Raw genomic sequence first — 125,595 nt, forward strand, 5'->3', positions numbered from 1 at the left:
AATTAAAATATGACTATATAAATAATAGACCATTTATAAATTTAGTAATTAACTTTAAAAATATAGGTTATAACTTAAAATTCTTAACAGATACAAGAAGCCAAGTAACCTTATTTAGAGCATAGGCACTAAAACTAAAAATAAGATAACTATCGAAGGCATTAGTGGACAGACTATAGAGGCGTATGACATCCCAATGAAAATAAAAAGTTATGATAGGAAAGATATTTTAGATAAAGAAATTCTAGCACAATCCCCACGTAAGATTTTGGGAATGAATTGGATCCCAATGATATATAAAGAACACCTTTACCTTAAAAATCAGTAAAATAATCATTGCCAGCAGCTATTAATATTCAACCAATTGAATTACCTATACCAAAACTAACTTTTACTAAACAATACCCCCTAAAAGGAGGACATAAAGACATAATAACAAAATAGGGAGCTTTCAAAGGAGGGAATAATTGAACAAATTCAAACCTTTAATTTCTATCTTTTTTTTTTTTAACAGGCTGAGTGGATAGTGAGAGAGAGAAACAGAGAGACAGGTCTTCCTTTTGCCGTTGGTTCACCCTCCAATGGCCGCCATGGCTGGCATGCTGCGGCGGGCACACCATGCTGATCCGAAGGCAGGAGCCAGGTGCTTCTCCTGGTCTCCCATGGGGTGCAGGGCCCAAGCACTTGGGCCATCCTCCACTGCCTTCCCGGGCCACAGCAGAGAGCTGGCCTGGAAGAGGGGCAACCAGGACAGAATCCAGCGCCCCGACCGGGACTAGAACCCACTGTGCCAGCACCGCAAGGCGGAGGATTAGCCTATTGAGCCACGGCGCCGGCCCCTTTAATTTCAATAGTCAGGTATGGCCTATAATAAAACCCCAATGGTGATTCACAGTAGATGTTAGAAACTTAAATAATGTACCTGCCATGCCAGGAAACTTACCAGAGGTAGAAAAAATTATCAAAAAGATTACTATGGACAATCTTAAATATTTTGTCACAATAGACCTAATTGATGTGTTCTTTAGCATTCCATTATCTAAAAATTCAACAGAACAAACTACATATACTTGGAATAATATTAAATTTCAATTCACTAGGCTATTTCAGGAATATAAAAATAGCCCAAATATTGCATATACAACAATAAATGGATATCTAAAACAAATTAAAAATAAAAATCCTGATATGCAAGTTTTAAGTTACATTGATGATTTAATAATTTGTGGAGATAAGAAAGAGTGGCTAACACATTTTAGATAAGCTTATCAAACATTTAGGAAGTAATGGATGGACAATCACCCAGTCTAAAATACAAAATTCAAGCCACCAAGTAAAATTCTTAGGCATAGAATGGAACAGTGAGGATAAAACAATCCCTAATATTATAATAGATAAATAGGAAGTTTATCTGATACAACAGAAAAAAATGGAGTAGAAAGATTAATTGGATTATTTGGATAGTGGAGGAGTCACATTCCATATTTACAAATTATATTTAAAGCAATATATCAAATTACTAGAAAAGTATCCAAATTTACATGGGACAACAAGCCCTTCACACTTTATATGAAGAATATGTTAAAACAAACCAAGAATTATATAATATAAAGGGAGACAATAGTACTATAGACGTTATATTTTTGGAATGGTATGGTAATTGGGCACTTTATAAAATTATTGAAAAACACAGTATACCAATTGAAATCTACTGCAAGTGTTTCCATACCCAGCTTTTAAGTATTCATTGTTCAAAAAAAAAATATGGACTTTATATAAAGTGCTGATAAATGTTAACCCCTATGCCAGGATCAACCCATAGAAATCCGAACCACAATACCTGTACTACCATGGGTCAATTTGACTGGGTAGGCAATCTGCGGAGTACATCTGTAACCAAAGGTTTTAACTTGGAAATGGCATATCCAAGAACTCCTGAAGACCCATAAGGCAAAGACAGGTGGCAACATATCAAAAGTCACTAAACAGGTGGCTGAGATGACAACTCTACCACCACAAACACAAAACCCACCACCTAAACCCATTGGCACATGGGGACCAATGTGGTCAGAGTAACTCAGGAATGCCTGGTTTACAGATGGTTCAGCCTTGGTAGATCCTGGAAAGGTACAGCCTATAGACCCTCAGATGGAATGATCCTGACAAAAGAGGGAATAAACAAATCAGCACAACATGCAGAAACTCTTGAAATTTGGTTAGCAATAGAGAAAACAACCCAAGAAGAACACAAACTTATTTAGATTTGTAATAATTCATAGTGCTCATGCAATGGAGTCCCAATTTTGTCTAATAAATGGAAGAAAAATAATTGGCAAATCTATGGTAAAGATATATGGTCCAAGGAGGCATGTACTAAGATATCTGAGTCCAAACTGAAAATAATGATTACTCATGTAGATGCCCATACTAATAAACCCAATCAGGAAGCACATTACAATGAGGTGGTAGATAGATTTAGTAAAATAGATCACGTAGCAACTATTAAGCTAAAAAAACAAACACCTAATAATTGGGAAATTAACATACCTAAATTAAAAATCACTAAACAAAATTGAGACTATAAAGTAAAAATACACTAAAATTAAAGAAAAATCCAAATGGAAAATAGTTAATACAGATCCACTAGAGATAACAAAAGAACAAATTCTTCAATTACATCAATGGTCAGGACACTTAGGAACACATGCAACATATAAATGGGTTACCTATAGAAACCTACCCATCATGTGGCAACAGTGTAAGAATGCTATTAAAATGTGTACAGCTTGTCCAAATGTAACACCAAGATTTAGACATAGAGAACCACCATTAAATTATAAAATTAAAACATCTAGCTGTTTACTGCAAATAGACTTTATAGGTCCATTACTCAAGTTCTAAAAGAAATATGCATGTACAATAATAGACACTGAAACAGGACTGGAAATTGCTAGAGAATGCAAACACCCAAACCAGGACATCATTATTAGTACTTTATGGACATGGATTTCACTCTTTGGAATCCTAATAGTGATTGAAAGTGATCAAGGATCCCACTTTATGGGATCTAAATTTAAAAGATGGGCAGAAATTTTTAACATTATATGGAACTGTCATAGGGCATATAATCCACAAATTGGTGGCAACATAGACAGGTTTAACAGACTAATTAAAACTAAAATACTTCAAGACAATAATAATAAAAAAGTTGTGAAATGTCCTAGACATTGTAGTTTATGAATTAAATCAGACCAAGAATAAACACAGGGCTGGCGCCATGGCTCAATAGGCTAATCCTCCACCTAGCGGCGCCGGCACACTGGGTTCTAGTCCCAGTCGGGGTGCCAGATTCTTTCCTGGTTGCCCCTCTTCCAGGCCAGCTCTCTGCTGTGGCCCGGGAAGGCAGTGGAGGATGGCCCAAGTGCTTGGGCCCTGCACCCCATGGGAGACCAGGAGAAGCACCTGGCTCCTGCCTTCAGATCAGTGCAGTGTGCCAGCTGCAGCGCGCCGGCCGCGGTGGCCATTGGAGGGTGAACCAACGGCAAAAGGAAGACCTTTCTCTCTCTCTCTCTCTCTCTCTCACTGTCCACTCTGCCTGTCAAAAAAAAAAAAAAAAAAAAAAAAAAAAAAAAAAAAAAAAAACCTAACCTCTAAAAATGGAGAGTTACCATATTGATTTCCAGTCTTTTATGTAACACATTTGTTATAGGCTATACATGTCCTTCTAGAAATAACTTTAGCAGCCGGCGCCGCAGGTCAATAGGCTAATCTTCCGCCTGCGGAAGGGTGAACCAACGGCAAAAGGAAGACCTTTCTCTCTGTCTCTCTCTCTCACTATCCACTCTGCCTGTCAAAAAAAAAAAAAAAAAAAGAATAAACAAACACAGAACACCCACATAAAGTATAATACAAAATACCAATGATTTATTAGAAGTAACACCACAACAAAATTCAAAACACAAAGTTAAACCTTATAAATTAATTTAAAAAAACACTTAAGGATCAAACATTATCCTCACAAGAAATTTTAGCCAATTGACCAGGAAATGCATACTGGACCACAGGCCAAAAAGGACAATTAAAACTCCCAAGGAGAGATCAACTAATATTTTTGTAAACTCAGATCAAAACTCTTGTGTTTATCTGGAGCCAGATCATGCCTGCGAATTGCCAACCCAACTTGGATCCATCAACAATGCAAGCCATCACTACCTTCACCAAAACCATTACTGTCCTTTGATGGATTTATGACAACCAACTACTAGACATCCTTGTGAGTATCCTGGACAAGAGTCCAATCTCAGAGTTTGAGTCCAACATCTTCAACACTTACACTGACACAGACATTAACATTAGCATTCAATAACACTGATCTACCCTGATGATGGGATGCCAATCTGCCTGTGCAACCCCATGAAATCAACTTCAAGATTCTTCAAAACCATACTCCTTACAATATATACAACCTGTTTAACTTTTACTGCAGTTGTCCTGTCTTGATATTAACATTTTATGAACAGTGAGTGAACAGCAGTGACTGGTAGAGAAAGCTCACCTCCAACTATACCTTCTGTTTGATTGAAACCTTAAAAGAATAAAAATAAATGGATATTAATAACTGGACTATAATCACTACAAATTCATATACATATAAGGTAGACCTGCAGAGCCCAGATGGAATTATACCAAGATTCCATTCATCACCTTTTACACCAGATCAATTCCCAATTGGATACACAATCCAGGAATGTGAAAAAAAGAGCCCAATAGCATATGGAAACAGAAGAAACCAATGAAGACATAATCTTGATTGATGATGAGACAGATAGCATTGATACAAATCAAAAACAGTTCATCAAAAATATAATAACCTATATTGATGACCTACTTCCACAATTAAATATTCATCTCACCATTTTATACCAATTATTGGCATGCTAAATGAGAAGACATCTTGACAAACTTCACTACTGCTTACAATCTGAGACAGAAACAGAATAGTATGAGATGCCTCATCATCTCTTGTATTATCCTTCAATTTCTTCAAATTACAATCCCAAAGCCCCCCCCAAGTATTTCACCACCAACTCTACTACTCTAGCCTATAATCATACTGACAATCTGAAAAAATCTTGATGAAAATATTATCAAAATTGCCAGATATTTTGATCATAAACAACTTGCCAAAATCATCTCTTATAACATTAATAACTTCAATGCCAAATATGCCTTATGCTTCCATTTAAGTTAATATGTTTATGTAGAACAGTGCAAAGAATACTAGAAAGCAAATAGAAGATATAGAATCTGGCACTACACACACTTTGATACACCAGCAATAACTTCAACTGACCCACATACATATGAAAAATTGTAAATATGGAGACAAGTTATGGCATCCAAATCAATATAACCATACTACTGGCAGATAGTAGGAAATGACACAAGTATTACAAGTAAATGAAACCCATGAATTTCTACAAAAATAACTGAACTCTATAAAGGTATCAAACAGACAAATCAAGAGGACACAGTGACACAACATGTCTCAGTTTAATTGCCAAAATGCTATGAACTTTAAACTTCTCAGCCTGGAACCAATTCTTTTTTTTTTTTTTTAAGTTTTTATTTATTTGAAAGAGAGACAGAAAGAGAGGCAGAGAGAAAGAGAGAAAGAGAGAGGTCTTCCAGCCACTGGTTAAGTCCCCAATTGGCCACTGATCTGAAGCCAGGAGCCAGGAGCTTCTTCTGGGTCTCCCATGTGGGTGCAGGGGCCCAAGGACTTAGACAATCATCTAGTGCTTTTCCAGGCCATAGCAGAGACTGGATCAAAAGTGGAGCAGCTGGGACTCAAACCTATGCCTATATGGGATGCTGGCACTGCAGGTAGCAGTTTTACCCACTATGCCACAGTGCCAGGACCTGGAACCAATTCTGGTATCAACTGGACATGGGGAATGATGAGGGCTATGAACAATACTGCCAGTGAGACGCCCTAGATTTTCATCCTCAACTTAATCAAAACCATTCCCATATGGACTTCCGTGGCCAGAAGATACTATAAGACAATACAACAACACAAACACCGCAATCTTATGCATGGTCGATTTTACAAACCTGCCATATTATGGAGAACTTAATATAAAAAGTCATAATAACAACTGGGACCCAGCAGTAATAAATATCTCACAAGCATAGAAGACTCATGGAAAATTACTGCACTAAGAACTAATTTTTCGACATACCCAGTAGTACTAACAGAAACCATCCAACAAGTCTTCAAATATATATTATGGACTAGACAATAAACAAATATCCCCATGTACACAGATCACTAATGCCTGCATTTTCTCAAGCATTTTTAGCCATGTCTACATATAGAATGCATAACAAAGATGAGAATTCTCATTTCATGCAGATTTGATTTTAGAATACTAGTGTATAAAGTGTTACATGAATTCAAATAATTAAATGTACATGTTTTTAAATTATCTGAAATATAAATTTTTAATTATTTATGGAGATATTATTTTCACTTAATTATCATGTAATTTTCCCATTCAGAGTGTACAATTGAGTGGTTTCTTTTTTTTTTAACTTTTCTTTAATGAATATAAATTTCCAAAGTACGACTCATGTGTTACAATGGCTTCCCCCCCATACCGTCCCTCCCACCCACAACCCTCCCCTTCCCCACTCCCTCTTCCCTTCCATTCACATCAAGATTCATTTTCGATTATCTTAATATACAGAAGATCAGCTTAGTATACATTAAGTAAGGATTTCAATGGTTTACTCCCACACAGAAACATAAAGTGAAAAATAATAGAAGATTTTTTTTAAATGATGATGAAATCAGATCAGACCTATTGTCATGTTTAATCCCAGTGAGAGTCAAGTTGGGAATTGCTAATTTCTTTCTTTTTTTTTTTTTTTTTACAGAAGATCAGTTTAGTATGCATTAAGTAAAGATTTCAACAGTTTGCACCCCCATAGAAACACAAAGTGAAATATACTGTTTGAGTACTCGTTATAGCATTAAATCTCAATGTACAGCACATTAAGGACAGAGATCCTACATGAGGAGTAAGTGCACAGTGACTCCTGTTGTTGACTTTACAAATTGACACTCCTGTCTATGGCATCAGTAATCTCCCTATGCTCCAGTCAAGAGTTTCCAAGGCTATGGAAGCCCCTTGAGTTCTCCGACTCTTATCTTGTTTAGACAAGGTCATAGTCAAAGTGGAGGTTCTCTCCTCCCTTCAGAGAAAGGTACCTCCTTCTTTGAAGACCTGTTCTTTCCACTGGGATCTCACTCACAGAGATCTTTTGCCAGAGTATCTTGGCTTTCCATGCCTGAAATACTCTCATGGGCTTTTCAGCCAGATCCGAATGCCTTTAGGGCTGATTCTGAGGCCAGAGTGCTATTTAGGACATCTGCCATTCTATGAGTCTGCTGAGTATCTCACTTCCCATGTTGGATCACTCTCCCCTTTATTTATTCTATCGGTAAGTGTTAGCAGGTACTAGACTTGTTTATGTGCTCCCCTTGACTCTTAGTCCTTTCATTATGATCAACTGTGAACAGAAATTGATCACTGGGACTAGTGAGATGGCATTGGTACATGCCACCTTGATGGGATTGAATTGGAATCCCCTGGTATGTTTCTAACTCTACCATTTGGGGCAAGTCAGCCCGAGCATGTCCCAAATTATACATCTCTTCCCTCTCTTATTCCCACTCTTGTGTTTAACAGGGATCACATTTCAGTTAATTTTCAACACTTAAGAATAACTGTGTGATAATTACAGAATTAAACCAGTCATATTAAGTAGAACAGACAAAAAAACTACTAAGAGGGATAATGTATTAAGTTGTTCATTAACAGTCAGGGCTATGCTGATCAAGTCACTGTTTCTCATAGTGTCCATTTCACTTCAACAGGTTTCCTGTTTGGTGTTCAGTCAGTTGTCACCGATCAGGGAGAACATATGGTATTTGTCCCCTTGGGACTGGCTTACTTCACTCAGCATGATGTGTTCCAGATTCCTCCATTTTGTTGCAAATGACTGGATTTCATTGTTTCTTACTGCGGTATAGTATTCTAAAGAGTACATATCCCATAATTTCTTTATCCAGTCTACCGTTGATGGGCATTTAGGTTGGTTCCAGGTCTTGGCTATTGTGAATTGTGCTGCGATAAACATTAGGGTGCAGACCGCTTTTTTGTTTGCCAATTTAAATTCCTTTGGGTAAATTCCAAGGAGTGGGATGGCTGGGTCGAACGGTAGGGTTATCTTCAGGTTTCTGAGGAATCTCCAGACTGACTTCCATAGTGGCTTGACCAGTTTGCATTCCCACCAACAGTGGGTTAGTGTCCCTTTTCCCCACATCCTCGCCAGCATCTGTTGTTGGTAGATTTCTGCATGTGAGCCATTCTAACCGGGGTAAGGTGAAACCTCATTGTGGTTTTGATTTGCATTTCCCTGATTGCTAGTGACCTTGAACATTTTTTCATGTGCCTGTTGGCCTTTTGGATTTCCTCTTTTGAAAAATGTCTATTGAGGTCCTTGGCCCATCTCTTAATTGGGTTGTTGGTTTTGTTTTTGTGGAGTTTCTTGATCTCTTTGTAGATTCTGGTTATTAACCCTTTATCTGTTGCATAGTTTGCAAATATTTTTTCCCATTCATTCGGTTGCCTCTTCACTCTCCTGACTGTTTCTTTTGCAGTACAGAAACTTCTCAATTTGATGCAATCCCAATAGTTAATTTTGGATTTGACTGCCTGTGCCTCCTGGGTCTTTTCCAGAAATTCTTTGCCTGTGCCAATATCTTAAAGGGTTTCTCCAATGTTCTCTAATAACTTGATGGTGTCAGGACATAGATTTAGGTCTTTAATCCACGTTGAGTGGATTATTGTGTAAGGTGTAAGGTAGGGGTCTTGCTTCATGATTCTGCACGTGGAAATCCAGTTTTCCCAGCACCATTTATTGAATAGACTGTCCTTGATCCAGGAATTGGTTTTAGATCCTTGGTCAAATATAAGTTGGCTGTAGATGTTTGGGTTGATTTCTGGTGTTTCAATTCTGTTCCATTGGTCTATCCATCTGTTTCTGTACCAGTACCATGCTGTTTTGATTACAACTGCCCTGTAGTATGTCCTGAAATCTGGTATTGTGATGCCTCCGGCTTTGTTTTTGTTGTACAAGATTGCTTTAGCTATTCAAGGTCTCTTGTGCCTCCATATGAATTTCAGCATCATTTTTTCTAGATCTGAGAAGAAGGTCTTTGGTATCTTGATTGGGAGTGCATTGAATCTATAAATTGCTTTTGGGAGAATGGACATTTTGATGATGTTGATTCTTCCAATCCATGACCATGGAAGATTTTTCCATTTCTTGGTATCCTCTTCTATTTCTTTCTTTAAGATTTTGTAATTCTCATCGTAGAGATCTTTAATGTCCTTGGTTAAGTTTATTCCAAGGTATTTGATTGTTTTTGTAGCTATTGTGAATGGGATTGATCTTAGCAGTTCTTTCTCAGTCATGGCATTGCTTGTGTATACAAAGTCTGTTGATTTTTGTGCATTGGTTTTATATCCTGCCACTTTGCCAAACTCCTATGAGTTCCAATAGGCTCTTAGTAGAGTTCTTTGGATCCTCTAAGTACAGAATCATATCGTCTGCAAAGAGGGATAGTTTGACTTCTTCCTTCTCAATTTGTATTCCTTTGATTTCTTTTTCTTGTCTGATGGCTCTGGCTAAAACTTCCAGAACTAGGTTAAATAGCAGTGGTGAGAGTGGACATCCCTGCCTGGTGCCAGATTTCAGTGGAAATGCTTCCAACTTTTCCCCATTCAATAGGATGTTGGCTGTGGGTTTTTCATAGATTGCTTTGATTGTATTGAGGAATGTTCCTTCTATACCCAATTTGCTTAGAGTTTTCATCATGAAAGGGTGTTGAATTTTATCAAATGCTTTCTCTGCATCAATTGAGATAATCATATGGTTTTTCTTTTGCAGTCTGTTAATGTGGTGAATCACATTGATTGATTTGTGAATGTTGAACCATCCCTGCATACCAGGGGTGAATCCCACTTGGTCTGGGTGGATGATTTTCCTGATGTGTTGTTGTACTCTATTGGCCAGAATTTTATTGAGGATTTTTGCGTCTATGTTCATCAGGGATATTGGTCTGTAATTTTCTTTCAGTGTTGCATCTTTCTCTGGCTTAGGGATTAAGGTGATGCTGGCTTCATAGAAAGAATTTGGGAGGATTCCCTCTTTTTTGATTGTTCTGAATAGTTTGAGAAGAATTGGAGTCAGTTCTTCTTTAAATGTCTGGTAAAATTCAGCAGTGAATCCATCTGGTCCTGGGCTTTTCTTTGTTGGGAGGGCCTTTATTACTGTTTCAATTTCTGTCTCAGTTATGGGTCTGTTTAGGTTTTCTATGTCTTCATGGTTCAATTTTCATAGATTGCATGTGTCCAGGAATCTATCCATTTCTGATAGATTTTCCTGTTTGCTGGCATACAGGTCCTTGTAGTAATTTCTGATGATTCTTTTTATTTCTGTGGTGTCTGTTGTTACACTTCCTTTTTCATCTCTGATTTTATTGATTTGGGTCTTTTCTTTTTTTAGTTAGTTGGGCCAATGGGGTGTCAATTTTGTTTATTTTTTCAAAAAACCAGCTTCTCGCTTGGCTGATTTTTTGTAGTGTTTTTTTTTGGATTCAATCCTGTTCATTTCTTCTCTGGTTTTAATTATTTCTCTTCTCCTACTAGATTTGGGTTTGGTTTGCTGCAGTTTTTCTAGGTCCTTGAGATGCGCTGAAAGCTCATTTATTTGGTACCTTTTAATTATTTATGGAGATATTATTTTCCCTTAATTATCATGTAATTTTCCCATTCAGAGTGTACAATTGAGTGGTTTCAACGGATATATGAAATCATGGTGGCTGTCAATTTAGAACACATTTACCACTTCATCTAGAAACTCAGTACCCTATATCTGTTCCTTGATGATGGCTTCATCTCCCCAACCCTAACTAAACACAAATATGCATAGTTTTTTTGTACTGTGAACATCCCATGTGATGGATGCAGGTTTCCAAGAGTTCTTATTCCCAATGTGGAGCCCATCCACAAGTTGGGCCTGGGGCCCACCTCAAAATTGCACTCACCTAGTGCACAGGAACAGCAACAGGTCCATGGAAAGGAGGAGAAATAGTGATGATTTCTCACATCCAAGGTATCCAGTCAACTGGCAGAAAGGAAAACTTCACATTCTTGGCTTTACACAATTGGACTGCAGTTTACTGACAAAGATTCAGGAAAGGAGAGAGAAAGAGAAGGTCTAAATTCAAATATCATTGAATTTCCATGCTGTTACTTAATCTTAGCAGAATTTTTAAAAAATGATTTATTTATTTATTTGAAAGGCAAAGTTATAGAGAGTCAGAGGCAGAGAGAGAGAGAAGTCTTCCATCCACTCGTTCACTCTCTAGATGGCTGCAACTACCAGACCTGCACTGATCCAAAGCCAGAAGGCAGGAGCTTCTTTTAAGTCTACCAAGCAGGTTCAGGGGCCCAAAGACTTGGGTCATCCTCTACTGCTCTCCCAGACCATAACAGAAAGCTGGATCAGAAGTGGAGCTTTACCCACTATGTCCCAACACCAGTCCCAATCTTAGATTTTAGCATTATTTTTTCATTCACTGCTGTGTCTTTGAGACCATTTAAAGAGCATTTTGATGGTTGGATTTCTGCTTTATATTTAAGGAATTTTCACCATTTTTAGAGGAATGTAGGTCTATATAACTATTTGCTGTCCTATAAGAAATCTTTATAAAGATCTTTCAAGTTTAATTCATGAATTGCTTATAATTATCATACAGTAATGACACATTAACTCTGACAATTATCATCAATCAATTGTCAATATCCTGAGAGTCACATTGTTATTGACATTCTTTGGAGGCTTTGAGGAAGCCAAAGTGTCATATGTGTTATTATAATTTAGCAATTAAAAAATTCTAGTGGCCGGAGCAGTGGTGTAGCAGGTAAAGCTGCTGCCTGTGGTGCTGGCATCCCATGTGGGTGCCAGTTAGAGTCCCGGCTGCTCCACTTCCAATCCAGCTCTCTGCTATGGCCTGGGAAAGCAGTGGAAGGTGTCCCAGGTCCTTGGACCCCTGCACCCATGTGGGAGACCTGGAGGAAGCTCCTGGCTCATGCTTTGGATTGGCACAGCTCTGGCCATTGCAGCCAGTTGGGGAGTGAACCAGCAGATGGAAGACCTCTCTATCTCTCTGCCTCCCCTTCTCTTTCTGTGTAACTCTTTCAAATAAATAAATACATCTTTAGAAAAAAATTCTGTAGTAGTCACTTCTAGTTCATTGAATTAGTAAAATTCATTCAAGTATTTAAAGCACCTTTGACAATAATTTTGAAAACCTTAGATGATACATAAAATTTCAAGGAATTGAAAATTCATTGATAATCAAATATGCACTTAATTTAGTAGGTAATAAAAAGATAAATGAAAGAATATGCCAAAATTTTAGTTGCATCAATAGATTATGCCTTCTTAGATTGTTTCTTACCTATGTGTTCTATAATCCTAATGGCTAATTTAGAGCAACTAGTTAAAATTTGCAAGGTCTTTAAGAAAACATCTCTCATGTAGTAGACTAGTCTGTATTGATGTAAGGCATGGTTTCCAGGTTATTTCTTATATCCAATGTTTACTTTTTAGGAACAACGAATGGTGGATATCATATATATATGTGTAACTGCATATTTTATTACCATTTTCTACTTCTCATCACATTGTTCCCTAATTTTCATCATATCAGATACTATAGTGATTTTACCTATACAAAATATTTAGACATCCCATGCTAGTTTGTGTATGTGTATACAAGTGTCTGTGTGTGTATGTGTGTTCATGCAGGTGCCCATATAAGACAGAGATTGTATTGAAAATGCTGTGAGGAGCCCTACTCCTAACTTCAAATACTTAGTCCTCTTTAGAACTGCCCGCCTCAGAGGCAGAGCACTGGGTCCCTGTTCATTGTTCTGGGCTGAATTGTTTGTTCTCAAAATTCATATCTTGAAACACTAATCCCAAATTAAACTATTTACTAATAAAATTATTAAGTAGGTAATTAAATTATAATGATATCATGAGGTAAATCCTTAATCCAAATGAGTGGGGTTTTTATAAGACACTAGGGATGCACAAAGACAGAGGAAGTACCATGCAAGCACATAGCAAAATGGTGGCTGATTGGAAATCAAGTAAAGAGGCCCCAGAAGAAATCACATCTATACTTTGAACTTGGAATTCCAATGTAAAGAACTATGAGAGATTATCCCAACCAGGGCAATATATTATGGAGACTAAGGCAAAGTGGTACATTCTCACTTCTGCCTATGTTAGCTGCAAAAGCCTAGAAGATCCACGCAGCATGATATTAGAAAAAAAAAAAAAAAAACCTGTGGCTTTAGGTGCCTAAATCAAAAACCAGGAAAAAAAGGAAAGAAAAGAAAAAAATCGAAAGATTAAAAAAAAATCACAGCTGGTGTTTTGGCACACTAGGTTAAGGCAACACTTCTGATGTTGGCATCTCATATCAGAATACCAGTTAAGTCCCAACTGTAATGTTTGCAATTCAGTCCCTGCTAATGTGACTAAAAAGCAGTAAGAGTGGCCCAACTTCTTGGGCTTATGCCAACCATGTAGTATACTTCGATGTGGTTCCAGACTCCTGGACTTGGCATGGTTCAGCTTTGGCCATGTGGCCATTTTAGGAGTGAATCTGATATAAAAGATTTCTATATATCTCTATATCTTCCATTTAGTCACTGTGACTTCCAAATTTATGAAGAAAATACAAAAAAAAAGAGTAACTTAGCCATGTATATGTATATTTTTTGAAAGCCCCATATTCTGAAACAATTAGAAATCTAAAATTTATTTTAGATAAAAATATAAAAATGACACTAATTCTGTGTTCCTACAACATAAGATCTAAATTATCATTCACAGCTTCTAAAAAGCCACATATCTACAGATTTATGGGTGTAAAGAATGGTGTGGGTGAAATCAGAATCTTAACTAGGCATTACAATATATTTAGAGTGTCACTTCTACTCTTAAGAAAATTAATAAATATAAAACAAGGACATTACTTGGTCACGTCACTTTTTTTTTTCATCCAACAAGAAGCCATAACTTTATTAATGATAGAAACAGTGCAAATTTCAAACCAAGCTGCAGTTACTCTTTGAAACACCAAAAAAGATCCTTGTTTTTCAGATGGTTACATTGTTAATTCCATAATAGCACTTACAATATCATTACTGTTGTTCTTCAGGGCTCGGACTGCCTTTGCTCTTGACACATTTGCTTGTGACATGACCAACTCGATATCCTTAACTTCCACACCCGTTTCATCGACCTCTTCCTCTTCACTCTCCTCCTGTACGGTTGGAGTCTGTGTGTTTTCCTGAATGTTTGAGACAGCTTCACCTTGAACTTTGAATTTCTCAGCTGCTGCCAGCTGTGCTTGCTGAGATAAGTCCTCAATCTTGGCTTCCCCAAAAACTATGTAGGTATCTGAGGCTGGGCTCTCGTAGACATCTGGTTTTGTGATGACAAAGAGGATATTCTTAGATTTCCAGATAGTGACTCTAGTAACCCCTGTAACCTGTCGAAGACCCAGTTTGGACATGGCCTTCCGTGCCTTCTTTTCACTCCGACTCTGTTTTGCTTTACTGACTGGTTCTTCATCGATTTCAGCTGCGGCAGCCAGCTGAGCCTGCTGCGTGGTTGCCTGTGTGGAATCTTGTTCCTCAAGCTCTGGCACTGATTCATCACTGTCAGATTCTGTTCCAGACCCTGTCTCGGCCTGGGGCTGGGGCAACTCCTGCTCTGTGTGGCAGGGACAGTTTCTGTGGCTTTGCCAGGCATTTTGTGTGGGGAACGCGGAACCAAGATGGCGGCAGAAAGAGACGGTCATGTCACTTTAACACTGCTTCAATTTTCCACAATTCAATGTGACCAAATATCCCATTGGTGGCTGAGACTCCAATTGCATGAGTAATAAATCTAAAGCAATTTTTGGAGGTGACAAATTGGCTAGATAAAATGGGACCCTATAAAGCCCAAATTAAGTCAAATAAAATTGGCCAATATAAAAAAAATCAAATCATTCAAGAAGTGAAATGTATTACATGGGGACAGTGTTATGGCGTAGCAGATTAAACCACCATCAGCAGCGCCACCATCCATATGTGTGCCAGTTCAAGATGTGGCTCCCCTCCTCTTCCAATCCAGTTCCTTGCTAATGTGTCTGAGAAAGCAGTGAAAGATGGCCCAAGTCCTTGAGCCCCTGTACCCATGTGAGAGACCCCTGTGAGGCTCCTTTTTCCTAGTTTTGGCCCAGACCAGCCATGGCCACTACAGCCATTTGGGGAGTAAATCAGAGGATAAAAGGTCTCTGTTCTATGTAATAAAGAAATCTTTTTAAAAAACAAATGCATTAGGGGCTGGCACTGTGGCATAGCATGTAAAGCTGCCACCTGTGATGCCAGCATCCCATATTGTGCCAGTTTGAGTCCCAGCTGCTCCACTTCCCACCCCAATCTCTGCTATGGCCTGGGAGGGCAACAGAAGATAACCCAAGTCATTGGGCTCCTGCACCCATGTGGAAGACCTGAAGGAACCTCCTGGCTCCTGGCTTTGGATGGGCACAGCTCCAGCTGTTGTAGCTGTCTAAGGAGTGAACCAGTGAACAGAAAACCTCTCTCTCTCTCTCTCTTCTCTCTCTGCCTATCTGTAATTCTGCCTTTCAAATTAATAAATAAATCTTTTTAAAAAAAGAAAAAAATGAATGTATTAGAGAAGGCCTAATTAGCATAAGGGTGATTATTGCCTCTTCTTCCACATTTCATAGTTCAATGTTGCCTGTTGCAAAACCTAGAAAGAATAAATGACACTTCATGGTGGATTATAATCTTAACGCTATTTGTCATCTACTATGCTCCATATCTTATAACACATATTTTTATTCTGTTCAATAATTAAATCAGTTGTCATCCATTGAGAATGTGGCCAATTTACTCTTCAGTGCTTTATCAGTAGACTCAGTCTGTTTGCTTTTACCTTGAATGGCCATAGTATATCTCATCAAGATACATATGGGACATCTCAACAGCCTGGACATAATGCACAACATTTTCAAAGATATTAACTGCATCCACCTTACATGAGGGACACAGGTACAACATCATACTAATGACATCCTCACCCAAGGAAATCCATTTCACACAACCTTATACCTTTTGCTAACAAGGTACTTTGTTACAAGGCACCTTGGTAATAAGGCAATGTATGCCTTATTCATAAACTGATTAATCTTCATGATGATATTTTACAAATCATTACATGCTAACCAGGGCCCCTAGGAAAAACACTAGGATCAATCTAAATGAAACTCAGTCAGTGTCTTTATTGCTCTCAGACTTGTTCACTTTGGGGGCCTCAGCAACATTCTCTTATGTTTTCTGAGTTCTCTAAATGTTCTATGACAACCATTAGTTCTCAAATGCTATGAAAGTTAGAAACTCTCTCCCTTGGAACCATGATACTCACAGTGAAATAAAATTTACTGCCTACCTCCTGTGCTCTCCTGGAAATAGCATCTCCTGTAAGCACTGAGCCTGTGACTTTCCACACCCAGTTGTCTACTGTGACTTTGGGCTTTGAAGTAACACATTAATATCTCAGCATGCATACTGAGGCTTTCTCAATATATGGTGGAACCAAACCCAGACTCTGGAATAGTCCACTTTCCAATGTCTATTCTCTGACCCACTAACAATGTAGTAGGCATCAATAACCAACATCAATCAATAAAAGCTATTTAAATTAGATTCTCACTGTTATGTGGAATGTTGATCCTATTATGGTTTTCTGGGTATATGCATGAGTTTGCAGTCCAGAGGCCGAAAGCTTATAGGTAAGCAATCAAAGGTGACAAAGAGTGTGACATAAATCCCATTCGTTTTGGCTAACTCAAGCCTTGCTAGGAAAAGATTTTTCACCTAGAATGATAATTAAGGCAAAACAGACCTAGTTATAGGGTCAATATACAAACTAATGATGAAGCTACAATATTGGACACAGGTATTTTCAATGACAACATGATACCCTAGTAGCATTTGATCATATTAAATGACATGCTTTAAAACTGCCCTAGCTTTCCATCATAACCTTCATGAATCTCCTATTATAATTATCTCAAATATGGATTTCCCAGATGTGATAAACATAATGTTTAAGTCTTCCACAAACATGAGACTACTTAAATACATTTGTGGAAGAAGTAAATTAAAATGTTTGTTATGCTCCAAGTGTTTTAAGCCTATGTGTATAATTTTTAAAAGTTCATGAAAAATATGAAAAATTTTAGTTTCAAAACTATCCATATGAAAATAAACTTATCTTTTAATTTTCATTTTCCCATCAGTTTTTGTAGTGATCTCATATATAAGCTGTCCCTTCACCGTGTTGACATTAGTAGATAAGGTCATTGGAATGTAATCAGTGTTACAAGTTAGCAACAGAGGTGTAGCCTTCTTGTTAGGAGTAGTGGACCTATAAAAAGTGGAAAAGAGAGCATTATTCCTCTGCATGCACATGCTGAGGAAAAGCCATATAAAGACTCAGCAATAAAACTTGAATCTGCAGACACCCATCACCAGAAAAAAAGGAAGCAAGCACCTTGACACTGGAACTCACAGCTTTCAGAACTGTGAAGAATAATTTTATTCTGTGTAACTGAGATCATATGTGGTATCTTCCTATGATATCCCCAGCAATTAGAGACATGGTAGCACAAAATTTGGGGTAATTTTTTAACAACTACTTAAACATGTGGAAGTGGATACAGAACTGGATAATGGATTGTAGAATGGCATGGTTTAATGAGCATACAAGAAATACAAATACAATAACTACAAAAAGAATTAAATACCTTGGAAAGCAATTAATCAAGAAAATCAAAGATCTTTACAATGAATATTACAAAACATTAAAGAAAAAATGGAAGACACTAAAAATGAAAAAAATTATCGATGACCATGGATTGTAACAATCAACATCATGAAGATATCCATACTACTGGAAGCAATTTACAGATTAAATGTAATCCTAAACAAAGCATCAATGGCATTATTTGCAGACCTAGAAAAAATGATGCTAAAATTCATATGGAAGCATGAGACATCTCAAATACCTAAAACAATCTTATCCAACAACAACAAAAAAGTCAAAGGTGTCACAATACCAAATTTCAAGACATTACAGGGCAAGGGCCAGCACTGTGGCATAGTGGGTAAAGCCACCATTTGCAGTGCTGGCATTCCATATGGGGCTGGTTTGAGTCCCAGCTGCTCCACATCTGATCCAGCTCTCTGCTATGTCCTGGGAAAGCCATAGAAGATGGCCCAAGTCCTTGGACCCTTGCACCCATGTGGGAGACCTGGAGGAAGCTCCTGGCTCCTGGCTTCAGATTGGTGCAACTCCAGCCATTAAAGCCAATTGGGGAGTGAACCAGCAGATGGAAGACCCCTCTCTCTCTCTCACTCCCTCCCTCCCTCCAACTCCAACTTTCAAATTAAAAAAACATATTATAGGGCAATTATAATCAAAACAGCCTGGTACTGGTAGAGAAGCAAATGTGTAGACCAGTGAAGTGGAATAGAAAATGCAGAAATCAATCCACACATCTACAACCAACTTACTTTTGACAAAGGAGCTAAAATAAATTCCTGGAGCAAGGACAAACTCTTCAACAAATGGTGATTCTGAGAAAACTGGATCTAGGCATGCAGAAATATAAAATGGGACTCCTACCTTATACCTTACACAAAAATGCACTCAAAATGAATCAAAGACCTAAATCTACAACCCCATACCATCAAATTACTAGAGAACACTGGGAAACACTGTAAGATGTTGGCATAAGCAAAGACTCTTGGAGAAGACTCCAGAAGCACTATCAAAGCCAAATTTGATAAATGGGATTACATCAAACTGAGAAGCTTTTGCACTGCAAAAGAAACACTCAGCAAGGGGGCCAGAGTTGTGGCCCAGCAAGTTAAAGCCCTAGACTAAAGAACTGGCATCCCATATGGGCACCGATTCTAGTCCTGGCTGTTCCTCTTCTGATCCAGCTCTCTGCTGTGGCCTGGGATAGCAGTAGAGGATGGCCCAAGTGCTTGGGCCCCTGCACCCACATGAGAGACCCAGAGGAAGCTCCTGGCTCCTGGATTCAGATCAGCACAGCTATGGCTGTTGCAGCCATCTGGGGAGTGAACCAGCAGATGGAAGACCTCTCTCTCTATCTCTACCTAGCTCTGTAACTCTTTCAAATGAATAAAAATAAAACTTAAAAAAAAAAAACACACACACACATCAAAGTGAAGATACAACCAACAGAATGAGAAAATGTTCTCTTTTTTGAAAGATTTATTTATTCAAAAGTCAGAGTTACACAGAGAGAGGAGAGGCAGAGAGAGAGAGAGAGAGAGAGAGAGAGAGAGAGAGGTCTTCCATCCACTGGTTCACTCCCCAGATGGTTGCAACAGCTGGAGCAGCGCTGATCCAAAGCCAGGAGCCAGGAGATTCTACTGGGTCTCCCATGCAAGCACAGGTGCCCAAGGATTTGGGCCATTCTCTACTGCTTCCCCAGGCCACAGCAGAGAGCCAGACTGGAAGTGGAGCAGCCAGGCTTCGAACTGATGCCCATATGGGATGCCAGCACTTCAGACCAGGGCATTAACCCACTGTGAGAAAATGTTCTCAAACAATGCAACTGAATATCCAGAATCTTAACAACAACAAAATAAAAAATCCAGTTAAGAAATGGGCAAAGGACTTGGACAGGCATTTCATAAGATAGTAAATCCAAATCACCAACAGACACTTGAAAAAAATGCTCAGGATCACTAGCCATTAGGGAAATGCAAATCTAAGCCACAATGAGCTTTCACTTCACTCCAGTTAGAAAGGCTCTCATACAGAAATTTACAAACAACAAATGCTAGTGAGAATGTGGGGAAAACAATACCTTAATTTACTGTTGGTGGGAATATAAATTGTTGCAGCCATTGTGGAATACAGTTTGGAGATACCTCAGAAACCTGAATATAGACCTAACATATGATCCAGCCATCCCTCTCCTGGGAATTTACCCAAACCAAAAGAAATTAGCGTATGAAAGAGTTATCATTACACTCATGTTTTTTGCAGCACAATTCACAATAGCTAAGGTATGGAATCAACCTAATCATCATAGCTATGTCCATCAACTACAGACAGGATAGAAAAAAAATATGGTATATATACACACTATGGATTATGACCCAGCTGTAAAAAAAAATGAAATCCCGTTTTTTGCAACAAAATGGATGCAATTGGAAACCATTATACTTAATGAAATAAACCAGTCCAAAAAAAAAAAAAAAACCAGAAATAATGTTTTCCCTGAACTACAGTTACAAATACAGAGGCCCAAATGTAACATATTGGACAGAACGGACATTTTGAGATGCAGTGATTGTATACAACCCTTGTTTATTCTGTTGAGAAATGATTTTTTTCTTTTTCTTCATACTATTTGTTGAGCTGTTTTACTTAGTGTAGGGTTAAGTTTATAATCAGTAAGTAAAGTGAAAGTAGATTTTTGTAAAAATTTAGAGTGGGAATGGGAGGAGGAGGAAGAAAGGTTGAAATGTGGTAGGGAGGGAGGACAAGATGGACAGTGTGATGTTGTTCCTAAATCAGCATATGTGAAATATATGAAACTTTTATAACAAATAAAATTTCAAAAATGAGAAAATAAAAAAAAAAAAACAAGAGCAAAAAGTTATTGTGTTATGGTGTCAGGTGGAAATGAGAAATACAAGAAACTGGAGAAAAGGCAATTATAAAAATAAAGAAACTTTGTTCTAGTCATTTGTGGAAGATCAAGCTTTTTTTTTTTTTTAAAGATTTATTTATTTGCAAGTCAGAGTTACACAGAGAGAAGAGAGGTAGAGAGAGAGAGAGAGAGAAAGAGGTCTTCCATCCATTGGCTCATTCCCCAAATGGCTGCAATGACCAGAGCTGGGCCTATCCAGGAGCTTCTTCCAGGTCTCTTACATGGGTGCAGGGGCCCAACAACTTGGGCCATCTTCTACTGCTTCCCCAGACCATAGCAGAAAACTGAGTAAGTGGAGCAGCTGGGATTCAAACTGGTGCCCATATGGGATGCCAGCACTGCAGCTGGCAGCTTTACTTGCTACACAATAGTGCCAGCCCCAGTAAACATTTTTCAATGCTGTATTTATTTAATATTTAGCTTCTGGATTTATGGTTGTACATTGCCATTCTGGAAAAGCCATGGTTGACCCCACCCAGGGTGTCTTCTCTCTTGGACACTTTATGGCTGAGCCACAATATACCTGCCCTTATCATCACAGGACAGATACATAAGAAACCATGAACAGATCCTTTATCCCAAGAATAGAATAAGCTAAACTATAGAATCTTTAGTTGTTTTTTAATTTTGACAACAGACACTCAGAGGCAGGAAATGATCTTCTACCTACTTGTCTACAGCTGGATCAGGACAGATTAAAACCAGGAGGTGAAAATTCAGTCTAGGCTTTCCATTTGAATGGAAAGATGCAAATATTTGAACCATTACCTTCAGCCTCCCAATATGTGCATTAGCAGAATGCTAGAATCAGAAGTGAAACTGGACACAAATCTACATATTCATACTAGAGTGTGGACATCCCAAGTGCTTTATTAAGCACTGCAACAAAGACCTTTCCCCAAATCAATTAACTTTAAACATAAATGCATAATACAAAGCTTGTTCACAATTTTCCATTTATTCAATCTTGTGACCAACTGGGTTTCTACTGAGTGGACCTGTATAATCTGTTCTTGATCAACTGGCACATTTTAGTATAACAAATGTACAAAACTCTTTTCTTAATAATTTGTATTGAATATTCCAGCCTCTCTTACTGCTTACTCAAGTTAATAAGGTTATGAAAAGATCAGAGAAAATATCCAGTGATACACAATGACCTCAGGTTCCAAATCTCAGGAGATCAGTTGACAGTAGTATCTTGGCACCACAGAGTTCAATATATAGACCAGCTGGCTCACATTAGCCACCTACTCAGCAGCATTTTCTAGCATTTCACCTAGACTTAAGAAATGGCTTCTAAAGATGCACCACATCATGTATTTTCCAACATTCATGCTGCTAAGGAAAGAACTGCCATATATTAATACTTAGATATGTACCAGGAAGCTATCTGATCAATCTGTTGTTGATCCCACTAGCACTCTGTCCAGCTTCCCAGAGCAGATCATTATTTTGACTTCTACCACCAGAGATTGTGCTCATCTATTTCATAGCACTTCAGTTACCTTCAGAATTCAAGTAGCATTCATGAAATTTCTCTCCTCAGTGAATTCTGATAGTTTATCAGCTGTAGCTTATGGCCAAAGGCTTTTCAGTCATTACATTCATAAAACTTCTCTCTTGTGTGAATTCTTTTGTATTATAAGTTATGATTTATAGCAAAAGGATTTTCCAGTCATTGCATTCATAAGGTTTCTCCTTGTGTGAATTCTGTGATGGATTATGAGATGTGACTTATGGCCAAAGACTTTTCCTCACTATTACATTCAGAAAGTTTCTCCCCAATGTGAATTCTCTGGTGTTTCATGAGCTGTGATTTATAGCAAAAGTATTTTCCAGTCATTACATGCATGATTTTCTCCTGTGTGAATTCTCTGATGCATTATGTGGTTTGACTTCTGGCCAAAGGCTTTTCTACAGTCATTACATTCATAGTTTCTCCCTTGTGTGAATTTTCTGATACCTTATAAGCTGTGGCTTAAGACCAAAGGTTTTCCACAGTCATTGCATTCATAAGGTTTTTCCCCTGTGGATTTGCTGATGTCTGAGGAAGTTTGACTTATAACCAAAGGCTTTTCCACAGTCATCACATTCATAAACTTTCTCCCCTGTGTGAATTCTCTGGTGTGCAATTAAATGTGATTTAAAGCAAAAGGATTTTCCACAGTGATTGCATTTGTAAGATTTCTTATATGTGGAAGTTCCCTGATGTCTGCTGAGAGCTGACTTAGAGCCAAACGCTTTTCCACAGCGATCACATCCATAAGGTTTTTGCCCTGTGTGAATTCTCTGATGTTTGCTGAGGACTGACTTAAAGCCAAAGGCTTTTCCACAGTAATTACATTGATAAGGTTTCTCCCCTGTGTGAATTCTCCGGTGTGAAATGAGATGTGATGTAGAGCAAAATGCTTTTCCACAGTCATTACATTCATAAGGTTTCTCCCCTGTGTGAATTCTCTGATGCATCATGAGGTCTGACTTCCAGCCAAAAGCTTTTCCACAGTCTTTACATTCATGAGGTTTCTCCCCTGTGTGAATTTTCTGATGCCTTAAAAGGTGTGACTTCTGGCCAAAGGCTTTTCCACAGTCATTACATTCATGAGGTTTCTCCCCTGTGTGAGTTATCTGATGCTTTCTGAGTTCTGACTGACTGCGAAAGGTATTTCCACAGTCATTACATTCATAAGGTTTCTCCCCTGTGTGAGTTATCTGATGCTTTCTGAGTTCTGACTTCTTGCGAAAAGCATTTCCACAGTCATTACATTCATAAGGTTTCTCCCCTGTGTGAATTCTCTGATGTGTTGAACTTAAATTAAGTTTTTTTCTTAATTCAACTCTCTTGAGAGTTGATGTTTTGTTATTTTTCATAACATGCTGACTCAGATTTTTGTCCTGATTTTGCTGGTTGGTCCAAATCAGGTCATCCCTTTTCATGGCAACTGAAATGAGAAAAAAATAACCATGTCATTGAATCACATATAATTGTTTCTCCTGGCATACTCATTTAAAGAAATGAAGTTACTTGTTAAACAAGTGGTGTAAGATTTTAACAAAATAAGTACAAGTTACTTAGTTATGACCATTATTTGTTTTTTCTCTCCTTAACATGTTAATATATTCAATTGTACCAATAGATTTACCAATGTTCACTCATGATCCTGTTTACAACCTGAATTTTTAACAAGTATGGCAGAATGGCTTTTGTATTCAGATATGTTAATACACTGCTTGGGACGCCTGCGTAACAAAACTGACAGTTTGAGCTGTGGCTACTTTGCTTCCAATACAGCTCTCTACTTATGTAAACTGGGAGGTAGCAAATGATGGATCACATGCTTAGGACCCTGTAATACAACAGAGAAAACTAAATGGAATTCCAGACTTTTGGTTTCAGACTAGTAAGACCTAAGTTTTGCTGGCATTTGGAGAGTGAGCTAATAGATCTTCCCCTCTCACTGTCATTGGCTTTATTAAAGATGAAACAACTATAGAAGATTTTTAAAGAATGAACAAATACTTACTAGAAATATTCACAAGCTGGCTAGCAGCCAATTATTCTCTGTTCCTTTTTTCCATAAAATTTTTATAAAAATTGTGTGTTTTGGGCTTCTGATATTTCAACCATAAATATGGGAAGGTTTTATTTGTTCATTTACTTGCAGGTGGAGAAGAATGAAATGTGGGGCCAATGCTGTGGTGCAGAAAGTAAAAGCCCTGGCCTGCAGCACCGGCATCCCAAATGGGTGCCAGTTGGAGTCCTGGCTGCTCCACTTCTGTCCCAGCTCTCTGCTGTGGCCTGAGAAAGCAGTAGAATATGGTCCAGATCCTTGGCCCCTGCACCCATGTGGGAGAACCAGGAGAGATTCCTGGTTCCTGGCTTCAGATTGGCTCACCTCTGGCCATTGCACCCAACTGGGGAGTGAACCAGTGGATGGAAGACCTCTCTCTCCCTCTGGCTCTATCTCTCTCTGCAACTCTGTCTTTCAAATAAATGAAATAAATCTTTAAAATAAATTAAGTGTGTCTGTACTCTAGGCAGGACCACATTTGAGGAACAATATTTGAAACTATGATTTTTTTTCATATTCACTCTTCCCAGGGAAACATCATTTAGGAGATATTTTAAATGAAAAATTGACTTTTATTTGCATTCAGTGACAGCTTCCCCATATTCCTAAGGAAACCTGACATCTTCAGCTACTCAGAACTACAACAGGTACAGAAAAGTCCCAATATACTGCCTTGGGTATACACTCCATAACAGTTTAATTTTTAATTTTTATTTTTTAAAGATTTATTTTATTTATTTGAAAGACATTGTTACCAGAGAGAGGTAGAGACAGAGAGAGAGGTCTTTCATCCACTGGTTCACTCCCCAGCTGGCTACAACAGCTGGATCAGTGCCGATCCAAAGCCAGGAGCCAGGAGCTTCTTCTGGGTCTCCCATGTGGGTGCAGGGACCCAAGGATGTGGGCCATCTTCTACTGCTACTTCTACTGCTATCCTGGGCCAGAACTGGATCAGAAGAGGAGCAGCCAGGACTTGAACTGGCACCCATATGGGAAGCTGGTGCTTCAGGCCAGAGCTTTAACCTGCAGTGCCATGGCTCCAGCCCCTCTACCAGTTTAAAGAGTTTGTTTCTGCAATCCAGGATATGTTCACCTTCTTTGAAAAGTGTTTTATATATCATTCTGAAATCACCAGCCCTGGTTCTTTCTTCTCAATTCTTTCTATAAACACTAATCTGTTATAAATTGTGTTTCTGGAGGTTTTTGATTAGTTGTCTCCTATTTTCACAGAAAACTCCATTTCCTGTGCCTTTCTTATCTTTTTGTTTGTTTTTAAGTGATACCAAAGAATAAGAGAGAATTCATACTTTAAACTCCAGTCTTTAATAAATCTGAGCCACTCAACATAAACCCATGAGGTTACTTGACCTTGGGTCTCAGAATCTCATCACTTTCATAGTGCGTCTAGGATCACTTATTCTCATGTTCCTATACAAGTTCCTGCTTAACGTCATGATTTCTGATGTCACAGCAGGGAGGTGTATTTCTGACCATCTCTTACTGTTTACTTATTTACTTACCTGAGAGTTGGAGAGAGAGAGAATGAGACACAAAGAGAGAATGAGACACAAAGAGAATGAAACAGAGGGTTGTCAGCCACAGGATCACTCTTCAAATGTTTCCAGCAATCTATAATTTTCCTATTTATTTGAGAGACACAAAGAATGTGAAAAAAAAAAAAAAGAGAGAAAGAGACAAAGAAATAGAAAGTCCACATTTATTGGTTTAGTCCTAAGATGCTTAAAATAGCAAGTTCTGTTCCTGGCCAAAACCATGAGTGGGAACTCAGTCTGAGCAATGAGTAAGAAACAAGTTTTTATAAGTTGTCAAATTAACAAGGAAGGAAAGATATAAAAGTGTAGAGAATGACAAGTTAGAATTTGGGGACTGTATCTAACCTATATATTCATGTTCACCAAGAATAAAAGAATTAGAGATAGAAATAGAATAGATACTCTAGATATTCTAGAATGCATGTGTCTGATGCACAAAACCAGCTGTCCTCTGGAGTAAGACTTGGGAAAAATTCATGGAAACAGCACCAGTCAACATCTGCTGCACTCTTTCTGCCTTGGCCTCCCTGCCCACTATGTGCAGACTGACCTGGAAGGCTTTGATTCAGGCATTCTTCCACCATCCATGGCTCTGCTCCTCGCTCCAACTTGAAGATCAAGTCAGGTTTGGTGGTGCAGTGCCCTATTAATGGAAACAATGTAAGACTGTGAAATCACTATCTTGGGTTATTTAAAGAACTATAGCTTGGTTCATGAGCTATGCAACAAATGTTCCCACCATTTGAAACCTTTCTTAGATGGTACACATTCATATTACTCATGGACTCAAATTCTATACCTGCCCATCACTGAACTTTATAAAGTGTTCATTTGTTTGTCAAATAGCAAGAAACTATTACCATTGAGTGATGGCTGTCACTCACCCAAGGAGAGGAGGCTGCTGTAGGTCTCCAGCATCACATCCCTGTACAGGATTTTCTGAGCATTGTTCATGTTCTGCCATTCCTCCCAGCTAAAGTACACAGCCAGGTCTTCAAATGCTATCATCACCTGTAATTGAAGACTTCTGGTCAACATCTCAACTCTATCACAAAACAGACTTTCAGTTGTGTATCTTGTATATGGGCATGAAGGAAGAAGGAATAATATGATTTCATTTTAGACTTGAAGCATTTGGACAGCAACAGAGAGGCATTGACAGGGAGTCAAACCTATGGTTGAAAGGCAGTGAAAAATGCCCAAGCTGGAGGGAAATAGGAGTTTCAGATCACAAAGGGCTATGTCTGTCAAAGGGAATTGCACAGCAGGCTGAAAGGGGGACAATATTGACTCTTGAATGAGCTATGTTAAAGAGAAGAATATAGAAGTGTTCAAGGAAAAAGTCTAGAAATCATCTATGATGGGAATGAACAGAGAAGAATTTCCAGGAAAATACCATGCACAGTCACTGAAATATGGCAGAGAAAAAATAATTTAAGAGAGGGCAGGCATTTAGCTTAGTGTTTATGATGCCAACCAAGATACTCTACCTCAGAATGCCCAGGTTGGATTTCCAGGGCCAGCTCAAGTTTCTAGCTCCCAGATAATGCAGACCTGGTGAAGCAATGGTGATGCCACCAATGAGGGAGGCCTAGACTCCATTCCTGACTCCTGGCTTCAGTCTTGCCCTACTTCTGGTTGGTATGGTTACTTAAGGAGTAAATAAGTGCATGAGAGCTATTTATCTCTCTCAGTCTCCATCAACTTCTTTCTCTATCAAGCTCATAAATATTTTTAAATAACAGAAGATTCAAGTAAGACATAGAATAGAAAATAGCTTTTGGCTTTGTCTCTGATTATTCTACTGAGAAACATTTGAAGAAATGAAAATACATTATAGCACTGATGGAGACTGTGGACTCAAAAGGCTCCATAGCCTTGGCAGTTCAAGTCAAAATTCTCAGGTGATCACTGACATCATAAATAAGAGTGTTCATTTTTAAATTAACTGCAGGAGTCACTGTGTACTTACTTTCCATGCAGGACCTCTGTCAATGAATTGTACTATGAGAATTAACTGTAAAACTTGTTCTCAAATAGTTTTTTATATTTTGTGTATGTGTGTGTGCACACAAATCGTTGAAATATTTACTTAGTATAGAATTGGTCTTCTGTGTATAAAGTTAATTAAAAATGAATCTTAATGGATCATGGGACTGGGAATAGGAGAGGGATGAGGAAGTGGAGTGGGAGTGAGGGTGGGAGGGCAGGTATTGTAGGAGTAATCACTACATTCCTAAAGTTTTACTTATGAAATTTGTACTCATTAAATAAAAGGTTTCTATAAAAATAAAGATATTACATGGTTTCCAATTCTGTGGCTTCAAATAAAATTGAAGCTTAAATATTAAAAAAAAGAAAAAATATATTATATCAAATTAAAGTGAAAACAATGTAACTATTTGCCCAAAATCAGAGCTTGGGAAAGTCTGCAGCACAATCTGCATTTGTGACTTACTGAAAGAAATTCATAGAGATTTGTTTAAGAACCTATAGTAAGCAGCAACATTGTGGTGTGGCAGGTTAAGTCTCCACATGCAATGCTGACAACCCAGGTGAACAGATAATTTGAGTCCTGGCTTATCCAGTTCCAATCCAGCTCTCTGCTAATGTGCCTGAAAGAACAATGAAAGATGGCCTGAATATTTGGGTCCCTTCCATCAATGTGGGAGACTCAGCTGAAGTTCCAGGATCTTGGATTTGGCCTGGCCCAGTTTTGACCATTGTGACCACTTGGGGATGAACCCATAGATGGAACGTATCTCTTTCTCCTTGTCTCTCCCAATCTCTGTAACTCCGTCTTTCAAATAAATAAATAAATCATAAAAAACAACCTGCAGTAGATTATTTTCTGCACACATTCCTTATCCTATCCCTGAATCTAGTTCAGCTCCTCAAAATTATTAAGGACTGCATTATCCTAACAATTCAAAAACAAGCTTAACTAATTTGTGTTTTAGCACTAAGTAACTCTTACCCTTGCAGAATGTTCAGTGTTTATTTCCAGGGTGGCACTAAAACACTGCCCACTACAACATCTATGTGACAATAAAGACTGTTTTGGACATCATGACCCCAAAAAATTAGCATAATGTACTCTAAGTTTGAACTCAAAACATGTAACAATTGTATGTTTTCCTATGGCAACAGAAAGAGACCAAATTGCCTTACTTAGAGGACTATGTTTCATAATCATTCCAAATTCATCAGTAATCTTATTTGTGTATATTCCCTGAGAATAAACTTTATACTTATTTTTGCATTTTAATTAATAAACATTACACATCTCCTAAAATGAAAAATGAAAACAAGCTGAGGAATAATTAAGAAAACAACTTACAAGGGCCAGCACTGTGGCACCTACAGTGCTGGCATCCCAAATGGGCACGAGTTCAAGTCCCAGCTGCTACACTTCTGATCCAATTACCTAAAATTGTGTCTGGGAAAGCAGTGGAAGATGGGCCAAGTCCTTGGGCCCCTACACCCACATGGGAAACCTGGAACCTGGCTCCTGGCTTCAGATCAGCTCAGCTCGGGTCATTGTAGACACTTGGGAAGTAAACCAGCAAATGGAAGACCTCTCTTTTTTCTCTCTCTTTCTACCTATCTTTGTAAATCTTGCTTTCAAATAAATAAAATAAATCTTTTACAAAAAGAAAACCACTTACAGGTGATGTATTAATTTTCTTTGCTCTTGGAAATATCTGGAGGTGCCCAGAATGACACCAGGAAGAAAAGGTGAATGGAAGGAGTTAAAATTGGCACACCATTGACCCAACTAACCAAAAAGAGGAGAGAGAAGACCCAAATCAATAAAATTAGAGATGAAAAAGGAAATGTAACAACAGACACCACAGAAATAAAAAGTCATCAGAAATTACTACAAAGAGTTATATGCCAGCAAACTGGGAAATCTAGCAGAAATTGATATATTCCTGGACACATACAACCTACCTAAATTGAGCTATGAAGACACAGAAAACTAAACAGGCCCATAACCAAGACAGAAATTCAAAGAGTAATGAAGACCCTCTCAAGAAAGAAAAGCCAGGCTGGTGCCGCGGCTCACTAGGCTAATCCTCCACCTAGCGGCACTGGCACACTGGGTTCTAGTCCTGGTCGGGGCACTGGATTCTGTCCCGGTTGCCCCTCTTCCAGGCCAGCTCTCTGCTGTGGCCAGGGAGTGCAGTGGAGGATGGCCCAAGTGCTTGGGCCCTGCACCCCATGGGAGACCAGGAGAAGTACCTGGCTCCTGCCATCGGATCAGCACGGTGCGCCGGCCACAGCGCACTGGCCGTGGTGGCCATTGGAGGGTGAACCAATGGCAAAGGAAGACCTTTCTCTCTCTTTCTCTCTCTCTCACTGTCCACTCTGCCTGTCAAAAAAAAAAAAAAAAAAAAAAAAAAAAAGAAAAGAAAGAAAGAAAGAAAGAAAGAAAGAAAGAAAGAAAGAAAGAAAAGCCAAGGACCAGATGGATTAACTGCTGAATTCTACCAGACATTTAAAGAAGAACTAACTCCAATTCTTCTCAAGCTATTCAAAACAATTTAAAGAGAGGGAATCTTTCCAAATTCTTTCTATGAAATAAGCATCATCTTAATTCCTAAATCTGAAAAAGATGCAACAAAGAGAATTACAGACCAATTTCCCTGATGAACATAGATCCAAAAATCCTCAACAAAATTTTAGTGAATAGAATCCAACAACACCTCAAAAAATCATCCACCCGGAACAAATGGGATTTATCCCTGGTATGCAGGGATGGTGCAACATTCATAAATGAATGTGGTACACTACATTAACAAACTGCTGAATAAAAATCATATGATTATCTCAATAAATGCAGAGAAAGCATTGGATAAAATACAACACCCTTTCATGATGAAAATTCTAAGCAATTTAGGTTGTGAAGGAGACATTCCTCAACACAATCAAAGAAATTTATGACAAACCCGCACCCAGCATCATATTTACTGAGGAAAAGGTGGAAGTATTCCCACTCAGATCTGGTACCAGAGAGGGATGCCCACTCTCACTACTGCTATTCAATATAGTACTAGAAGTTTTAGCCAGAGCCATTAGGCAAGAAAAAAAATCAAAGGGGTATAAATTGGGAAGGGAGAAGTTAAACTATCCCTAATTGCAGATGCCAGGATTCTTTCTTTAAGGGTATCCAAAGAACTCCACTAATAGACTATGGGAACTCAGAGAAGATTTTGGTAAAGTAGCAGAAGATAAAATCAATACACAAAAATCAACAGCCTTGTTTACATAGACAATGCCAGAGCCGAGAAAGAACTTCTAAGATCAATCCCATTCACAATAGCTACAAAAAAAAAAAAAATCAAATACCTTAGAATAAACTTAACCAAGGATGTCAAAGATCTCTATGATGAGAATTACAAAACTTTAAAGAAAAAAATAAAAGAAGATACAAAAAATAGAAAAATCTTTCATCTTTATGGATTGGAAGAATCAATATCATCAAAATGTCCATTCTTCTAAAAGCAATTTATAGATTCAATGAGATACCAATCAAAATACCAAAGATATTCTTCTCAGACCTGGAAAGCATGATGCTGAAATTCATATGGAGGTACATCAGACCTCAAATAGCTAAAGCAATCTTATACAATGAAACAAAGCCGGAGGCATCACAATACTGGATTTCAACACATATTACAGGGCAGTTATAATCAAAATGGCCTGATATTGGTGCAAAAACAGATGGATAGATGAATGGAACAGAATAGAAACAATAGAATTTAATCCAAACTTCTACAACTAACTTATATTTGATCAAGCAGCTAATACCAATTTCTGGAGCAAGGACAGCATATTCAACAAATTGTGCTAGGAAAACTGGATTTCCACATTCAGAAGTATAAAGCAAGACCCCTATTTTTCACCTTACACAAAAATCCACTCAACTTTGATTAAAGATCTAAACCTTTGACCCGACACCATCACATTATTAGAGAACATTGGAGAAACCCTGCAAGATATAGGTACCAGCAAAGACTTCTTGGAAAAGACCCCAGAGGCACAGGCATCCAAAGCCAAAATTAACAACTGGGATTACATCAAATTGAGAAGTTTATGTACAGCAAAAGAAAGAGTCAGGAAAGTGAAAAGGCAACTGACAGAGTGGGAGAAATTATTTGCAAATACTACCACTGATAAAGGTTTAATTACCAGAATCTACAAAGAGACCAAGAAACTCCACAACAACAAAACAAACAACCCATTTAGAGATAGACCAAAGACTTAGATATTTTTTCAAAAGAGGAAATCCAAACAGCCAGCAGACACATGAAAAAATGTTCAGGATCACCAGCTGTCAGTAATGCAAATCAAAACCACAGTAGGGTTTCACCTCACCCCAGTTAGAAGGGCTTTCATACAAAAATCAACAAACAGATGCTGGCAAGGATGTGGGGAAAAAGGAACATTAATTTACTGTTGGTGGGATCGCAAACTGGTAAAGCCACTATGGAAGACAGTTTGGAGATACCTCAGAAAGCTGAATATAGCCCTACCACATGACCCAGCCATCCCATTCCTCAGAATTTACCCAAGTGAAATTAAATTATCAAATAAAAGAGCTATCTGCACCTCAATATTTATTGCAGCTCAATTCACAATAGCTAAGACATGGAATCAACCTAAATCAACCTAAATCTTCAATGGAAGATTGGATAAAGAAATTGCGGGATATGTATTGTATGGAATACTACACAGCAATAAAAAAAAATCCAGTCGTTGGCAACAAAATGAAGGAATCTGGAAAACATCACATATAGTGAACTAAGCCATTCCCAAAGGGACAAATACCATATGTTCTCCACGATTTGTGACAATTATCTGAGCACCTAAAAGGAAACCTGGAGAAGTGAAACTGACACTATGAGAAGCAATGACTTGATCACCCCTTGTCCTGACTATCGAGGAACAGCTTACTATTTTATTTTTAGTATTTTTTCTTAAATTTAGTTTATTTACTTGAAAGACATAGTCACAGAGAGAGGTAGAGGCCGAGAGAGGTCTTCCATCCACTGGTTCACTCCCCAGATGGCCACAACAGCTGGAGCTGCACCAATCTGAAGCCAGGAGCCAGGAGCTTCCTCCAGGTCTCCCACATGGGTGCAGAGACCCAAGGACTTGGGCTATCTTCCACTGCCTTCCCAGGCCATAGGAGAGAGCTGGATTAGAAGTGGAGCAGCTGGGACTATAACTGGCACCTATATGGGATGCCAGTGCTTCAGGCCAGGACATTAACCCCCACTGCATCACAGCGCCAGCCCCTTTTTTTGGTATTTTCTTTTTCTACTTAATATCATTGGTTGAACTCTTTACTTAACACATAATTATTCTTAGGTGTTTAAATCCAATTGAAAATTGATCCCTGTTAAAAATAAGAGTGGAAATAAGAGATGGAGGAGATATATAGCTTGGCATATGTTCCCCTGAACTAAAGCTGAAAACTTGCCATGGGACTCCAAATCCCATTAAGTTAGCAGGTACCAATGTCATCTTACTAGTTAAAGTGATCAGTTTAAGTTCATAACTGATCCTAAAGATAGGATTAAGTGTCAAAAGGGTCACATAAATAAGACCAAGTGTCTGGTAATAATAGAATTAAAAAGGAGAGAATGATCCAACATGGAAAGCAAGCCACACAGCAGACTCATACAATGACTGATGTCCTAAACAGCACTCTGGCCTCAGAATCAGCCCTTAAGACATTTGGATCTGGCTCTTGCTCCCATGTAGGACCTTGGTCCTTAATGTGTTGTACTATGCAAATTAATGGTAAAACTGCTATTCAAACAATATTTTATACTTTGTGTGTCTGTGTGGGTGCAAACTGTTGAAATCTTTACTTAGTATATACTAAGTTGATCTTTATATAAAGATAATTAAAAATAAATCTTAATGAAGAAGGATGGGAGAGGGAGTCAGAAGTGGGATGGTTTAGGAGTGGGAGGGCTGGTATGGGGGTAAGAACTACTATAATCCAAAAGTTTTACTTATGAAATTTATATTTTTTTAAAGAGAGTAAAAAAAAATTTTCCACTACTCATCACTAATGGAAATACACACTAATGTACCAACCAGCATTTTCTAATCATGTTTTACTTTCTAATAAATTTATTCATTAATATATTCTGTAAAACAGAGGTAACACTGAATGTCACCTTTCCCCACATGCACTGAAGGCCTGCTCCCTGAATTAATCATATTAGGTAGGCGGACATGCTACATAGATTTCCTCAAGAATTAATAGCCATATTCACAAATTAGTGTAGAATACATCATGCAGAGGAGAAGTCACAATTTTAAAGATTTTATTTATTTACTTATTTTGACAGGCAGAGTGGACAGTGAGAGAGAGACAGAGAGAAAGGTCTTCCTTTACCATTGGTTCACACCCCAGTGGCCACTGCAGCCGGCATGCTGTGGCCAGCACACCGTGCTAATCCAAAGCCAGGAGCCAGGTGCTTCTCCTAATCTCCCATGCAGGTGCAGGGCCCAAGGACTTGGGCCATTCTCCACTGCACTCCCAGGCCACAGCAGAGAGCTGGCCTGGAAGAGGGGCATCCAGGACAGAATCCGGCGCCCCAACTGGGACTAGAACCCAGTGTGCCAGTGCCACAGGTGGAGGATTAGCCTAGTGAGCTGCGGTGCCAGCCAAGATTTTATTTATTTATTTGAGAGGTAGAGTTACAGACAGTGAAAGGGAGAAACAGAGAGAAAGGTCTTCCATCCATTGATTCACTCCCCAAATGGCAACAACTGCTGGAGCTGTGCCAGTCCGAAGCCAGGAGCCAGTTGCTTCCTCCTGGCCTCCCACATGCACGCAGAGGCCCAAGCTCTTGACCCATCCTCCACTGCTCTCCCAGGCCATGGCAGAGAGCTGGATGGGAAGAGGAGCAGCTGAGTGCAGAACCAGTGCCCACATGGGATGCCAGCACCTCAGGCAGAGGATAAACCCACTGCACCATGGCACTGACCCCAAGAAGTCATATTTTATGTGGAATTCAATTTAGAATATTTCTGATCCATTATGTAGACTGATCTGTATTATTGTAAGGTATCAATGTCTTTGTTATCTTCCTCATAGCTGTTTATTTAAAAAAAATAGTGGATATATTATATATACACTCAATGGAGCTCGGATTTTATTATTTTTCTAGTTCTCTTCAGTTTTAGTGTTTCAAATATTATATCTTTTGAATCTTTATATTGATTTTACATGTACACTACTATCAGTTATCTATATTAGTTTGTGTAGGTATATACAGATAATTTTTTCTGTACATGCATGCACCCAAATAGGACATGGTATTAAAAATAATAACAAAATAAACTTTAACACTCACTTAACACAGTAAGTCCTATTTAGAGTTTGCTGCCCTTGAGGGTGCTTTCCATTTTGATGGAGGGAACTGTGTTTCCCAAAATTTTCTATCTTGAATCTCTAACCTTCAGTGTGACTCTATCTGGAGATGGTTACTCTAATGACACAATTAAAGTAAAAAAAAAAATCAAATGTATGAGATCCATACTGGTGACCATACATGAAGAGACATGAGATGGACATGAACAAAGGAAATATGAGATGACACAGCAAGACGATGTCTGACTGGAAGCCAGGGAAAAGGTTTCAAGAAAAAACAAACCTACTAACACTTTGACTTTGGACTTCCAAATTCCAGAATTATGATTAAAATAAATCTCTAAGATTAACCAACCCAACCTGTGGTAATTTGTTATGCTGACCCTGGCAAATTAAAGAATATCCACCTCTGCCTGCATTTTCTGCCATCACCTACATGATCCATACAATAAGTTATCAGATAAATATAAAAGTTACAAATTGATGGGGACAGAATTGTGGTACAGCAGGTTAATCCACTGTCTGTGGGGCTGGCATCTCATATGAGTACCAGTTTGAATCCTGGCTGCTTCATTTCTGAACCAGCTCTCTGCTGGTGTACCTGGGAAAGCACCTGGGATGCCAGCATGGCAGGTGGAGGCTTCACCTGCTATGCCACACCTCCAGCCCCAATAAATATTTTTAAAAATCTAAAGAAGGAAAATAAAATGTATAAATTTTAGTTGTGTGTATATATATACATATATATATATTTCTGAAAAGTACATAATTGATCCAATTGCATAACCAAAATTTATTTTTAAATAATATAATTTAAGAAAATAAAAAAGACATTGATTCTAATGTCATATATAGTATCAGATATACATAAACTTTCCCAGGTTCTATACGCAGCTATTCACAGTTTAATAGATGTTCCCTGTTGTGTGGCTCAAACAACATTCTTACTTTGGGATCCCACTAAACTTAAGCTGAGTACTCAATACAAATTTTGAAAAGCTACAAAATATTTATCAGAAGAAAAATAACTAATTTACTTGGCACATCTCACTTTAACTACCATACTTCCTAAATTTCCCAATAGTCAGGTATACTCAAAAAATTTCACTGAAGGGCCGGCACCACAGCTCACTAGGCTAATCCTCTGCCTAGCGGCGCCGGCACACCGGGTTCTAGTCCCGGTCGGGTAGCCGGATTCTGTCCCGGTTGCCCCTCTTCCAGGCCAGCTCTCTGCTGTGGCCAGGGAGTGCAGTGGAGGATGGCCCAGGTGCTTGGGCCCTGCACCCCATGGGAGACCAGGAAAAGCACCTGGCTCCTGGCTCCTGCCATCGGATCAGCGCGGTGCGCCGGCCGCAGCGCACTGGCCGCGGCGGCCATTGGAGGGTGAACCAACGGCAAAGGAAGACCTTTCTCTCTGTCTCTCTCTCACTATCCACTCTGCCTGTCAAAAAAAAAAAAAAAGTTAAAAAAAAAATTTCACTGAAATCAGAGATGATCTAATATAGTGAGTAACAAAATAAATTTTTCAGTTACAAATTGGCTAGAGAAAATAGAATTCAAGGGCACAAATTAAAATAAAATGCCACCCCCCCAAAAAACCCAAAACTCAATGTCTTCATGCATTAAAATTTAAGACAGTAGACTTAATTAACAAAAATGTGATTGTTCCAACTATCCCCATCTGTCAGCTATAAATCATTGCAGCTTATATGGATCCTCCTCCAAAATAAGGTACTGAAATCAGTCAAAATAAATTCTATAGGCACTGTCTTTAGTATTCTCAATGACTTCTTAACTCTAAGGGCTCACATGCCTCCTAAATTCTCAGAATCACCTGTGCTGTTCATTAGTTCTCAAGGGCTGTGATACAAAAAAATTACCTCTTTTGAAACCTTGCTATGTGCCAGTAAAATTAAATTAGATGGCTATTAATTGCACTATAGTGGAAATATAGTCTCCTATACACTTTGAGCCTGTGATTCTCCAAACCATGTTGTCTACTAGGACTTTCATCATGGATATAGAACAGTAAAATCAGAGCATGGCTACTGAGTCCCTAATATAGAATACACCATTAAGTTGGCAGGTACTAATGCCATCTTACTAGTTAAAATGATCATTTTAAGTGCATAACGGATCATAAAGAAAGGAATAAATTTCTAAGGGATCACATACATAAGACAAAATGTTTGCTAATGATAATAGATAGAATTAAAATGACTCAGAGAATGACAAACACCCTAAACAGCACTCTGGCCTTAGAATCAGCCCTTAAGACATTCAGATATGACAAAAAGCCCATGAGAGCATTTCAGGCATGGAAAGCCAAGACACTATGGCAAAAATGGCCTACATGAAAGATCTCTGTGAGCAAGATCCCAGTGCAAAGAAGGGGCCATCAAAGAAGGAGGTACCTTCCTCTGAAGGGAAGAGAGAACACCCACTTTGCTTACAGCTCTGCATAAATAATGAAGGAGTTTGTGGATTCAAAAGGCTTCCATATCATTGGAAGCTCATGACAAGAGCCTTAGGTGAACACTGACATCATAAATAAGAGTGTCAATTTTTTTCCAAAGATTTATTTATTTATTTGAAAGTCAGAGTTACACACAGAGAGAAGGAGAGGCAGAGAGAGAAAGAGGTCTTCCATCTAATGGTTCACTCCCCAATTCACTGCAGCTGCGCTTCCAGGTCTCCCATGTGGGTGCAGGGTTTCAAGAACTTGGGCCATCTTGTACTGCTTTCCCAGGCCATAGCAGAGAACTAGATTGGAAGGGAAGCAGCTGGGACTAGAACCGGCACCCATATGGGATTCCGGCACTTCAGGCCAGGGCATTAACCCACTATGCCACAGCTCCAGCCTCAAGTGTCAATTGTTAAACCAACAACAGGAGTCATTGTGCACTTGCTCCTCATGTAGGACCTCTGTCCTTAATTTGTTATACTATGAGAATTAATGGTAAAACTTGTCTTCAAACAGTACTTTATACTTTGAATGTTTGTGTGGATGCATGTTGTTGAAATCTACTCAGTATAGAGTTGATCTTCTGTATATAAAGATAATTAAAAATGAATCTTAATGAAGAACGAGATGGGAGAGGGAGTAGGAAGTGGGATGGGAGTGGGAGTGGAGTGATGGGTATGGGAAGAAGAACTGATATATTCCAAAAGTTGTACCTATGAAATCATGAAATTTATATTTATGAAATAAAAGCTTCCATATATATATATGATAGACCAAAACTTGGCATACTACATGTGGCAGAGGGGATGGCCTCCAATGTCTGCTGTCTATGTCCAGATGTCATGGTATTACAGGTCACCCTTTTAATAAACAGTAAAAGCCATTTAAGTTCAGCTGGACATCATTGTGCTGTTGGTCTGCATGCTTTCATTGGTTGCATTCCAGAGACCCAAAGTTGGCATTGGAATTATCATTGGCAACATAAAACTCTGCTAACAAAATCTTAAACCAAGAGTTATGGCTTAAAACCTATTTTAACACAATATCTCAGAACTCACCTCCCTCACCCTTGAACAGTTGGAAGCTGTCATATTTAGCCCACACATAAATGAGACTTTGTGCCAGATGGGTTCTACATCCTTGAACTGCAAGAAGAGTATCATAGACAGTAATACTCCAAAGTGATCCAGCTTCCTGCTACTACATCTGGGAAAGCAGCACAGGATAAGCCAAATGCTATGGCCCCTGCACCCATGTAAGAGACATGAAAGAAGCTCCTGGCTTGTGACATCAGCCGGGCTTAGCCACAGTCATTGCAGCTATGTGGGAAGTGAGCAAACCTAAAGGAAGATCAATTTCTCTTCCACACACAATATTACACTGCCTTTCAAATATATAAATAAATCTTTTAAAAAGTAGATCACATAAAAAGATTCCCCAATGCTCAGTCATGAAGACTTTTACTACCTTATGGTCTTTTTAATTTGGTTTTTAAAAATTTTATTTATTTGAAAGGCAGAGAGGGGGGCTGGTGTTGTGGTGCAGTAGACAAAGCTGCCACCTGTTACACTGCCAACTTCTATGGGTGCCAGTTCAAATCCCAGCTATTTGACTTCTGACCAGCTCCCTGTTAATGGTCTGAGAAAAGCAGTAGAAAATAGTCCAAGTACTTGGACTCCTGACACCCACATGGGAGACCCAGAAGAAGCTCCTTACTTCAACTTGGCAACACCCTGGCCATTAAAGTAATCTTGGAGTGAATTCACTGATGGAAGATCTCTCTCTGTCTCTCCCTCTCTCTCTGTAACTCTGACTTTCAAATAAATAAGTAAATAAGAAAGAGGCACATATGGATAGAGAAAGAAAGAGAGACAGAGACAGAGACAGAGAGACAGAGAGAAGAGGAGAGGAGAGGAGAGGAGAGGAGAGGAGAGGAGAGGAGAGGAGAGAAGAGAAGAGAAGAGAAGAGAAGAGAAGAGAAGAGAAGAGAAGAGAAGAGAAGAGAAGAGGAGAGGAGAGGAGAGGAGGGGAGGGATGGGGAGGGGGAGAGGGGAGGGGAGGGGAGAGATCTTCCATCTGATGGTTCACTCTGTAAATGTCTGCAACAGCTGTGGCTGGATTAGGCTCTAAAGTCTTTCACTTAGGTGACAGATCTCCCACCTTAGGTGACAGAAACTAAAGAATTTGAACCATTATTCACTGCTTCCCCAGGATATTAGCAGGAAACTGGTTTGGAAGTAGAGTACCCAAAACTCTGATTGCCACTGCAATATAGAATGTGAACATCTGATATGATGGCTAACAAAATGGAAAACCTAAAAGAAATCAAGATTACTGGACACATACAATATATCAAACTGAGCCATGAAGACACATAAAAACCTAAACAAACAAAAAATTAAGACAGAGAATGAATTAGTAATAAAAACCTGCCCAAGAAGGAAAAACCCAGGACCAGATAACTTCACTCCTAAATTTTACCAGACATCTAAAGAACTAATTCCAATTCTTCTCAAGCTATTAAAAGAATTGAAAGAGAGAGAATACTCCAAATTCTTTCTGTAAAGCCAGTGTCACATTAATTACTAAACCAAAAAAAAAAAAAGATACAACAAAGAGAACTATAGACCAATTACCCTGATTAGAAATTACTAGACAATAAAATCCAACAACATATCAGAAAGATCATTCATCTGGCCAGGTGGGATTTATCCCTGGTATGTAGGGATGGTTCCACATTTACAAATCAAAAAAAACAAACAAACAAACAAAAAAAAAAACACAAAAACTGAAGAACCAAAACCATGTATTTATCTCAATAAATGCAGAGAAAGCATTTGATAAAATACAATACCCTTTCAGTATAAAGGCCTGAAGTAAACTGGGTATAGAAGAAACATTTCTCAATACTATCAATGCAATTTATGACAAACCAACAGCCAGCATCTTTTGAATGGGGAAAAGTTGGAAGTATTCCCACTAAGATCTGGAACCAGACAAGGATGCCTGCTCTTACCGTTACTATTCAATTTACTTCTAGAAGTTATAACCAGAGTCATTCAGCAAGGAAAAGAAAAAGGGAAGGAAGATGTCAAATTATCCCAATTTGCAGATGATATGATTCTATATACAGGGTATCCAAAAGAATCCATTAAGAGACTATTGGAACTCATAAAGGAATTTGGTAAAGTGGCAGGAAATAAAATTAACACATGAAATCAATAGCCTTTCTATACAGACAATGTATATTGAGAAAGAACTTCAAGTATGAATCCCATATCTACCTAAAAAGCTAAATGCTTTAGGAATAAATTTAACCAAGGATGTCATATATCACTGAGGAAAGTTACAACACATTAAAGAAAGAAATAAAAGACACAGAATATGGAAAAATCGTCTATGTTCATGTATTTAAGAATCAATATCATCAAAATGTCTATACTACAAGAAGCAATTTACAGATTGAATGTGATCTCAATCAAAATACCAAAAACATACTTATCAGATCTAGAAAAAATGATGCTAAAATCCATAGGGACACACAGGAGAACCCAAATAGCTAAAGCGATCTTAAAAAAAAAAAAAAAAAAAAAAAAAAAAGCCAGTCATCACAATATCTGATTTGAAGACATACTACAGGGCAGTTATAATCAAAATAGCCTGATACTGACCAAAGAAAAAAAAAAGACACATAGATGAATGGGAAAGAATAGAAACTCCAGAAATCAATCCATGCATCTACAACCAACTTATCTTTGATAAAGGAGCTAAAATCAATTCCTGGAGCAAGGACAACCTCTTCAACAAATGGTGCTGGGAAAACTGGATCTACACATGTAGAAATATGAAACAACACCCCTACATTGAACCTTACACAGAATCCACTCAAATTAATCAAAGATCTTAATCTACAACCCAGTGCCATCAAATTGCTAGAGAACATTGAGAAAACCCTGCAGGACATGGGCATAGGCCAAGATTTCTTGGAAAAGACCCAACAAGGACAGGCAATCAAAGCCAAAATTGAACACATTATTTCACACTAAGATGCTTCTGTAGTGCAAAAGAAACACTCAGCAAGTGAAGAAGAAAATATTTTCAAATTATGCAGCTGATAAAGGATTAATATCCAGAATCTATATAGAGCTCAAGAAACTCAACAATCTGGTTAGAAAATGGGCAAAGTACCTAAATAGGCTTTTTTCAAGGGAGGAAATTCAAATGGCCAACAGGCACATAAAAACTGCTCAAGATCACTAGCCATCTGGAAATGCAAATTAAAACTACAATGAGGTTTCACTTCATACCAACTAGAATGGCTTTCATATAGAAATCAACAAACAACAAATGAAAACAAAAAGAAAAACAGACAGATTTGATTATATCAAAGACACTTCTTCACAACAAAGTAATCATCAGAGTGAAGACACAGTGAACAGAATGGAAAAAAAAAAAAGTGAAAATCTGAATATGACCTGGGATTGGTATCCAGAACTTATATAGTACTGGAAAAACTCACAAACAATTGTAAAAAAGTTAAAATGGGCAAGGATCTGAATATACATTTCTTAGAAAAAGTATAAGTGGTTAAAATATATGTGAATAATCTCAATGTCATTAGCCATTAGGTAAAAGTAAATCAAAATACAATATCAGACTCCAACACCTGTGAGTGAATGCAAGACTCAGGTTTTTGTCTGTGCAACAAGTGTGTGTTTAGGGGATTCTGTTCACCTCCAGAGAGCAGAGTCTACCTGGGTGTAAGCAAACCTTACTCCTTTTCTAAAGGGCTTGTTAGGATCTTGAACAGTGCCAGTTAGCCTGGCCACAAACTTTCCAACCTCATTACTTTCCTTCTGTGAAACTACTATTTAATCTCTTCCCTATAGCTTGCAAAAATAGTACACCTTCTTTATACTGAGGATACTTTTTGTTTTGTCTTGTTTTATTCCTTCTGTCTCTTATTAAGTTACTCCAAGGAATCACTACCATTCAATGATCAATTCATTTATGCGGTTGACATTTTTCATGAGCTTCTACATGCCAAGTAGTATGCTAAAGGCAAGGCACAGGCCAGGAACTGAGCAAAGTACAAAATGATCAAAGTGAAGTTGGGGTCAGGAGCCACTGACAAAGATGAAGTTGTAGAAGTAGGCAGGAGTGAGATGAAGAATCATGTGGCTTAGGTGAAGGTATGAAGGTAAACTAAAGTGACAGCTATTGTGTTTTACTTTTTTTCTTGGGAAATGGATTGAAGTTCAGAGCAAGAATGGGAGCTATGCTAGATAATTATTGCAATTCCATTTGTAGGAGACAGAAGATAGAAGGAAGCCTGGGCCAGGGAACTGGCTGGTGGAATGAAGACAATTGAAATATAGCTAAGGAATAGAATCAATAGCCACTTATAAGTGAATGACAAAAAGGGAATAATTGATGAGTCCCAAATATTTGCCTTTTATAGGAAGTTGAATGCCAGTAACATATTCTGAGATAAGATTTTCCAAATGGGAAATGACTTTTACTTTTAATTTTGCTCATGTTGATTTTGCAGAATCTGTGAAGGTCACAGCTGCATATATGAGATCTATGTACAGGAGAAATGTACATTTCTTTAACATAATGCAAAGTATAAAGTTATGAGGAATAGATGAGATTACCACAGCACCACACATATTGGTAAAGTGTGAGACAAGCACTGCAATGGTAAACATCTGAGCAATATCAATATTTAATGCAGGACACACTCCAAATGAACTGAAAAGGAGTAATCACAAGTATAGAGGAAAGCCAAGGAGATGAGGTACAATGACATCTTCAGTCATCTAAGTGTAATTGCTAAATGTAAATCGGGTAAAGCAAATGAGATAAATGTCTCTAAATGTAAACTTTGGTACTTATATACTGTTGGGAAACTTTTTGGTTTTGTTTAACAAATAAGTTTTCATAAATTGTCCATATGAAATATTTCAACACCACTTGAAAGTAACTAAAGCTGAAATTTGATGTGTTACCTTATTTAAATATTTTCCCTTAATTTGGAGATTTTTAACAGGTTATTTCAAAATGTAAATCAAGGAAATTGGCAGTTAGAAAACATTACAAGTATAGAAAGAGTGCTCTTAGTAAGGAAGGTTAAGAAAAAAAAACTTTTTTTTTTTAATAAAGAAAGGACATGGTTTGTAAGAATTACTTATCCTGATGGCTAGTTTACTCTAGACTGGAATGGAAATGATAGCACGTTTCAAGTAAGTTGAGGAAGGTGTGTGGAAGTCACAGAAGGTTATGAAAGAAAGAAATTTTTGGATACAAAAGCTGTTAATCTATTTCTCTGACATAGAATTAAAATCTGATCCTCTGTTAAAGCAATAAGGTTTTTGCAATTCATATGTTAGTAAATATTCTAAAATAATGTTAAAAATTTGTTTTTTTTTTTTTTAAAAACTGTAGCATCTCCTTTAAATAGTTTTGCATAATTGGTGACTCTGTCAGTTTTCTAATTAGCTCCAGTAAGCTATTGGCTCTTCCCTAGTTCTGACTCTGTTAAAATTGTTTCAAGTTATGGGATCATTCCATGTGTTAATGTAAGTTTTTTAGAGGCTGGCACAGTGGTGCAGTAGGTTAATCCTCTGCCTGTGGTGCCAGTATCCCATATAGGTGCCAGTTTCAGACCCAGCTGCTCTTCTGAAAGAGCTCACTGCATTTGTTAAAAATAGTTAACTCCATTCAACTTCTAGTACTGCGAACCCAACACCATCTTAAGGAGGAACAGGAATTGTAAGTCTACCAAGACCCAAGATTGGGTCCATCCAAGCTCCATGTGAAAGGGGGGAATGAAAGAGCACTTCACAACCAGCACCCTTGTGGTTTTGGCTTCTGTAACACTGCTTGCTTACTTGCCTCACCTTTTTGCAATGCGGTTTTAGCTCCTGTGCACTTGCTTGCCCCTGGTTTCACAAGTCTCCCGGTTGCAGACAGTTACAGATGAAAAGTCCCCCAGAACTGAAATTCCCAGAACTGAAAAATGGTGAACAATTCCTGGAGATGTAAGATCAGGAACCACAAGTGCATATTACAGTTTTTATTGTCTAAGATTACTTCTTCACTTCCTCTTTTTTAGACAGCAGCTTTCACTTTTAAAAGCACCAATGAAATGCTTAAATTCATAGAAAAAGCCAAATAGGGAATAAGTGCTTACGTATACACCTGTTTGTACTGAATTATATAAGCTTTGTGTAAACTGGGCTGGGGGCTCTCCTTTGCCATACCACTGTTACTGGGAAGGTGAGGAGGGTCCGAGTTCAAACTCGCAATAAACGACCCCTGCAATTTTGCTTCAACCTTGGACTCTGGTGGTCTCTGATTCTTGGGGGTAGTCGTTCATTGGGCACTTCACTTCTTCCCATCCAGCTCTCTGCTATGGTCTGGAAAAGCAGTAGAAGATGGCCCAAGTCCTTGGGCCCCTGCACCCACATGGGAGACCTGGAAAAAGCTCCTGGCTCCTGGCTCCTGGCTTCAGATTGGTGCAGCTCTGGCTGTTGTGGCCATTTGGGGAGTGAACCATTGGATGGAAGACCTCTCTCTCGGCCTCTACCTCTCACTGTCTGTAACTCTACCTCTCAAATAAATAAATAAATAAATAAAATCTTTAAAAAAAAAACTAATATGTTTTATTTATGATTCTTGGGAAGACCAAAGACAGATTTTGTGTTTTGTTGAAGTTATCTACTGTATTCTCTTAATGTCTCTGTTAAATCCTAATTATTGGGGCCAGTGCTGTGGCACAGTGGGTTAATGCCCTGGCCTGAAGTGCCATCCCATGTGGTTGCCGATTTGAGACCCAGCCACTCCACTTCCTGTCTAGCTCTCTGCTGTGGCCCAGGAAAGCAGTGGAGGATGGCCCAAGTCCTTGGGCCCTTGCACCCTGTGGGAGACCAGGAGGAAGCTCCTGGCTCCTGGCTTCAGATTGGCACAGCTCTGGCTATTGTGGCCATCTGGGGAGTGGGCCATCAGATGGAAGACCTCTCTCTCTCTCTCTGCCTCTCCTCTCTCTGTGTAACTGACTTTCAAGTAAATAAATAAACCTTTTTTAACTCAGAGGGCTTCCATAGCCTTGGAAACTCATGACTGGAGCATAGGGAGATTACTGATGCCATAGACAGGAGTGTCAATTGGTAAAGTCAACAACAGGAGTCACTGTGCACTTACTCCTCATGTAGGATCTCTGTCCTTAATGTGCTGTGCATTGAGATTTAATGCTATAACGAGTACTCAAACAATATATTTCACTTTGTGTTTCTATGGGGGTGCAAACTGTTGAAATCCTTACTTAATGCATACTAAACTGATCCTCTGTAAAAAAAAAAAAAAAAAAAAAAAGAAATTATCAATTCCCAACTTGACTCTCACTGGGATTAAACATGACAATAGGTCTGCTCTGATTTCATCATCATTTAAAAAAATCATCTATTATTTTTCACTTTATGTTTCTGTGTGGGAGCAAACTGTTGAAATCCATACTTAATGTATACTAAGCTGATCTTCTGTATATTAAGATAATCGAAATGAATCTTGATGTGAATGGAAGGGGAGAGGGAGTGGGAAAGGGGAGGGTTGTGGGTGGGAGGGACGGTATGGGGGGGAAGCCATTGTAACCCATGAGTCGTACTTTGGAAATTTATATGCATTAAATAAAAGTTTAAAAAAAAAAAAAAAAGTCCTAATTGTTTAAAAACAAAACAGCTGAGTTTTTTTTATTAAAGACTAAGGGTTATTTAAACACGTACTTATTTTCAAGCCTTTGAGTAGTCATTTTTTAAAAGATTTTATTTATTTGAGAGGTAGAGTTACAGACAGTGAGAAGGAGACAGAGGAAGAAATGTCTTCTGTCTGCTGGTTCACTCCCCAAATAGCCACAATGGCCAGAGCTGCATTGATCTGAATCTAGGAGCCAAGTGCCTCTTCCTGGTCTCCCATGTAGGTGCAGAGCACAAGGACTGCAGGGGCCATCTTCCACTGCTTTCCCAGGCCATAGCAGAGAGCTGGATTGGAAGAGGAGCAGCTGGGACTAGAACCAGCACCCATATGGGAAGCCAGTGCCACAGGCAGAGGATTAACCTACTGCACCACAGTGTACGCCCCCAAGTAATCATTTTGTATCAGGGATCCTGTTTGGTCCATATTATGTCATGATGTAAAGGGATCCTATTTCAACCAGATATTTTGAGTCTTAACTAATATAGCTATTTGGATTATATTGAAGATACTGTCAAGATGTGAAGTGGTGATAAATTTTGTTATGATAATGTAAAATGCCACTGATACAAATGTCCAAAATTCTAATGATCTTGTGTTGTTCTCAGACAATGATAAATATCTTAAAGAAAAAGGTCCAAAGGCCAAAAAGGTTTAATGATAAAATCATACAGGTGCTTTCAAAAATACTGTGTGGAATAAGCAAGTGCCTATTCTTATTGGTTAGTGAGTTTATAATTGTAAACACGGCTATTTAAAGCCTCTGCATCCAGTTTTGTATTTTCCAAACCTTAAAAATCAGAGTTTCTGCTCATAAAGTTAAAACATTGTTTGTTCTGTGTTTAAATGTGTCCTTTCAGGGGCTGGTGCCATTTCTCACTTGGTTAATCCTCCACCTGCAGCGCCAGCATCCCATATAAGCACCGGGTTCTAGTCCCCGTTGTTCCTCTTCCAATCTAGCTCTCTGCTGTGGCCAGGGAGGGCAGTGGAGAATGGTGCAGGTGGTTGGGCCCCTGCACCTGCATGGGAGATCAGGAAGGAGCACCTGGCTCCTTGCTTCCAATAGGTGCAGCACCAACCGTAGCATTCATTTGAGGAGTGAATAAACAGAAGGAAGACCTTTCTCTCTATCTCTCCCTCTCACTGTCTAACTTTGTCAAATAAAAAATAAATAAATAATTAATTAAAAAATTAAAATGTGTCCTTTCAGATTCCAAAGGACTTCTTTTTCCCAGACCTCTATTGTGTTCAATACTCTGGGTCAGTTCTTTATTTTATTTTATTTTATTTTATTTTATGTATTTATTTATTTTTATTTTTTTGACAGGCAGAGTGGACAGTGAGAGAGAGAGAGAGAGAGAAAGGTCTTCCTTTGCCGTTGGTTCACCCTCCAATGGCTGTTGCGGCCGGCGTGCTGCGGCCGGCGCTCCACGCTGATCCGATGGCAGGAGCCAGGTACTTATCCTGGTCTCCCATGGGTTGCAGGGCCCAAGTACTTGGGCCATCCTCCACTGCACTCCCTGGCCACAGCAGAGAGCTGGCCTGGAAGAGGGGCAACTGGGACAGAATCTGGCGCCCCGACTGGGACTAGACCCCGGTGTGCCAGCACTGTAAGGCGGAGGATTAGCTTAGCGAGCCGCGGCGCCGGCCTGGGTCAGTTCTGTAAACAGATAAAACCAATAATGTTCTCCAACTTTAAAATGTATGGTTAATTCATATTGCTAAGAGCAGAAAGTAATTCTAATTGGTTGATGGTAGTAAAAAAAAATCAGTTAACGATCTTAGAAAACTGTTACTGAAGCTGCTTTATTCTATTTTGTGTATTTATGTTTCATGTGTATACATACTGTATGTCTACAAGGGAAATGTATTAAGAGTTCTGTTTTAATTAGCTTAGAGATAAAATCACTCAAATCTGGGGCCAGCACTGTGGTGCATTGGGTTAACGCCCTGGCCTGAGGCACCAGCATCCCATATGGGTGCTGGTTCGAGACCAGGTCACTCCACTTCCACTTCTGATCCATCTCTCTGCTATGGCCTGGGAAACAGTAGAAGATGGCCCAAGTCCTTGGACCCCTGCACCCGCATGGAAGACCCAGAGGAAGCTCCTGGCTCCTGGCTTCCAATCAGCACAGCTCTGGCTATTGTAGCCAATTGGGGAGTGAACCATTGGATGGAAGATTTCTCTCTCTCTCTGCCTCTCCTCTCTCTGTGTAACACTGACTTTCAAATAAATAAATCAATCTTAAAAAAATCACTCAAATCCAAACTAAGTTAATCAGAGATACTTTTTTGGTTTGTGTGACCTAAATTTTTGTATCAGATGTTTCAAATTGTTGACATATTTGCACTTGGGGTTGCTGGTCAAACAAGTTACACTTGTGTTAGATACTTAAGCAATGTTTCCAAATATGTACACTATTGTCTTAAAATTTATAGAAGACATTGGAGCTTCAGGTACTTGATTTCATAAGTTGTTACTTAACAGTTTAAATTGTTTGCCAGTTTTCATTTTATATTGTTATTGTCAGTAAGCAATCTGGGAAGCCTAACTTGTTCCCACATTCCTCTTAAAGAGAGGAAGTTAATTCTATTCTGCAGAACTCTCTAGGATGTATTATTTTATTTTTAGACCTTATAAAATGGATGGCTGACACTTTTCTGTAATAATAGCAAAGCCAAAATGAGAGCTTAAATTATGATTTCACAGCTAGATTTACTTTGCCATATGCAGAGTAAACAGCAAAACCTCCCTTTTTCTTTGTTAACCAAAGGGAGAGAATTTTACTAGTGAATTAAAATTTAATAAATAAGGTGGTCACCATTTTTGACATAGCTTTCCTCATGGGCATTGTCCACCTCAAAGAACACCACTATCAGATCTTGCCTGTAACTACAGATTTCTAGTTTAGGCCACAAAAGATGAGGGATGAAGCACCCTGTGGAGAATCCCACAGAAAGCCCCAAAAATAGAGCCACAGATCACCTTTACCTGACTAGCAAAAGGAGGCAAACTGTGGAAACTCCACAGTAAAACACTGAGTAAAAATTACCCCAGCCACAAAATGAAAGTAGAATGGAATCACTCATGAATAGCCAGGAGCTGATTTTGGCCTACCGCCTTCTAGGGAGACGCTCCTAATCATACCAAACAGACATCTTTGGGCAGTCAGATAACAGTGCGCTAAGGACAATACCCTTCTGCCCACACTGACTGGACTGTTCAAATATAAGCAAGGCGGGAACAGTATTGATTGGATTATTTGACCACCCAACAAGCTGGAGGACTGCCAGAAAATGAGGACAAAAAGGGGAGTCCTTGCACTGCTCTCCATCCTTTCAAGGACCATGGCCTGGTGCATGTAAACCACTGGGAGTAGAAGAAAAAGAGCGGAGCTGAGACAAGCTGTCACCGAACTGCCACTGAAGAGAGCTGACCTGAGCAGAAAGAGCTGACCTCCAGAGATGCAGCTTCCTGAGCTGCACCCGTTCCTGAGCTGTTCCAGCCGCAGTTTCCTGAGCAGCCTTAGCCACATGAGCTGTCCTGTTTCTGTCTAGTTCCTGAGCTGTAATCAAACCTAGCTTACACTGCTGTAACACTGCAGTTTTGCCACCAAAGAAAGGGCCTGGTGTGTGTGAACCTCTGGATCTCCCCACATCTGGAGCTGAAGAGGCAGCCTGCTACTGTGCATGGAGCAGGTAGCGGCACAAGCTGACCAGCAGAGCTGTCCCTGAGCTGTAATACCCCACTGTCTGTGTGTATGTGGGGGGGGCTCAGTGCGTGTGAACCTCTGGATCTCCTTGCACTTGGAGCTGAAGAGCCAGCCTGCTAGCTCTCTTGCTATGCAGCACAAGGTGATGACGTGATCAAGAGGACAGCAGAGCTGCTGCATTGCCTCCTTGTCACTGTGCCTGACCAGCAGGGCCACCACTTTGCCACTCCACCATCTCACCACCTCACTGCTGTGCCTGATTAGCAGAGCTGTCGGCGTGCCACCTGAATCGCTGCATCACCTTACCACCTTATTGCCTTCCCATCACCTAGCACTTCACCATTCACCCAAGAACTCCAAGCCTACTGCCTGTAAGTGACTGATCTGAGATCCATCCCTGCTGGGACATTGAACTCTGGACATTGAACTCCCCACAGGAGAAACATGTTCATGACAGTGATACGAACCTAGACACGCATCAAGCACATGTTGTAATGTCATGTCAATGATGTACTCACTCGTGATCAATGTAGAAACATTAAGTGTGATATTGATGTTTGATTATTGATTGTTGATTACTGATTATGGATTGTTAGTTATTGCTATCAGTATGATTAGGACTGTGTGTTAAGATTGTGTTGTTATAGTAGGTATAGTGGTTAAGTTAGAACATAGATCGGTAAGCTATAGACTTCTAAGTATAGAGTTACAGACTGTTGGACATAGGTTGTTAAGCACATTGTTAGGTATAGAGTAAGCATGATATATGGCTATGAATAGAGTTGAGCGGTTTAGGTACATTATCATTATTAGGCATATAGATTGATATTGATAATGTTTTAACCCTGATAAATAAGCAGAGGAGTAGTGTGATAAATCCCTGGTGTGTCCCTCATGTGTGAGCAATAAAAATCTTTCATTGGAAAGGCAGTCTTGTGTCCTGGTGTTCCTTTCTTCCCCGTGACTGACAAGTCATACATTGCACTTGCTACTGTCGAGCTGCATAACAGTAGGGCTTGTGACACACCCCCTTGACTTGCATTCTCTTAAAGGTTTCCTTTGGGCTAACATGTTTCCTCTGCATTAACAAAAATCAGGAGAAAGAGGAATCTGGGCTGCAGAAGCAATGTAAATGTAGGTGGTAGGCCAATTAATGGCTGCTTTACACAGCAATCTGCTATCAACGAGACCCAACAGGCCAGACCACTGCATTGGTTTTTGAAGTGGAAAGCCAGGCTTCAGCAGAAGTCAGCTTATGAAATGCCCTGGCAGCTAAGAGTTGGGTCACTGGAAGCTGACCTGCCTTGGAGTCAAAGGAATCCAGGTCAGAGCCACAGGCCTTGGTCACTCTAAGCTGAAAAGCCAAGCCCTTCACTTACCCCAACTTCCAAAGGAACCACTGCTGTTGAGGGGATGGACAAGTAGGGTCAACAACATTGTAGGCAGAACTGTATATTAACTAATAAATGTTTCCCTTTGAGAAATGCCACCTACCTTCACTTCAAGGCAGCTCTCCTCCCAGGCCAGCTAGGTAATAGAAGTCAACAGGGTGCCTCCTTTATGGTGTACCACATGTAAGGAGATATAGATAGGTCTGAACCTCATAACTGACAAGGCCTTAAGTCCATTTGATTATTTTCAAACCCTTTCTGTCAGTTTGTATTTGCCTCTCCATACAAAAACTTGCTGATGGTTTAGACACGTTTCTTAGGGCCTTTAAAAATTACTCTGGCCTTGGTTTTAGATCCTGTGAGTTTAAACTGCTTGTAAGATTTCTTTGCTCTGGATTTAAGTAAAATTCTAGGTGGCCATGCACATGGAACCTCCAAAGGAAGCAGTTTCTGCAAGTTGGCGCTGCATCCCCCTGGAGAAGCCGCCTCCTGCTGCAACCCTCTCTTGACTCCCCTTCCCAAAGATGCCCCTTTTCAGCGGGAAGCAGCCAGATCCACCATCATCCTGTTCCCATAACAGATCTTATGGGTTCCATCCAGGAGGAGAGAATGTGAGGAGTCAGATGGGTTACTAGAAAGTCAGGGGAGCCCAATGGAATTGGGAGTATAAAATATTTGCTTCCTTCCCCAAAACAGGGAAGCAGGAACAAATGGAATTCCAAATTTACCATGAGAATAGCAAAGCAACTCCTCCAGAGCTCCCACCCTTAGCAGGACAGACAGGATGGAGAATTGTAAATGAGGTCTTTTGATGGCTTTTGTCTCCACCAGGTAACATGCCAATCTGATTGCCTTATTTTTTCTTTTTTTTTCTTCAAAATTGTAGTTAAAGCCAACTGCCACCAGTCCCCTTTGGTTTTCCTCTCTTGGAAGCGCCACTCCATGCCACTCTGGCTGGAGGGCCTTGATTCTAATAAATAATTTTTTAAAAAAATTTTTATTTATTTGAGAGATAGAGTTACAGCCAGTGAGAAGGAGAGACAGAGAGAAAGGTCCTCTGTTCACTGATTCACTCCCCAGGTTGTCACAATGGCCAGAGCTGTGCTGATCCGAAGCCAGGAGCCAGGAGCTTTTTCCTGGTCTCCCATGTGGGTGCAGGGGCCCAATTACTTGGGCTATCCTCCACTGCTCTACCAGGCCACAGCAGAGAGCTGAATTGGAAGAGAAATAGCCAGGACTAGAACCAGCACCCATATGGGATGCCAGCACTACAGGTGGAGGATTAGCCTACTGTGCCATGGTGCCAGCCCCTCTAATACTTTTAAATCTCAAAAAAAAAAAGTATAATAAAATATTTAACTTATTTCTACCTTGTCTAATGGATAAATATTTATTTAAAGCAATAATATAAAAAGTGAACTGGATAGTTGTAGCTTCCAATAGCTGAAAGAAATTAGAGAAGGGCAAGCAGCATGGAGTAGTGGTAGCCACCATAAGCAATGGCAGCATCCCATTTGGGTGCTGATTTGTGCCGAACTCCTCCACTTCCAATCCAGATCCCTGATAATAGCCTAAGAAAAACAGCAAAAATGGCCAAATTGTTTTGGCTCCTACCATTCCCAAGGGAGACTCAGAAGAAGCTCCTGACTCCTGAATTCAGCCTGTACCAGCCTTAACTATTGTAGCCATCTGGGGAGTGAACAAACAGTTGGAAGATTCTCTCTCTCTCTCTCTCTCTCTCTGTAACTCTTTCAAATAAAAAAGTAAAAGTTTTTAAAAGAAACTACAGAACTATAATAGTTTTAGTGCCCAATAGTGTACTGCTAATTGAAAGTCAGTGTGAGTTGTAAATGTATATTTTAAGTTCTAGGGAAATCATCAAAAGAAAAGTTAGCAAACACCTATCCTTGATATTTTAATGGAGTAGACAAAATGGGACTCTATTAAAAGAAGAAGATATAGATATTTGGAAGAGTGGGTAACAAGTTACTCATCATGTGTAGGAGAACCTATGTTTGGGTCCTAAGAAGTAGACAATGGCAGTAAAGTGTTCCAGAAGCCAAGGGAGAGATTTCCAGGATGCAATGATTGTACCCAAACTATCAAGGATCCCCCTTCTTCAGCTAGTTGCCAATGCCAACTGGTAATAGGGTCCAGAGATCCCTGGTGAGAATACAAATTGATTCAAAGGGGTAATTTTTTACATTTGGTCTTAACCAAAGGCTGGAAGAGATGAGCACATATCATACTGAGTCAATGGCAAGTCTCTGTTTCTCAATCTTAATCCTGCAAAGAACTCAGTCAGTGGCTACAATTGGACTTGATAGTGCATGATGAGCAAAGTGTTCTAATTTGGAAGATGGCCAGGGTTTCCTGGTCTGCCTCCTATGGTGCCATCTTGAAGGAAAAAGTTATAGAAATGACCACTCACAGAGCTGCTTAAATGGAATTACACTGACCACACACATCTGCTCTGTCCCCTCCATTTTGATCATGTAAAAAAAAAAAATAGCAAACATTTGACCACTTTTAAGTCTCCTCATTTAAAAAAAAAAAAACAACTTTATTTCTGCATTCATTTATTTACTTGAAATAGTGAACAAATGAGGAAAATGCATGAAGAGATACAGAAAGACAATCCATCTGTTGTTTCTCTTCCCAAATGAAACGAGCCATGCTGACCCAGGAGCCAGGGTCCCTCATGTTTGTGCAAAGAATCTAAGTACTTGGAACATCACATGTTGCTTCTCATTCTTGTGCATTAGCAGGAAGCTGGACTGGAGTGGTGACAGGACTAGATTCTATGTACTCCGTCATGGGATGACATGCCAGGTGGCAGCTTAATCTACTGCAACACAACACTCACCCCAAGGCTTTCCTTTTTAAACTGTATTCACTATGTAGCTCCCCATGAGTCTGTGATTTTTGGATGGTGAAATTTAAATATCTATTGCTTAATTTAAAAAGAAAACACTTATTCAGAAAGCTAATTTTGTGGGGCTGACACTGTGCACAGCAGGTTAAAGCCCAGCCTGTAGTGTCAGCATCCCATACTGGTGCCAGTCCTGGCTGCTTCTCTGCTGATCCAGCTCTCTGCTGTGGCCTGGGAAAGCACTAGGAGTTGGTCCAAGTTCTTGGGTCCCTGCATCATTGTGGGAGACCCAGAAGAAGCTCCTGGCTCCTGGTTTCAGATGAGCCCAGCTCCAGATGATGCAGCCATCTGGGGAGTAACCAGAAGAAGGAAGGAAGACCTCTCTCTCTTTCTCTCTGGCTCTATTTTTCTGTAACTCTGTCTTTCAAATAAATAAAATAGAGGCCCACACTGTGGTGTAGTGAGAGAAGCTATCGCCTGCAGAGCTGACATCCCATATGGGCACCAGTTCAAACCCTAGCTGCTCCTCTTCTGATACAGCTCTCTGCTACAGCCTGGGAAAGCAGTGGATAGCCCAAGTCCTTGGGCTTCTGCACCTGTGTGGGAGACCTGAAGGAGGCTCCTAGCTCCTGGCTTTGGATTGGTGCAACCCCAGCTGTTGTGGCCAGTTGAGGAGTGAACCAGTGGATGGAAGACCTCTCTCTCTCTCTGCCTCTCTTCTCTCTGTGTAACTCTGACTTTCAAATAAATAAATAAATCTTTAAAATAAATAAATCTTAAAAAAGAATATTAAAAAATAAAACTAATTTTATTAACAAAAATCAAGTGCTTTTTCAACAACTGTGACTTCATTACCACCAATTTAACCTTTCAGAGAAGCATAAGCAATTAGTAATTGGTTCTCAATCCAGCGGAATGGTTCTTGAACCATTTTTCTGCATTAATTCATCCTTCAATTTTCAACTTTTAAATGCTATGTTCTGGCCCTTCCCCATAATACAGATTTCCAAGATATATTTTTTTTTTTTTTTTTTGACAGGCAGAGTGGATGGTGAGAGACAGAGACAGACAGAGAGAAAGGTCTTCCTTTACCGTTGGTTCACCCTCCAGGCCAGCGCGCTGTGGCCAGTGTACCATGCTGATCTGAAGGCAGGGGCTAGGTGCTTCTCCTGATCTCCCATGCAGGTGCAGGGTCCAAGGACTTGGGCCATCCTCCACTGCACTCCTGGGCCACAGCAGAGAGCTTGACTGGAAGAGGAGCAACTGGGACAGAATCCGGCACCCCGACTGGGACTAGAACCTGGAGTGCCAGCACCGCAGGCAGAGGATTAGCCTATTGAGCCGTGGCACCGGCCAGATTTCCAAGATATCTTTTCAAAATAAATGTTTTTTAAGAATATTTTTCAGATTCACAGAAAAACATTACAAAGATAAAAGTGTTTAGATACCCACACCTGTTTCCACTATTACTAATATATTAACATAGTACACTTATGACAACTAATGTGGTACTATTTATATATATCTTCTTTTATAAAGATTTATTTTCATTTGAAAGACAGCTTTACAGAGAGAGGTCTCCTATCCACTAGTTCACTGCCCAGATGGCTGCAACGATGGGCTGAACAAGCTGTAAGGAAAGGGGTACAAACAGAGAGGAGACAGGGTATGAACTCACAGCCAGATCAAATTTATTCAGAGAAAATAAACTCACAGAAGTCAATCAACTGCCAATATACCCACAGACCAAACACATGGCAGAGGGCCCAGAGCCTAGCAGGCTGGGCCTTTTATCTTCCGTGGGCTAAGCATGGAGATGGGGACAGTGGGGGGAGGTGAGTTTCTCCATACAGGTCAGGTTTTTCAAGTTTTTCACAGGCTTTCAAACCTGGAGAAGAAGGCAGGGTGGGGTGGGGAATAATACATGATGTGACCTGAGCTGGTCTCTTGAAAGAAGGCAGGGGCGGGCCGGTGCCGCAGCTCAACAGGCTAATCCTCACACCGGGTTCTAGTCCCGGTCGGGTGCCGGATTCTGTCCCGGTTGCCCCTCTTCCAGGCCAGCTCTCTGCTGTGGCCCAGGAGTGCTGTGGGGGATGGCCCAAGTGCTTGGGTCCTGCACCCCATGGGAGACCAGGAGAAGCACCTGGCTCCTGCCTTCGGATCAGTGCAGTGCGCCGGCTGCAGTGCGACGGCCACAGCGGCCATTGGAGGGTGAACCAACAGCAAAGGAAGACCTTTCTCTCTGTCTCTCTCTCTCACTGTCCACTCTGTCAGAAAAAAAAAAAAAAAGAAGAAGGCAGGGGTGGGGCAGCACTGTGGCATAGTGGCTTTACCCACTTGCATTGCTGGCATCCCCTATGGGCACCGGTTTGAGTCCTGACTGCTCCACTTCTGATCTAGCTCTCTGCTATGGCCTGGGAAAGCAGTAGAAGATGGCCCAAGTCCTTGGGCCCCTGCACCGATGTGGGAGACCTGGAGGAAGCTCCTGGCTCTTGGCTTCAGATCAGCCCAGCTCTGGACATTGCAGACATTTGAGGAATGAAACAGCAGATGGAAGACCTCTTTCTTTCTCTCTCTGCCTCTCATTCTATCTCTGTGTAGCTCTTTCAAATTAAAAATAAATCTTGAAAGGAAGGAAAGAAGGAAAGAAGGAAAGAAGGAAGGAAGGAAGGAAGGAAGGACGGACGTAACAAGAACCTGAAATGACTGAGGCTTATGTCCTTGTTCCATCAGTCCCAACTCTGACTATAGATAAGGACATGGGGTGTCAGTTTCTTTCTGGCTACTTCTTACTGATATCTATACTCTGGATTGGATTGATTGAAGAAGAGGAGTCTTGAGTTTTTCCTGCATAACTGCTGAGGATTTAGCAGTCATATGCTCCTGTAAAGACTTTTGAAATATGTTAATTATACATGGTAATAATGGAAGCATTATGATTATGAGGATAAAAGGAGAAATTAGAATCATTGCCCATGGTGGGAAAGATGGTTGAAATGAGAACAAAGAGGGATATAAGAGTCCTGCCCAGTTAATGTGAAGATAGATGTACACCTGAGTGCTCTGTTTTGTTTAGTGTGTATGTGCTGGCAAGGAGCTGTGGGGTAGAGTTAGTCTGGTCTGCTTCTAGTCCTGGGGTCCCTCATTTCCTCCCTCTGTTTATGGAACCCTGGCTGCTGTCAGGGGTTAAGGCGAAAACTGTTCTGCTTTCTTCAAGCTGAATAGGGGTGAAGTAGGGACCTGTGATCAAGACAGGGTTCCAGAAGGTAGCCTCTCAAGGGGGTTGCAGTGCCAACTCACAGAAACTGTCTCCATTCAAGGTTTCATGTGCATGGCCATCTAGAATTTCTCTGCTTTATGTCTGAAGAAAATGAATATAACAAGAAAATTAGATACACAGAGACTAAAGGAGACATTATTAGAGTATCTAAGAAAGGTGCTGTCCAAACCAAGAGGGAGTTTTCCCATTGAGAAATAAATGGAAACGGACAAGAAGGGCTTGATAATTATCAGGTTGATGTTAAGGCCTGGCCAGGTATAAGTGAGGCACAGACCTATCTATCTCTTCACATGGGGTACTGGAAGTGGCATCATAAAATGAGGTGTGAACCTTTTTAGGGAAGACACCCTGCTGACTTCCATACCTAGCTGGCCTGGGAGGAGAGCTGGCCTGAATAGATGAGTTTTAATAGGTGACATCCCTAAAAGAAATTTAGAGCTCGGCCTGCAATGTTACTAATCCTAGGTCATCTCTTCAACCATCATGGTTACTTTGGAAGTTGGGAAGAGTGAAGGGCTTTTTCAGTTTAGGGAGAGCCAACAGGGTCTGCAGCTCTGACCCAGGAGTCCTTCAACCTCCAGGGCAGTTCCATTTCCAGTAGCATTGCTCTTGGTAGAGTTGACAGGCCCCTTCAGGAGCCATCTTCTAGCGTGGCTGCTGCTTGCCCAATGCCCAGATTGCTCATATTGCCAATCAGTGCCATTTGAGGTAGACTGGCTTTGTTGGGTCTCCTTGGTGGAAGATTACTATGTAAGGCAGCCATTAATTGGCCTGCCATCTATCCTTACACTGCTCCTGCTGCCTAAATAACTCCTCTTCCTCCTAATCTCTGTTAAAGTAGACTACAGAGGCAGCCTTTGGGAATGTCAGCCAAGGGGGTGGTCAATCCCATCCCTAATCTTTGGTGGCCAGAGCTAGAAATCTGTGTTCACAGGCATGTTATCATGGTGTTTTTCAGGGCTGGTACTGTGGCACAGCAGGTTAAAGCCCCAGCATGCAGTGCTTGCTCACCATATGGATACCAGTTCAAGTCTCACCTGCTCCACTTGTGATTCTGCTCCCTGCTAATGCACCTGGGAAAGTAGCAGCGGGTGGCACAACTCCTTGGGCCCCTGGATCCATGTGGGAGAACCAGGAAGAAGCTCCTACTCCTGGCTTTGGAATGGTTCTACTCATGTGGCTATTTATGAAATGAATCAGCAGATGGATGACTTCTCTCTATCTTTGTAATTCTTTCAGATAAATAAAATAAAAATAAACCTTTACAAAAAATAAAAATAAAAAAAGAAAGATAAGATTCTGCCTGTAGGGAAAGGTAAGATCAAACATTAAGACCATCCTATCTAAACTGTCATATATTTTGAAGTGATTATTAAGATCCTTTCTCCCTTAGTTTAGTTTGAAAAGGAAGGTTTTCAATGTTTACTGTGATCATGGCAAAATAAATCCAGCTGTAAAATAAAAATTTCTTCTGTATGAGGTCAGGATATTATTACAGAAAATTGTTAGCCATCCTTTTGATAATGCTTAAAGATCAGACTGTACATCCTGATGGAGAGTCTTTCAGAGCAGAATCAGTTTCCTACCTTGAAGAGAATAGAGAAATGAGGGAATAAGGCTACCCAGATTGCTTACTCTTAGTAACTTAATATCAAGTGAAAACTTGGCAAACAATTTTAACTGTTAACTTATGAAAACATTTACCAAAAGTTTCAATGCCTTCTTTAAATTTTAACAGTATATATAGTTGAAACTATTTCTTGAATATATAACACAAGTGTAAAAATCAATTGTAACAGAACTCTTAATAAATTTCCCATGTAGACATACAATATATACACACTTATACCACATATCATGCATTACAGGAGAGAACAACAAAACAGCTTCAGTAAAGCTTTTTAAAATCTTTAACTGCCTTTTTATTTTTTTAAAAGATTCATTTTCATTTATTTGACAGACAGAGTTACAGAGAGAGGTACAGCCAGAGAGAGAGGTCTTCCATCCACTGGTTCACTCCCCAGATGGTACAATAGCCAGAGCTGTGCTAATCTGAAGCCAGGAGCCAGGAGCTTCTTCTGGGTCTCCCACATGGGTGCAGGGGCCCAGGGACTTGGGCCATCTTCTACTGCTATCCCAGGCCATAGCAGAGAGCTGGATCAGAAAAGGAGCAGCCGGGTCTAGAAACAGTGTCCATATGGGACACCAGCACTTCAGGCCAGGACTTTAACCTGCTGCACTACAGCACTGGCCCCTTTAACTGCCTTTTTAAAAATCACCAACAACCAATTAGAATTACTTCCTGCTCTTAGTAACCTGAATTAACCATACCATTTCTTAGTTAGAAACTGTAGTCTATTATTGGACAATATCTGTTTATCCAACTGTCCCAAAGTGTTGAATCCAATAAAAGTCTTTCATAACCTTGAAGAGGACACATTTTAAACATAGAGCCAACAATGTTTTAATTTCCATGAGCAGTAAATCTGATTTTTAGTACTTGGAGGAGAATATAAAATGTGAATGATGAAAGACTTTAAATAGTTCAAATTATAAATGGTTAAAATTATAAACTCATTAACTAAAAAGAAGAGGTGATTGCCTATACCAGACAGTATTTTAGAAAGCATCTGCAAGATTTCATAAAACATTTAGCTCTTAGGCCTCTAAACTGTTTTCATTAAGATAACCATCATGACTGATAGCAGCATGACAAAATGGTTAGACTTTTGTAACATTTGGACATTTGTATTGATAGCATTTTACATCATCATAACTTAACATTTAGCACCACTTCACATCAAAGTCCAAAGAATTTGGAACTTTATTTTTTGAATGCCTGCAGAGATGCCAAGAAGGCTTAAAATGTCTGGCAGAAATAGGATCTTTAACATCTTAATACAATATAGACCAGACTTGATCATTGTTCAAAAGTGATCCCTCAAATGCTTTATAATGAGCATATATTCATAAAGACTCAGGTGTTTTTAAACAATTGATCTCTTTGGTCTTTCAGTAAAATGGAAAATTAAAACCTTAAATGAGTTAGTACATGGAATCATCTCATAATTTGAAAAAATTTTAATAGAGAAAGAGAAGAGAGCTTACTAAAGTTGGCAGAAAACTGACAGAGTCACCAATGAAACAAAAAACTATTAAAAGGAGATGCTTTTGATCTATTTCAGAATTAGAGATTAAGACAATTCCTAAATAGTTCTGCTGATTTCCTTGGGTTACATTTTGAAATGATCCTTTAAAAATCTCCAAGTTAAGACTTTTCTAAATAAAAGACCATAGAAAATTTCAACATTAATTTCAAACAGTCTTGAATAATTTTTCATATGTGAACAGTTTATAGAAACGTATTTGTTAACAAACTCATTTTTTTTATAGAACATAAACCAGAGATCACAAAACAGGGGTCAGTGCTGTGGTGCAGCAGGTTAAAGCCCCAACTTGTGGCACCAGCATCCCACATGGGTGCCCCACTTTTGATCCAGCTCTCTGCTATGGCCTGGGAAAGCAGTAGAAGATGGCCCAAGTCCTTGGGCCCCTGCACCCAAGTGGGAGACCTGGAAGAAGCTCCTGGCTCCTGACTTCAGATCAGATCAGCTCAGCTCTGGCTGTTGCAGTCATTTGGGGAGTGAACCAGTGGAATGGATGACCTCTCTCTCTCTCTGGCTGCACCTCTCTCTGTAACTCTGTCTTTCAAATAAATAAAATAATTCTTTAAAAAAAAGTAAGGTGCTAAGAGTATCTAAGCTTACACTTAGACATATTTATCTTATTTACCCTTATCAATTTACCTTTTATTTTTATTTGACAGATACAGTTAGACAGTAAGAGAGAGACAGAGAGAAGGGTCTTCCTTCCATTGGCTCAGCCCTGAAATGGCCACTATGACCAGAGTTACGCTGATCGAAGCCAGAAGCCAGGTGGTTCCTCAAGGTCTCCCATGCAGGTGCAGGGCCCAAGCACTTGGGCCTTCCTCCACCTCCCTCCCGGGCCACAGCAGAGAGCTGGACTGGAAGAGGAGCAACCAGGACTAGATTCTGGTGCCCACATGGGATACTGGTGCCACAGGTGGAGGACTAACCGAGTGAGCCATCGTGCCGGCCCCTTTATCAATTTACCTTTAGCAGTTACACCTAGATGACTTAAGATGCTGATATCATACCATATTTTTATCTGAATTAAGGTCAAAATTACATTTATATGGAATTCTAGTTAGAAAACAGCTGTTAAACCAGTCAGAAAACAAGTCTGGCAAATTAATAGGCTAAATTTTTTTTTTTGGACAGGCAGAGTGGACAGTGAGAGAGAGAGAGAGAGAGAGAGAGAAAGGTCTTCCTTTTGCCGTTGGTTCACCCTCCAATGGCCACCGTGGCTGGCACACCACACTGATCCGAAGGCAGGAGCCAGGTGCTTCTGGTCTCCCATGGGGTGCAGGACCCAAGCACTTGGGCCATCCTCCACTGCACTCCTGGGCCATAGCTGAGAGCTGGCCTGGAAGAGGGGCAACCGGGACAGAATCCAGTGCCCTGACCAGGACTAGAACCTGTCGGGGACCACGCAGCATGTGACCTCTTAGTGGAGAGACAGGGCTAGACAGGCCAGACCAGATAGTACTGATAACGCAACCTTGTGTGACCTTGTGCCTTAAGGCCTTGTAACCCTTCCCCTACTTGCAATAGCATTGCAGCTGCAAGATAAGCCCCCCCTCCTTCCCCCGCCCAATACCCTGCCTCGATGATATATGTGTGTGGTTGAAAAAATAAAGTCACAGCTTGATCAGCACCTGTCTTGCTGCCATCTTTGTGTCTCCTGTCCCTTTCATTTCTCCTTCTAGGTGCTCGGCCCCAGTTGTTGTCCCGCGGGACAGGACAACTGGCGCCCAACGTGGGGCTCGAGTGCGGCCCTTGGGGTTCGAGTGCCTGTGAGATTGGAGGAACGCCGCCTTCCAGGAGGAAAACTTGGATCCAAGTGATTGTGCGACCGGCTCGGAACTGCCCACCCGAGATCATTAGCATCGGTCGACGCTGCTGAGTGAAGATGGCGCAAGGTAAGTGACAGCCATGGGACAGGCATTATCGTCACGGGAAATGTTCATTTCGGGTCTCAGGGAGGCCCTCAAGACACGAGGAGTTCGGGTTAAAAATAAGGATCTAAAGGCATTTTTTGAGTATGTAGAAAGATTGTGTCCCTGGTTCCCCAAGGAAGGAACAATTGACGAGATCAAGTGGGAAAGAGTTGGAAGTTGTTTAAAGGATTTTCATGAGAACTTTGGCCCTGCAAAAGTGCCTATTACGATTTTTTCATATTGGAACCTGATTAATGACATTCTAAAAACCCATCACCTAGATAAGACTATTGATGCCCTAGTAAGGGATGGTGAGGAGACGTTACAGCAATCCTCCCGACCTGCATCTAAATGCCCATCTGTCATTCTAGATATACCCTCCATTGATGATGACCCCAACAATAAAATTAAAGAGCCCACTTTAGCCCCTACCAATGAAGCGAGCCGACTATATCCTGCCATCCGAGACAAATTAGATTCAGATGAGGAAGCTGCCCCAGAGGAAGAGGTCGTGCACTATCCTAATTCCAATTGGCCCCCAAATGTTAAAAATCCCCCGCCATACAATACTCACCCGCACCTTCCCATTTGTGCCCCCGCTCTCTATGACTTTAACCCTCCTGTGCCTGACTTGTCGGCCTTGCGACAGTCACTTCAACACAGACGAGAGCACATCCAGCTCCTTAAGGAAATAAAATCCCTCGACGAGGAGCTCCGCCACCTTGCCTTAGAGCAGCCCCTTCCAAAACCTAAACAAGGTAAAGTCAGGTCCAAAACCCAACCCCTTCTAGCTTTCCCTGTAACCAGGAGGCAAGCCAGAGGTCATTCTGAGCCTGCCGCTGATGGGGTAAATGAGGCTGAGGAGAATTCGCCCCACCAGTCTGAGGAAGATAGTGAGGAACCTGGGTCGGAGGAGGAAGATCAGTTCCCCAATCAAGGACCTGGTTATGGACAGCCGCCACCCTATAAAAAACTTAGTCTCAGATTTATTGAAAAACTTAAAACTGCTTGCACCCAGTATGGTCCCACTGCCCCGTATACTCAGGCCTTATTGGAAAGCCAGAGTGCCCGGTGGCTTACACCTAATGATTGGGACTTCCTCGCCAGAGCTGCTCTCAGCGGAGGTGACTATGTCCTGTGGAGGGCTGATTATGTTCAAATTTGTAAAGAAATAGCCCAACAAAATTTTGCTAAAGCTTCATCTAAAAATTGGACCCTCAAAAAACTTTTGGGAGATGCCCCGTATAATTCCAACAATTCACAAGCCCAGTTCCCTGATGGACTTCTGGCGCAAATTAAAACTGCCGGACTAGGGGCTTGGAGAAAGCTTCCTCAAAGGGGAGCAGTCACTACCTCTTTGGCTAAGATTCAGCAGGGGCCCGACGAGCCTTATAGTGATTTTGTCTCGTGCCTTAATGTTGCAGCTGAGAGACTAGTTGGCCCAGGAGAAAATGGAAGTGCATTTGTTACGCACCTCGCCTTTGAAAATGCCAACCCAGCTTGTAAAGATATTCTTCGGCCTCATAAACATAAGGGTGATCTTTCAGACTATGTGAGGCTCTGTGCTGGTGTGGGATCGGCCCATGCCATGGGCTTGGCAATTGGGGCTGCACTCAAACTGACCCAAAATCCCTCCAAGGGGACCTCCACTTGCTACGCCTGTAAACAGCCAGGACATTTTGCCCAGGAATGTCCAACTGCCTTATCAAACAGGCCCATGGCCCAAGGCACTGATCCATCTCCCCCAGACAGGCTGCTCCCCTCCACCCCATGCCGCCGATGTCATAGGGGTTATCACTGGGCAAACGAATGCAGGTCAAAGACTAATTCTTCAGGACAACCCCTCCCTCCTCGCATGCAGGGGAAACTCCCAGAGGGGCCAGCCCCTGGCCCCAGTTTCTCAAAGGACAAACCCTGGGGCAGTACGGTTTGTCCCTTCCCAGCCTCAGGCTCAGCAAATACCTCAACAATTGCTTCTCTCCAACGAGCAACCCCAGGTAGTGGACTTGACCTCTGTGCCACCTCCGATACAATATTAGATTCCACCCAGGGCCCACAAATTATCCCCACAGGGGTGTGGGGCCCCTTGCCTTCGGGTACCTGTGCTTTTATTCTTGGCCGAGCATCAGCCACCCTTAAAGGCATTCAAGTTTTTCCCGGTATTATTGACGGTGACTTTACCGGGGAAATAAAAATCCTAGCAGCCGCTATCAGTGGAGTAGCTGCCGTTCCACAGGGCACCCGTCTAGCACAACTGGTTCTTCTGCCTTTAATTACTGGAAGTACATCCTCAATTTCTTCCAGGCCCCGAGGCATTACCCCTTTGGGCTCCTCGGATGCTTATTGGGTCCAGCCAATTACAAAAAATAGGCCTGTGTTAACCCTTACTATTGAAGGAAAGGATTTCAAGGGCATTTTGGATACAGGGGCAGATGCCAAGGTCATATCTCAAGATCATTGGCCCGCCCATTGGCCGCTGACCTCATCGCTCACCGATTTGCAAGGTATAGGCCAGTCCAATAACCCCCAAGTCAGCTCAAGGGTATTACGCTGGAAAGATAAGGAAGGCAATCAGGGCACTGTGACTCCTTTTGTATTACCAGGCCTTCCTGTTAACCTGTGGGGACATGACATTCTCTCCCAAATGGAAGTTATCCTGTGCAGCCCTAATGCTGTGGTCACACAACAAATGCTGCGCATGGATTATGTGCCTGGCACAGGACTTGGAAAAATGAGACAGGGCATAACTCAACCTATTACAGCCCCCTCTAAAACAGATAGACATGGGCTCAGATATTCGGATTTTTAGTAATGGCCACTGGCCTTCCTGTACCCCATGCAGATAAAATCACATGGAATACTCAAACTCCTGTTTGGGTGGATCAGTGGCCGCTTACTCAAGAAAAGCTAAATGCTGCTACAGTGCTTGTACAGGAGCAGCTCGTGGCTGGACACCTAGAGCCTTCCAATTCTCCCTGGAATACGCCCATTTTTGTCATAAAGAAAAAATCTGGTAAATGGCACCTTTTATAGGATTTGCGCGCCGTTAATAAGGTCATGGCACCCATGGGTGCCCTCCAACCTGGCATCCCAACCCCCGTGGCCATCCCAAATGGTTATTACAAAATAATTATAGATCTCAAAGACTGCTTTTTCACTATTCCTCTACACCCTGATGATCGTCCTTATTTTGCCTTTAGCCTCCCCCGTGTTAATTTCCAGGGACCGATGCAAAGATTTCATTGGAAAGTCTTGCCCCAGGGAATGGCCAATAGCCCCACCCTTTGTCAAAAGTTTGTAGCACAGGCAGTGGACCCAGTTCGTTTACACTGGCCGCACATTTATATTCTACATTATATGGATGACATTTTACTGGCGGCTCAAAACAAGTCAGACCTACAAGATTGCTTTACAGCACTTTCTAAAGCCTTTCTTACCCTTGGTTTACAAATTGCTCCTGATAAGGTCCAGTTACAAGACCCCTTTACCTATTTAGGTTTAAAATTACAACAGGATTTGGTTTTTGTGCCCCGCATCCAGTTCCGCTTGGATTGCCTCCATACCCTTAATGATTTTCAAAAACTTCTAGGAGATATTCAATGGCTCAGGCCCTATTTAAAAATATCTAATAATGTCCTTTTGCCCCTCAATGACATTCTGCGAGGAGACCCAGATCCCTCTTCCCCCCGCGAGCTCACCCCTGCTGCGGGAGATGCACTAAACCAAGTAGCGCAAGCCATCAGCCAACAGTTTGTTTCACAGATTTCTTATACTCTCCCCCTGCTTTTTGTAGTTTTAGCCACACCACATACGCCCACTAGAGTTTTTTGGCAAAAATCCCTCATGCCCAATAAAAAGGGTCAACCTCTTTTCTGGGTTCATCTCCCCATTTCCTCATCTAAGGTAATTGCAGTATATTTGTCTCAGGTTGCTTCAATAATCATCAAGGCTCGTTTCCTTTCCCGCCAATATTTCGGAAAAGACCCCGATGTTGTAGTAGTGCCATATACCCGAGAACAGACCCAGTTCCTTCTTCAAACTTCTGATGACTGGGGAATAGCCATGTCAGGATTTATGGGAGTCATTGACAATCACCTCCCTGATGACCCCGTGTTACAGTTTGCCCAATCCTATTCCTTTATTTTCCCAAAAAATACAAAAAGTAACCCCATTCCAAAGGCTGTTACAGTGTTTACAGATGGGTCCTCCAATGGAATGGCTGCCTTCGTGGCAGATAACCGTTCTCACGTATTTAAAACATCTTATCAGTCGGCTCAGTTGGTTGAGCTGTATGCCATACTTCAAGTCTTTACACAGTTTTCCAGTCAGGCTGTAAATATTTATACCGATAGTGCATATGTAGCTCACTCCATTCCGTTGCTTGAGACTTCTCCTTTTCTTAAAACAACTTCCAACGCTATGCCCTTGTTTATACAAATTCAAAAGCTAATATGAGAAAGACAACAGCCCTTCTATTTGGGACATATTAGGGCACACACAAGCCTACCAGGATCACTCTCAGAAGGTAATGCCCAGACAGATGCTGCTACAAGGCTTACCTTCCCCACAACTGTGGGATCAGTGCAGAAAGCTCAGAACTCAGAAGGTAATGCCCAGACAGATGCTGCTACAAGGCTTACCTTCCCCATAATTGTGGGATCAGTACAGGAAGCTCAAAACTTGCATAGGTTGCATCACTTAAATGCTCAATCTCTCCATTTGTTTTGTAAAATTTCATGAGAACAGGCTCGTGAAATAGTCAAAAAATGCCCCTCATGCGTTACAAGCCAACCTGTACTGCATTTGGGAGTCAATCTGCGTGGTCTTCTCCCTAATCAACTGTGGCAAATGGATGTCACACACTTCCCAAAATTTGGCAAACTAAAGTATCTCCATGTCTCTATAGACACCTATAGTGGCTTTGTCTTTGCCTCCCTCCACACAGGAGAAGCTGCTAAGGATGTTATCTCGCACCTTATCACAGCTCTTTCTGTACTGGGAAAACCTGTTAAGATTAAGACAGACAATGGTCCTGCTTATGTCAGCACTAAGTTTAAACAATTTTGTGAGGCACTCCATATTAACCACATTACAGGAATTCCCTACAATCCACAGGGACAGGGAATCGTTGAAAGAGCCCATCAAACACTAAAAACTTGGCTCACTCGGCTTGAAGCCACTTCCTTGTCTTTTGCCTCTCCCCGCGACCGATTGAATCATGCGCTCTTTGTGCTAAACTTCCTGACCTTGGATAATAATAATCATTCAGCTGCGGACCGTCATTGGCACCCTTCCCCTGATACGGCTCCGCCTATGGTAATGTGGCGAGACCCCCTCACCAGTAGCTGGCACGGCCCAGATCCAGTACTCATTTGGGGACGTGGCTCAGCCTGCATCCTGGACCAAAAACAATCGGCACCAAGATGGCTACCTGAAAGATTAATTAAACAAGTTAATCCACCAATTCCTACAAATAATGATGTTGTTCCAGAGCCTGTACTTGGCCCTGAGAACGCCTTTTCTTTATACCCACAGGAATGAAAAGACCCGGCTGGACGCTACTGGGACTCATTACAGGACTCCTTATTATTGCTGGAATTGTTGCCATTGTTGCTATTTGTGTATCTCATCTCTCTATTCTCTCCTCCCCTGCTACATTTCCTGAGGGCTCACTGATTAACCCCTCCAAAGGGCCCTAATACAATGGCCCTCAGCCTTGCTCTCCTGATGATGGCAATCTACACCATCCATTGGGCGCCACCAGTCTTTGCAGGGCTTGACAACCCTCAGGGCATTCAAAAACCCCTTCAACAGCATCACCCTTGTACCTGCTCAGGGGGCATAATAGTATCCTTCCCACAAACCCGTGGCCATGCTCAAAAGCCGCATTTTACACAAGACTGCGGAGATAAAACTGCTTATCTGACCGACCCGGGCGACTGTCCCGATGGTTCTGCGCTCCCAAACCTAAGCTAGACTCTTACCGCACTGGGGATCAGTGCCCATCAGAGTGCAATAAAACTATCCATTACTCCGTGCACTCCTCCTGTTATACATAGTATCAAACCTGTAACAAGGGAAATCAGCGTTTATTGTTTGCTGTTATATCAGGAGATTATGAGGGAACGTTCGGAGGAGAGTTGTCCTCTTCACGCTTCAGCTCCCCCTCCTGCCCCACTAAGGGACAAGTAGCCTGCTGATACCCTATAGCCCCTGTGGGAGTGTCTGATGGTGGAGGCCCTCAGGATACCCTTACTAAATTAAAAACACAAAAGGTACTCGAAACCATATTTGAAAGCCTTTACCCTTCCCTCCAATACCACCCCCTGGCTAAAGTTCATTCCAGAGGAAATAAAGACTTGGATGTCAATACCATCGATATCCTTACCAACACCCATAAACTGCTTAATCTCTCTGCCCCAAACCTTGCAAGAGACTGCTGGCTCTGTTTACGCCAGGGACCCCCCCTTCCTCTTGCCATTTTTCTACCGCTTAATAATACCCTTGAGTTCAATATCTTCTTGGGCCGCCCCCCTATGCAGCCCTTTCCTGTGATATCGATGTAGGCCTTGCTCCTTTCTGTACAAATAATGTAACAGTAAACTACCCTCTTTATGCCCCTAATTCCACCGTTTTTGTATGTAGGGATAATTTAGCTTATACCATTTTACCAACAAATTGGACCAGTAATTGCATGCATGCTATACTTTTTGCTGATATAGAGATTATCAATGGAGATACCCCTGTTCTTATCCCCTCCCTTGATTATATTGCAGGGAGACAAAAACGAGCTATTCAATTTATTCCTTTATTAGCCACATTGGGAATTTCCTCAGCTATGGTTACAGGATCCACAGGACTAGGAATCGCGGTCCACAAATATAGAGAATTGTCCCAACAACTTATTAATGATGTGCAGACCCTATCCACCACCATTCAGGACCTTCAAGATCAAATTGATTCCCTAGCGGAAGTGGTTCTACAAAATCGTAGAGGCTTAGACTTGCTTACTGCTGAACGGGGAAGTATTTGCTTGGCTTTACAGGAAAAATGCTGTTTTTATGCTAACAAGTCCGGCATTGTTCGTGATAAAATCAAGACACTTCAAGAAGATCTGGAGCGTCGTCGAGGTGCCATGGCTGAAAATCCCTTTTGGACTGGATGGAATGGACTGCTTCCCTATTTGCTACCGCTTTTAGGCCCCATTGTTGGGTTGCTTGTTGTGCTATCTATAGGTCCTTGTCTCCTCAATAGGCTGATGACCTTTATCAGACAACAAGTAGATAATTTAGCAGCCAGACCAATTCAAATACATTACCAAAGTCTGGCCATGGAAGATCCCATGGAAAACGTTATCTCTCTCTCTGGCTGGTGAAGTCTGACCAGTGAGGTCACAGTCCCTCCAACAACTGACTCTCCCCTTCGGTCTGCCGCTGCCCCAGTTGGGAGCCCAGGAAGGGCCCCAGGCCTATCAATAAAATGAGCAGTGCCGGCGCCGTGGCTCAATAGGCTAATCCTCCACCATGCGGTGCCGGCACACCGGGTTCTAGTCCCGGTTGGGGCTCCGGATTCTGTCCCGGTTGCCCCTCTTCCAGGCCAGCTCTCTGCTATGGCCAGGGAGTGCAGTGGAGGATGGCCCAAGTGCTTGGGCCCTGCACCCCATGGGAGACCAGGAAAAGCACCTGGATCCTGGCTCCTGCCATCGGATCAGCGCAGTGCGCCGGCTGCAGCGGCGGCCATTGGAGGGTGATCCAACGGCAAAGGAAGACCTTTCTCTCTCTGTCTCTCTCTCTCACTGTTCACTCTGCCTGTCAAAAAAAATAAAAATAAAATAAATAAATAAAATGAGCAGTAAGCCAATGATGGGCACCTTCCCGGAACCTCACCCACCTAAGACAGGAGTCCTTGGGGACTGGCAAGGATATCCAATGACGGGTAAGAGGTGATGGAGCCCCGGGTCGATTCCTAAGACAGGCACTGCTCGCTCATCATGCTTGGCCTAACTGGTAGCCATTTCTGTTTAATTGATAAGAAAGGGGGATATGTCGGGGACCACGCAGCATGTGACCTCTTAGTGGAAAGACAGGGCTAGACAGGCCAGACCAGATAGTACTGATAACGCAACCTTGTGTGACCTTGTGCCTTAAGGCCTTGTAACCTTTCCCCTACTTGCAATAGCATTGCAGCTACAAGATAAGCCCCCCCTCCTTCCCCCGCCCGATACCCTGCCTCGATGATATATAAGTGTGTGGTTGAAAAAATAAAGTCGCAGCTTGATCAGCACCTGTCTTGCTGCCATCTTTGTGTCTCCTGTCCCTTTCATTTCTCCTTCTAGGTGCTCGGCCCCAGTTGCTGTCCCACAGGACGGGACAAGAACCCAGTGTGCCGGCGCCGCTAGGTGGAGGATTAGCCTGTTGAGCTGTGGCGCTGGCCTATATAGGCTAATTTTTAAGGCAATAATCTTTCTAGATTCAAAAGAGAAATTCCTTTAAACCCAATGTCCAGCTGTTTTTACAGCTGAACAAAAATTTCATGCACGAGATTGTTATTTACCAAAGACATGTTAGATTTTAAACTGCATTTGAGTCTATTTTTTTAACCCAAAAATCACCTTAGGCTAATGATGTCTGGTCAACCATCAGCTACTTGGAACTGTCTGAAACAACTACATATTCAGGCAGCTCCATGACCCCAAGGTTGACTGTGCCCAATGGCCAGGATACAACAGTTACTCACTGGTGACTGTTCAACATTACATTAGATTTAATGGGAGGAGGGTGTTCATCAGAGCAGATGGACACCTTCTTGTTGAAGAGATTCCCAATGAGGACAGTCTAATAGGTGACAGAATGAAGTGCTATTATAGAGAGAGCTATGCCTGGAAGTAGTAATGAACCCAGTGAGCCATTGGGTTGAGCATTATTCCACATAGCTTAGGAGAGGTATCTCCCAGGGTAATGTTTCCATGGGAGGGGCCCTTTATTTTCTTTCCACTCCTTGTGTGGAATATTGTGTGGAATAGAGGGCTTCATGGGTGTGGAATTCCTGAAATTCCTACCAGGACTTTACGAAGGACTTGTTGGCCCTCTTGGTGAAGGACATGAGAAATTCCAAGGTGGCCAGGTTAAAATAACAGGCAAGACTTTGTCTCCATGAAATATTAGCGAAGAGATTTTGGCTGTCGCTAGACAAGGCAGGGGAAAAGATAGAAGGCGGCTAGGCATGGGGCATTCTTTCAAGTGAAGTTGCTCAGGACCTGCCACAGTTCTTGAGATTTCTTTGCTAGCACTGCCAAATATATTACTGGAGATGGCTGGAACAGAGATTTTTGTCTTCACGTGAGAGAATTTAGATGTGATATAGAGTAGCAGTGCGAGGTGTGGCTGCATTATGTTAGGTTTTAGGATTTTAGGACTCACAGAAGTGAAATCGAATATGACCCCCTAAAATTTACACCAAAATGTGGCCCCTTCAAGTTCCCCAGAAGTGCTATCTGGGGTGTCACATATGCTACCAGAATTTGAGGTGCCATACAATTTCACCATGGGCTTATTACTAAATCCCCAATATTAATAAGCCTGAAAGGGTTCTTGCCTACTATTTAGAGAATTCTAAATACTGGCACAGATAAACAAGGCAGCATGGTACATTTTAAGTTTTTATTTAGTGCGAGAGGTATCTAGGAAAGTGAGGGCTCTAGTTCAGGTAGGAGAGAGGGAAAAGTCTGGAAACTAGGGTAGCATCCATACCACTCAGAGAGCAGGCCAAAGCCATGTGCAGTAAGCGCCTTGAGCTGCTATCCACCACTTATCACTGGCAGCAGAGGCAGAGAGCATTATTTAAAAGAGAGAGGTAAATATGGGCTCATACCAAGCACCAGGAACCAACTACATGGAGGAGTATCTAGGCCAGGAAGCCTAGGGCTTGAGAAAAGAAAAAAAGAAGGAAAGGAAATAGCCAGGTTTTTTTTGTTGTTGTTTTGTTTTTGGACAGACAGAGTTAGACAGTGAGAGACAGAGAGAAAGGTCTTTCTTCTGTTGGTTCACTCCCCAAATGGCCGCTATGGCTGGCAAGCTGCACCAATCCAAAGCCAGGGTCTCCCATGTGGGAGATGGGATGCAGGGCCCAAGCACTTGGGCCATCCTCTACTGCCTTCTCAGGCCACAGCAGAGAGCTGGACTGGAAGAGGAGCAACCAGGACAGAATCCACCACCCCAACCGGGACTAGAACCCGGAGTACTGGTGCCACAGGCAGAGGATTAGCCTAGTGAGCCATAGCACCAGCTGGAAACAGCTAGTTAAAAAAGACTTTATGGGTCACTGCTGTGACATGGCAGGCAAAGCCTTTACCTGCAGCACCAGCATCCCATGTGGGTGCTGGTTCATGTCCCGGCTGCTCCACTTCCAATCCAGCTCTATGCTATGGCCTGGAAAAGCAGTAGCTGACTCAAGACCTTGGGCTCCTGCACCGATGTGGGAAACCCAGAAGCTCCTGGCTCCTGGCTACTGATCAGCACAGTTCTGAACATTGTATCCAACTGGGGAGTGAATCAGCAGATGGAAGACCTCTCTCTGCCTCTGCCTCTCTGTAACTTTGCCTTTTAAATAAATAAATAAATAAATCTTTTTTTAAAAAAAATACTTTATTTTACTGAAAACAGAATGTGGTGGAGGCTGGTAAAAGGAGAAGAGAGACTGAGCTCCCCATGACAGAGGGTGGGGGTGAGGGTGGGGATGTTGAAGTTGGGCTTCATTGCATTTGAACAGCAGGCAGAATCCTTTCTTAAGCTGCTTGTTGGAGGAGGTGCAGCTTGCCACATGGAGTCTGATAAGGTGGGCAGGTATGAGAGAAAAGCTCCTTGGTGAAGTTTACAGGACATTGGCTTAGGAGTTTGGGATGTCCCAGAGAGAGTGCTTTCCAGAGTAAAAAACATTCTGCTAAATTTTACACTATCTTTCTGCACCCAGGGGGAGAGTGGCAGATGAAGGAGGGGTCAGAAAGAGAGGAGAGGTGATTGTGGCTGCTGCTGGGGGAAAGGAGAAGAGAAGAGCCAGACAGGGGGACAGGGCAAGTAAAAGTAAAAAGTAAAAGGTCCTGAGGGGGCAGCGACCTGAGGGAAGAGCAAAAGTGAAAGGGAAAGGATTCAAGAGGTGGCTCCAAGCCTTTCTCCTGCTGAGGGCTTGCAGTGAGGAATGTTGACCTTGGGAGGAGGACAGAAGCTTGGATGTAGGGGAATCAGGTGGCCTGCCAGAGAGGAAGTACCAGATGGAGGCTCAGGAGGGCCCTGGAGCAAGTAGGGGAGAGGATCCTGTGCTGGGTCAGGATCTCAGTGGTGGGATGAGGGAGGGGCAGAGGGCTTACAGGGAAGTTTTTCTCCCTTGGGGAGAACAGGATAAAGAGAATATCTGCCCCTGCTGCCCCTGGTGAAAGGGAAGAGGAGGAGGCTGTGAAATAGGGTGGGGTGGAGTGAGTGGAGTGCTGTGTTCCTGAGATGCTGGCTTCTCAGGTGGAGGGGGAGACGTGACGTGTAAAGTTATTAAAGACTTAGAGAACTTTGAGATGAAGATGTCAAATTCTGCCCATTTTAGAATCATTGTCCAATTTATGTTGAGGCCAAATTTTAGTGCAGTGGTAGATTAATCACCTCTGCTTTATCTCCCCACTCAGGCTCTTCTTCCAAAAGTCTGTAAGAGGCAGGCTAGAGGGGCCTGTGCCATGGCACAGTAGTTTAATCTTTCACCTGAGGTGCTGGCACCCGATATGAGTGCCAGTTCTAATCCCGCTGCTCCATTTCCAGTCCAGCTCCCTGCTATGGCCTGGGAAAGCAGTAGAAGATGGCCTGAGTCCTTGGGCCCCTGCACCTATGTGGGAGACCAGTCAGAGGCTCCTGGCTTCTGGCTTCAGATTGGTGCAGCTCCAGCTGTTGTGGCCATTTGGGAAATGAACCAATGGAAGGAAGACCTTTCTCTCTGTCTCTCCCTTTGTCTGTAATTATGACTCTCAAATAAAATAAATAAAATCTTAAAAAAAAAAAAAAAGAGGCAGGCTAGAGGGGAATAGAAATTTAGAACCCATGAATTAAGCAAAATATGGCCTGAGGGGAGAAGGTCCTTGCACAGGGTGTCCCTCAGGAAGGAGTCACCACAACCAAGAACCTAAGTTCTGAGTTCTCTAAGAGGAGACAATGAGAATCCCCAAGCTTAGACCGGCATCCCAGTTTTAAGCTGTTACAGATAAGCATTTCCTCCAAGAGAAGGAAACTGACTAAACATGCCAGGCCCTAAGAGGGGGCATGAACTGGCCCAACCAAATACCCCAGGCCCTAAAAGGAGGAAGAAGCCATCATGAACATCGCCCCAATGTGCTTGAGGTGGCAGAGACCTCTCTTACCAATCCAGAGGGTTGAGAATTAGGTTCGCTGTGGCATGCAGTGATGAGATCTGGCAAAGGCTCTGTGAATCATTAAGAAATGAGAAAGTGCAAGCAGGTGAGAAAGTGTTCTGGAGAGCATCTCTCAGGGCCATCTGAGTCAGAAGGGAAAAAGGAGATTGTGGGAAATAGAAGGTAAGGAGGGGGCAGAGACAGTAAACAGGGAAAAGAGTTTAGACAGGAGAAGAAAGTTTGGAGAAAGGTTGATATGCACAGCTCTTACCAAAAGGATACAGGAGTGGTTGATTGGGGCCAGTTGCCATTCCCTCACTCCCCTCCTCACATGGCACACCACACGTAAGGAGATGATACAAAGAAAATGCACTTGCAGAAATTGACCAGCTGCCAATGTGCACAAAGACCAAACATGTGGCTGAAGTCCCAGACCCCAGTAGCCTGGGCCTTATTATATCTTAGGTAGGTTAGGGTAGAGGTGGGGAATAGTAGGTGGAGATGAGCTTCTCCATATAGGTTTTTCAAGTTTTTCAAGGGTTTTCAAACCTGGAGAAGAATGTAGGGGGTGAGGTGGGAACAATATAGGATATGAGACTCAACTGGTCTCTTGAAAGAAGGCAGGAGTAACAGGAACCTAAGATGACTGAAGCTTATGTCCTTGTTCCATCATAAGCCAAAGCCAAGAGCCCGGAACTCCATCTGAGTTCCCACATGGATGGCAGAGACACAAGCACTTGGGCTACTTTCCCAGGTGCATTAGTGTTGTGGACTAGCTTAGGCTCAAACTGCAATTTCATGATCTTGCCTGTTACTTAGAGAATTCTAAGTTCAGACACAAATGCAACATGCAGCATGATGAGGCTTATTTACAGTGAGAAGGATACATAGGAACAAATAGTCTTTATCAAGGCAGAATGTGGCAGGAAGTGGAAAGACAGAATTCCATACCAGGCTCTTCTGTCTCCATGAGGGGAGGGAGAACAAGCATGCATTACCCTTCACCAAGCTTTTTATGAGCTTCCAAAAGGGCCATGTTTACGTAGTCTGCTTGACATGTGGGTGATAGGACTACCTGGGGGTGGAGGAGGTATGGCTTTCAGCTCATGAACTATCTATCTACCTTGAGTTTTCCCACATCATTAGCAGGGAGCTGGATTGGAAGTGGAGCAGCTGAGACTGCAACCAACATACAGGTGGGATTGCTTGCATGTAGAGGTGGCTTAACCCATCGTGCCACAACACTGGCCCTGATATTGACATATCATTAACTAAAGTCTTTATGTCATTTTCAATTCCTCAGTTATTGCATAATATACTTTTTCTGTCTTGTGTAACCACAAATTATCATTTAAAAATTGAAATCTAGACATTTTAATTATAAAAATAATACATGCAGGTGGCATTGTGATTCTGCAGGTTAAGCTGTTGCTTAGAATACCAGTATCCCATAACAGAAAGCCTGATATGAGTCCTGCCTGCTCTCCTGTTCCAGCTTCCTGATAATCCAGTTTCCTGGAATGCACATGGAAAGACAGACAGTGACCCAAGTGCATAGACCCCATCACCTATGTGGGAGACCCAGATGGGGTTCCTGGTCTCTGGCTTTATCCTAGCCCACCCTAGATATTGAAGCCACCTCTGGAATAAAACAGTAGATGGAAGCTTTCTCTCTCCCTAGCTCCCTCAACTTCTCCCTTTCTCTCTCTCTCTCTCTACCTTTAAAAGTACATCTTTAGTAACAATGCACATATTAGGTATTAAAGACTGCAGAAGAGTATAAAGTGAAAGCATGACTCCCTTCATTCTATACTAGTCATATTTCCCAGAACAAACTACTCTTAACTGTTTCTTACATTATCTTCTGAGACTTCTGTATGCATATATACAAGAGTACTTTAAAGTATCATGAAAAATGTAATCAAATGATTGTCTTTTGCTGTAATTAATGTCTTTTTAAATTTTTATTTTATTTATTTGAAAAGCAGAGTTACAGAGAGGCAGAGACAGAGAGAGTGACAGCGAGGTCTTCCATCTGTTGGTTCACTCCCTAGATGGCCACAATGGCTGGAGCTGAGCAGATCCAAAGCCAGGAGCTTCTTCCAGGTCTCCTATGTGGGTGCAGTGGCCCAAGCACTTGGGCCATCTTCCACTGCTTTCCCAGGCCATAGCAGAGAGCTGGATCAGAAGTGGAGCAGCCAGGACTTGAACCAGTGCCCAGTGGGCATGGCAGGCGACAGCTTTACCTGCTGCACTACAGCGCCGGCCCTTGTAATTAATTTCAAAGTCCATGCATACAAGGTTTCAAAAACATTTGTGTAGTGTGTATTATGAAAAGAAGTGAATGAATTGCAAGTTTTGCACCAAAATAATGTCATCTTTAATTCCATTTCTCATGAACTTTTTGATGTGCCTTCATAAAGATATATATGCAGAGGGCTGGCATTGTGGCATAAATGGGTTAAGTCACCACCGTAAATGCTGGCATCCCTTATGGGCACTAGTTTGTGTCCCAGCTGCTCCACTTCCTCTCCAAATCTCTGTTTATGTACCTGGGAAAGCAATGGAAGATGGCCAAAGTCCTTGGCACCCTGAACCCTTGTGGGAGACCAGGTTGAATCTCTTGGCTCCGGGCTCCTGGCTCTTGGATTTGGCCTGGCTCAGCCCCAGCAATTGCAGCCACTTGGGGAGTGAATCAACAGATTCACAGGGAGAGATGGAAAAGCTCTCCTTGCCTGTCTCTCTGCCTTCTGAATGAAATGACAATGAGTAAATAACACTTTATAAAAAGAGATACATGTGCATGTGTTTGTTTTTTTAACACAGGGGCATTTTTTTCTGTACCTTGTTTTACATATAAGTATTCTGTCATCACCTTTCAGGCCAATTAAATATTTAGTATTTGTACAGATATGTCATAATGCATTTTACCAATTCTCTGTCAATATACATTTAGGCTGCTTCTGTTTTATTCCCATCTTGAACAATACTACAAAGAACTGACTTGGTCTTTATGTATTTGACCAAATATATGTAAGATAAACTTGTAGTTGAATCCTAGCCAGGGACATCGACATTTAAAGAACTTTGATCTGCCAAATTATCCTCCAAAGAGAGTACTGTGTTATTCTACTGCCAATATGAGTGCAAGGGCCTGTTTCCCCAAACCTTCCAAAAGTGTGTGTGATCAGAGTCAAAATTCCTTCAGATGCTTCCAATTTCCCATTTCTTCTGCTCTCCATCTTTTCTTTCTCTCTTTTAGGTTTCTGATCACACTTGGCTGTATTGCCAAACTAATCTGTGAATATTTTTCTGCAATTATTTCCTCTCTACTTACCTTCTACACTGCCTTCTCTCACCCTCTAACCTCAGTTTTCCTGCTCACAAACTTCCCTGTTAGTCCCCTGATTAGACTAACTTCCTTGTTAGACTCCTTGATGAGTCCCTGTTAGTGTCCTTGCCACTCAGCACAGCTGAACAGAAAACAGGTGCTTGCTATTTCCCTGGTCTCCCAACCTGCCACCCTCTTAAACCAACAGAGAATGTTAATCAGGAAACATGGGAATAATTTCATAGGAAATAATGTCACTGACTGCAGAGCTGGCATCTAATACAAATTTCTTATATAGGAGTATAATTTTGCATTTAATTACACCCATTCTCTACTGCTTATAAACATTATCATATGAAAAAACTGAGATGTGAGTTAATGATATCAGAAACTATGTTAGAAATTAACTTTTTAAAAAAACTAAAATATAAATGATTAATTTTGGTAATCTGCATGAATGACCTGTGTTCTATTACTTTTTGCTTTTGAGTACTTCCCAACCTCTCTACTGACCTCCACCTCCTCCCTCATCCTTTACTCCTACTCCCATTCTACATCACTGCCCCCTTTGTCCCTGAAGCTCTCTCCCTTTGAGAGCAGTCTTGTAGACTGACATTCAATCATGTGAGAAATGTTACTTTTTTCAAAATGGTTCTGTAGGACAGGCCTGAATGGCATCTAATGGCAATAAACTGGCCTTCTAATAACCCTTAAATATGTTTCCAGCACACGTGGGGCCAGTATTGAGGCATATTATGTAAAGCTACTGCCTGTGACACTGACATCCCACATGGGCTGTGGTTCATGTCCCAGCTACCCTACTTCTTCTTTTTTTTTTTTTTTTTGACAGGCAGAGTTAGTGAGAGAGAGAGAGAGACAGAGAGAAAGGTCTTCCTTCCATTGGTTCACCCCCCCAAATGGCTGCTACGGCCAGCACACTGCACCAATCTGAAGCCAGGAGCCAGGTGCTTCCTCCTGGTCCCCCATGTGGGTGCAGGACCAAAGCACTTGGGCCATCCTCCACTGCCTTCCTGGGCTACAGCAGAGAGCTGGACTGGAAGAGGAGCAACAGCTACCCTACTTCTAATCCAGCTCCCTGAGATTAGAAAGTATCAGGGGATACTTTTTTCCCTGAGAAAGTATCAGAAGATAGCCCAAGTGCTTGTGTCCCTGCTCCTTCATGGGAGACTTGGATGAATCTCCTCACTCCTGCTTTGACCCAGCCCAGCCCTGGCTGTTGTAGCCACTGAGGATGTGAACCAGTGGATGGAAGATTGATATCTGTGTGTGTGTTTATGTGTGTGTGTGTGCGTGTCTTTTCCTCTAACTCTGCCTTTCAAATAAATAACTAATTTTTTTTTAAGTTTTAAATAGGGGTCCACACTGTGGTACAGCTAGTTGAAAACATCCCTTGCAGTGCTACCATTTCATATAAGTACCAGTTCATGTCCTGGTGGCTCCATTTCCCATCCAGCTCCCTGCCAATGGCCTGGGATTAAGTACTTGGGTCCCAAATGGGATATCTGGCTCCTGGTTCCTGGCCTCAGTCTAGCACAGCACAGGCTGTAATGGATATTTGGGGAGAGAACCAGCAGATGAAGATCTCTCTCTTAGAATAAAGAATAATATTAAAGAGAACAAATTAAAAATTCCCTCTCTGTCATTCTGCCTTTCTGTTAAAAAAGTTTTAAAAAATTAAAAAAAAAAAACTGACCACAAATAATTCTGACTCAATTTGACATACAATGGGGCCAAGAAAGCTACTGCTGACTTTGTCTACTGCCTCCTCAATCCCTTTCTGCAGAAAAAATAATTTCTCTTGCTTTCCAAGCACCCAAAGCCAAAATGACCAGTGCTACCCAGTTTAACTCTGTTAAGGCTGCTCCAGCATTGAAGGAAAGAAGGAGGAAGGGACACAAATGCATGGTGCTTTAGATCATAGTTTCAGACCAGAGTCTCATGGTTGGGGGTGGGTGCTTTCTCAAGATGGAGTCTCAGATGCTCCAAAGGGAGTCCCTACTGTCAAGGTGTTACTTCATTACCAGCTTATGTATCTCACACAAAATACTTCTCTCTTACACATTTTATAAAACCTGCAAGAAACCTATAGCCATGAGGACAGCCAGTTAGCCTGATGAGTCTAAGCATCCTGTTCTCAGCTTTCTCCAAGTCATATTAACAGGCAAACAACATGGTTGCTCAGAAAGTGGTCTTACAGTTGTTTCATGGGTGTGAAGCGGCTCTTTCCACCAGAAACACAAAAATGCTGGTCCATTCACAAGCACTGTGATAGGGAGGGCACTGGAGAAAAGGTCAAAAACAACACACTGGGGTTGAGAGGAGAAATGCTGTCACCCTAACACCCTCTATCCAGAAATCACTTTCTATGTTTACTTCCTAGATGACCTGATTATGCTAAATGAATTTCACAAACTAGCAATCTGGTGACAATGACATTCTATCAGAACACTGGAATCACTCAGTTATTCATGTGAAAACTGCATTACACTGAAACTCACTCAGCGATAGTTTTCAAGGTCACATCTTATACTCTACATCTCTCTGCGGGGAGAGGTGAACTTTTTTTCTTTCCCCTCTTCTTTTTGACCACTCCTCACGTTAACAACTTGTATAGATGCTTCCACAGACCACGATCTTTATGAAATTGTAGAACTAATATCGTCCTATGTCAAAAAAGTCATGAGTTAAACACAGAACCCAAAATAAGACAAGTAACTGGACTTCTTAATTAATTCAGTGTGGGGTCCAGCACTGTGGCAGAGTGAGTAAAGCTGCCACCTTCAGTGCTGGCATCCCATATGGGCTGTGCCAGGTGAATTTTTTTCAAAGGGAGGGGGGAGTTTCTTCTATGTCCCAGCTACCCCACTTCCAATCTAGCTCTCTGCTATGGGCTGGGAAAGCAGCAGACGATGGCCCAGGTCCTTGGGCCCTGCACCCAGTGGGAGACCCAGAAGAAGTTCCTGGCTCCTGGCTTCAGATCAGCCCAGCTCTGGCCATTGCAGGTATTTGGGGAATGAACCAGCAGATGGAAGACCTCTCCTTCTCTCTGCTTCTGCCCCTCTGTATCTCTGACTTTCAGATAAATAAATAAATCTTTTTTTAAAAAAAAAATATGGACTATAAGATAATCAGCTTGGTGGAGCACAGGGTGACTAAAGAACTGAGCAGAGAAAGTGCCACTTTTCTGTATTTGTTTTTATAGTTCTCCACTTCATGCAAATCCAGACTAAAATAGCTTCTTCAGTTGTTGACCCACACAGTTCACTCTCACTTTGTAAAGGGGTCAGTGGCAGACAATAACAGTTAACATCCTTCCTAACAGAAGAAGGAAGAAGGGCTGACAACAGAAATTGAAAAGCAGCCAATTAAATCATCAGCTAAGATTCTATGGCCTCAAACTCCAGACTGAAAAGTCTGTTAACTAAACACGAAAGAAGGATCAATCCGCAAAGTTACTGAACACCCTTCACGCTGTACCCTCTGGCGAAGAGCTCAGCAGGCAGGGCCACAGCTGCTGGGTGTGTCCATGGGAAATCCAACGGCCGGATAAGGTGCAGAATGGGGGCCATGGAGCAGCTCCTATTCTGCCCTCCTTCCCACCCCTGCTGCCTCCCGCACTCCTCTGAAGGCTGCTGAGCCCCGCCCCGCAGAAGCAGCAGCCAGAAGGCATTCTGTGACCCACCGGAAGTGGGAGCCGAGCTTATTTAAATAGAGTGAACTGGCAGCCTCACTGCTAACCCCCTACCCCCCCACCCCGTGCTCGTATCTGCCTTGCTTGTGCAGTTGCCCTGACCGGTGCTCTTGGTTTTGTAACCACCAAATAAAGCACATTAAGGAAAATTTGAGCAAGGTAACACGCGGACCGGCTGGGCACTGGGAAGCTGGGCAGTGGCGGTGGGAAACACGAGAGCCAAGGTCCCAGCCCTGACCATGCCTTGGGAAGCCACCAGGATCACTGAGAAGTAAGTGAGCCACGTGGCGGAGCCGCCACCCGCCCTCTCGCCCACCCCTCTCCCACACACACATCTGTGCCCCCTTCTGTTCTCCATACTTGCCGTGGAAAGTCCTGGGAGCACGTCCCCCTTCTTCAGGGAACAAAGCGGAGAGTGTGGAGCAGAAAAAGTCCCCAGCATGTGGGACCCACAGGCGGCAGATGAAGAGGCACAGAAGCAGCGGGTGGCCGGCTCAGGGTGTTTCCGCAGACTTCCTGGGATTGTACGGGCAGAGCAAGAAACGCAGTGAATGCGGCAGAAGGAGCAGCGTGGCCTCTCTGGCTAACTCCGATCCGCGAATGAACTTCCTGTTCTCAACTCCGCACCAGAGGGAAGGCACTGGCAAGCACGTACTCCCACGTCCACACGCACAGGCATTTGGAACGCAGAATACGTCAGAGCACCTGGTGACTCTGGGAAATGGAGTCCAGGCCGCACATTTCTAGAGACCAGCAGGCGATCCCCAAGGGCTTCAGTGTGGGGTGGATGGAGAAATACTGGCCAGCAGAGGGCATTCGCTTCTGTTCACATCCATCCTTTTCTTTCCCACTCCAAAATCTCAAGGATCAGTTGGTGTTCTTTCCTGAATAAAATCTTAAAGCATGGCACTCACTTCTGTAACTGATCCCAAATCCTGGCTCCTTCATAACCTCTGTCTTCTTCCAGAAAAATCTTACTTGTTGCATTGTTCCTGGAAACTTCTCTCAAAAAATTATTATGAAAGCAATATACCTTTTAGCAGAGGTGTAGAGGGTATAGCTTAACATGCAGATTTGATAATACAATTTTTATTTGTGTTTTATTGATGTTTATAATTCTCAAATTATTTTACACCATCTTTTAATTCCTCAAGCATAGAAACAAAGAAGGGAACTGGATACAGAACTAACATTGCTAAGTATCTTCTAGGAGCAAGATTAAGGAACTAAATGCCTTACCTCATAGCATTTATACCTTAGATTAATTCTGGGGACAGTATAATCAGAAGTTCACAAAGGGGAAACTGAGGTGCAAAGAGTTTAGAATTTGCCCACGGCAGTACCATTAAAAGGTCTAGGTTAAAGGCTAACTAAAATATAATACTGGTCTAAGAAATTCTTTTGTCTTGGGGCTCAGTTTCTAAAACCCCAGATTTGTCATCTGAGGAAAAAAAGTGAGAGTGAGGGAGGCTGGTGCAGTGGTGAAGCAAGTAAAGCTGCCTCCTGCAGTGCTGGCATCCCATGTGGGCGCTGCTTTGAGTGCCAGCTGCTCCACTTCGGACCCAGCTCTCTACTATGGTCTGGGAAAGTAGTAGAAGATGGCCCAAGTCCTTGGCTCCCTGCACCCATGTGGGAGACCTGGAAGAAGCTCCTGGCTCCTGGCTCCAGATGGGCACAGCTTGAGCCATTACAGCCAGTTGGGGAGAGAACCAGCAGATGAAAGACCTCTCTCTCTCTCTCTCTCTCTCCCTCTCCCTCTCCTTCTCTCTGTGTAACTCTTACTTTCAAATAAATAAATAAATCTTTAAAAAAAATGAGAGAGAGCAAGAGTACCTACAACAATAATCTACACTGTAGAGAACAACATAGGATTATAACTTGTTTAAAAACAAAGGCAATTCAAAGTTGCTATTATTCCAAGGTCATTTTCATTTTTTCTTATGTTTAATATCAAGATAGCATACATATATATTATGCAATCTTAGATATATGTATGATTTTTTAAAATTTTTAAGTAGAAATGCAAATGGATAAATGGATAACATGGAGTTCTATGTTTATGATTGCGTCTGTCAATTATAGTTCATGGGATTAGAGTTGTTGCTGGATTAGGAATGCTTAAATCTTTATCCATTGACTTCACACTAGTCTTTACTATGTCAGGCAATATTTTTTGGGTAGATTGCTCTTTCTTGCCAAATTGAAAATTTCATGGGGCCAAGAAACACGTTTGCCTTGAAATTAACTCAGCATCTGGACAGAGTAAGTCTCTTAGTTCAATGAATAAGTGAGGATATAGAAACAAGCAAATAAGAGTTGTAACTCCCAAGAACTGCCTAGTAGAGGAGACAAGTAAATAGAAACCTACTTGAAGACTGTCACAATTAGGGTTGAAGTGTATAAACAGGAACCATCCAGGCCAACAGGTCAAATGTTCACTCTTGCCATGTAAGGCATTCCATTCATTTATTTAATAAGCATTTATTGAGCAATCTTCTGTGTTGTGTGTGGAAAGAACTAGCAGCCACTTGATTTCCTTAGAAATTGAAGTAAGAGAAACTGAACAACCAGATACAGGCAGGGAGAGTGGGCTGAATCACAAAAGGCTTTGGACACAAAAGTAAGGAAAATAAAAGACAGGGGTAAATTAAAGTCTATTAAAGATAATTTAGTAGGCTGGCGCCGTGGCTCAATAGGCTAATCCTCTGCCTTGCGGCACTGGCACACTGGGTTCTAGTCCCGGTCGGGGTGCTAGATTCTGTCCCAGTTGCCCCTCTTCCAGGCCAGCTCTCTGCTGTGGCCTGGGAGTGCAGTGGAGGATGGCCCAAGTGCTTGGGCCCTGCACCCCATGGGAGACCAGGAGAAGCACCTGGCTCCTGCCTTTAGATCGGATCAGCGTGGTGTGCCAGCCGCGGCGGCCATTAGAGGGTGAACCAACGGCAAAAGGAAGACCTTTCTCTCTGTCTCTCTCACTGTCCACTCTGCCTGTCAAAAAAAAAAAAAAAGATAATTTATTAGGATTCATAGGGAGGTACTGTGGCAGTGAGAATGAAGAAAAGGCAAACATTACATTGAGATTTACATGTAGAATCAACGGGAGTTCAATGCTTTAATATGGTGGATAAGGCAGATGGAAACTCATGTAAAATCTTAATTCAGATTTTATTTTCAAAGGACAAGATGTTCTCATGACATTAATGTTCATCAGTAACAAAAGGCTACCTCCAATCAACTTACAAAGTTTGCATAAATCTAGAACACAGTCTCATGGGTAAATGTTATGTATAAGCCCTATGTAAATCATCAAGCCTATCATATTTCATATTAACTGCTACCATATACAATGGTCCTCACTATGATGTAGTTACTTAGAAGTTAGAAGACATGGTGGCAGCACTGTGGTGTAGTGGGTAAAGTCTCTGCCTGCAGGGCCAGCATCCCATATGGACAACAGTTTAAGTCCCAGTTTCTCCACTTCTGATCCAGCTCTCTGCTGTGAGCTGGGAAAGCAGTAGAAGATGGCCCAAGTCCTTGAGCCCCTGCACCCACATTGGAGACCTGGAAGAAATTCCAGACTCCTGGCTTCAGATCAGCTTAGCTCTAGCCATTGCAGCCATCTAGGGAGTGAACCAGCACATCAAAGATTCTTTCTCTTCCCCTCTCTTTCTCTCTCTCTGCCTCTGCCTCTCTGTAGTTCTGCCTTTCAAATAAATAAATAAAATCTTAAAAAATGCTGATGAGAAACTATTTTAAAAAAAGAAACTAGAAGATATAATCAGTGGCTATAAGAACAACCTAAATAAAAATGAAATTCAAAATCTCACAAAATTACATAATTCATAGTTGAATCTGGAATACCTCACTAAGTCACAGTTCATGTGTCCAGCAATCTCAGGTACTCAAAGTACAATGAAGCAGGACATAAGTAAAAATGTTCCCAGAATAGTCAAAATATGCATTATAAAGTCCAGGTGAGGTGTCCTGCCACTGACTCAGCATCATGGCTCTTAAACTGGCTTCTAAACTGGCTACTCTGGCAGGCATGAATGGGCACAAAGATAAGAAGAAAGCAGTAGATGTGAACTGTGAATAAATGGAAAAGGCTCCAAGAATGTTGATGCAGATCTGTGGTCCCTAGCTGAATGTAATATGCAGGCAGGCATTTTGATTTCTGGGAGACTACCATGCTCTGAGTTGTCATGGGGCCATCAGAACTGAGCAGAATCAACACATTCAAGGCCAACATCCACAATTCATCTAGTGATAATGAAGCACAGAAACTTGGCTTTATGGGTACAACCAAGCCTCACTCACTTGCTATATCATTCTGTTTGGAGCCACTGGAACTGGAGAGCACATGGGGTCAGAGCGGGTAGAGAAGCATGGTGTGTGGGAGTCTAAACATGGTAGTAGTGTGCAGAGGGAGGTTTGGAGGAGGAGGAGGAGAAAACCAAGAGCATCTAACACTAGGGGCATAAGGAGTAGAGGAGGAAGGGAGACAGGGATGATTTGCTTTATGCCTGGTACTCTCCTGGGTATAATTGATACAACATGAATGATGTGACTAAAGACACTTCAGTCCTGGGATACAGATGACAGGAACATAGACAATTATAAAACAGTGTGATAAAAGGTGTAGGTGTACAATAGAATTGCTACATCATTTGTGGATTTCATGTTGGTGTCAGGTAAGAACAATTGGGTTAAGGTCTAATCTCAGAGGAAGCAGAGCCCAAAAATGACACAGTTGTCTGAAAAGAAAATAGGCAGGTGATAGGAGGCAGAGGCTTGGTAACTGAAGCTGGGGACAGAGTGGATCCTGACTGACTGGGAGGCTGTCAAACTGTCATTAACCTGTACCAGGCTGAGATGTCCTAGCTTCTATCCTGGTGCTCATGTCTGTAGAGAGGCATAACAAGAAAGAGAAACTCATCTCTGGCTGTGGTTGACCGGAGGGACTGTGGAGGTCCTCCATTTGAGGCCAGAATCATTTTACCTTGAGGTTTCCTCATTCATGGGAAGGCTCTTTTATTTTCATTTTTGCATTAAACTCTCCTGCCACCAGATCTCCCACACACCCACAACAGAGGGCAGATGATAATGACTTATTAAATGAACAGAATCTTGAGGTGTCCTCTAAATAGAAGACTCATCTTATGAGTCATACTCACCTTATGGGTATATTGCTCATGAGAAAATTGAAGCAGGGGATTTTGGACACACTCAACCTAAGAGTTCTTTTTAAAAATCAAAATAAATAGGGGCTGGTGCTGTGTTGCAGTGGGTTAAAGCTCTGGGCTGAAGCACCGGCATCCCATATGGGCACTGGTTCGAGTCCCGGCTGCTCCTCTTCTGATCCAGCTCTCTGCTATGGCCTGGGATAGCAGTAGAAGATGGCCCAAGTCCTTGGGCTCCTGCACCCATGTGGGACACCTGGAAGAAGCTCCTGGCTTCGGATCAGTGCAGCTCCAGCCAGTGCAGCTACAGCCATTGAGGCCATCTGGGGAGTGAACCATTGGATGGAAGAATTCTCTTTCTGTCTCTACTTCTCTCTGTAACTCTGTCTTTCAAGTAAATAATATATTTTTAAAACAAATCAAAATAAATAAATAAATAATCCCTTTCACAGCTCAGAAGTGCCCAGCTGCCAACCTCCTGAGTATATGCTCCCAGAAAATGAGAAATCCCCTAAGACTAGAGGTGGGCAAGCACTATCTTGACACTTTCAAAACCATTTGAGGAGAAAAAGCACCACCCTACTAGAACCCATTTGTCCAAGGAAACAGCAGAAGCCTCAGAGGCTGGCCTCACTGCACATTTGCCAACAGGGTAGGCAGGGCACAGAAGGCATGAAGATATTTGTGGCCTTGTGGTGCTGGCTTCAGCTGTTGACACACAAAGAATGGGTGACAGGCAGGAGTTTGAGCTATCCCTGCCTCTGCCTGGCCAGCACTTCAGTACGCATGGACCAAATCTGCATCTGGAGTGCCTGCTGAGGCCAGGGAATACATGGGGACCTACAGTCAGAGGAAGTCTGAAGCACTAGCTTCAAGGTTGGAGAGTTGCCATAGCAACAACACTTTCAGGGGTTGATGTGACAGGAACAGCCCTGGGAAGGTGAGCTGGTCTCCTGACCCTATGTCTTTCTCTTTATGCTCCTCTGACCTACAACAACGTGGGAGGGGGTGACAGTATGAAGCTGCCAGATGAGATTCTGGTTAATGTAAGCAGGTTGTGGATTCTAGTGCCAACAGTATCTGCAATGTTGGATGCTGGCCAATGTGGTCACCCCAGTGCATGATCTGAATGAGGGTCTGACAGAGGGAGAGTGGGGCATGGGATTTGCAAGACAGACAGGTGAGCAAGTGAAGCAATCTGATGTCTTACCTGGGAATACTAGAGAACTGGAGGAGAGATTTGCAGGCTAGAAACAGCAAAGAGACAGCAAAATAATACATCCCTGTTGCCCCTTCCCCAAGTGACCTCTTCTTAAATGAGAATTGATGGTAGTAGTGACATTGGAAGTTGTGAGTGAAGGGCCCAATGTGGCTAATTTTCTGTTTGTTTTTCCTGCAAAAGGTATAGCAAATGATATTTACTTAAAACATACACATAGCTTTGAGGCTTGACTGAGAGTTCTTGCAAAATATAAGTACACCTTGTGAACTTGAAAGATGCTAACTGTGTGGCCCCTCATTGGGGATTTGGAGTTCTCTAATTAGAGCTAGACTTTGTCACTGGTGGTGCACATTGTTGTCTCTACTAGAGTCTATGACCGCTCATGGCATTTACCCTGGTTGGACATTTCCTCAGATTCCCAGCTAAAAGGCACCACACATGAATACCTTTAGCTGAAGAGTGAAATCTATCTGATTGTGATTGGATAAATTTTTATTGTAGAATTTGTACTGGAAATCACCTTCATCAAAGCATGCTTTGTTCTGACTTTATCATACAAAGTGATGGAACAAGGACAAAAGCCTTGGATCCATGGGATGACCTCTTACATAACAACAAGCAGGCCCCTACTTTTCTGCCTTGCCAATACAGCTCCACCCTACTTTAACCAGGCCTGTCCTGCCTGGACTTTTGGACATGTTACTATCAGAAGACTATTGCTATCAGCCCGAGATCTCTCTCACTCCTCTCAAACTATCTCCCCATATCTCAGCAGCTCAGCCTCAGAGTCCAACCTCAGCCTGAACCTCTTCCAGCTCACACTGTTATCTCAAATGACCCTGAAATCTAGCCCGAACTCTCCCTCTTTCTCATCAGCTCAGCTTTAGCTCACAGCCCCAAGCCCTTTCAGACCACTTTGATCTATATAAACCACTGTTCTGTAAGGCAGGGGGTCTTCTCACTGCTGTATGTTCACTGGCAACTCTCTTCCAGGCATTCACCCATGCATTGTCCTATATGAGGTCTAGAATACTCTAGGGAGGGATACAGGGGACATCAAGTCTGCAGCTGCATGATGTGTTGATTGGGCTTATAAGCTCAGAGTATGGAAACTCAAGTGTGGCCCACTGGATATAATCTGATAGCACAGTAGTAGTAAAATTGAAAAAATAGTATTCATTGAGTCATTATATGCTAGACATGGCTATTAGTGTTTTAAATCTGTTGTGCTATTTCATTCTTGCTTAAGCACTAGATACTATTATTGTCATCATTTTCCAAGTGAAGAAGAATGAAGATTACCCAAGATGCTATTGCTAATCAGTGGCCAGCATTCAAACCTGAAAGCATTTCTTAATAATGATGGTTACTCTTTGGTTGGATTTGTCAGAGTCTGGTTGATTGTACATACTCTACACACTCCAGAAGGTTTTTCTTAAAAAAAGATTTATTTATCTTATTTGAAAAGCAGAGTTAGAGAAAGAGAGACACACACTCCAGAAGGTTTTTCTTAAAAAAAAAAAAAAAAAGATTTATTTATCTTATTTGAAAGGCAGAGTTAGAGAGAGAGAGAGAGATTGATTCAATCCACTGGTTCACTCCTCAAATGGCTGCAACAGCCAGAACTGGGCTGATCCAAAGCCAGGAGTTTCTTCTGGGTCTTCCACTTGGTTGTAGGGGCTCAAGCACTTAGACCATCCTTCACAGCCTTCCCAGGCATATCAGTAGGGAGCTGGACCACAAGTGAAGCAGCTGAGACTCAAACCAAAGTCCATAGTGACACCAAAGCTGCAGGAGATGGCTTTACCTGCTATGCTAAAGTGATGGCCCAAGATTAAGACTTTCAAAAGTCCTTATATGTGACCTAAGTTACAGAGAGGCAGAGGCAGTGAGTGAGGTCTTCCATCTGCTGATTCACTCCCAGATGAATGGCCAGAGCTGTGCCAATCTGAAACTGGGAGCCAGGAGCTTCTTTTGGGTCTCCTACACAAGTGCAGAGGCCCAAGGATTTGGACCATCTTCTGCTTTCCCAGGCCACAGCAGAGAGCTGGATCTGAAGCGGAGCAGCTGGGACTCAAACCAGCACCCAATATAGATACTGGCATGGCAGGCAGTAACTTTACCTGTTAAGATACAATGTCAGACCCAGATATTCTTAAATACAGGTTTTTGACTAATTTTGATAAAAATTTCCAGAACTCTGAGGGAAAAAAAACTTTAAAATAAAAAAAGCACTAAGAAAGCCAGTGCTGCGGCTCACTAGGCTAATCCTCCACCTTGCGGTGCCGGCACACCAGGTTCTAGTCCCGGTCGGGGTGCCAGATTCTGTCCCAGTTACCCCTCTTCCAGGCTAGCTCTCTGCTGTGGCCAGGGAGTGCAGTGGAGGATGACCCAAGTACTTGGGCTCTGCACCCCATGTGAGACCAGGATAAGTACCTGGCTCCTGCCATCAGATCAGCGCGGTGCACCAGCTGCAGCATGCTGGCTGTGGTGGCCATTAGAGAGTGAACCAATGGCAAAAGGAAGACCTTTCTCTCTGTCTCTCTCTCACTATCCACTCTGCCTGTCAAAAAAATAAAATAAATAAATAAATAAAAAGCACTAAGAGGCTGGTGCTGTGGCACAGTGGGTTAATGCCATGGCCTGAAGTGCCAGCATCCCATATGGGCACCAGTTCAAGCCCTGGCTGCTCCACTTCCTATCCAGCTCTCTGCTATGGTCTGGGAAAGCAGTAGAAGATGGCCCAAGTCCTTGGGCCCCTGCACCTGCATGGGAGACCTGTAAGAAGCTCCTGACTCCTGACTTTGGATCAGCCCAGCTTCGGCCTTTGCAGCCAGTTGAGGAGTGAACCATCAGATGGAAGACCTCTCTCTTTCTCTGCCTCTCCTCTCTCTGTGTAACTCTGACTTTCAAATAAATAAATAAATCTTTTTTAAAAAAGAAGCACTTAAATTCTAAAGGATAGCAATCAAGTTTTAGTTATATAAGACTGAATAAATCAAAAAAATTTATGGATTTATGTTTTTATTTAAAATATTCTTGGTCTGTATTTGAATGTTTCATCTAAGTTCTGGAATATATCTGTACTTTCTATTGTTTATTAAGCTTTGATATACTTTTATATATAGATGGAGTGTTCACCCTTTCCCCTAATTAATTCCTCTAACTGGAAGAAGCTCCAAGGCTCCTGGCTTTGGATTGGCCCATCTCTGGCTGTTACGATTATTTGGGGAGTGAACTAGTGGATGGAAGACTTCCTCTTTCTCTGCCTTTGCCTCTATGTATCTCTGCTTTTCAAATAAATAAATCCTTTTTTAAAAAATGTTGTATGAGGCTTATTAATGTATGATTAATCAACATTTCTAGTTTCCTTATATAATGTGAATTATAGTATAATATTCTGCTATTACCTTGTAACTCTGTTCACTATTTAGGATGACAACTCAATTTGTCATCTTCTTCAGTTTTGTTATATATTTTTATTTTTTTAAAGATTTACTTATTTACTGGTAAGTCTGAGTTACATAGAGAGAGAAGGAGAGACAGAGAGAGAGATGGATGTCTTCCATTCACTAGTTCACTCCCCAGTTGGCTGTAATGGCTGGAGCTGTGCCAATCCAAAGCCAGGAGCAAGGAGATTCTTCCAGGTCTCCCATGTGGGTGCAGGATCCCAAGGACTTGGGCCATCTTCTGCTGCCTTTTCAGGCCATAGCAAAAAACTGGATCAGAAGTGAAGCAGCCAGGGCATGAACCAGTGCCTATATGTGGGGAGCAGCCCGGACTGGACTGAGTTACTGGAATTAAGACTTATTCTATGCATCTGCTCTCCCACAATATGGCGCTGGGAGAGAAGTAAACAGCTTCTACCCAGCTGCCTCTCACCAACTTGACAAGCTGCAGAAGCTGCTCCTGATTGGAGGAGAGCGGCGTGCTCGGTGTGTGGGCAGCCGAGTTGGGATTGGCGGAGGAGGACTATAAAGGAGAGAGACGGCATGCACCAGGGAACATCTAAGGGGAACATCTAGCTGAAGGAACACCTGTGCAGCCCCCAGAGAGCCGGCCGGCGGTGTGCCGCTCCCCTGCGGAAGTGGGGAATGTGGCCAGGGGGAACTGCCCTTCCACGGAGGTGGAAGGGATAGTAGCCAACCCGGGAAGAACCAGCAGCAAACCCGGGGAGGGCCGAGCAGACGAAAGAACAGCGCAGGGTCCTGTGTCGTTCCTCCACGAAGAGGGGGAGCGACACTATATGAGATGCTAGCATTTCAGGCAGCATCTTTACCCACTACTCCACAGGGCCAGCATTGTTATATATTTTTCTTTTAAGCTTTGTGCCTCTTGCCTGGCAGAATTTTTCAGAAGTATAATTCCCAGCAAAATACTCCTGGCCTGGCACTTTGAGATAGTGAATTCTGGCTACATAACAGATACAGCTAAGTTTATTAATGGACTACAAGTAAAGTTAGCCTGTAGACCACTCCTTCTAAACCCTCATTGTTGATCAAAGTTGGTTAAAAATATGTTCACACTGACTCCTTCTCATCAAATGTTTCTCTTTTGACATGTGTCTGGATCAAAAACCAGGTCAAATAAAACCTGGAAAAATTGGAACATGATCAGCTGCATTTTCAGAAATGGATTTTGGTCACAGGGAGGAAACAAAAATCAAGATGCAATGAGTCATTAGTGTCAATTGTAAATCAAATTAGATGAAGCAGGGTGGTTATAAAGGAAGGATTTTTAAAAATGAATTATTGTTTGATAGTAACTATAACAAAATATTCCGTCAGAACCATATCCTCTAGAGAGGGCTCCCATTTTGGAGGAGAGATGCTAACTTGATGTGATACTTAGTATTCTCATACCTAATGCTAGAAATTTTGTACAGCACCCACAGTGAACTTCTGAGGAAGTTCTTTGACATTGTTGTTCCTGAGAAACTGGGATTAGGATGCAGAGTACTAATTCAAACTTTGGAAAAATAAAATTACTGATGCTGTAAGAGTGACCTGGGCATTGCCACATGAGGCTGGCTGATATGTCTCAGAATAACAGTCACTTGTGTACTGCAGGACACAGAGTAGTTCATTTTTGGCCAACTACCACAACACATACAACTCACTGTGTGTGCTTCCACTTCTGGAGCAGAGAAGGTTACTGGCTCATTTCAGGCTACTTGGAAGATATTAAGCCATACTATTTGGTAACCAAAATGTTACTCTAAAGCTATCATTTTTAATCCAGCCACCTTTCCATGAGACCCCTCTGGGACATATATATGTGAATAATTATATGATATTGAACAAATGTGTCATAGCTGGCTGGATCTGACCAATGTCCCTTTAGCAGAGGTGGGGAACACCCATTCCATGTGTCATTCATAAAAAGCCCATGGGTCTGACCTTGCTAAGGCAACTGTAAATGGGACTTGAAATTCAATAAACCTGTAGCAGGCTAAATCTTTTTTAAAAAAGATTTATTTATTTACCTATTCATTTGAAAAGCAGAGTTAGAGAGAGAGATCTTCCGTCCATTGTTTCACTCCCCAAATGGCCACAATGGTCAGAGCTGGGCCAATCCAAATCAGGAGCCAGGAACTTCTTCTGGGTATCCTGAGCAGGAACAGGGCCCAAGGCCTTGGGCTATCTTCTATTGCTTTCCTAGGCCATAGTAGAGAGCTGAATTGGAAGTGTAGCAGCTGGAACTTGAACCAGTGCACATATGAGATGCTAGCACTGTAGGCAGAGGCTTTACCCACTACTCCACAGTGCCAGCATCCCATATGGTCAGTGGTTCAAGTCCTAGCTGCTCCACTTCTAATCCACTCTCTGCTATGGCCTGGGAGAAGAGTGGAAGATGGCCCAAGTACATGGGCTCCTAAACCTGTGTGAGAGATGTGGAAGAAGCTCCAAGGTTCCTGGCTTTGAATTGGCTCAGCTTCTGCCATTGAAGCCATCTGGTCAGAGAACCAGCAGATGGAAGACTTCTCTCTGCTTCTGCCTCTCTGTAACTCTGCCTTTCAAATAAATAAATCTTAAAAAAAAAAAAAAAAAAAACAAGCTGCAGAGAAACTGGCTGTGCAATCCTTCTCATAATGCAAAGGATCATTACAGCTAAACCTGAGACTAGAAACTTTGTTTAAAGCCATGCCTACAGGGTCTGGGGTTGTAGTGTACCAGGTAAAACTGCCAACTACTACTTGGCATCCCATATGGGTGCTGGTTTGAGTCACAGCTGCTCCACTTCTGATCCAGCTCCCTGCTAATGGCCTTGCAAAAGCAGCAGAAGGTGACTCAAGTACTTGTTCCCCTACCACTCATGTGGAAGACACTGAAGAAGCTCCTAGCTTTGTCACGATCAATCTCTGGCTTATGCAACCACCTGGGAAATGAACCAGCAGTGGAAAATCTTTGTCTCTTCTTCTTTCTCTGTTAACTTGACTATTAAGTAAATAAATAACTAATAAAAGAAATACCTAAAACTTTGTCTCCTTTCATTCTTACAATACCCCAAGTCAGAGTCATTGTTCCTTTTCCCTGAGGTTTGAAAAATAACAAGAAATAGGGGCAATTGAGAAAAAAACTTCTGTAATACAAAGTCAGGGCTCATCCTCTTGTCTGTGTCTCTTAGCCCAAAATTTCCTTGCCTTTATGGTATCAAAAAAATTTAGGGTCAATGCTGTGGCATGATAGGCTAAGCCTCTATGTACAGTGCCAGCATCTCATATGGGTGATGGTTCTAGTCCCAGCTCCTCCACTTTTGATCCAGCTCCCTGCTAATGGCTTTGGAAGGCAACAGAAGATGGCCCATGTCTTTAGGCCTCTACACCATGTGGAAAGACTCTCCTGGCACCTGGCTTCAGATCAGCTCAGCTCTGTCCATTGTGGCCATTTGGGGAATGAACCAACAGGTGGAAGACCTCTCTCTCTTTCCCTCTCTCTTCCACTCCCTCCCTGTCTGTAAACTCTGCCTCTGAAGTAAATAAATAAATATTTTTTCAAAAAAGGGAGTGATACAGCTGGCCTGACAAACTAGTAATCGCTGGACAAAAGAAGTCATTTGTTTCTGCAATAGATAAAACCCTGTTAGCCAAAATTCTCTGGAAAGGTTTATTTAGGGGAGTTTCAGATCCAGATAAGAAAAATCCAAATCTGGGAAGTAAATAACTACCATTTACATGTAAACCCCAGGCCAACTAAAGCCCACCTGGACATCATAAAAATTCCCTAAAGAACATGTTATCCCCAACCAATAAAAGGAAGATCACAAGCACCACTGAACAATCAGGAACTTGGACAAAGCTCAATATGCACCTGTCAGCCTCAATTTTAATCTATAAAAACATTTACCTCTAACTTCTTGGGGAGCCCTGAAGTTAAGCAAAATGTTCTCATCTTACCTTGGACTTAGCCATAAATACCTCAAGCTACCACCACTCAATGTCAGTGATTGGCTTACTGTGTGTTTTGCAAGCACATATAGGTTAGGGGGTTCTTTTTGTTTTGGTTTGGTTTTTTTTGTTTGTTTGTTTCTGTTTTAAAGATTTACTTATTTGAGACTCAGAGTTACACAGAGAGAGAAGGAGAGGCAGAGAAAGAGAGAGAGAGAGAGGTCTTCTATCTGCTGATTTACTCTCTAATTGGCTGCAATGGCTGAAGCTGCACCAATCTGAAACCAGGAGCTTCTTCTGGGTCTCCCATGTGGGTGCAGGGGCCCAAGGATGTGGGCCATTTTCCACTGCTTTCCCAGACAATAACAGAGAGCTGGATCAGAAGTGGAGTGTCTGGAACTCAAACCGGTTCCCATATGGTATGCCAGCACTGCAGGCAGTGATTTTTACCCACTATGCCATGGGGTAGGTCTTGGTTAGGGGGTTCTATAACAACATTGCCAATGAATTTGGGGGGATTGTTCTACAATAGGAGCAGAGATGGGACTTGAACCCAGGCATGTTGACATAGACTGTAGGCATCTCAAGCAGCGCTCCAATCACTATGCTAAATCCTATTCCCTTAGTTTGTTAAATTATCTTTCTATTTGAATGCCAGAGAGACTGAGAAAACAGCAGAGATCATCCATCTGATGATTCACTCCCAAAATGCCCAGAATAGCTGGGGCTGAGTGAGGCCAAAGCCAGGAGCCAAGAACTCATTCCAGGTCTCCCTAGGGGCTGACATGGATCTGAGTAGTTTAGCCTCCAAGGGTGAACATTAGCAAGATGTTGGAATTAGGAGAAGAGCCAGGACTCTGTCCTAGGCACTCTTGTAGCTAAATGTGGGTGTCCCAAGTGACAGCTTAATTGTTGTGCCAAATTCCAGCCCAGCTAACTTTTTTGAGATATTTTCCCTCACGAACTCTTTCTCTACTTAGAAGAGGGAAAACTGATTTTTCTTTGACAAATATTGTAAATTAAACAAAGAAGTTCTCACAAATGAAAATAAGATACACTCAGTAGTTTTTCAAATATATTATTTGAAAGTTTGCTTTTAATAAATTCAGGAAAGTAAGAAGCTAATAGATTGTGATTTGGATACAAATAATATATGTAAACTGAGCATAATGTGAATTTTAGCACCTCTGCTTTAGAAGACATTTACAACTACTTTGAGGTTGTATAGAAGAGAATTATATAGAATTAATGAAAGCATGAATGCAGGAGGTCAGATTTTTCTTTTCACCTCAGGCTCCAATGCAGGACCATCAAGTCTGTACTGCAATGTTCTGATACATTATGTATATTTTCACACTGTTTTGTCTGCCACTCTCTGAATCTCTGTTGGAATTTCTTCCCCAAGCCCTCTTGAATCTGTAGAAATATCCCAGCATGATATCCCAGACACTCAATAATGGATACAGGACTCTTCCTTAAACTTTATATGAAGAAACAGAGAATAACTCACCTGGAAGCATTTCAGAAAATGAGAGCATCCCTGCTGCTAGTTAAGATAAACATTCAGGGAAAAAGCATCTGGCATGGTAGTGAAAAGACCCACATTCCATATTATGGTACCTGGGTTCAAGTCCCAGTACTGATTCTGATCCAGTTTCCTGTTCATACACAACCAGGTGAGAAGCTACCTCAATAGTTGTTTCTCTGTTATCAGCATGGTAGACTCAGAATGAGTTTCTGGCTTCTGACTGCCCTGGCCAGTCCCAGCAGATGCAAAATCAATCTCTCTCTCCCTCTCTCTTTTTCTCTCTCTATATATGTGTGAGTGTGTGTCCGTCTGTCTCTTAATCTGTATCTCTGCCTTTCAAATGAAATGGTTTTTTTTTTAAAGATTTGTTTATTTATCTGAAAGAGAGAGTTATAGAGAGGAAGAGGCAGAAAGAGTTTGAGAGAGAGGTCTTCCATCCACTGGTTCACTTCCCAGAGGACTGCAACAGCTGGAGCCACACCAATCTGAAGCCAGAAGCAAGAACCTATTCCAGGTCTCCCATACCTAAGGACTTGAGCCATGTTCTACTGCCTTCCCAGGCCATAGCAGAGAGCTGGATTGAAACTGGAGCAGCCAGAACATGAACCGATGCCCATATTGGATGCCAGCACTGTAGGTGGTGGCTTTACCCACTATGCCACAGTGCTGGCCCCATGAAATGTTTTTTAAAAGTGAGAAACATCATGGACAAGAAAAATATTTTCTCCTAAGCCATCAGGGTCATGTTCAGCATCTTTACCTACATGTGGAAACTGCCCAAGTCTTCCAGAAGCGGCAATCGTATCTTAGCTCAGTCTTAAGGGGAAAAAATGCTCTTGTTTTTCCTGGAGGTGCAGTACCTACATCACTGGTAGTAGCAAGCCTGTGCACCACATGGGTCCTCCAGGGTGAGTTTTGGTGCAAAGCTCACTCTTTAATGGTGGCTTGCTGCCCTTGCTAGCCCTCTGGTGGAACCAATAAAGTTTTTGGCAGATACCAGCAAATTGTTTACAAATTTTAAAGACCCTACACAATGATGAATAGCAAAGTTGAAGTGGTCACAATTTCCCATTTTATAAAGCTACAGGAATGGAGAGACATCTTCCTCTAACCTCAGCTTCAACTCTATCCCATTACTTTTTTATGTGCCATTTCATTTCCAATCATTTTACAAAGTTTGCTAATGTCCCTTGTGATTTGTTTCTGTAGCTCATAGCAGTGTTTTTTTTTTTTTTTTTTCCAGAGTTGTGCTAATCTGAAGCCAGGAGGAATTTGTTCTTACTTTCCACATATTTGTGCACTTCTCAAATGTCCTTCTGTTATTAATATTCAAGATGAATCTATTGTGGTCATAGAATGTTCTTTTTTTCTTTTTATTCTTCTAATTTTATTTAGGCTCTTTTGTGATCTAGCAAAATGTCTTTTGCAGACAGTGTTGTGGCAGCACTTGAACAGAATATGTATTCTTTTGTTCAAGTACATGGTCAAGGTTGCTAGCACTGTGGAACAGTGGGTTAACGCCCTGGCCTGAAGCGCCGGCATCCCATATGAGCACCAGTTCAAGATCTGGCTGCTCCACTTCTGATCCAGTGCTCTGCTCTGGCGAGGGAAACAGTAGAAGATGGCTCAAGTCTTTGGGCCCCTGCTCCCATGTGGGAGGCCTGGAAGAAGCTCCTGGCTCCTGATCAGCACAGCTCCAGTCATTGCAGCCAACTGGGGAGTGAACCAGTGGATGGAAGAGCTCTCTCTCTCTCTACCTCTACTATCTCTGTGTAACTCTGACTTTCAAATAAAAAATAAACAAATCTTAAAAAAAAAAGTACATGGTCAAGTTGCTTTATCCTTTCCAATATTTTGCAATCCTATTCTCTCCATTATAAAAAGTGACATATTTATGTCTCCTAATATTAATTTTTTTAAAAAATTATTATATGTAATGTTGAATTAGAGAGAGAGAGATGTAGAGATCTTCCTCTGCTGATTCTCTTTCAAAATGGCTGCAAAGCTGGCCAGTGCTGTGGTATAGTGTGTAAAGCCACTGCCTGCAGTGCCAGCATCCCATAAGAGTCCTGGTTTGAATTATGGCTGCTCCACTTCTGATTCAGCTCTCTGCTATGGCCTGGGAAAGCAGTGGAAGCTGGCCCAAGTCCTTGGGCCCCTGCATCCAACTCCAACCGTTGTGGCCATCTGGGGAGTGAACCAGCACATGGACGACTTCTCTCTCTTTCCCTCTCTCTGTCTGACCCTCCATAACTCTTTCAAATAAATAAATAAATCTTTTTAAAAATGGCTACAAAGACAAGAGCTGGGCATATCCAAAACCAGGAGCCAAGAGACTCTACCAGGTCTCCCCTATGGGTGTGGAGGCCCAAGTTCTCCAGCCATCCTCATCTGCTTTCCTAGGTGAGTTAGCCAGGAGCTGGATCATTAGAACTGACAGAACTAGAACAATGCCACAAGGGGTGGCTTTACTCTCTATGCCACAGTGCTCCTTCCTAACACTAGTCTTGACCAGTCTTTTTTGATTTTTGTTATTTTCTTTTATTTAATGTTGGGCTTCTTTGTTAGATACATGCATATCTAGAATTAAAATCTTGTCCAGGTTGATTGACCCTTTTATTACTATAAAATGTCATTAATCTGTAGTAACTTTATTTTAGAGCTTATTATGTCTCTTATTAGAACGGTCAGCAAGCGTATGCATCTCTTTTATAATTATCTTACATTGCATATGCATATTTCATGCTTTAATGTCTAATACTTTTTTAAAAAATGATTTATTTATTTATTTGAAAGTCAGAGTTACAGAGAGAGAGAGAGATCTTCCATCCAATGGTTCACTCCCCAGATGGCTGCAACAGCTGGAGCTGTGCCCATCTGAAGCCAGGAGCCAGGAACTTCTTCCAGGTCTCCCATGTGGGTGCAGGGGCCCAAGGACATCTTCTACTGCTTTCCCAGGCCATAGCAGAGAGCTGGATCAGAATTGGAGTAGCTGGGACTAGAACTGGCACCCATATGGGATGCTGGCACTTCAAGCCAGGGCGTTAACCCACTGCACCACAGCCCGGGCTCCTAATGTGTAATACTTTTACATTAGAAGCACCACTTTTCTGGTGCTTAAAGCTCATTTGCTCCATGATTCTGGATTTTTCAATTTATCTTAAAGATTTATTTTATTTTATTTTGAAAGACAGCTATAGCAATCATGGAGTACAGTTCAGAGTAGGCAAACCCCCACCTGGTACAAATCACCCCTGTGAGTTGTCTTGCTGCTTCCTGAATATTTCTTTGAATCAGAAATAACCTGAGCAACTAATTGTTGACCTGGTGTCATAGGTCGTAGGTGTTTCAGAGTGGTAGAAACCAGATTTAAATTGAAACTGAATTCTAGAAAATGTATTTAAGTATCAAACTTGTACTTGGTGCTACCAGGGCAATATCTCTTTTAATATTTTGTTCAGCTGTTACTGGACATTGAAGATTTATTTATTGATTTGAATGACAGAGGTACAGAGATGGAGACAGAGAAAGAATTTCCATCCATGGTTCACTCCCCAGTTGGCCACAATGGCCAGAACTGTGTTGGTCCAAAACTGGGTACCAGGAGATTCTTCTTCCAGATCTCTCACATGAGTTCAGGAGCCCAAATTCATGGATCATTTTCTGCTGCTTTTCTAAGCACATCAGCATGGAGCTGGATTGGAAGTGAAGTAGCTGACACCATAGGTAGTGACTTTACCAATATGCTACAATGCTGACCCTGGAACATTGCATTTAAGAGAGCTCTCCCTGGGGCCCATGCTGTGGTGCAGCAGGTAAAACTGCTGCCTGCAGTGCTGGCACCCATAAGGGCATTGGTTCAAGTCCTGGCTGCTCCACTTCCAATCTAGCTCTCTGCTCTGGCCTGGGAAAGCAGTAAAAGATGACCCAAGTCCTTGGGCCCCTGCACCTGTGTGGAAGACCCAGAAGAAGCTCCTGTTTCCTGGCTTCAGATCGGCACAGCTCTGGCTGTTATGGCCAGTTGGGGAGTGAACCAGTTGATGGAAGACTGCTCTCTCTCCCTCTGCCTCTTCTTCTCTGTGTGTAACTCTGACATTCAAATAAATAAAAAATATAAAATAAAAAATATAAAGTAAAATAATATAAAATAAAAAAGAGCTCTCTTTTTTGTAGCTAGAGATCTCTGCCCTGAGAAATTGCTTTCTAATTTGGTTCTTTTACAGGTCTGGCCTAAACAGCAATTGCAATCAGAGCTCTATATTTATTTCTCCTTAACACTTCTTTTGCAAAATTAATAAATTATATTTGGAAACTACAAAAGAAAAAGATGTTTTACTATAATGCTGCTTGACATCCTTGAGACTGATAAGAAATGGCCACTTAAAAAATCTCTGAGTGGGGCTGAGGCTGTGATGTAGTGGCCTAAGCTACCACCTCAGGTGTCTGCATCCCATGTGGACATGATTTCTATTCCTGGCTGCTCTTCTTCTGATCCAGCTCTATGTTGTGACCTGGAAAAGCAGTAGAGATTTGCCAAGTGCTTGGGTCTCTGCACGCTTGTGGGATACCCAGAAGAAACTCCTGACTTGGGATTGGCCCAGCTATGGCCATTGTGGCCATTTGAGGAGTGAACCAGATGGAAGACCTTTCTCTCTATCTCTCCCTTTCTCTATAACTCCACAGATGGTCTGGGTGGAGGGTTCTTGGTAATGGAGTTCAGTTGCTTGCAGTCGATGGTTACATATTTTCTCATGAGCTGTCAGTGAGGTCTGCCTTCTCTCATTTCTTTTCAGTGGGCTCCTGAAAATTCCATGCCCATAGGTAATTCAAAACACCAGCAGCCAGTGAGTGTCAGCCAAAATATGGAAAGAGAATGAAAGGTTAAAATTATGTTCTGTGTGTCACTCCCCGTCTTTGTGGAGGAACGACACAGGACCCTGCGCTGTTCTTTTGTCTGCTCAGCCCTCCCCGGGTTTGCTGCTGGTTCTTCCCAGGTTGGCTACTATCCCTTCCACCTCTGTGGAAGGGCGGTTCCCCCTGCCACTTTCCCCACTTCCGCGGGGGAGCGGCACACCCCCGGCCGGCTCTCTCGCCGGCCGGCTCTCTCGGGAGCTGCTCAGCTGTTCCTTCAGATAGATGTTCCTGGTGCATGTTGTCTCTCTCCTCCTTTATAGTCCTCTTCCACCAATCCCAACTCTGCTACCCACACGCCGAGTACGCTGCTCACCTCCAATCAGGAGCAGGTGCTACAGTTTATTGGTTGAACTGGCGGCAGCTGTGTAGAAGCTGTTTCCTCCTCTCCCAGCGCCATATTGTGGGAGAGCAGATGCATAGAATAAGTCTTAATTCCAGTAACTTAGTCTAGTCCGAGTTGCTCCCAGTTGCTCCCCACACTGTATTAAGTACAATGAATCAGAATCAGCCTTTTGAGCTTTCTTTCACAAGAAAATTGTTCAAAATTATAGTTTTGAGGAGCCAGCATTGAGTCATAGCTGGTAAAAGCACTGCCTGCAGTGCCATTATCTCAAATGGGCACTGGTTTAAGTTCCAACTGCTCCACTTCTGATCCAGCTCTGCTGTGGCCTGGGAAGGCAGTAGATGACCCGTGCTTGGGCCCCTGCACCCATGTGGGAGACCCAGAAGAAGCTCCTGGCTCCTGGCTTTGGATCAGCCCCATTCCAGCAGTTGCAACAATTTGGCAGAGGTGAACCAGCCAGTTGAAGACTTCTCTTTCTCTTTGCCTCTGCCTCTTTGTAACTCTTTCTTTCAAATAAATAAATAAATCATTAAAAAAAAAAAAATGTTGCTGCTGAACACTCCCAAAACTGCCTGGAGGAATTGCTACTGCAACTTCAAACGGGTTCATTTGCCTGAGACATACATAGCAAGTCAATCACTGACTCTGGGGTAGTGAAAAAAAATTATAGCTTTAGTTATATAGTATCTTAGTTTCTTAAGACATCTAGGTATTGCTGTTAAGTACAAACTGGGTAAAGCAAATGATATGTTTCTAAACATAAACTTAAGTACTCTTTTTTTGTTTGCCAATAGACCAGGATTTCTCTTATTTGTCAGTTTAAAATGGCTACTCAGAATAAAAAATGAAAGGGACTCTGTGAAGAGGCTGGGGTCTCCCCTATTTAGAGATTAGAACCCAGGTATCCCCTCACCCAGCACCATACTAAGGTGGGCTGAGGGGTAGCCCCCAGGGGACATCTGGAGGGGCCTAGGCCTGCCACTCTTTTCCTCTATCTCATTTTTGGCATGTGATGAAAAATATTGCATTTTGGATTTTTCTCTCCTGTCCTTGGAAAAATCATCTTAACTGCAGGCTAGGGGAAGCTTTGAGGGGCTCACAGAAGAAAGCCACCCTAATCCCTCTCTCCCAAGAAGGGGGGATTTTCTAATATTGTTTTGAATTAGGCCAGATGCTTTTCCTGATCCCCCTCCTACCACCACCACCAATGACATGGAGCTCTGACCCCTTTCCTGGAGAAACTAAATGCCAATAAGCCTAGAAAACTAACTTTCCAAAAGTGCTTTTCTCTTCTAACCAAGAACTCAGACTCACCTCTCCCCAGGTTTCTTTCCTGATCACTTAGCACCAACAGGGGGTTCTACTACTCTCTTAGTAACGGACAAGAGAGGGAACCATGGGGGGAAAGGAAGACTCTGGTGTCTCCCCTCTTTTCCTGCTGCTCTGAGGACCAGGAACAGTAAGATCCTCTTTTTTTTTTTTTTTTGACAGGCAGAGTGGACAGTGAGAGAGAGAGACAGAGAGAAAGGTCTTCCTTTGCCATTGGTTCACCCTCCAATGGCTGCTCTCTGCTGCTGAGGTTGGCTCCTTCAAACTGTCCCCATGACTAACTTGGTGCTGGAGGAATGAGGCAGGGCAGCTGAAGTACTGCTGCTACTATAACCTGGCCAACACTGTACATGGTTGGTGCGGGAGAGCTGTCCTTGCCCAAAAGGCTGCTATCTCCATTAGTAGCCAGGCTGAGGTGTGTTTGCAGTCCCGTGTAACTGCTCAGGTCTGGCATAGGAGGAGGCTGGGATTTGGCATCTGCAGACTGGCTCTCTGTTATTTCCAAGCTTCCCTTAGACTTAGTTCTCCTGAGCTCTCCCTGGACGCCATTACCCATGATCATCACAATAATCTGACATCTGACACTTCTGGCTGAAGGAAGGGAGGTCTGATTACAATTGTCTTCTTTTTTTGGTCTTCCCAAATATCTGGGTGCTGAGGAATTGCAAATTACAAGGCCAACATTGTTACAGCAGCCATTGGTGAAGAGGTTCACACCTCCCAGGAACTTACCCGTAACCTGTTCACTGGTTGTGTGTCCCCAGGCCACCAGCACCACATGAAACCCTGTGAGGCTAGCTACAGGGATGAAGAATAGGCCAGCCACACACATCACTGCCATGGTGACAGTGTGCAGACCCCTGAGAGTTCCTCTATGTGGTAGAGGACATAAAGGAGGCCAAAGCCAAATACATCCTTAGAGTGGGCTGTCAAGGAAATGAGGAAGAGGAAGAAATAACAGTAGTTCTGGTGACCAATACAGTTGTTCACCCAGGGGCAGGGATGATCAAATTCTTCCACACAATTATCACAGACACTGCCGTGGGAACACCAAGGAGGGCAGTAGAAGTGGCAGGTGGCACACCCATTCATGCACACCTGGATGCCCTAGATCTCCACTGTTTTGTAAAGGGGAGCTTGAAAACCTTCCTTGTCCTCATCTTCCTCAGCTTGAGGGAAAATGCCTGGGTCCATGAAGGTGTCCATACTGAAATTGGCCAGAACAAAGAGAAACATAAATGCATTGTAGATGGGCACTGCAGGGGACACATTCAGGCTTAGTCCTGGACATGTACAAGCAAAGAAGAGTGTTGTAGCTCCAACTAAGATAGCGGCTGCTGAGGCCAGGACGTGTTTCGAGGTTTGAATCTCTTTCCAGACTCTGCAGACATGTTGGAGCTCTGAAGGGACAGCTGCCCTGCCGCATAGCCCAGGCCCACACAGCGGCAGAATGGATAAGAAAATGGGATAAGGGAACCAACAGAGAACAGTACAGAAAAAGAAAAAATGAAACCAAAAATTGAGAATTATCACCCTTCCCCCTCGCAAACAAAACTGAAGGTCAAAATATCTCAAATGAAGGAAAGCATATGGGAGGGGGAAATGTGATTACAAATGATGAATAACCACTTCATGGCTGCTCCACTTCTGATCCAGCTCTCTGCTATGGCCTGGGAAAGCAGTAGAAGATGGTCCAAGTCCTTTGGCCCCTGCACCCACATAGGAGACCTGGAAGAAGCTCCTGGCTCCTGGCTTTGGATTGGCACAGCTCCAGCCATTGCAGCCAATTGGGGAGTGAACCAATGGACGGAAGACTTCTCTCTCTCCTCCCTCTGTGGAACTCTGACTTTCAAATAAATAAATAAATCTTTTAAAACAAAAAAAACAACACAACTTGAACAACTTAAAAATTGGAGACAAACAGTAGGTTGTACACATACAAAATGGCTGCAGGTAGAGAACATGGACAGTCAGACAGATCAAGGTACAGCTCATGGACAGAGGCAGGTCTTGAAAAAAAAAAATCAATAAATAAAGGGAAAATCTCAAGGCAGGGCAGAAAATTCTGAGCAAGGAAAAATTCCTGAGGAGATCCTATAGTACCTCCACAATGACACTTCCACAAAATGTGAGCAGCACCTAGGAGAGGAGTGTACTGGGCATTTTTATCCACAAAGGAACCTGTGGCCCCTTCCAGTTCAAAAGAGCTGTTTTTACTGTAGTCCTTGTCAGTTTTAGGCAGTCTTCTCAATGCCACCACTCCCACCCCTTGACATCACCAGGGTTTGCAGTCTGCAATGGCTGTTTAATGTTATTAATTTCTCCCTTGATGGCTAATGCTGGACTACAGCTGTTACAAGTTGAGTTGTAAATACTTTTGTCTGTCTTCAGTCTCTTCTTGTTATTCCCAAGCCCTTCAAGGGCTCCCTTCCCTATAGAGTTCATGCAAAACTGAAGGAAAACTTAAAATCCTTGAAGCCATTTCTTTCCAATAAACAGAATAAGATGAAGACATTAATACCACTTGATAAGTGGGTTATGGTGCCTCCCCCTTGGAGCAGTGCAAATCACCGCCGCCGTCATTGTCAAAGTTGCCTCCTGGCAGTGCTGTCCGGCCTCTGAGCACACTGCACGCTGCACACCCACCCCACTTCTCCCAGCTCCCATTTGGCGAGGCTTCTCAGTGAGCCAGTGCACAGCCAGGTCTCAAGCCCTCCCAGCATTCCCATTGGCTCCCTGCCCCCAGCACGTATGGGTCATGCAGTTGCACCCACCCCTGCTCATTCTCCCATCCACCCATAGCCCCCACCCCTTCTGTGCTCTCAAAGTTAAGTACTCCTAACATCTTATATTCTTTAAAACTAATTCAAGATGGTTTAGAAGTAATATGAAATTTTATCTTATTTCACTTTGAAAATTGTGTTAATTTTGAAATTTTTAAAGAATTATTTTGGAATGGGGACGGGGCCAGCGTTGTGGCATAGTAGGTTAATCCTTTGCCTGCAGTGCCGGCATCCCACATGGGTGTGGGTTCTAGTCCCAGCTGCTCCTCTTCCAATCCAGCTCTCTGCTGTGGCCTGGGGAAGCAGAAGATGGCCCAATTCCTTGGGCCTCTGCACCCACATGGGAGACCGGGAGGAAACTCCTGGCTTTTGAGGCTTCGGATTGGCTCACCTCCAGTCATTGCGGTCATTGGGGAGGTGAAGCAAGATGGGAGATTTTCATCTCTGTCTCTCCCTCCCTTTCACTGTCTGTGACTGTACCTCTCAAATAAATAAAATCTTTAAAAATAAAAAAAGAATTATTTGGGGGCCAAAATAATGGCATAGCATCTAAAGCAGCCTCGTGTAATTCCATTATTCCATGTGGACACTTGTTCGAGTCTTGGCTCCACATTTCTTACCCAGCTCCCTGTTAATGGCTGGTGATAAGAAGCAGGTGGCCCAAGTGCTTGGGTCTCTGCACCCATTTGGAAGACTCAGATGAAGCACTCTGACCCAGTGCTGGCTGCTGTGGGCGTATGGAGTGATCCAGCAGATGGAAATGCGCGCTCTCTCTCTCTCTCTAACTCTGAGTTTCAAACAGATAAATCTTTAAAAAATGAATTATTTCAAAATGTAAATTAAAGAAATGAATAGATGGGAGAAATGAATAAAAAGGAAGCTGGAAGCCTCACAGTGTTTTTGGTGAGAAATATTAAGGAGGAAAGAGAAATTTTTGGCTAAAGAAAAGGCATTGTCTATAAAATTTTTGTCATAAGGCAGAAAGGCTGTAATACTCTAGAATGTAAGGGAAAAAAAGGGCAAAAACTTAAGGTTTAAACAAGTTGCAGAAAGCATGAGCACATAACAGAAGGCTTGAAGTGACCAGCACTATGATGCAGGGGGTTAATGCCTTGGCCTGAAGCACCCATATGGCTGCTCCTCTTCTGATCCAGCTCTCTGCTATGGCCTGGGATAGCAATGGAAGATGGCTCAAGTCCTTGGGTCCCTGCACCTGTGTGGGAGACCTGGAGGAGGCTCCTGGCTCTGGATTGGCACAGCTATGGTCATTGTGGCCATCTGGGGAGTGAACAAGCAGATGGAAGACCTCTCTGTTTCTACCCCTCTCTGTGACTCTTTCAAATAAAATAAATCTTTTTAAAACAAAGACTTGAAAAGGATAAATCTTGTAAGAAAAATTGTGTGTGTGTGAAAGCCAAGCGCTTCATCCAAATCTCCCACATGGGTGAAGGAGCCTAGCACTTGAGCCATCCTCCACTGCTTTCCAAGGTGCATTAACAGTGAGCTTCATCAGAAGTGGAGCAGGGTCTAGCACTGTGCCACAGTGCTGAGATGGTGGCATCCATATGAGCAGCAGTTCATGTCCCAGCTATTCCATTTCCAGTCCACTCCCTGGTAATGCACCTGGAAAAGCAACAAAAGATGATCCAAGTGTTTGAGTCCCTACAAGCACATTAGGAGACCTGGAAGAAGCTTCTGGCTTTGGCCTGTGCTAGCCTGATTCTGTGGCCATTTGGGGAGTGAACTACTGGATGAAAATATGTCTGTCTTTTGGTATCTCTCTCTCTCTGTAACTCTGCCTTTCAAATAAATAAATTCTTTTTTACAAATGTGGAACAGCATTATTCAAACCAGCACTCTGGGATGAGGCATCTCAGATAGCAGCCTAATCTACTATACCACAATGCCTGCCTAATCATAATTTTAAAAATTTACATTGTCTTCTAAAATTTTGAAATTAATATCAAAGGTACACTGAAATAAAACTAGAGTTTGATGCTTTTTCAAACAAGCTGTTTAAAATATATGCATACTGATATATTAGTAAATACCTGGAAATAGCGTTGGACTTTAATTTTGGAATCTTTTTTTTAAAGATTTATTTATTTGAAAGGCAGAGTTCCAGAGAGGCAGAGGAGAGAGAGGTCATCCACCCTCTGGTTCACTCCTCAGATGTCCTCAATGGCCAGAGCTGAGCTGAACCAAAGCCAGGAGCCAAGAGGTAGGTGCTTCCTCTGGGTCTCCAATGAATGCAGGGGCCCAAGGACATGGGCCATCTTCTGCTGTTTTCCCAGTCATAGCAGAGAGCTGGAGAAGCTGGGACTCAAATCAGTGACCAAATGAGATGCTGGCACTGCAGATGGCCGCTTTATGTGCTATGCCATAGTGCTAGCCCTGGAATTTTTTTTTTAATGCAGCATCTCCTTTTAATAATTCTTGCTTAGTTTTTGGCCATCTGTTACCTTTCTAGTCAGCTTCTTTAATATTTCTTCTCCTTTCTGTTTGTGACTCTTAAATTTTTCCAAGTAATGGGGTTATTTTATATGCTATTTTTCTATTCAAGGTTTTTACTTCCACTTTGGTGACTGAACAAAAACCATAAATGTTGTGCCTTAGCAGAATTTTTTGAAAAAGCTGAGTTAAAAGTTGTATATATACTTATTTTATAAAATCATCATACTTATGAATAAATCTGGTTTAGAACTGGTTGAATCACAGTAAGTAGATGGATGCCATTTCAAAATTATAAGGCAACTTATTTTGACCAAATATTTTCAGACCTTTTGGCATCCTTGAGACTTTCTCAGAATCAAGGTTCTAAATTTTTTCACTTTGAGATTTCCAGCAGGAACCCTTGATGTGTCAAAGGATATGTATCTTATCTTTCAGAGGTAATAATTTATTATACAACTTGCATTTTAGGGAAGTACTGTCATGAAACTATGTTCAATGTTAAATTTATATAGATATGCCATTAATATAAATGTCCTAGAAGTTATATAAGTTTTAAAATCTGATAATCCTGTTGATTTGTTACTAGTCATTTGGGGAGTGAACTAAAGGAAGGAAGACCTTTCTCCCTGTCTCTTCCTCTCATTGCCTGTAACTCTACCTCTCAAATAAAATAAAATCTTAAAAAACATAAAAGGACTGATATTGTAAGACATGGACATGGTCACCCAAGGCTCACTGATATGTCTGAGAATTACAGCCACTTGTTAACTTGATTAGACACAATAGTTCACATTTGGGCAGTTTTTTACCACATGCATACTGCTCACGGTGTGTGCTGTCACTTCTGGAAAAAGGAAGGCTACTGGCTCATTTCTGGCTATTTGGGAGAGTCTAAGACATACTATTTGATAACTAAAATATTACTTAAAAAAACAGCTTTCTTTTTTTTTTAAATCTAGCCACATTGTCCATAGGCCACTCTGGGGACAATAAATATGAATGATTACATGTACTGAACAAATGTGTCCCAGCAGGCTATTCTAATGCCCCTTTAGCAGGGCTGGAGGACATCCATGCCCTAGCCATATAAAGTCCATAAAATCATTTGGTCTGACCCTGCTAAGGCAACTACAATTGGGATCTGATACTCAATCTATACAGACTAAATCTTTTTTTTTTTTTTTTTTTTTGACAGAGTGGATAGTGAGAGACAGAGCGAAAAAGGGAAAAAGGTCTTCCTTTACTGTTGGTTCACCCTCCAATGGCCGCCGCGGCCGGCGCACCGTGCTGATCCAAAGGCAGGAGCCAGGTGCTTCTCCTGGTCTCCCATGGGGTGCAGGGCCCAAGCACTTGGGCAATCCTCCACTGCCTTCCCGGGCCACAACAGAGAGCTGCCTGGAAGAGGGGCAACAGAGACAGAATGCGGCACCCTGACCGGGACTAGAACCTGGTGTGCCGGCGCCACAAGGTGGAGGATTAGCCTAGTGAGCTGCAGCACTGGCCCAGACTAAATCTTAAGTTGATAATTTTGTATGTCCTATGCATGATGTTATAAGCACCCAAATGGCCCTTGGAAGAAAGGCCCTTTGCTTTAGAGACTACAGACCTTGAATAATAAAGGATGGAAACAGCTTCAAAGACAAAATTCAACCATTGAACACACAGCAGTAACTCCTCCAGAATCTTTGGAAGCAACAGCACTGTTACCAGGTATCTTAGAACAGAAGGTTAAACTCAAAGTCCTCACCCAGGCCTTATGTCTTAGACGAGGTAAGGGTGAATACTCACACTGACTTGAGTTAGGAAAGAGAGATGTTGATGGTCTGGGTTTCTACTGGAATAAAGATTAAAGACACACTTTGGGCCTTCCTTGAGTTCAAGAAACATGGAAGAGATATACAGAAATCTGTGTTTCCCAAACTTTCTATGAAGCTAGTCCATATCTCTGTTCTATTTGTATGAACACTGGCTATACATCTTCATTCTATACATAGAAATGGAGAATGTGATTTTGCACATAAGGCACTGGCAAATTATATTCAAAGTGTCTTTTTTTTTTATCTTAAGGACTCACTCTTTATTTAGTCATTTTTACTAACTTAAGGGAAGATATGGGAGCAATGGGATTAGCCTATCTTTTTTTTTTTTTAAGAAACCTTTTATTTAGTGAGTATAAATTTCATGAGTACATCTTTAAGAATACAGTGATTCTTCCCACCATATCCACTCTCCCACCCCTACTCCCTACCCTTTTCCTCCTCCCTCTCCCATTCCCAGTCCCATTCCCCATTAGGATTCATTTTCAATAAACTTTATACACAGAAGACCTGCTCTGCACTAAGTAAAGATTTCAACTATTTGCATGCAGATACATACATCAAATATTTTTTAAAAAACTGAGAACAAGTTTTTTTTTTAATTAAAATAATTTTTTTTGACAGGCAGTTAGACAGTGAGAGAGAGAGAGAAAGGTCTTCCTTTTTCCATTGGTTCACCCCCAAAGTGGCCACTATAGATGGTGCACTGCGCCAGTCCGAAGCCAGGAGCCAGGTGTTTCCTCCTGGTCTCCCATGCAGGTGCAGGGCCCAAAGACCTGGGCCATCCTCCACTGCACTCCTGGGCCACAGCAGAGAGCTGGCCTGGAAGAGGGGCAACCGGGACAGAATCCGACACCCCAACTGGGATAAGAACCCGGGGTGCTGGCTGAGAACAAGTTTTATAGTTAAAAGGCATACTATGACTCATTTAGGACAGAGGTCTTGCATGGTAAAATTGCCAACTATGACCCCAGCTTCCCATATGAGTACTGCTTTTAGTTTTGGCTGCTCCACTTCCAATCCAACACCTTGCTAATGGCCTTGCAAAAGAAGATGACTCAGTACATGTGCCCCTGGCTGATGCAGCCACCTGGGGAAATGAACCAGCACAGCAAATGGAAGATATCTCTCTCTCTCTCTCTGTATTAACTATTAAGTAAGCAAATGAATTAGTAAAAGAAATGCCTACAACCTCCTCTCCTTTCATCCTTAAAATACCCCCACATATTTCATGAAGCAGGCTGACTAGTCATTGTCCCTTTTCCCTAAGGATGGAGGAGTAACAAAAAATAAAAACATCTAAAACAAAACCCCTATAGAACAAAAGCAGGACAAAGCATCTTCTCTATCTCCCTTAGACCAAAACGTCCTTATGCATACTGTACCAAAAATAATTCACTGAATTGAGGAAGTGATACAGCTGGCCTGACAAGCGTCTAATCACAGCACACAAGAAGTCACTTTTCTGCAACAGATAAAACCCTGCTGGCCAATATTGTCTGGATGGTTTTCTTTAGACGAGTTCCACATCTAGGTAAGGAAACATCCCAGTCTGGGGCAGCAAATAACTATCAATTGTATGTAAACTCCCAGATTCACTGAAGTCCATCTGAACACCATTAAAATTCCCTAAAGACCATGGCATCTTCAACCAGTAGATGAAGTTCAAAAGCACCACAAACCAATCAGGAACTTGGACACAAGCTGAAGATGCATCTGTTGCCTCTAATTTCAATCTATAAGAATCTTTGCCTCTAACTTCATGGGGAACCATGGAGTGAAGCTCCTTGCTCTGGGCTTTAAAATAAATGCTTCTTTACTCCACCACACCAATGTCAGTGATTGGCTTACTGTGTATTGGGCAATTATATACAGGTTAGGGGTTCTATAGCAACACCACCAACCAGATTGGAGCTATGTCCTGCAATAAGGGCAGAGATGGGACTTGAACCCAGGCATGCTGACATAAAAGATAGGCTTCTCAAGGAGTGCTCCAATCATTATGCCAAATCCCGTTCCCTTACTTTTTTTTTTTTTTTTGACAGGCAGAGTGGACAGTGAGAGAGACAGAGAGAAAGGTCTTCCTTTGCTGTTGTTCACCCTCCAATGGCCGCCACGGCCAGCATGCTGTGGCCGGCGCACCGCGCTGATCCAAAGGCAGGAGCCAGGTACTTCTCCTGGTCTCCCATGGGGTGCAGGGCCCAAGCATTTGGGCCATCCTCCACTGCACTCCCAGGCCACAGCAGAGAGCTGGCCTGGAAGAGGGGCAACCGGGAAAGAATGCGGCGCCCCGACCGGGACTAGAACCCGGTGTGCTGGCACCGCAAGGTGGAGGATTACCCTAGTAAGCTGCAGTGCCAGCCTCCCTTACATTTTTAAACTAATTTTTTCTTTGAATTCCAGATAGACTGAAGGAGACAGCAGAGATCACCCATCTGCTGGTTCAGTCTCCAAATGCCCACAATAGTTGGGGCCTAGAGGCCAAAGTGAGACACCAAGAACTCATTCTAGGTCTCTCTCATGGATGGCATGAATCTAAGTACTTTAACCCACAAGGGTGCACATTAGCAGGATGATGGAATTAGAAGAGCCAGGAGTCTATTCTAGGCACTCTTGTAGGTAATGTGGGTGTCCCAAGTGGCAACATAACTGCTTTATCAAATTCTACCCAGGCTAATAATTCCCTCTACTGACAGTAAGGAAAACTGAAATTTCTTTGACAAAAATTGTCAAATTTGGAAAATCTCACTAATGAAAATAAAATACTCCCAGGGGTTATTTTAAACATTATTAAAAGTTTGCTTTTAATAAATACAGGAAAGTAAGACGTTAAAACATTAAGGTTTGTGTACAAATAACATATATAACTTGACATAAATTTTGTTATTTTTTTTTAAGATTTTTTTTGAATGGCAAGGTTAGAGAGTGAGAGTGAGAGAGTCATAAAGAGGGATCTTCCATCTGCTGTTTCACTCCCCAAATGATCAAAATGGCCTAAGCTGGGCAGGTTGAAGTCAGGATTCAGGAGCTTCACCAGGGTCTTCCATGTGTGTGGCAGGTCCCAAGCAGTTGGGCCATCTTCTGGTGCTTTTGCAGGTGCATTAACAGGGAGCAGGATTGAAAGTGGAACAGCTGGAATATGAACCAGCTCCTATATGGGATGCCAGTGCTGCAGGTGGTGGCTTACCCACTACACCACAGCACCAGCCATGATTATATTAATTTCAACACCTCTGCTTTTGAAGACATTTTGAAATATTTTGAAGTTGTAAATTAGTGATTTGGGCTTGTGCTGTGGCACACCAGTCTGTAGCATCTGCATCCCATATGGGAGCCTGGCTGCTCCACTTCCAATCCAGCTCCCTGGCAATGCATCTTGGAAAGTAGTGGGGGATGGCCCAAGTCCTTGGGCCCCTGCACTGATGTAGCAGACCCAGGAGAAGCCCCTGGCTTTGGATTAGCTCAACTCTGGCAATTGTCATTTCATGAGTGACCCAGTGCATAGAAAAAACATCTATCTTTCTAGCTATTGATCTCCCTACCTCTTTCTGTACCTCTTTCCAATAAAATAAATCAAAAAATACACACTTGGCTTCAGGGGTCACTACTCAATACTTTCTCCCCAGATTTAAAAAGTCAGTGATAGAGAATTAATGAAGGCATTAGTATAGGAGCTCACATCTTTTCCTCTTGTCTCAGACTAAACCAGCAGTGAGTGCTCCCCAAGTCTGTACTGCAAAATTCTGATGAATTTATTATCACACTTTCATTATCTGCCAATCTCTGAATCTGTTGGGATTTGTTCTATCAAACACTCCAGGATATATATAAAAACAACATAGCCCAATGTAGCTTCATCCGATTAAAACACTCAATGATGGATACATGACTTTTGCTTAAACTTTATATGAAAAAAATAAATAAGGCACTCAGGAATGTCTCAGAAAGTGATTGCTTCTCTGTTGCTAGTTAAGAGAAACTTCCAGGGAATAAGCACTTGGCATGGGGACACATTGGTAAAAAGGCGAAGTTTCCCCTAGACACCATGAATGAAATTATAATGCTGTATATAAAGATAATTGAAAATTAATCTTGATGTGAATGGAAGGGGAGAGGGAGTGGGAGAGGGGAGTGTTAAAAAAAAAGAAATTATAATGCTGCATTTCATATTTCAAGTTTCTTGTAGAGGCTTTTAAATGTTCTCACCATAAAATATCAGATGAAGAATGTTAATAATTCTCATTTGAAAATTCCAGAATTAACATTCATCAAATGATCACATTGTACCCTGCAAGTATCTACAACTATTTCTCAGTAGAATATTTTAAAAAGGCAAAGATTATCAGGTTACACTAAAAAACCAAAGAACAATATAATGTGTATAGGATTAAAACCTTTTTTAAAACTTTTTTGTATTAATACAAAGAGGAATGTTCCATGCATTCCACAGCAGGATAAAACTTGAGTGGCCAGCATGGTGGCATAGTGGGTAAAGCCACTGTCTGCAGTGCCTGCATCCCATATGGATGCTGGTTTGAGTCGCAGATGCCCAATTCTGATCCAGCTCTCTGCCATGGCCTGGGAAAGCAATGGAAGTTGGCCCAAGTATGTTGAACCCTGTACATGTGTGGCAGACCTGGAAGAAGCTCCTGACTCCTGGCTTCAGAATGACTCAGCTCCAGTCTTTGCAGCCATTTGGGGAGGGAACTACTGGATGGAAGACCTCTCCCCCTCCCATTTCTTTCTCTGTAACTCTGCATTTCAAATAAATAAATCATCCCATATGAACTCTGCTTTGAGTCCTGGCTGCTCCACTTCTGATCCAGCTCTCTGCTATGGCCTGGAAAAGCAGTGGAAGATGCCTCCTGGCTCCTGGCTTTGGCTCAATGCAGCTCCAGCTACCGCAGGCATCTGGGGATTGAACCAGTGGATGGAAGACCTTTCTCTCTCTCCCTGCCTCTCAACTATCCCCTTCAAATAAATAAATCTTAAAAAAGTAAGTTGTCTTGACTACCCAAAGTTTCCTGAACATTGGACTGTTTCAGAAGAAACGATAAGCTTAGTGTTGGCACTGGTGGGCATTTTACTAATCTATTACAGGGTGTGCTTTCTAATGTCATTACACTCTCTCTCCGCAACTCTGCCTTTCAAATAAATTTTTCTTTAAATAGCTGAATGATGATAAGAGAACTGTCTATACTATCTAGACATTCCAATACTGGACAGAATGGACTTGAAAACAAAAGATATTAATGAAGATAAGACATATTTTCTGTAACAAAAGCATCAGTGAATCTGGTCAAAATAGCAATTATAGGAAGACATGTTTCTAAGGAAATGTGTTGAACAGTTCATGAAAAATGAATAAAAATAAAGAGTAGACTGGTCAAGAGCAGTACCTGAACATGACAATATACTACTTGGAATAAGAGACAGAATAACTAAAACACACTGTAAAACCATGGAACATTTTGATTTGATTACACACACACACCCATACACACCTTGCATCATTCAGAAAGAGAATGCATAGTCTCTGTAAGTTTATATGCAATATTTTTCAGAAAAAATGATATGCTGGGTCATAAAATAGCCTAAATAATTGTTGTAGAATTGAACTATGATATGATATTTTCTGCCCACAATGTATCTCACAGGAAAATCAGGAATGCATTTGGTCTAGTGCTTATGATGCCACTGTAAATGCCCACATCCTATATTTGAGTGCCTGATTTTGAGTCCTGTCTCAGCTCTATATTCCAGCTTCCTGGAAATGTGCTTTTTGGAGCGATCCAGGAATGGGCCAAGTATCTGGAACCCTGCCATCCTTGGGACAAATCTGGCTTGAGTTCTAGGCATTCGGCCTCATGCTTGTTGAGCCCAGGCTGTTGTAAAGCAATTGTGGAGAAAACCAGTTGATGGGAGATCTCCATGCTTTTCTCTCTCTCTCTCTCTCTCTCTCTCTCTCTCTGTCTCTGTCTCTCTCCATCCCTCTTAGATCCTCAAATAAAAAAAATGAAAAACTAAAAAACTGGAAACCAAAAAGGAAGGATATTGGCGTTTTCTAACCTAGTAAACAAGCATATTTCCAAATGGATGGTAAGCCATGGGAGAACCTACAAGGGAAACTCAAAACACAAAATGAGATGACTGGAAATGAAAGTACAACAAACACAAACTATTGGGATGCATGCAAAGCAAGGGTTAGGAGGAAACAGCTATAATTCTACTGTTTGAAACAAACAAACAAAAAAAAAATCAGAGAAAACTAAAGCAAAAAAAAAAGCAGAAGAAATAAAGAGTAAAATGGAGGAGGTGGAGACAGGAAGGGGTAATTCTGCCCATCTTCATGTAGGAAAGAAGCAGTGCTGTGATGCTAGAATGTGGCAAGGATGCCTCCCCACCAAGATCCTACAATCTCTGCACCTTGGTATCAACCCACCATACTCATTTCTGGCTCCTCCTTGGATTCTGCTGGTGCCTCTGGAACAGACATAGAACCCCTGCTGTGCATGTAAACCAATCCTGGAAGGGCCAGTTCAGATTTACCACCCACATGCTCTTGCCTGTTGGCTGGCAGGGTAAAATCACTGCTGGGTTACTGCATACCAATTATAAGAAGGCAGCATGTTTGGATATCCTGGGTATTTTGTATTTTCATCTGGGTCAGAGACAATGAATTATGCTGCTTAATGTTGAAACAGTTGCTCCATCAGCAAAATGATTTCCTTCTTTTCCTAGAAACACAGGGGCTACACAAGGGGTATAGATAATATTAATCCTTTTTTTTGCCCCCTTTTTTTAAACTTTTATTTAATAAATTTAAATTTCCAAAGTACAGCTTTTGGATTACAGTGGCTTTTTCCCTCCATAACCTCCCTCCCACCCACAATCCTCCCATCTCCCACTCCCTCTCCCATCCCATTCACATCAAGATTCATTTTCAATTATCTTTATATACAGAAGTTCAATTTAGTATATATTAAGTAAAGATTTCAACAGTTTGCACCCACACAGAAACACAAAATGTAAAGTACTGTTTGAGTACTAGTTATACCATTAATTCACATAGTACAACACGTTAAGGACAGAGATCCTACATGGGGAGTAAGTGCACAGTGACTCCTGTTGTTGATTTAACAATTGACAGTCTTGTTTATGGCATCAGTAATCATCCTAGGCTCTTGTCATGAAAGATAGAAAAAAGGCCACCCTAGATGGCAGCAATGGCTGGAGCTGTGCCAAACTGAAGCCAGGAGCCAGGAGCTTCCTTTGGGTCTCCCACTAGGGTGCAGGGGCCCAAGGACTTGGACCATCTTCCACTGCTTTCCCAGGCCATAGCAGAGAGCTGGATCAGAAGAGGAGCAGCCAGGACTAGAACCGGCACCCATATGGGATACCAGCACTTCAGGCCAAAGCATTAACCCAATGCACCACAGCACTGGCCCCTTGCACACAATACAGCTGCAAGACTCAATCTCCTGAAAACAACTATTTGATTGATCCAATAGAAAAGAATATTGGAGCCAACATTGTGGTATAGCCAGTTAATCCACTGCTGGCAACACTGGAATCCCATATAGGTGCCAGTACAAAACCTCTCTGCACCACTTCCCATCCAGCTCCCTGCTAAGGGGCCTCAGAAAGCAGAAGATAACACAAGCGTGTGGTCTCTTCCACCCATGTAGGATATGGAAGAAGCTCCAGGATTCTGGCTTCAGACTGCCATAGCAGCAGTCAATGCAGCCATTTATGTAATGAATCAGCAGATAGAATCGCTCTCTCTCCTCTTTCTGTAACTCTTCCTTTCAAATAAATAAATCATTTAAAAAAGGATGAAACATGATCACTATAGACAATAATGGGAGTCAGAGAGTATTCTTATTTTATATATTATCGTTTAACGTTGCCTCCTCCAGTTCTTCTAAAAAGTACAAGCAATCCTTTGGGAAACAATTGCAATCTGTCATCTCCAAAGTAACTGATACCTGAAGGTTATGGCCGTGACAACACTGTTAAATATCTGAACAGTTAAATAGACCCCAAATGCTTTCAAATGCTCAAAATTGGCCAAAAGAAAGGACAATGAAGCATATATAAAACATGGTTTAAAAAATCATAAAAGGAAAGATTAAAACATCATATCTCAAAAAGTTGACTCCATCTAAAATTATGAAAACATATATCTAAGTCCACTTTTTATTTTGTCAGCAGCAATCCAACTGACAAAAAAGTACTGAGGGTTTAAGCCATAAAGAGGCAAGGGTGATAGATAGGAAATATAATACCCAAGCAATCTAGCCCCGAGAGTCTTTGCCAATGGCTGCAATGTGGATTGCAGAGGAAGGATACTGCAGGGGGGTAGGGACATGTGCAGTGGGGTGCATAATCAAGGCCTCAATAGAGAGTGTGCCATGTGAACTTAGGTCACTCCCTTTTACTGCCTCTAAGATAGACAAATTGCTATGATAATTCCCCCCTCCTGACTCCCTACTTTTTTCAGGTTATAAAGGAATCTGAAAACCTAAAGAGTTACTCTGGTTATCTTACTCATGCTCTCACCTTCTACATGGGGTACAGAGAAGGCACATAACTTGTTTCCTCTATTAACAGGTCTATGGATCAAGGGTAGCTACATCTGGAGATAATATGGGTGCCTGGCATTATTCTAGATTCTGCATTTGAGTGTAAAATGATGAAAACATGGGACTTTATGGTCTCTAGTTATGAGATGAAGTTAAGATACCTGTGGGATGGCTGGCACCATGGCTCACTTGGTTAATCCTTTGCCTGAAGTGCTGGCATCCTATATGGGTGCCAGGTTCTAGTCCCAGTTGCTCCTCTTCCAGTCCAGCTCTCTGCAGTGGCCTGGAAGGGCAGTGGAGGATGGCCCAAGTGCTTGGGCCCTGCACCTGCATGGGAGACCAGTAGGAAACACCTGGCTCCTGGCTTCAGATTGGTGCAGTGCCAGTCACGGTGGCCATTTGGGGAGTGATCCAATGGAAGGAAGACCTTTTTCTATCTCTCTCATTGTCTACAACTCTGTCAAATAAATTTTAAAAAAATACCTGTGGGAGAAGAGACATTTCAGCATATGATGACCAGGGACCACTCATCTTCAGTGTTGTTTCCTGTGAGAGGATCTTACACCCCCATTCCCATACTGAAAAATGCAGATAAGGCCACATGACTCTTTCCAGATACAGTGGAAGAAAATTTTGTCATATTTGAGAAAATCACAGAAAATCACTGTCCCTTCTCATCCAGTCTCAATGATGATCAGTAGACACCATTCTATCAGCCCGAGGTCAAAATGACAGCTGATGCACAGCTTAAATGTGGAAGCCTAGAAGAAGCTGGGTCATTGGTTACCTGAGAAAGCCATTAGAAGATAATCAGCTGCAGTAGATGGCACTCATAGATAGATGTCACTGTAAGACCATGAGGTATATCTATGGAATTTTTAATAAATAGTGCTTAACACAAATACAGAAAAAAGGGACCAGTGTGTGGTGCAGCAGGTTAATGCCCTGGCCAGAAGCACCAGCATCCCATATGGGTACCAGTTCTAGTCCCGGCTGCTCCTCTTCTGATCCAGCTCTCTGTTATGGCCTGGGGTAGCAGTAGAAGATAGCTCAAGTCCTTGGGCCCCTGCACAAACATGGGAGACCTGGAAGAAGCTCCTGGCTTCGGAACGGTACAGCTCTGGCCATTGTAGTCATCTGGGGAGTGAACAATTGGATGGAAGACCTCTCTCTCTGTCTCTACATCTCTCTGTAACTCTGTCTTTCAAATAAGTAAAATAAATCTTTTAAAAAAAAGAAATTAAAAAATAAAGTTTTGGATCAAGACACATAAAAAAGTAAATCTTAAAAAAAAAAAAAAAACAGAAAAAAGCTAAAATGGAATCCAAAGATCACATCAAATGTATAAAAACTTAACAACTACATTAGGTATGATTTACAATTTTGGGTGAGAAAATTCCATAACATTGTACTAAAGACTACGTGACTAAAATAACAGAAATTTAGTTTCTCATAGTTTGATACTATGCTGCCTGAAGTTTTGATTTCTTCTGAGGACATTCTCTTGTTTCAAGATCATCAAGTTTCCAGGCCGGCGCCACGGCTCACTAGGCTAATCTTCCACCTTGTGGCGCTGGCACACTGGGTTCTAGTCCCTGTTGGGGCACCGCATTCTGTCCCGGTTGTCCCTCTTCCAGGCTAGCTCTCTGCTGTGGCCTGGGAGTGCAGTGGAGGGTTGCCCAAGTGCTTGGGCCCTGCACCCACATGGGAGACCAGGAGAAGCACCTGGCTCCTGCCTTCGGATCAGATCAGCGCGGTGTGCCGGCCGCAGCGGCCATTGGAGGGTGAACCAATGGCAAAAGGAAGACCTTTCTCTCTGTCTCTCTCTCACTGTCCACTCTGCCTGTAAAAAAAAAAAAAAAAAATCATCAAGTTTCCAACATAACTCTGGAATCTAGTCTGTTTGTCCTCCTATCTCTATGGACTCTCTTTCAAAATCAGATTGGAGGGGCCAGTGCTGTGGCACAGGAGGTTAATCCTCCCCACCTACAGCGTGGCATCCCATGTGGATGCCAGTTTGAGTCCCAGGTGCTCCTCTTCCAACCCAGCTTCTGCTATGGCTTGGGAAAGCAGGAGAAGATGGCCCAAATGCTTGGGCTCCTGCACCCACATGGGAGACTGGGAAAAAGCTCCTTTTTCCTGGCTTTGGATTGGCACAGCTTCAGCCACTGTGGCCATTTGGGGAGTGAACCAACGGAAGGCAGACCTTTCTCAGTCTCTCCCTCTCACTGTCTATTAACTCTACCTCTCAAATAAATAAATAAATAATCTTTTAAAAATCAGATTGGATTAAGTCAGGATGTAAGATAACACTCAGATATCAATAGCCTCTGTATACACAGACAATACCACAGCTGACAAAGAACTTCTAACATCAATCCCAAGAACTTCTAACATCAATCCCATTCACAATAGCTACAAATACAATCAAATATCTTGGAATAAATTTAAGCAACAATGTCAAAGATCTCTGTGATGAGAAATACAAAATATTAAAGAAAGAAATGAGACAAAAAATGAAAAATTGTTCATGTTCATGGATTGTTAGAATCAATATCAAACTCCATAAGACTGAAAACAATTTAAAGATTCAATATACTAAGATTCAATATACAGAATCAATATACCAAGGACATTCTTCTGATATAGAAAAGGATGCTGAAATTCATATGGAAACATAGGAGTCCCTGAATAGCTAAAGCAATCTTATACACCAAAAACAAAGCTGGTGGCTTATTTGAGAGGTAGAGTTGCAGACAGTGAGAAGTAGAGAGAGAGGTCTTCCATCCACTGGTTCACTACCCAAATGTTCACAATGGCCTAAGCTGGACCAATCCAAAGCCAGGAGCCTGGAGGTTCTTCTGAGTCTTCTTTGCGGACACAGGGGCTCAAGCACTTGGGCCATCCTCTACTGCTTTCCCAGGCCGTACCAGAGAACTGGATTGGAAGAGGAGCAGCCAGGACTTCAACTGGTGCCCATATGGGATTCCAGCACTGCAGGTGGAGGATCACCCACTGTATCACAGCAAGTTTCAAGACATACTATAGTGCAGTATAAAATAGCCTAGTACTTCCTCAAAAACAGATGGATAGGCCAATGGAACAGAATATAAATGCAGAAATCAATCCTGGAGAAAGATAGTCTCTTAAATAGTGTTGGGAAAACTGGATCTCCGCATGCAGAAATAAGTGTGAAGCAATACTCCTACTTTCACCTTTCACAAAAATCCACTCAAAATGGTTTAAAATGCATTAAAGACTTAAATAACAACCTGATACCAAATTATTAGAGGAAGTTGGGGTAACCCTGCAAGACATTGGCATAGAAAAAGACTACTCGGAAAAGACCGCAGAGGCACAAGCAATCAAAGCCAAAATTGACAAATGGGATTACATGAAATTGAGAAGCTTCTGTATTGCAAATGAAACAATCAGCAAAATGAAGAGCCAACTGACAAAATAAGAGAAATTACTTGCAAACTATGCAACTGATAAATGATTAATAACCGGAATATATAAAGGCTCAAGAAATTCCACAACAACAAAACAAACAACCCAGTGAAGAAATTGGCAAAGGACTTAAACAGGTATTTTTAAAAAGAAATCCAAATAGCCAACAGATACATGAGAAAATGCTCAGGATCACCATTTAACAGAGAAATGTAAATCAAAACCACAAGGAAGTTTTACCTCATCCCTGTTAGAATGGCATTCGCATAGAAATCAAACAAATGCTGACAAAGATGTGTGGAAAAGTTAATCCTAATCCACTGTTTGTGGGAATGTAAACTGGTAAAGACACAATGGAAGACAGTTTGGAGATACCTCAAAACATCATACTTAGTGAATAAGCAAGTCTAAAAAGGACAAAACCCATATTTTCTCCCTGACCTGTGATAACTAATAGTAGACCTAATGGTAAACTATAGAAATGAAATTGACACTTTGAGAAACAATGAGTTTGAACAGCCCTTGTGTTGACTATTGAGGAACAACTTTTTTTCACATTATACGTTGAACTCTTTACTTAGTATAGAGTTACTCATACGTGTATAAAGTTAATTGAAAATAGATCTTAGTAAAAAATAGGAATGATAATAGAAGAGGAAGAAGAGTTAGAAGAGTGTGGGTGGGAGGGTGGCTATGGTGGGAAGAATCACTATGTCCTTAAAGTTGTAATTATGAAATACATGAAGTTTGTCTTCCTTATATAAAAGATTTCTAAGGAAAAAAGATATGGGAGGAACATTCCAGGAAAATTTTCTTTTTGATGATTTGGGTCAAGACTACTTGGTAGTAATATTTAAAAGCAAAGAATGAATGATGTCTTTTTCATCTTACGTATTTTTAATTATTTAATTTTTTGTTTTGAAAGACATAGTATTAGAGAGAGAGCAGAAGGCAGTGGAAGATCTTCCATCTGTTGCTCCACTCCCCAAATGGCTGTAACAGCCAGAGCTGGGCCAGACTGAAACCAGGAGCCAGAAGCTTCATCTGGGTCTCAAACATGGGTGGCAGGTGCTAAAGTACTTGCACCATCTTCTGCTGCTTTCACAGGTGCCCTAAGCAGGGAGCTGGATTGGAAGCGGAGCAACCAGGAAAAAAACCAGAACCCATAAGGGATGCTCAAATCCCAGGCAGCTGTTTAACCCACTATACTACAATGTCATAATTTTTGTAAATTTAGACACTAGAAGTCAGTGTTGACAACTCAAGAAATTAAGCTTCTGCAACTTAAGTGAGAGGCTAGGACTACATTCCTGGCTCTCAGTTATGACCCTGTCCCAGCCCTGGTTGTTGTGGGTGTGAATCAATGGATTGAAGGTTTCTGTCTCTGTCTCTGTCTCTCTCCCTTTCTCTCTCTCATTCCATAATGCAGAGTAGGCTAAGCCTCCACCCACGGTGCCAGCATCCCATATGGGTACCAGTTTGTGTTCCAGATGCTCCTCTTCTTTTTTAAATATTTATTTGAAAGTAGAGTTCCAGAGAGAGATCAGGTGAGTGAGAGAGAGAGAGAGAGAGAGAGAGAGAGAAAGGTCTTCCATCTGCTGATTCACTCCCAAAATGGCTGCAATAGCTGGAGCTGGGCCGATACAAAGCCAGAAGCCAGGAGCATCCTCCAGGTCTCCCACTTGGGTGCAGGAGCCCAAGGAGTTGGGCCATCCTTGACTACTTTCCCAGGCCATAGCAAAGGACTGGATTGGAAGTGGACCAACTGGGACTCAAATCAGTGCCTATATGGGATGCCGGCACCACAGGCAGAGGCTTAACCTGCTATGCCACAGCACTGGCCCCAGATGCTCTTCTTTAGATCCAGCTCTGTTTTTGTCCTGGGAAAGCAGTGGAAGATAGCCCAAGTCCTTGGGCCCCTAAACCCACCTGGGAGACCCAGAGGAAGCTCCTGGCTCCTAGCTTTGGATCAGCCCATCTCCAGCTGTTTTGGCCATTTGGCGACTGAACCAGTAGATAAAAAATTTGTATGTCTCTCCTCTCCCTGTAACTATGCCCATCAAATAAATAAATAAAATAAAATCTTTTTTAAAAAAGGTCTCTATATATTTCCATC

General features: G+C 41.8%; 2 protein-coding genes across 2 annotated transcripts; both read right to left on the reverse strand.

Annotated features, from left to right (window-relative positions):
* Window positions 1-14,305: 14,305 nt before the first annotated feature.
* LOC100355721 (nascent polypeptide-associated complex subunit alpha) lies at window positions 14,306-14,959 on the reverse strand. The gene has a single exon (XM_089314213.1). The coding sequence runs from the start codon at window positions 14,732-14,734 to the stop codon at window positions 14,324-14,326; it is 411 nt and encodes a 136-aa protein (XP_089170339.1). The 5' UTR covers window positions 14,735-14,959; the 3' UTR covers window positions 14,306-14,323.
* A 2,849-nt stretch (window positions 14,960-17,808) lies between these two features.
* LOC127484098 (uncharacterized) lies at window positions 17,809-83,251 on the reverse strand. Its single transcript, XM_051823132.3, is given in 5 exon segments — window positions 17,809-23,020; window positions 23,022-23,931; window positions 26,665-26,757; window positions 26,999-27,125; window positions 82,855-83,251. Coding segments are annotated over 5 exon segments (1,272 nt in total). The 5' UTR covers window positions 82,933-83,251; the 3' UTR covers window positions 17,809-22,956.
* Window positions 83,252-125,595: the final 42,344 nt, after the last annotated feature.

This window comes from Oryctolagus cuniculus, chromosome 15 (assembly GCF_051225735.1).
Source record: "Oryctolagus cuniculus isolate XC-2025 breed Fujian yellow rabbit chromosome 15, ASM5122573v1, whole genome shotgun sequence".
Lineage (NCBI taxonomy): Eukaryota > Metazoa > Chordata > Mammalia > Lagomorpha > Leporidae > Oryctolagus > Oryctolagus cuniculus.

Excerpts from the sequence above, each read along its gene's own strand:
- LOC100355721 (XM_089314213.1), bottom strand. The coding sequence starts at position 14,734 with ATGTCCAAACTGGGTCTTCGACAGGTTACAGGGGTTACTAGAGTCACT.